The sequence below is a fragment of the Schistocerca americana genome, chromosome X (genome assembly GCF_021461395.2).
Source record: "Schistocerca americana isolate TAMUIC-IGC-003095 chromosome X, iqSchAmer2.1, whole genome shotgun sequence".
Classification (NCBI taxonomy): Eukaryota; Metazoa; Arthropoda; class Insecta; order Orthoptera; family Acrididae; genus Schistocerca; species Schistocerca americana.
Genome location: NC_060130.1, coordinates 211,477,324 through 211,621,502, shown reverse-complemented (window position 1 = coordinate 211,621,502; position 144,179 = coordinate 211,477,324). Strand labels below are relative to the sequence as shown.

Sequence of the window (144,179 nt, the reverse complement as noted above, 5' to 3'; positions counted from 1 at the left end):
TTCATTACGAGCTATGAATTGTTCACAAACACTAAGATTCCGAATATTCCGACTACAGAAATGTAAATTTTTCAGCAGATATCTACCGTACATTTTTTAATTTTTTAAGAATGATTTTTTACAATTTCACTTCAATTTTTACATTTTTATGTTTGATGTCCGTTTATGACAAAACAGTTCATTCTTTTAACGATGGCAAGAACGAACAATGCATGTTCAGCTAGGAAAAATGCAACAATGTTCCTCAAGAATGTATCCGCAAATGTTGAAAGCAAATTGACGGTTCATCTGCTTATCACTGGTGTTAGGTTGTACCAGGTAAAGTATAGAAACAAATGTATCGATATTCATGAGCCAGTTTTTTAGAATCTTTTTTAAAATTAAAGGAAACTATCAAAGTTCAGACTCCAGTTGTTGCAGCAAATGCTCTAAGATTTTATAAGTACAAGCATGTGCTGTCCATCAACAGATGTTTCTTCACTTACGAGACCCTCTGCATGCTGATCTCACACACTGAAATAGTTCTAAGAAGATCATAAAAAATTTTGGTACATCTTCAAACAACGAGATTTCTTGAAGAAAAACATAGCGATTTTAAATTAATTAACTTTTTTGTAATTTTAGCTCCACCTCCTATAAAGCTTTTTTTTATTAATCTAGTTCATTTCATACCTCAATTTTTGTATTTTCATTAATTATAGGTCACGTAACAAATATTTTCAGGCCATTTTATTGAAAAATTTCCAGGTATTTTACGTCATAAAAATTCTGGTTCAGCGATTGCAGGTCGTATTTCATATGCGTAAGCTCCCTCTGTGCTGGCCAGTCCATTACAGGGATATTGTGGTCGTGTAACCACTCCGCCACAGGCCGTGCATTACGATCAGGTGCTCGATCGTGTTAAAAGATGCAATCGCCATCCCCGAATTGCTCTTCAACAGTGGGAAGCAAGAAGGTGCTTAAAACATCAATGTAGGCCTGTGCTGCGATAGCGCCACGCAAAACAACAATGGGTGCAAGCCCTCTCAATTAAAAACACGACCACACCATAACACCACCGCCTCCGAATTATACTGTTAGCACTACACACGCTGGCAGATGACGTTCACCGGGCACACGCCATACCCACACCCTGCCACCGGATCGTCTCATTGTGTACAGTGATTCGTCACTCCACACAACGTTTTTACACTGTTCAATCGTCCAACATTTACCCTCCTGACACCAAGCGAGGCGTCGTTTGGCATTTACCTGCGTGATGTGTGGCTTCTGAGCACCTGCTCGACCATGAAATCCAAGTTTTCTCACCTGTCATAGTACTTGCAGTGGATGCTGATGCAGTTTGGAATTCCTGTGTAATGGTCTGGATAGACGTCTGCCTATTACACATTACGACCCTCTTCAACTGTCGCCGGTCTCTGTCAGTCAACAGACGAGGTCGGCCTGTACACTGTACGTGTCCCTTCACGTTTCCACTTCACTATCACATCGGAAACAGTGGACCTAGGGATGTTTAGGAGTGTGGAAATCTCGGGTACAGACGTGTGACAGGAGAGACACCTGATCACGTCACCACGTTCGAAGTCTGTGAGTTCCGCGGAGCTCCCCATTCTGCTCTCTCACGATGTCTAATGACTACTGAGGTTGCTGCTATGGAATACCTGGCAGTAGGTGGCAGCACAATGCACCTAATATGAAAAACGTATGTTTTGGGGGGATGTCCGGATACTTTTGATCACATAGTGTAAAAGCCTACTGATACAAATAACCCTACCAAAAAAAACAATAAATTTCGGAATAATCTTGGACGAGTATATAAATTGGGCGGAACAAACTGTTACTGCATTCAGAAAATCTCTCTGTTGCCAACATGTAATTCAAACTTGAAAAAAGCTTTCACCTCATATGAAATAGTTGATGTAACTCTCAAATACAACAAAAATTAGCCAAGTAATTGGTCCTGCCAAATCTGTACTACTATGATACTGTTCGTCACAATACAAACAGTGAAAACTCCAAACGAATCGAGCAAGCCATACTGTACGAGGAAGCGACAGAGAACAGACCAGACTTTGTTGCGACACTTGCGTAAGAGATTCGGACCCGCGTCAACTCCAGAACAGCCCCGAAATTGCCGCCGCGCTTTGCAAGTGACAATTTCCCGTGAACGGCATGACAATCAATGAAAATCTGTATAGCAATTGCTAAAGCCACAGTATTTTCCGTCCTCATGAGCAATGCTAAATCTCTGGTTTTGTGCACTGATGAGCCACAACATTATGACCACCTGTTTAGTCTGCTAGCTTGTAGCCGGCCGAAGTGGCCGTGCGGTTAAAGGCGCTGCAGTCTGGAACCGCAAGACCGCTACGGTCGCAGGTTCGAATCCTGCCTCGGGCATGGATGTTTGTGATGTCCTTAGGTTAGTTAGGTTTAACTAGTTCTAAGTTCTAGGGGACTAATGACCTCAGCAGTTGAGTCCCATAGTGCTCAGAGCCATTTGAACCATTTTTTGCTAGCTTGTTTGTCCGTCTTTGCAACGAAATACATCATTGATTCTGCATATCAGGGATCCGACAGTTTGTTGGTAGATTTGTGGTGGTATGTGGCATTAGATGTCTAAGCACACGTCATTTAATTCCCGTAAGTAACGGGCCGATGATTTCCTTACGTGGTGATGGCGGCCGATAGCGACCCAGAAGGTTCCATAGGATTTACATCGGGCGAATTTGTTTCCCGAGACATCAAAGTGAGTTCACTATAGCACTCCTCAAACCACTGTAGCATGGTTCTGGCTCCGGGACAAGGACAATTGTACTGCTGAAAGATGCCATCGCCGCCGCAGAAGACATGAAGCACGAAGCGATGCAGGTGGTTCGCAGCTGTCAGCGTGTCTTCGATTACTACTACAGGTCCCATGCAAGCGCAGGAGAATGTCTTCCGTAGCATAATACTGCTCCCACCAGGCTACGTTCGTTGTGCATTAAACGCTCCGAGCCGCTGTTCACCTCGATGACGGCGTTTGTGGAGAGGACCATCGACATGAGTAGCAAATGTGTGTGAATTCCTAAGGGACCAAATTGCTGAGGTCATAGGTCCCTAGACTTACACACTACTTAAACTAACTTATGCTAAGAACAACACACACACCCATGCCCGAGGGAGGACTCGAACCTCCGGTGGGTGGGGCCGCACAGTCCGTGACATGGCGCCTCAAAAAATCAAATGGCTCCAAGCACTATGGGACTTAACATCTGACGTCATCAGTCTCCTTGACTTAGAACCACTTAAACCTAACTAACCTAAGGACATCACACACACCCATGCCCGAGGCAGGGTTCGAACCTGCGACCGTAGCAGCAACACGGTTCCGCACTGAAGCGCCTAGAACCGCTCGGCCACAGCAGCCGGCTTGGCGCCTCAAACCGCACGGCCACTCCGCGCGGCAGAGCAGCAAAAATGTGATTCACCCAAAGCAGACACATTTCCACTGATCAACGGTCGAAACCCGATGGTCCCACGCCCATTGCAGTCGTAATTGACAATGTCGTTGGGTCAACACGTGAACGCGTTGGGGGCCGGCCGCTGCGGCCGAGCGGTTCTAGGCGCTTCAGTCTGGAACCGCGCGACCGCTACGGTCGCAGGTTCGAATCCTGCCTCGGGCATGGATGTGTGTGATGGCCTTAGGTTAGATAGGTTTAATTAGTTCTAAGTTCTAGGGGACTGATGACCTTAGATGTTAAGTCCCATAGTGCTCAGAGTCTTTTGAACGCCTAGGGGCGGTCTGCTGCGGAGCTCCATGTTCAACAATGTACGATGACCTGTGTGCTCCGAAACACTTTTGAGTGCACCAGCATTGTGCTCTTTCGGCATAGATGCCACAGATAACCATCTATCCTACTTCTGCGAGCAGACAAGGCTCCGAAGCCTACGTTCTGTGAAGAGTCGAGAACATCCAACCATTTAGCGCCTATTAGTAGTTTCACTGTCCTACCTCTTTCCGTAAATTCTCACGACAGTAGCACGTGAACAGTGAAGCAGCTTCCCGTTTTCGAGATACTCGTTCACATGCTCTGCGTAATAATAATCTAGCCGGCCGCGGTGGCCGTGCGGTTCTAGGCGCGTCAGTCCAGAACCGCGGGACTGCTACGGCCGCAGGTTCGAATCCTGCCTCGGGCATGGATGTGTGTGATGTCCTTAGGTTAGTTAGGTTTAAGTAGTTCTAAGTTCTGGGGGACTGATGGCCTAAGATGTTAAGTCCCACAGTGCTCAGCGCCATTTGAACCATTTTTTTAATAATAATCTGCCCTTTGCCAAAGTCGCTTGTCTTAATGGATTTCCCTATTTGTAGCCCACATCTTCGCTAGGGTGATCCCCCATCCGTGTCTGCTCCGCTTTTTTTAGATGCTTTTGCTACCGCGTCACCTGTCCCCAACGCCACCAGGCGGCATCCAGTGTCGCGGTGGGCAGTGGTCATAATGTTCTGGTTTATCAGTGTAGAATCATTATTCTTTCCAGAAGTACATGAAAATTCTGCATTGAATTAATAATCTGTGCCTAGATTCGAGGAGGGTGCAATATCCCCTCTTGCAGACACCTAGACTCTCCATCTTGCGTAACTTCTACAGTGTGTTTCACGCACGACGCAGGTGCTGTCTCCGATGCGAAACAAAATGGGCTAAGAGCGGCCTTGGAAAGAAGTCTGAGAAAATCTTTGTGCCATTTAACAGTTCAGACTGTGCACAAACGCAAACTGAAATCTTACAAAGTAACAGTTGTACATCGACTGATTATTAATATTGTTGCTCGACAGCAGCAGTGGAATTAGCTATTGCAGTCTGTGCGTGATGGAGAGGTTGAACCTGAAATGTCTCTTTTCTGACGAATCACGGCTGCATATAACTGAGTACCGTAAGTGACCTCCCAGAAAAATCTATTTTGAAGTTGCAACTAGAGTAACACAAAATATTTGACCGTTCTTTTTCAGACAGACTGTAATTTCTAATACTTACGTCAACAATATACTGCAACCTTTCTTTCAGAGAACCGACAACCAATAAAAACACCCACAAATCATGCAGGACAATGAAAGAGCACATACTACCAATGCGTCTATGACGTAGTTACGCTGTGTTTTCGATTATTACAGAATAGATGACTGGCGTCCACATTCCCTATATCTAAATCCAAGTAATTTTTATCTCTGGAGACTGTCAGAAGATAAGGTATACACAAACAGTCTCCAGACATTCGAAGAGTTATAAAACAGTGTTTGGCTTGTTATTTCGGGATTTTCGGTGGCCAAATTTTGGCAAGTATTTGAAAATGTGATCTGAAGGTGTTAGGCTACTCTTGTAGCAGAAGGGGTCCTTTTGATCACCTGCTTTAAACAGAGTAAGTTCAATTTAGTCACATTGCGGTTTAAAATAAGCTTATGCTCAACTCAGGGAAGACAGGTCGAAACGCCATGTAGCAGATGTCGAGACACATCTCATGCGAACAATGGCGTCTCGTGAACTAATCTGGTGGATGTTCTGTTGTTGAAGAGCGGGTGGAGGGTATTTCAAGAAACAGTCTGTAAAAGTGATTCTCAGCTCCCATCGGTGTGGTTCGCGGAGAGAGGGGAAGAAGCACATAGCCTACCGTGGGGGGAGAAAGCAGTTGCGAAGGTACTCCTATAGCTAAAAATGTCACACGAGAGTATGAGGGCTCTCCAGAAAGTAACGGACGTTTTTGGTCCATCGTCGCAGTGGGAGGGGCTACAGCTCCCATCTACACTTCGTACGTATCCAGCAGAGGTAGCGTGTGGTCTGTATCTCTGCTACTTTGCTTTCTGTCACATGTTAAAATGTGCGTTTGAGTTGCGTTCTATGATCAGGTTCTTGTTGGAAAAAACTGCAAACTAACTGAAATCTGTCGCAACGTTTGTGATGTGTATGGGAAAGGAATAGGGAGTGAAAGCCGAGTGAGGCTATGGAGCATTGATTTTAAAAATGGCAGTACCGTGTTCACGATGAAGACCGCAGCGGTAGGGCTAGCCTTGTGACTGAATAACCGATGATCAAAATCAAAAATAAAATTCTTGAAAGTCGTCTTTCACGGTTACGTAACAATCGCAACATTTTCCCCAAATCTCACGGAGTGTGGTGCATGAAACTGAAGCGGAGAAGCTTGGTTACCAAAAATTCTGTGATAGGTGGATTCCCAAAATCCAACTGGAAGACCACAAAAAAAAGAAAACTGTAAAAAAGTTACTGATCGTATCGAAACAGGGAACGAGCCTTGGGTGAAGCATGTCAGTTGTGAAACAAAGAAGCAATCAATGAAATGGGGACACATAAATTCTCCCAAGAAACCAAGGAAGTGTTTGGAAACGCCGTCAGCAAAAAAGATCATGGATACTGTGTTTTGGGACTCTAACGGAGAGATTATCGTCGTTTTCCCTGAACTTGGCTTAACGGTTAACTCAGAGAAAAGTTAGCGCAAAACTTTTGCTTTTTCACGACAACGCACGTCCAAACACCTATAATCATACCTGAGAGCTCCCAAGCGGTTTTGGATGGGAGATGTTTAGTCATCAACCATTCAGCCTGGATTTGGCGCCCAACGACTACCATCTCTTGCCAGCAGTGAAGTAATGCCTCACTACACGACACTTTGATACTGACGCCGAATTAGATGCCAGTGTAAACCAGTGCCTGCAACCGCAGGTGGAAGATTTCCACAGAGACGGTATTGAAAACCTCGTGCCATGGTATTTTAAGGGCTTCAATTTGAATGGGGACTATGTAGAAAAATACACACAACAAAAAAGTTTTGCATCACCCCAGTTCCCAGAACTCCTGAAGATAGACTTTGACTGTGGATATTGTATCACAGACACAGTCCCTTTGACTGTTCACAGATATCACTAAGGCGCCCAAAGATGTAAACAACCACGCATGAGCAGCGCCTATTAGTCGGCGGGGATCCGACAGCCGATCAGTTCCTGTCATTCCACCAGAAAGGAGGTACACAACTCGTGTTGTCCGTAGTTCAACCATGCTTAGTCGGTCAATACCGCGGTTCAATCGCGTCCACATTGTTACTTTGAGCCAGGAAGGGTTCTCAACGAGGGAAGTGTCCAAGCGTCTCGGATTGAAGCAAAGCGATGTTGTTCGGACATGGAGGAGATACAGGGAGACAGGAACTGTCGATGACATGCCTCGCTCAGGCCGCACAAGGGCTACTACTGCAGTGGATGAGCGCTAGCTACGGATTATGACTCGGGGGAACCGTGACAGCAACGCCACCGTGTTGAATAATGCTTTTTGTGCAGCCACAGGACGTCGGGTTACGCCTCAAATTGTGCGCAATAGGCTGCATGATGCGCAACTTTACTCCCGACGTCCATGGCGAGGTCCATCTTTGCAACCACGACACCATGCAGTGTGGTACATATGGGCTCAACAACATGCCGAATGGACTGCTCAGGATTGGCATCTGGTTCTCTTCACCGATGAGTGTCGCATATGCCTTCAACAAGACAACCGTCGGAGACGAATTTGGAGGCAACGTGGTCAGGTTCAAAAATGGTTCGAATGGCTCTGAGCACTATGGGACTTAACATCTGAGGTCATCAGTCCCCTAGAACTTAGAAGTACTTAAACCTAAGTAACCTAAGGACAACACACACATCCATGCCCGAGGCAGGATTCGAAGCTGCGACCGTAGCAGCCGCGAGGCTCCGGACTGAAGCGCCTAGAACCGCTCTGCCTCCGCAGCCGGCACCTGGTCAGGCTGAAGGCCTTAGACACACTGTCCAGCGAGTGCAGCAAGGTGGAGTTTCCCTGCTGTTTTGAAGTGGCATTATGTGGGGACGACGTACGCCGCTTGTGGTCATGGAAGGCGCCGTAACGGCTGTACGATGCGTGAATGCCATCCTCCGACCGATAGTGCAACCATATCGACAGCATATTGGCGAGGCATTCGTCTTCATGGACGGCAATTCGCGCCCCCATCGTGCACATCTTGTGAATGACTTCCTTTAGGATAACGACATCGCTCGACTATAGTAGCCAACATGTTCTCTAGACATGAACCCTGTCGAACATGCCTGGGATAGATTGAAAAGGGCTGTTTATGGACGACGTAACCCACCAACCACTCTGAGGGATCTACGCCGAATAACCGTTGAGCAGTGGGACAATCTGAATCAACAGTGCCTTCATGAACTTGTGGATAGTATGGCACGGCGAATACAGCCATACATCAGTGCAAGAGGACGTGCTATTGGGTATTAGATGTACCCGCGTGTACACCAATCTGGACCACGACCTCTAGAGGTCTCGCTGTTTGGTGGTACAACATACAATGTGTGGTTTTCATGAGCAGTAAAAATGGTGGAAATGATGTTTATGTTGATCTCATTCCAATTTTCTGTACAGGTTCAGGAACTCTTGGAACCGAGGTGGCGCAAAGCTTTTTTTGATGTGTGTAGTCTAAGAGTATACCCTTAAAATTTATATAATAAAATTTGGTTATTGCATATTATTAATTTTTTATCTCAAAGCGTCTGTTACTTTCTGGAAAGTCCTCATATAATCAAATATCGCTGAATGATAACGTTCCATCACGGGTAAAACTAACTATAAAATTAAATCGCTTCAGGCAAATGCCAAGATGGTTCCTACGAAAGGGGAGGGCCCATCCTTCCCCAATCCGATGGGACTGATGACCTCGCTGTTTGGTCTCCTCCCCCAAATCAAGCAACCAACCTAAGTATAAAAAAAAAATTTACTCCCTGAACGATCAGTGTTCCGGACAATGAGTGTGTTTAGTGATGGCAATACTCAGTACTTTAGGTAATAGTATGCCATGGAGTATTGTGGTAACAGTGCTGACCATCAGCTGCAGTATGTCAAAATGTAGGGCATAATAACAGATGTGCAAGAGAGTTTTGAAGCGAGGGTAGCTGAGCGCAAGGTAAAACTGCCCTGCGCAGCAGACAACGATGTAGTAAGCGGGTAGTTGCCACCTTACTCGAGCAAGTCTCTTTGTTATGGGAGACGTGACTAGACCCCAGGTTTTAGAGAAACAAATTGGCAGTAACGTAGTATAAACGAGGGTGAATTTGAGGATAGAACGTCATTCTATTCTATATTGCTGCGCGGTGTGGGATCCCTACCAGGTGGGATTGACGGAGGACATCGAAAGGGTGCAAAAATGGGCAGCTCGTTTAGTAATATCACGTAATAGGGGAAAGAGTGTGGCAGATATGATACGCGAGTTGGGATGGAAGTCATTAAAGCGAAGACGTTTTTCGTCGCGGCGAGATCTAGTTACGAAATTTCAGACACCAACATTCTCTTCCGAATGCGTAAATATTTTGTTGAGCCCAACCTACATAGGTAGGAATGATCATCAAAATAAAATAAGAGAAATCAGAGCTCGAACAGAAAGCTTTAGGTGTTCGTTTTTCCCGCGCGCTGTTCGGGAGTGGAATGGTAGGGAATGATTGTGGTTCGATGAACCCTCTGCCAAGGACTTAAATGTGAATAGCAGAGTAATCATGTAGATGTAGATGTAGATGTAGATGTAGATGTAGATGTAGATGTAGGGACTCGGTCATCGCTGAGTAGTCGCACCACGATGCCGGAGCACTGGTGGACCGCGAGACGACTGGGCAGCGGCCAGAGGCAGCCTCCGGTTCGAGACCAGGCTGCGTCTATCGACGCACTGGGTCCTTCAGGAGACCCGGTGGCACAGCCCCGCCTGCCTGCTGTTTGTGCCTGCTGCCGCCGACGCTGAGGCCCAGGGAGGGACTCGGAGTCACAACACCAGCCGCCGGCCACCACCTGTCCGAGGGCCGCGGGTCGAGACCCGCCACAGTCGCCTCCACCACCGCGGGGCAAGGGTAGTGGGGCCGTCGCCCGGCGTGTCGCTCCGCCGGGAGCACCGCTGTCGCAACTGGCCGTGACCTTGCCTTCGCCGCCGGGCGGCAGTCCTGACGCAACATAGCCGGGCACCGTCCCAGCAGCACCGCCCGCAGCTCACGAAGGCACGCGTGCCTGCCTCATGTAGAATTAAAGATACACTAAAGCGCCAAAGAAACTCGTATAGACATGCATATTGAAATACAAAGATATACACTACTGGCCATTAAAACTGATACACCAAGAAGAAATGCAGATGATAAAAGGGTATTCATTGGACAAATATATTATACTAGAACTGACATGTGATTACATTTTCACGCAATTTGGGTGCACAGATCCTGAGAAATCAGTACCCAGAACAACCACCTCTGGCCGTAATAACGGCCTTGATACGCCTGGGCATTGAGTCAAACAGAGCTTGGACGGCGTGTACAGGTACAGCTGCCCATGCAGCTTCAACACGATACCACAGTTCATCAAGAGTAGTGATTCGCGTATTGTGACGAGCCAGTTGCTCGGCCACCATTGACCAGACGTTTTCAATTCGAGAGAGATCTGGAGAATGTGCTGGCCAGGGCAGCAGTCGAACATTTTCTGTATCCAGAAAGGCCCGTACAGGACCTGCAACATGTAGTCGTGCATTATCCTGCTGAAATGTAGGGTTTCGCAGGGATCGAATAAACGGTAGAGCCACGGGTCGCAACACATCTGAAATGTAACGTCCACTGTTCAAAGTGCCGTCAATGCGAACAAGAGGTGACCGAGACGTGTAACCAATGGCACCCCATACCATCACGCAGGGTGATACGCCAGTATGGCGATGACGAATACACGCTACCAATGTGCGTTCACCGCGATGTCGCCAAACACGGATGCGACCATCATGATGCTGAAAACAGAACCTGGATTCATCTGAAAAAATGACGTTCTGCCATTCGTGCACCCAGGTTCGTCGTTGAGTACACCATCGCAGGCGCTCCTGTCTGTGATGCATCGTCAAGGGTAACCGCAGCCATGGTCTCCGAGCTGATGGTCCATGCAGCTGCAAACGTCGTCGAACTGTTCGTGCAGATGGTTGTTGTCTTGCAAACGTCCCCATCTGTTGACTCAGGGATCGAGACGTGACTGCACGATCCGTTACAGCCATGCAGATAAGATGAATCTCATCTCGACTGCCAGTGATACGAAGTCGTTGGGATCCAGCACGGCGTTCCGTATTACCCTCCTGAACCCACCTATTCCATATTCTGCTAAAAGTCATTGGATCTCGACCAACGCGAGAAGCAATGTCGCGATACGATAAACCGCAATCGCGATAGGTTACAATCCGACCTTCGGAAACGTAGTGGTACGCATTTCTCCTCCTTACACGAGGCATCACAAAAACGTTTCACCAGGCAACGCCGGTCAACTGCTGTTTGTGTATGAGAAATCTGTTGGTAACTTTCCTCATGTCAGCACGCTGTAGGTGTCGCCACCAGCGCCAACCTTGTGTGAATCCTCACAGGATGTTCTTCCTGTCGGTTAAAAATCGCGTCTGTAGCACGTCATCTTCGTGTTGTAGCAATTTTAATGCCCAGTAGTGTATGTTTTTGTTGTGGTCTTCAGTCCAGAGACTGGTTTGATGCAGCTCTCCATGCTACTCTATCCTGTACAAGCTTCATCATCTCCCAGTACCTAGCGCAACCTACATCCTTCTGAATCTGCTTAGTGTATTCATCTCTTGGTATCCCTCTACGATTTTTACCCTCCACGCTGCCCTACAATACTAAATTGGTGATCCCTTGATGCCTCAGAATATGCCCTACCAACCGATCTCTTCTTCTAGTCAAGTTGTGCCACAAATTTCTCTTCTCTCCAATTCTGTTCCATACCTCCTCATTAGTTATGTGATCTACCCATCTAATCTTCAGCATTCTTCTGTAGCACCACATTTCGTAAGCTTGTATTCTCTTCTTGTCTAAACATTTTATCGTCCACGTTTCTCTTCCATACATGGCTACACTCCATATAAATACTTTCAGAAACGACTTACTGACACTTAAATCTATACTCGATATTACCAAATTTCTCTTCTTCAGAAACGCTTTCCTTGCCATTGCCGGTCTACATTTTATATCGTCTCTACTTCGACCATCATCAGTTATTTTGCTCCCCAAATAGCAAAACTCGTTTACTACTTTAAGCGTCTCATTTCCTAATCTAATTCCCGCAGCATCACCCGACTTAATTCGACTACATTCCATTATCCTCGTTTTGCTTTTATTGATGTTCATCTTATATCTTCCTTTCAAGCCATAGATATATAAGCAGGCAAAACAGAGTGCTGCGGTCGGCAACGCCGATACTAGAAAACAAATGTCTGGCGCACCTGTTAGATCGGCTATTGCTGCCACAATGGCAGGTTATCAAAATTTAAGTGATTTTGAACGTGGTGTTGTAGTCAGCGTGCGAACTATGGATCACAACATCTTCGAGGTAGCGATGAAGTGAGGATTTTCGCGTACCACCATTTCACGAGTGTACCGTGAATACCAGGTATCAGGTAAAACATCAAATCTCCAACATCGCTGCGACCAGAAAAAGATCCTGCAAGAACGGGACCAACGACGACTGAAGAGAATCGTTCAACGAGACAGAAGTGCAACCCTTCCGCACATTGCTGCAAATTTCAGTGTCACCATCAACAAGTGTCACGCCGCGAACCATTCAATGAAACATCGTTAATATGGGCGTACTGAGCCGACGTTGAACTGTTGATGATTGGAAACATGTTGCCTGTTCCGACGATCTCTTTTCAAATTGTATCGAGTGGATGGACGTGTATGGATATGGAGACAACCTCATGAATCCATGGACCCTGCATGTCAGCAGGGCACTGTTCAAGATGGTGGAGGCTCTGTAATGGTATGGAGCTTGTGCAGCTGGAGTGTTATGGGACCCCTGATACGTCTAGATATGACTCTGACAGGTGACACTTACGTAAGCATCCTGTCTGGCCACCTTCAGCCATTCATGTCCATTGTGCATTCCGGCGGACTTGGGAAATTCCAGCAGGACAATGCGACATCCCACACGTCCAGAATTGCTACAGAGTGGCTCCAGGAACACTCTTCTGAGTTTCAACACTTCCGCTGGCCACCGAACTCCCCTGTCATGAACTTTATTGAGCATACCTGGGGAGCCTTACAACGTGCTGTTCAGAAGAGATCACCACCCCCTCTTAAGCCCTGCAGGATTCATGGTGTCAATTCCCTCCAGCACTACTTCAGACATTAATCAACTCTATGCCATGTCGTGTTGCAGCACTTGAGCATCCTTAAATTCAAATGGTTCAAATGACTCTGAGCACTATGGGACTTAACATCTGAGATCATCAGTCCCATAGACTTAGAATTACTTTAACCTAACTAACCTAAGGACAACACACACATCCATGTCCGAGGCATGATTCGAACCTGCGACCGTAGCAGCAGCACGGTTCCGGACAGAAGTGCCTAGAACCGCTCGTCCACAGCGGCCGGCCTTGTGCATGCTCGCGGAGGTCCTATACGATATTAGGCAAGTGTAGCAGCTTCTTTGGCTCTTCTGTGTATAATAGTTATGTTGTTAAATTATCCACAACGTTTCCAGTGATTCCCCGCTACCGACGACATCACCACACTTGCACGACCCCTACAGAGGTGCCACTACAGATTAGTCCGTCCTGTTTTGTGCTTTTTTCAGTTCCCAATAATCACTTCAGTAACCACCTTCTCACGTAGATCGACATGTTTGGCTTCTATTAACGGGCACTTGGTCACACACTCTCCTATGACCTACTGCTTTGTAAGTTGGGTCGAGTTGTTTGGGTAACGAGACCAAACAGCGAGGTCATCGGTCTCTTCGGATTAGGGAAGGACGGGGAAGGCAGTCGGCCGTGCCCTTTCAAAGGAACAATCCCAGCACTTGCCTGGAGCGATTTAGGGAAATCACGGAAATCCCAAATCAGGATGGCCGGACGCGGGATTGAACCATACTGCTTTGTAAGGTAGAAACTCCGACAGCGCCGCATTCAGCTGTACTGGTCACGACGCACCTTTCGTCTCAATCGTTGTCACCGGCACCACAGCTGTGGCCTCCGCGGGACAGTTACATTTCTTTGCGACGAACTTTTACACGCTACAGCGGTGCCTGTCAAACCATTGCCTTGCGGTAACTGTTTATGAATTCCAATTTTGATCTGTCGTCGTAACGACGGGTGGTACTGCAACGCTGAAAATGGTTTACCGTGGTTTGCCGTTTTAACAACAGGCAAATGCTGAGGCTTTATCTTAATTAAGGCCGCAGGCGCTACCATCCTAATCCTAATGTTTTCCCCATCCTTGCGACGCCGATGCCTTCAAGTGTGAGAGCGACACTAAGCCTTTAGCAAAATATGTAAATAAAGGATGGAAACTGTAAAAGACATAAAAGAACAACAACAAATTTTGCGCATTACTTACAGTTATTTTAATTCTAATTCTATTCTTCGTTATTTCTGCAAGAATTTCTTGGTCACGTCTTCGCAGTTTTTGGTTTATCATAATCTCACAGCTTCGAAAGCTACTGTTTCCCAGTGGTGATGACACTTAGGTTATCCATGCGATGTTGGGTTTGTGTATCATGACAGAATGTATGAATCCAGTTCAAGAAAGAAAATAATCTCTCGACAGATGATCTCCTGCAATTGTTGCAATGAGCACAGCCAGTTTGTGAATTTCTGTAAAGCCACTCTGCAGATTCATTTCTAGTAAATAATTAACAATTTTAAATGGTATTTTGTCCGATCCCTCGTCAGAAACACAGCATACGAAAAGTTTATTCTGGAGCTTGCTCAAATGGAAAAGATCTCCATTATTTTCCTATCTATTTTAGAGATGGACAGTCCTCTCCTGAACTGATTCAAAGAGCCAGATCTTTCTAAAAAGTGGATGATGGATGATTCAGAAAAAATAAATGGTAGATCATCTGATTTCAAAATGCAACTTTGGTGGCAGCAATGAGTGGGATGAAAACTCTGCGCTAGGCTGCTGCAGCTGCGCCCCACATCCATAAGAACACGTTTCCCAAGCTGCAAAAAAATGCGTTATAGACCATGTGCAAATGCGGATATGCATTCCTTATTAGTACATGGAGCTTTTCTCATTGATGTGAACAAAATAAATAAAGCTTCGCTTTTTTCAATTTATTGGCTGTCGGGAGTACCCATTCAGCTGTCTCAATAGTAGTACTAACTACAACGATATTAAAGTAAGCACAACACAACATTCGTCTCCAATGAAAAAGAAAAAGGTCTGCAACCCAACTGCGAATCGAACCTGGGTCCTTTCGTATTACATTCCGCGACGTTGACTGCGCAGCTACACAGGCAAACGACAGTAGTGCGCTCCAATGCAATACAATAAGGTGGAAAACACTCCCAGTATTATGTTCCCACTTTTGATTTCAAAAGAATATCTCAAGTCTCAGAAGCTCAATAAATGCTTACATACTTTTGAGAGGGTTGTTACTTCATATCCTTTGACTTAGTATCGCACTCAGAATGTGTTGCCAGCGGTTATAAAAGCTGTTGTCTTCAGCCTGCAAAGTGCGGTCGGAGCGTATTGCAAAGCAATGCAGGTATCACTCCCGTCACAATTGCTCAGGCACCCCACCACTCTCACTGATCAGACGGCCTCACAAGCTTACTGCTTCCCACCACTCTCAGGAATCAGACTGCAAAGCTCACTGCTCCTCACCAATTTTACGGATTGGATTGCAAGCTAGCTCACCGCTCCCCGGCAAGGCAACTAGCTCTCGCGGACGAGATCGTGCAGAGCAGATCACATGGCGACCTGAAGCGTCACAATACTCACTAAGCTCTTGACACAGTGATACAGCTTGCAACTCGCTTTCTTAGTTGAACACCTCTCCATCCGAGTTCAACTCTTTATTCCTTGTCTCCTTATTTGATATCTTCTAGTCGTCTTCATCTTTTGTCGTTGCTGTTCTGTTCTCTTGTTGTGTGAGTGTCCTGTCAGGTATGCTAGTATATCTTCTTCTAAATCTGTTGTATTTATAGTTGCTGTTGTTGGTGCGATGGCAGCCTTTACGCAAGTTTTAATTACTTTGGATGGATGGGATACAAAATATAATCGTATGCATAACACATAATTATTTTGACATACATGATAGTCCATGAACAAACGTTGCCTCAGGAGAAATGGTCGATACTCAGGATACTCAGAGATACAACAGGAACGATCATTTGAAGCAAAAAAAACTAATTATGTACATAAGCCTTCTTTCAAATGGTTTCTGAGATGGAACATATTTAAAGTTACTATTGTACGTTTTTCTTGAGTAACACGGAATCTCCGGATTATAGAGAAACTTGTCGCAGTACAAAATTAAACTATACTGAGTTTCCTTTAAAAAGGATCAATTCATTTTTTTCTCAAGGACTAATAGATTGCGTGAAGAGAACGAGAGAATACGGAAAATCTTGTGCAACAAGCATACGTTGAGGTGTAAGTAAGCCAGTTTACAGTAGTTTCCCGACTTGATAGACCACGTGTCCTATGTCAAATTATTCGTCTCGACTTCGTCTACACTACTATGGTAAGTCGTAAAAAATGACAATGTACTGAACAATAAAGAAAATAAGTAACCATGTATATTAAATATCTTCTATCTTGGAAACCATTCAGAACAGCCTTCAATTAACAACCAAGAGCAGTAACCCTAGAGTTCTCATTTTTAACAGGAAAGCAACACAGTGTGAAATAATGGCAGAAATCAATGTGGGACGTACATTGATCATATCCATTAGCATAAGCCACGAAATTAGGTGTTAATAGACTATGGTAGCAGACGAATGACACTAGTGTCTTTGCTAACAGCACGAGATAGCCAGCAGTGCCTCTTCTGAGCTCATGATGATATCAGTTGGACTCCAGATAACTGTAAAACCATGGCCTTGTCAGATGAGACCCAATTTCGGTTGGTAAGAGCTGAAGTTAGGGTCCGAGTGTGATGCAGAGCTCATGAAGCCATGGACCAAGTCGTCAACAAGACACTGCGCCAGTTGGTAGCAGCTTCATAATGGTGTGGGCTGTGTTTACATGGAGTGGACTAGATCCTCTCGCTACGGTCGCAGGTTCGAATCCTGCCTCGGGCATGGGTGTGTGTGATGTCCTTAGGTTAGTTAGGTTTAAGTAGTTCTAAGTTCTAGGGGACTGATGACCTCAGAAGTTAAGTCCCATAGTGCTCAGAGCCATTTGAACCAAACCTAGATCCTCTGGCATAACTGAACTAGTCATTGACTGGAAATGGTTAAATGGTTATGTTCAGTTACTTGGAGGCCGTTTTTAGCCATTCGTGGACTTCATGTTCCAAAATAATGATGGAATTTTTAGGGATTACAATGCACCATGTCACCGGATCACAACTGTTCGCAAGTGGTTTGAAGAATGTTCTAGACAATTCAAGTGAATGGTTTAGCCAGCTAAATATCACTCAACATGAATCCTGTCAATATGGGACATAATACAGAAACCAGTTCTGCACAAAATCCTGCACCAGCAACACTTTCACAATTGCGGATGGCTATAGGAGCAGCATGGTTCAGTATTTCTGCAGGGGACTTCCAACGACTTGTTGAGCCCCTGCCATCTCAAGTTGTTGCATTACACCAGGCAAAAGGAGGTCAGATGTGGTATTTAGAAGTAACCCATGACTTTTGTCACCTTGGTGAGTCATGACTTTTCTGAGGTTAATTTCATGTAATGACTCATTCCATGACCATGCATATTTGGTACTCAATTTGGTTCTATGGAACTAGACTTAAACAGGAAATGTCTTTGACTTGAAAGGCATGTGTCAAACCTGCAGTAGAGCAGCTCCTCTCAAATGGCACACTGAAATGCAGTGTACAAGGTGTGCCAGTTTGGAAAGATGTGGATATAGTCTTTAAAATCTGCACCACCAGGCAACTTGGAGTTTATCATTGAAATATGTCAAAATTTCTTCTGCAGAAATTCTGATGATGTTTGCAGATTCATCTTCCAACAAACCTTCAAATTCATTGAAAAATCTATCAGGTTCCTGTTTCTCTATGGGAAACTCAAATATGACCTCATTATTTTTTAACTGTGGATGCTTTCTTGCAACATAATTTCAAGGTTTCTTTATAGCTTTGTCCTTCTCTGCTCTACCAAGAAATTTTAATGCTTTTTTGTTTAGGATTTAAAAATGTTGCGAGTTTCTGACTTTTCAAATGAAGGTGACTATGTTTTATTCTTTGTCTATTACAAATTAGGTTTTGCCATCATTTTTTCCTAGTTCAACTTCCACAGTACACACAGCTACAGTATTGGTGATTTGGAAGTTTCAAGATCACAGAAGGCATTTTTAAATGGTGCCAATAAACTTATTACATCTTCCAACTTTTTTTGTCAATTAAATTGTCTTGATTTTTTTGTTGGACAAAATTGCTAGAACTTCAAACCATTGCGAGTTAATTGACATGAATGTGTCTAGTTTGTTGTTGCACCCACATCTCCTTTCAACAATTTCTGCAGGCAGTTTTGAAAGCCAGATATTTTTAAAAAAGTTGTGGCACCTCAACAAGAATTTATTTACCGTTGTACATCATTCTTATCATAATTGGTACCTCCTGGGGCTGTATGCTTCAGCGCAGTATTGAGGATGTGTGGCGAGCACAAAGGTCTCTTCTATTGATGAAATGCTGCTACAATGTTTGGAACTCTGTTGGTAATAAGTATGATATTTTGCACAGTTTTTATCAGTTTATGTTAACATTTTCTCCAGTTTTCTTATCTCACTCTTGATATCTCTGGTGCACAACACTCTATTCTCAATTTTTCCTTGTTCCCTGTTAATACAATGTGCAGTCATTCTCATGTAGACATAACTGAAAATAATCCTCGCATCTCTAGAAACACCTCCATGAGAGGCAATTGGTGGTTAAATTTCTCAGAATGGTGGTTGGATGTGGTAGCAGTTCCATGGCAACTGCTGCACTGTACTTGGCTCCCATATCAATAAGGAACTGTGCCATCTCAAGAAATCTATTTCCAAATACAACTTTGAAAGGTAAAATATCTTTGCTGACAAGTTTGATGAGTTTTATGTCATGGCTACCTTCAAATTCAGTGGTGCTTCAAGATGTTTTAGTCTCTTTTAGTATTTAAAAAAGTAATTATACTATTCTGTCCAGCTTCACAACTGTTCTAACAAATTTGAAGTGCCAAATGTGTGTTTGGTGTAAGAACACACTTTTATACAGACAAAGCAAGCTACTTATCATAAAATAAATGGCCAAAAGGATAGACTGCTGTTCACCGGCAAGAAGACCCACTGAGTTGCACACAGGCATAACAAAATGAGCGTTACACTTTATAGCTTTTGGCCAAAGCCATCTTCAGAAAAAAACAAGTACTTTACTGAAGAAGACTTTGACCAAAAGCTATAATGTGTAACAGTCTTTTCAATGTGCCTATTTGTAGCTCAAAGTGTCATCTTTAAGGTAAGCAGCAATCTATCCTTTTCCTAACATTGTTGATATTCCAACCTGGAGTTTCCATTGTTTGAATGCATGACCAAATTGCTTCCAAATCTACAATTTAAATTTGGTTTTTCATAAGAATGTGAAATCATATGTCTCATCTACCATGAAATTATGTCCATGTTGTTCTTTTTATTAAAGCACTTTCACTATTGTTTGCTCAGATACACCTGTTATGTGGTCACTCTGTCACTATAACACCCTAACTGAGGGCAGCAGAATCTTGGAACTCACATCCCCCAGGTAGCCAGTGGCCAAAGTTGTCATCCAGAACATGCTTCACAGCCTCTACGAAAGATGAGGTCACAGCAATGCATAGTCACTACGTGCAGGTCCCTTGCATGCAATTACAACAGAAGGTATGAGGGAAACAGACTTTCTCCTAACCTGGGGCTTGCAAACATTACAGGAATGCCCACAGTTTTTAGCTAATTTTAAAACAGATGTGCGGTGCCAGTTCATGCAAGCGCATTAACTGACCACAGGTAACACAGTTTGATGAAAAGTGTACAATAATATTGAATTTGCCCTTCATTTTTAACTACAAAGCAATTATTTTGTGGGCTAACCCTCCGATATCGACAACTGTGCATACTTTTATCCATGTGGTAACAATTATTATCCGCATCTGTGCAAACCTCTATCTGCCACCACTTAACTCAGGACATACACAATTACTTACAGAACAACAAGATGACCACACCAATCACTGTACTGCAGTGAGTATCTTCTTAAAGTGACTGGTGCAAACATACACAAGTGGTCTGTCTCAGTTGTACACAGAACACCATTATTGAAACTCATTTATCAGGGAGAAGCTACTGCAGTTACTGTGCAGATAATGACCTTAGACAACTGTAGGGAGAGAAAGCAATCAGTTTTTGTGATATGTGTCTCCTGAATGATGGGGTAGTGTAAGGGCAGTTGCTCAACTTCAGGTGATAGGATATCTCCACTAGTATGAGTGAGATGAAAGTAGTAAAATGTGTGATCTCTCAACTAAAAATAGATGCTATTCCTAGGGGCACCTCTGCAAATTCACTATGGAGGTCTTGAGGTCTTGGAAGGTGTAAAACAAGTAGAGAAGATCAGAAAATAGGAAAAAGCAATATATCTGCTACTCTTCAACTAACTGCTTCTGCCATGTTTCAGCCAGAATTATTTCTCCTTCACAGTGTCTACCCGTCTCCTTTGAAACTTGTGTGGTGTGTTCCATAGACTCATAACTACTGTGATGTCAACTACAGTGTTTTATTGAACATTGTCCTCAGAATCAACAGTAATGAGTCAAGATGGGGATCCCAGATTAAGCTTGGTTCACTATGAAAGGAAACCTGTAGAGCAGGTGAGGTGAAAAAACGAGGAATGTGCACCAAATACTGAACCAAGACAATTAAAATGCTGATGGTGCTCTGGTCTGGGCAGATAACATAATTAATCAAAATACAACTGTGTATGTTCACAGTGGGGTCAGTCACAGGGATGTGGAAGACATGACTGTGAGGAGCAGGTGCAAATGGATTACCCTGTATGTTCATTGAAGCTGAATAACACAATGTATGTGAGAGGGAAATCTCACAGTTTGTCAAAATCATACTGAACAAGGAATTATATAAGACACCTACAGATTTTTGAGCAGCTCATAGAGAGAGGTTCAAACAGATGGATATTATGCACTGTTGTCCATGGTGGACATAGTCTGTGATGTGTTGTTGGCAATTGTAAGGTGCTGGAAATTCATGTAGTGTAATATTACAGCCAGCCGGTGTGGCCGTGCTGTTCTAGGCACTTCAGTCTGGAACCGTGTGACCGCTATGGTCGCAGGTTCAAATCCTGCCTTGGGCATGGATGTGTGTGATGTCCTTAGGTTAGTTAGGTTTAAGTAGTTCTAAGTTCTGGGGGACTGATGACCACAGATGTTAAGTCCCACAGTGCTCAGAGCCATTTTTGTAATATTACTCTCACTTAAGTTTCCTGTTTTTTGTTGATGTGTGTCTGGTCATGGTTGGAAAACTATTACCATTTTACATAAATGAGGAATCTGAAATAATATCTGGATGTTCATTTGGGCTTTTGATACCCTCCTGACCAAATACACTAAAACTTCAACACAACATACAATTACTAGCTATAGTCATTTTTTTACACTAACAAGCAAGGTTCTCATATGCATTCTGTATTTCATAGTAAAGAATTTGTATAATGTTCTAACATTTTCAAGTGGCAGATGTAAAAGATGTTGTTTTGGTGGGTTTAGAGCAGCAGGTGTCATCTGTCAAATAATTTGGCCATCACATTTAAACTGTTTTTCCTCCTTGTCTCAGTGAATTCACGGTAGATCAGAAAGTTTTATGTTGTCTGTTGTACACTGTACAACACCACTAGCATATAACATCAGTTTTATCTGTCTATAGTAACACTGATGTTGCTGTTAAAGAAATCTTCCTCCTTATAAAATTAACAATGGTGACATTACACCTGTTTCTTGCTACTTGGTATCCTGTACCTCTAATGTTAGTAACACGTTGTACAAATAGGCCAAAGGAAAAAATATATGTAAGAAACAATGATAATTAGTGAGTACAAAAAAGTTATTAGTTCACTGACTCAGCAGTTTAAAAATTGAAGTGATCTGTCACAGTTAAGAAATTTAAGCATTACCAATGAACCTAAGATGCAGCCTGCAGCATTTTTATATACTACAGATCTTTGTTTTAGTGGCCACTAAAATTACTCCAGCTCCACTTTTATAGCATAAACTCCCTGGGATGAAAACTTCAGCAACATCAAAATAATTACTGGTGAAAGGTGTATTCTGCCTGTGGCTTAAAATATGTTTTGTCTGGGAGAGGTATTTCTGAGATTTGTGCAATTATTACACACCTGGTGATTAAAACTGCAGCAATATGAAGGAAAGCAAAAAATAAAATTTTACTTATTGCGCATATAAAGTATAGCAGGAAGAATACATAATTAAATTTATAGGTGCTCTGGAGGTATACAGGATGTGAAACTTGGTACACAGAGAACTGTCACCTCTGGCAGCAACATCACTAAGCCAGCTGGACATCTAGTTGAACTGAGCTCGGATGGCAGATACGAGAATGTCATTCCACGCAGCTTTAACTCCATGCCAGAGTTTATTAATAATAGTGTATGCTGAATGATGACATGTCAGTCTCTCGATCATCCATGTCCAGATGTTTTCAGTGAGTGACAGACATGGAGAATGTGCTCACGAGGGCAACAGTCAAATACCCTCAGTATTGAGGTAGGTCAGGAGAGCATGGTCAATGTGTGGTCTAGTGTTGTCCTGTAAAAAGACAGTATCGAAAGAGAACACGTTGCCACTCTCCTATCTAGTGCTGTCAGCACACCTCCCTCTGGTGCTATATTGAGGGAAACTGCAACAATGGTTGCTGTGCTGATTTTTGGTGGTGCTCCAAATGTCATCACTCTGTCTATGTATATACTTGTCTCGCTGCAAACAAGCACATTTCCTGACTGAACGTACGTGACACGTCTGTACGATCCTAGTGTTACTCCGACTTACTTCATGTGGTAGCACTGAAATGCTAATCATTTGCTTATCTAATAGAATAACTCACAAGAAACTGAAGTTCACACTGAGAAAGCCATAGCCACATTTTGTAAAATGAGTAATGTGTTCAAGAGCCATCATCTCACCATCAAAACAAAATTAAGATTTCTACGTTGCTACATACCATATTTCCCACACTTTCCTTCAGAGCTGAGACATGGACTTTAACTGAGATTACGGGAAAACAAGTTGAAGCTGTGGCTGAATAGGTGAATGCTAAGAGTGCTACAGGCAGATGAAATTAGTAACAATGACATTCTTGCAAAATGAAGGAAAAAATAGTCCTTAACACAGCAAAATGCAGACTGAAATGAGGAATGAAAATTGGTATAAACTGTTGTACAACATTCTTCATGGAAAGATACTCAGTAAATGACAACAAGGAAGAAAAAGATCATCTTTCCTCAGAAACTTAAGAAAATGGACTTCACACACGAGTAAGGAACTTTTTCTAACAAGCAAAAGTGATAGTCACCAACATTCGGAAGAGATAAGTACTGAAAGATGCACACTTCAAACCAATTTCAGTTTTGTTGCATACCAACTTCATGGTGCTCCCATTTTAATGGCCTGCAGTGTAGTTTAAAGTTTACATTTCCTTTATTAAGATACTTTCTGACATTGATATTCAAGAAATGGACATAATGTGTGACCTTAATCTTTCCCAATGAATCAACTGTTTGTACTGTTCTAGAGTGTCCAGCTGGGTGTGGTTGTTCTTATAACACGATATTTCAACAGTGTACCTTGCCATCATCTTCGGATGATACTTGTAGAATGAGCAGCCTCACTACATCCTGCATGACTCCCCACCCTTTCCTCCACTGTCTGGTCATACACCATATGCCATATTGGTTGGACTGGTAAGGGAAAGGGACCACCAAAGGCTGGACACAAACCACAGCCTTTCAGTACTTCTGTAGCCCCACCGGGTGAGGAAATGGTTCTCAGCCAACAGTGCGATTTTAGTTGGCTGAGTGCTGGGTCCTGTGCTTTGCTTAGGGTGTAGCCACAGTCTCTGCTGATCAGCCCATAGGCCAATCATATTTCAGTGGTCTCCTTCAGAACACAGTTTCAAAATGACAAGGTCTGTCTTAACACTTCTGTTTCTTCATACTTTGTTGAGTCCCCTGTAGCTGTGCAGTGTTCTGCAACTGCACATTTTGTTGGTTGCTTAAGTTCAATGTGTCATCTATGTTCATTACAACTTTCTTTGAGGGTCTGCCCAATGCATGCTTTACTGTATTTGGGTGCAATTTGGTATACACCTGGTTTACAGAGCTCCAAATCATCTTTCACCATACCTAATAGTGGACACGTGTTCGACGGTGGGCGGAAAACGCATCTTATGGTACTGATTTTGTTCAATACTTTGCCGGTGTATGGCTGATACATCATTGTCTTATCATCCTTGTTGTATTCTATTTGGTAGAAATAGCACATCTGATTCGTCTCCCCCCCGTATCCATTCTTCTTGAGTATGTCCTTAAGTGGTCAAGCTCCCATGGTAGTCTTTCTTCGTCCAGTGTCACATGGGCCCTGTGTATGTAGCACACCCTCAAGCTGCGGAGGAAGATGCCAGCTAGCAGTGTGGTGTCCCACAATACCGTCCATTTTGTTCTTGACTAAGACGTCCAAAAAGAGGAATTCACCATCCTTTTCCACTTCCATAGTGAATTTGATACTGGTGTTCACCAAAAAATTGTCATCAATATATCTGAAAAAGCGTAGACTTCAATGCAGATGTTTCAAGAGCTTTCTCTTTGAAAGCCACCATAAAAAAAGTCCACCACAACTTGTGACAGGGGGCATTCCATGGCGATGCTATCTGTTTGTTCATAATAGTTCCCAGTGAAGAGAAAGAATGTTGATGTGAGGTCAAATTTGAAGAGATTAGTCACTGTTGGGTTGAATTTTTCCTTGATCAACCTGAGGGAATCAGCAAAGGGGAAAGAGCTTCCATTCAAGAACTACAGAATGATCCTGAAATTGCCATTCTATCTGTGTACAAAGAAGTATGACGAACACTCAGCTAAGGGACGGCACCAATTCGCCACATGGTGTATGCATCAAAGAGTGTTGCACCCCATACCTATTCATTTTCCTCTAACTGAGTCTGCTCAGTCACCTATCTGCCAAAGTTCAGGTTTCCTAGTTTCCTGAAATATTCTCTATAGTCTGGCACTGACCTAATGTACCATATGGGAGTAACATATGGTTTTAAATCTATTATATTCTTTAAACCCAACAATCTATCAGACCTTGGGTACACAAGCTCATAGGCGTTGTCATGCACCATTCTCAATACTTTAAATGGACCATGATAAACATGCAAGAATTTCCTTATTTGTTCATTTACTTTACTAGATTTTGTTGTGAATTGGCAGGAGCCAATTCACGGCGTTTGGAGGAAGCCGAAAGGCACGCGTTTAACTCACGCAGGCTGGCGTGAGGTCTGGAACAGGTAAAGTAATTATACTATCAAGAAAAGTACGTAGCTTCAGGAATACTTAACTTTAATCCATAATTGGTGAACATCGATCTGACGGTACATGCAGCACAAGATAAATAGCAATTGATACTGGTGCCTTGCTAGGTCGTAGCAAATGACGTAGCTGAAGACTATGCTAACTATCGTCTCGGCAAATGAGAGCTTATTTTGTCAGTGAACCATCGCTAGCAAAGTCGGCTGTACAACTGGGGCGAGTGCTAGGAAGTCTCTCTAGACCTGCCATGTGGCGGCACTCTGTCTGCAATCACTGACAGTGGTGACACGCGGGTCCGACGTATACTAACAGACCGCGGCCGATTTAAAGACTACCACCTAGCAAATGTGGTGTCTGGCGGTGACACCACAGATTTCACTTTCACTTTTACTAAAACCAAGTCATTAATTTTAAAACTGGTTGGTTTAATTCCTTTGTCATGTCTTTTCTTTCTTTCCTCTGCCTTTTTCTTCATCATGTCTTGAGCCTCTTTAATCTTTTCCTCCTGAGCCATTACAGTTATAATTGGAAAATCAACTTCTTCCCTTATAATATTACTCGGTTGTTCACCGACCATTAGTTCTCATGAAGTATACTCTGTTAATTCATTCCACAAATTGTTAATTATCATTTCAAAATTTGGTAAATGATTCGCTATGCTGTATGCTTTTTGCTACAGTATGTTCTACATAGTCTGTTTATTTCCTTCATTACCCTCTCACTCATATTTCCTTGTGGAAAGTAAGTCGATATCTTTATTTGATTAATCTTATGCGTCCCCATAAATTGCATGAATCTCTCAGAAACAAACTGAGGACCATTGTCTGATAGCAATGACTTTGGCATCCCTACTTTATGAAAATAATCACTTTCTAACTTAGCCACTATCATTTTTGTAGTAGCCCTTTTAATTAGATACAATTTGACATATTTTGTAAATGCATCTAGTACAACAAATGCATGCTTACAACCACTTGTTGAAGCGAGTAGGGGACCTAGGAGGTTGACGCAGGCTTGGTCATGAGGATCTACTGCTAACACTGAGTGCATAAGACCTTTTGCTGGTGCAGTGGTCGATTTCACCCTCTGGCATTTATCACAACAGATCAACCTTTCTCGAACCCTTCTCCACATATTGAAATTTATTGTTTCCTGTAATTTAGTTACTATTTTTCTCATCCCATAACACCGATAGCTTTCATGCAGAAAATCAGTTAAAGTGTCAACATGCTGTTTCTGAATAATGCTCCCTTATGAATAGTATAATATTCCTTCATCTTCGGTTCATTGCCAGAATTGTACAATTGCTTTACTAATCTCAAATTTGGGTCTTTATTTTGTTCTCTCCTCATTTCTTGACAAACTTTTCTAACTACTTTTTCATCTTTCAACCCTTGAATATAATACAATTTGACTCGGCCTTCTGAATTCTCATCATTGTTATTGTCTCTGTTACCTATTGGAATTCTTGATAGGGCATCTGCCACTACATTATCCTTTCCTCTTATACATTTTATTTCCAATTCAAACTGCTGAAGATACAAAGCCCACCTGGTTAACCTTGGGTGTCTTAATCTACTCTGCTGAAAAAAATTCAAAGCTTTGTGGTTGGTGTACACCACTGTTTTGTGGCCTAACAAGTAGCATTCGAATTTCCAAAACCCAAATACAACGGCCAAGGCCTCCATTTCAGAAATATAGTAGTTCTTCTCATGTGATTGTAATGTCCTACTTGCAAATGCTACTGTCCTGTGCTCAACCACTTGCTCTGTATTTACTAGTTGAAAAATTTCTACACCCAAACCGCTATAACTTGAATCAGTACTCATGCCGAATGGCAAAGAAAAATCAGGGTGAAACAACACTCTACTATTCACTAGTTCCCCATTTAGTTTCCTAAATGCTTACTCACATTCTTGTGTCCATTTCCAAGGAACATTTTTCTTTAACAAATTGCTTAAACATGGGTGATTAAATGATTGGTCTGACACATACCTCCTATAAAGTCCAAATAATCCAAACATTGATTTTAAATCTTTTTTATTCTTTGGCACTGCAAAATCTTCTATAGTCCTTAACTTTGATTGTTCTGGTCTAATCCCATTTTTATCAATCACATGTCCTTAAAGTACTATCTCTTTCTTCACACATTCAGACTTATTTACGAGGGCAGTTCAGTAAGTAATGCAACACATTTTTTTTCTGAAACAGGGGTTGTTTTATTCAGCATTGAAATACACCAAGTTATTCCCCAATCTTTTAGCTACACAACACTATTTTTCAACGTAATCTCCATTCAATGCTACGGCCTTACGCCACCTTGAAATGAGGGCCTGTGTGCCTGCACGGTACCATTCCACTGGTCGATGTCGGAGCCAACGTCGTACTGCATCAATAACTACTTCATCATCCGCGTAGTGCCTCCCACGGATTGCGTCCTTCATTGGGCCAAACATATGGAAATCCGACGGTGCGAGATCGGGGCTGTAGGGTGCATGAGGAAGAACAGTCCACTGAAATTTTGTGAGCTCCTCTCCGGTGCGAAGACTTGTGTGAGGTCTTGCGTTGTCATGAAGAAGGAGAAGTTCGTTCAGATTTTTGTGCCTACGAACACGCTGAAGTCGTTTCTTCAATTTCTGAAGAGTAGCACAAAACACTTCAGAGTTGATCGTTTGACCATGGGGAAGGACATCGAACAGAATAACCCCTTCAGCGTCCCAGAAGACTGTAACCATGACTTTACAGGCTGAGGGTATGGCTTTAAACTTTTTCTTGGTAGGGGAGTGGGTGTGGCGCCACTCCATTGATTGCCGTTTTGTTTCAGGTTCGAAGTGATGAACCCATGTTTCATCGCCTATAACAATCTTTGACAAGAAATTGTCACCCTCAGCCACATGACAAGCAAGCAATTCCGCACAGATGGTTCTCCTTGGCTCTTTATGGTGTTCGGTTAGACAACGAGGGACCCAGCGGGAACAAACCTTTGAATATCCCAACTGGTGAACAATTGTGACAGCACTACCAACAGAGATGTCAAGTTGAGCACTGAGTTGTTTGATGGTGATCCGTCGATCATCTCGAACGAGTGTGTTCGCACGCTCCGCCATTGCAGGAGTCACAGCTGTGCAGGGCTGGCCCGCACGCGGGAGATCAGACAGTCTTGCTTGACCTTGCGGCGATGATGACACACGCTTTGCCCAACGACTCATCGTGCTTTTGTCCACTGCCAGATCACCGTAGACATTCTGCAAGCGCCTATGAATATCTGAGATGCCCTGGTTTTCCGCCAAAAGAAACTCGATCACTGCCCATTGTTTGCAACGCACATCCGTTACAGACGCCATTTTAACAGCTCCGTACAGCGCTGCCACCTGTCGGAAGTCAATGAAACTATACGAGACGAAGCAGGATTGTTTGAAAATATTCCACAAGAAATTTCCGGTTCTTCAACCAAAATTGGCCGAGAAAAAAAATGTGTTGCATTACTTATTGAACTGCCCTCGTAATTTCAACTTCATCCCCCCTTTATACACTGCTTTCATCACTTCGTCCAAGACTCTACAATACTCAAACCAATCTGCATTAGCAATTAATATATCATCCACATACACAGTGATTTTATTACTTAATTCCTCTCCTAAGATATTTTCTAAGAGCCCCGATAAAAATACAAACAGACAAATTCAACCCAAATGGCACAACACAATACTGGTAACTTTTAGCTTCATGTAAAAATGCTGTACAAGGTCTAGACTCTTTTTCCAATTTAATATTCCAATACCCACATGTTACATCAAATAATGACAGATATCTAGTACCATGAAACTTTTGTAGAATTTCCTCTATGTTTGCAGGTCTTCTCTTAGTACTATCTCATTTAATTTCCTTTCATCTAAAACCACTCACACATCCCCATTCTTCTTTTTCACCAGGACTAAGACATTGTTGTATCTACTGTTAGATCTTTCAATTATTCCCCACTGTAACATTCTCTGAATTTCTCTCCTAACTGCTTCCTTTTTTGCAAATGGGATAGCATAGGGTTTGACAAAGAAAGATTCATGTTCTTTAAAAGACAATTTGCATTCAAAGTCCTTTACTAACCCCAGCCTATCTGAAAATACCTCTTTATTTTCCATTAACACCTGTCTCACCTCCCACCGTTGTTCTTCAGTTATAGCTTCAATACTGTTTACTTTCTCCTCTATCTCCCTTTGTGTTTTCTCTCCTTCGTCTAATCCGTTTACATTATTATTGGCCAAATATCTCAACAAACAACGTAAATCATTATTCTCTTCATCAATAATTTTCTCTATGAAACTCATCTCAAATCAATTCCCATCACATACAAAATTAAATTTACCGGCAGCAAAATCTATATTCACATTCCATTTACACAAGAATTCTGTCCCTAAAACCAAATCCAGGATGAGTCCTGATACCACCAGAAATCTGCACTCAAGTAAGTGATTACAAATTTCAACAGACAGCAACACTTCCTCCTTAATCGGCTTAGTCATTTTTCCAGTAGCACCAACTACCTTTATACCAGATACATGCATGACCACCACTTTTTTATTGTCTTTAATTGACTCAAAAAATACCTGAGATATTGCATTCAATTCACTTCCACTGTTCAACAAGCATTTTATGGGTGTACCTTGTAACTTAGCCAAAACTATACGATGCCAATTACTATCATTTTTATCTTTAGGGTGCTCTTTGTACAACAAATCCTCATTGATTTTTCTCCTCGAAAAACTATCATCTGATTCACCAAAAACATCATCTGTTACAGTCAAATGACATACCGCATGATCCCCTTCCTCAATTACATCACCTACAAAACAAGCACCTTCCTCATCACTCACTTCTTCAACCATTATCCTCTCTTTGCTAATTAAGTTATCGTTCTCATCAAACACAGATTCAAACATTTCATCTAATTCACTAGCGTCACTATTACTTGATGAATCACTATATGAACCATCCTTGTTGTTACTATCCTCTCCTTCTAATGCCTGGCTAATCAACTGTTCCCTGTCTTCCTTTTCAGACTATTAGGGCCAAACACTTTAATGGTTTTTCACACTGTAACCTTTTACAACTTATATCATCATACTCATCAACCCCTGAATTATCCATGCTTTCTAAGTTAGTTTCCATTACATCTGTGGGTTCCTGTTCTTCGCAAACCATTTCTACATTATCTACCTGTATATTTGGTACCCTAGCCCTATAGTCATGTTCATAGCTTACACTTGTCTAATTTTGGCCCTGCTGAATCTCTTGCCTTAGTTCGGACCCCGATCAGAGCAGAAGTCAGTTTAAATTGTGGTGTCTCCCACTGTTATTCCTACCCCCTCTGTTGTCTGAACTGTCATTCCTCTCTCTCCCTTGATCACTTGGTACTGCCCCATACTGATAATTTCCTCCATTCCTATAACCATTATCGTTATTATACCCATTTTGCTCTCTAAAACTCCAATCATATCTACCTCTTCTTTGCTCATTTTGCCCTCTATCATTTTGTAAATTCCTACTACTCCTGTACCTGTTATCATTATTATAACCTCTATCTTCTCTGGAATTCCTGTCTCTTCTTTGTTCATTCTGGAAATTCCTATTACTTCTATGACCATTGTCATAAATATGATTTCTTCCTTCTCCAGCATTTCTATCATTATTGTATCCTCTCTTCTCTCTGAAGTTTCTGTCCCTGTTAGCATGGGATTCTCTGTTGCGGTTATCCCTATTTCCATAATTCCTAGTTTCTTCCACTGCAGCCTTTGCTCTCTCTTTTGTTCCTACATAACCCAAAAATATTATCTCTAGGAGCTGGAACAAGCCATTCTTTTATTTTACTTGGCAACTTGTTTTCCAGTCCCATAATAACTGACTCACTACTAAGACCCAAATACTTCAATTTTCCAATCCACTTTTCACAAAACACTGTAATCGTTCCATTCCTATCATCATATCTGCCTCCACCCCAGAAGTCATCCAATATCTTTTGTTGCTCATCTTTGGGCCAATGGTTGCATTTAAAGCCTTCACAAGGTCCTGCTGACTTTTTTGTAACTTTAGGTCGAAACTTGATTCCAACTTGTTAATTTTGCTGTGAACAGTAACACACATTTCACACTTTAAACGACTTATGTCATTCTTAGTACACATATCACTTCTCAAACTACTCATGCTACTGTTCATTTTACTAGCTAGACCACTGATTTTGTTGTCAAAGCTAGCCATCACCATTAACATTTCATTATTCCCAAAACTTAACCGTACATCACTTTGTTCCTGTGAGACAACTTTTTTCTCTCTCACAACATCACTATTTGGATTTACATTAGTTTCTTCAACTTTAATATTACGGATATAAAAATTATGAGTTGTTACAACTGCAGTCTCGCCCATTGTGGAACTGCTACTCTCTCCACTGTGAAACTTTGAATCCTCTAATTTTACACCACTATCATCTCCACTCCCTTCTCCAGACATTAATTTTGGTAAATCATTAAAAACAGGCATATTTTCATTTCTTTGAATGATACATATTCCATCTGCCCTATCTCTATCCATGATCCTATATTAACACAACTCAACAATGTTTACACACAAAATTTATGTTTAGCACTATATATATACCTGTTCTAGGCTGTCAATCTGCCTTCTTTATCTTTCAAATGACATCCGCCATTTCCATGTACTTGGCTGCATCCACATCGTAAAAGTACTGCATCTTGTTGCTTCTGAAGTTCTAAAGCACATGGTTGTGGAACTTCCAAAAGGCTGAGTCCTCTGAACTGACGTCGTCCTCTTCTTTCCCACTGGCAAACTTTGTACTTGTTGTTATTTTGAAGTAAACAGTTCCAAAAACTACACACACTTCTATGCATTCCCAAACGTTAATTTCAATAACAGTTCTTCACTTGACAGAGCACTATAATGTTTTTTACGCCCAATACAACAATAAATGTCATTGTTTTCCTCAAACCGAGGCACCATATGTAATGTCCCACCAGTTAGTGAGTAGTTAAAAATGGTTTAAATACCTGTGAATATCTTGCCTTTGGTGTCCCTTGACGACTGCATACATGAGCTAAAATATGCTTGTTCAATAAATACAGGATACCATTATGGATTTCACTACAATGATGTAGACCACAACTGAAGTAAAGTAAGTACGTAGATTTATTCACTTCAAAACCTGTATCTTATGAGCTCATGATCAATCTTCGCTGTAATAAGCCTCATTGTTACTACTACAGCTAACTGATGGTAGCACATACTACACTGGTGATATTAAATAGTCCAGATGCAGTAATTTGATAGAAATGTGTGTGTGAGGTCCATTGCATTGTTCAGCACTAATACTCAACAAAGTATGAATATAAAGTCACATATCATTCTGCCTTTTGCGATATTAAATCAAACTGTTTAACACTCCGAAATAATCTATCACTGCACTGTTCTAATATGCTGTTTTAGACAATGCCCAACACACGAGTTGCTCTATTGTAAATCCAAACCTGAATCATGCACCAAGAACTTATCTCAACTGGCTCTAAGAACTATGGGACTTAACTTCTGAGGTCATCAGCCCCCTAGACTTAGAACTACTTAAACCTAACTAACCTAAGGACATCACACGCATCCATGCCCGAGGCAGGATTCGAACCTGCAACTGTAGCAGCAGCACGGTTCCGGACTGAAGTGCCTAGAACCGCTCGGCCACAGCGACTGGCTATCTCAACTGTAGACACAGATCTGTTGTCTAGTGGGACCAACACTTATCTTCCTTAACAATACTCGATGCCAAGTATTTACACTCTTCCTACAATGTACTACTGGTTATAATAATGCAAAACATAATTTATAATATGAAATAGTTTAACAACATTATCAAACACTCTATAATATTCCCTACTTTGAGAAAACAGGTTTAAGACATTTTCTAAACACATAAAAATCACATTAATATTGAAATTGCAGAAATAAGCATTCTAACAATGCTAAACGATCAATTATCTATATATTGTTAATTAGGCTCAAAATTTAATTCCTACCATTTACAGATGATGAGAACGAAATATATTATTCTTTTATCTAAACATTTTCCATATATTAATTACCTGAATCTGATTTTGATTGTTTATGGTGCAGAGGGTATTGTAACTACTATTGTTTGGTATTGCTATTATTCTTCTGAAAGACTTTTCCTATTATCGAAAAGTAATTGAATTTAATTATAGCTGGAGATAAAAAGAGTATTGATCTAGTAAAACATAATGCAGGGGTGGTAACCATAAGCCCAGAAGGTTACAAGCTGTATCGAAGAATGAGGGACACCAGTGTAGCCATGCCCAGAAACGTTTCGCTACGTGACCAGATTGCCTCTTCTACTTATAGCCAAGAACAGAGCACTCTCTCTGTCAGTCAGAGGGTCATTCATCAAGATGAGCACTGTCTTCTAGAAGGCCAGCTGTGTGACCAATGTATTACGTAGAACTCAACATGGAAGTAATTGTTAAATGTATTGAGTGAGAGACTGCTATTTTGTTCTGCGTCAAGTGATACGGTAATGTTAAGAGACAGCTGTAATTAGTTATGGATTTCCTATAGAAGTGAATTGTACAATGTTAATTGAGTCTTCTTATTGATGTTGTAATAAAATGAACTAATATTTTAGGTGTTGTAGTATCCACTCAATCTCGTCCTGCAGCAAACAAAAGAACCCACCATTGTACTGAAAGTGTATTTTTGTCTGTACAGCACATGACACTGATGCTGGTCATTATATAGACTTGCCTCATCTGCTTCCAAAGGCTGATGTGTGCATGTTTGCATGCTTTAGCTATCTGGAGTTTGCCTTGTCTCACATTCAATTCTTCTTTCTGTGCATTAAGTAACTGGTTTAATCATGTCTAAGCTGCCACAGGAGATGTCTCTACACTAAGTTGTTCAGTTTTAGGTGCAACAGATTGAATACCTGCTGTTCAGTGTCCAACAAAGGGCCACTTTCCTGTCAGAGCAAGCAGCACTGCCACCAGTTGCTGCACCCAAATTTCACCCATTCAGTGCTATGGAAAAGGACTGATCTGAATGTAGGGCACAGTTGAAGGCCCACTTCAATGCATACAACATTATAGGTATGGCACACAAAGCATTTTTTTCTTTTGATGTTTGGATCTAACATGTACCATTGATGTTTAACACTGTGCCACAACTCTTGTCCTGAGACTAATAGTTATGGCACACTGGTTTGGCTACTGAATGATCATTACAACAGTTAGGTGCACATCACAGGAGCAAGGTTCACATTTTTTAGACTCAAGAAGCAGTTGGCACAAATTTTCAGACAGTGGATTGCTGAACTCACAGAGCTTATAAGACATTGTATGTTTACGTGTTATTGTAGAAACAGTTACAGACATGTCATGTTGCGTGATGCAATTATGCAGAATATGTTAGCTGCACATACTCACACTGCTATTCTTAAACTGCTTGATCCTGATCTAAAAACAGTTCTGTCTATTGTGGAATCTAGCCTTGTCAGCACAACTGAAGTTGATTTTGAGGTTCCACATATTTCTGTTTTTGAAAGTGCACGACACTAAGTAAACATGTTGTTGTTGTTGTTGTTGTTGTGGTCTTGACTCCTGAGACTGGTTTGATGCAGCTCTCCATGCTACTCTATCCTGTGCAAGCTGCTTCATCTCCCAGTACCTACTGCAACCTACATCCTTCTGAGTCTGCTTAGTGTATCCATCTCTTGGTCTCCCTCTATGATTTTTACCCTCCACGCTGCCCTCCAATACTAAATTGGTGATCCCTTGATGCCTCAGAACATGTCCTACCAACCGATCCCTTCTTCTAGTCAAGTTGTGCCACAAACTCCTCTTTTCCCCAATTCCATTCAGTACCTCCTCATTAGTTATGTGATCTACCCATCTAATCTTCAGCATTACTCTGTAGCACCACATTTCGAAAGCTTCTATTCTCTTCTTGTCCAAACTATTTATCGTCCATGTTTCACTTTCATACATGGCTACACTCCATACAAATACTCTCAGAAACGACTTCCTGACACTTAAATCTATGCTCGATGTTAACAAATTTCTCTTCTTCAGGAACACTTTCCTTGCCATTGCCCGTCTACATTTTATATCGTCTCTACTTCGACCATCATCAGTTATTTTGCTCCCCAAATAGCAAAACTCCTTTACTACTTTCAGTGTCTGATTTCCTAATCTAATTCCCTCAGCATCACCCGAGTTAACTCGACTACATTCCATTATCCTCATTTTGCTTTTGTTGATGTTCATCTTATATCTCCTTTCAAGACACTGTCCATTCCGTTCAACTGCTCTTCCAAGTCCTTTGCTGTCTCTGACTGAATTACAATGTCATCGGCGAACCTTAAAGTTGTTTCTTTTATTGCTTGCTCAATATACAGATTGAATAACATCGAGGAGAGGCTACAACCCTCTCTCACTCCTTTCCCAACCACTGTTTCCCTTTCATGTCCCTCTACTCTTACAACTGCCATCTGGTTTCTGTACAAATTGTAAATAGCCTTTTGCTCCTTGTATTTTACCCCTGCCACCTTCAGAATTTCAAAGAGAGTATTCCACTCAACATTGTCAAAAGCTTTCTCTAAATCTACAAATGGTAGAAACGTAGGTTTGCCTTTTCTTAATCTAGATTCTAAGATAAGTTGTAGGGTCAGTATTGCCTCACTTGTTCCAATATTTCTACAGAATCCAAACTGATCTTCCCTGAGGTCGGCTTCTACCAGTTTTTCCATCCGTCTGTAAAGAATTCACGTTAGTATTCTGCAGCCATGACTTATTAAACTGATAGTTCGGTAATTTTCACATCTGTCAACACCTGCTTTCTTTGGGATTGGAATTAGTATAATCTTCTTGAAGTCTGAGGGTATTTCACCTGTCTTGTACCTTTTGCTCACCAGATGGTAGAGTTTTGTTAGGACTGGCTCTCCCAAGGCTGTCAGTAGTTCTAATGGAATGTTGTCTACTCCCGGGGCCTTGTTTCGACTTAGGTCTTTCAGTGCTCTGTCTAACTCTTAATGCAGTATCGTACCCCCCCATTTCATCTTCATCTACATCCTCTTCCATTTCCACAATATTGCCCTTAAGTACCTTACCCTTGTATAGACCCTCTATATACTCCTTCCTCCTTTCTGCTTTCCCTTCTTTGCTTAGAACTGGATTTTCATCTGAGCTCTTGATATTCATACAAGTGGTTCTCTTTTCTCCAAAGGTCTCTTAAATTTTCCTGTAGGCAGAATCTATCTTACCCCTAGTGAGATAAGCGTCTACATCCTTATATTTGTCCTCTAGACACGCCTGCTTAGCCATTTTGCACTTCCTGTCAATCTCATTTTTGAGACGTTTGTATTCCTTTTTGCCTGCCTATTTACTGTATTTTTATATTTTCTCCGTTCATCAATTAAATTCAATATTTCTTCTGTCACCCAAGGATTTCTAGTAGCCCTCGTCTCTTTACCTACTTTATCCTCTGCTGCCTTCATTACTTCATCCCTCAAAGCTACCCATTCTTCTTCTACTGTACTTCTTTCCCCCATTCCTTTCAATTGTTCACTTATGCTCTCCCTGAAACTCTGTACAACCTCTGGTTCTTTCAGTTTATCCAGGTCCCATCTCCTTAAATTGCCACCTTTTCGCAGTTTCTTGTTTTAATCTACAGTTCATAACCAATAGATTGTGGTCAGAGTCCACATCCACCCCTGGAAATGTCTTACAATTTAAAACCTGGTTCCTAAATCTCTGTCTTACCATTATATAATCTATCTGAAACCTGTCAGTATCTCCAGGCTCCTTCCATGTATACAACATTCTTTTATGATTCTTGAACCAAGTGTTAGCTATGATTAAGTTATGCTCTGTGCAAAATTCTACCAGGTGGCTTCCTATTTCATTCCTTAACCCCATTCCGTATTCACCTACTATGTTTCTTTCTCTTCCTTTCCTACTATTGAGTTCCAGTCACCCATGACTATTAAATTTTCGTCTCCCTTCACTATCTGAATAATTTCTTTTATCTCATCATAAATTTCACCAATTTCTTTGTCATCTGCAGAACTAGTTGGCATATAAACTTGTACTACTGTAGTAGGCGTGGGCTTCATGTCTATCTTGGCCACAATAATGCGTTCACTATGCTGTTTGTAGTAGCTTACCTGCACTCCTATTTTTTTATTCATTATTAAACCTACTCCAGCATTACCCCTATTTGATTTTGTATTTATAACCCTGTATACACCTGACCAAAAGTATTGTTCCTCCTGCCACCGAACTTCGCTAATTCCCACTATATCTAACTTTAACCTATCCATTTCCCTTTTTAAATTTTCTAACCTACCTGCCCGATTAAGGGATCTGACATTCCACACTCTGAACCGTAGAATGCCAGTTTTCTTTCTCCTGATAACGACGTCCTCTTGAATAGTCCCCGCCTAGAGATCCGAATGGGTGACTATTTTACCTCTGGAATATTTTACCCAAGAGGACGCTATCATCATCTAACCATACAGTAAAGCTGCATGCCCTCGGGAAAAATTACGGCTGTACTTTCTCCTTGCTTTCAGCCGTTCGCAGTACCAGCACAGCAAGGCCGTTTTTGTTAGTGTTACAAGGCCAGATCAGTCAATCATCCAGACTGTTGCCCCTGCAACTACTGTAAAGGCTGCTGCTCCTCTTCAGGAACCACACGTTTGTCTGGCCTCTCCATTGTGGTTGCACCTATGGTACATCTATCTGTATCGCTGAGGCACGCAAGCCTCCCCACCAACGGCAAGGTCTATGGTTCATGGGAAGAGATAAAAACTTTCAATCTCATGGTAAATGACATGTCATACAGAAAACTGTAAAGAGATCTTGTCCTCAGTGCTTTTTGAATCATGACCAAAAATCTTGTCCTTGTTGTAATGAAAAATGTTTCCAGTGTGGATGGCAATGTCATAATCAAGCAGAGCTTTTACACAGTAACCCACTCTCAGGCAGCGGCCAATGTCATGTGGGTGCACAGCTGGAGCTTAACTATTCTATATTGGCGAGGCCATTAGAACAAGTGCCAGCAACAACCTGCACTTCCGTACAGCAGGCCTCTTCTGCTACTGTACACAGATGGGAAAACAAGCTTTTGTTCAATTAAGAGTGGCTCAAAAGACAATTAAATTGCAGTTAGATACTGGTACACCTATTTCCCTTATTAATAAAGACACACACAATAGGATCAGTAGCCCAAAACTACAGCTGCTACTTCTGTCTTGTCTGCTTACAATGGACACGAATTTCCAGTATTTGGCAAGTGCAGTCCGTCAGCAACTTCCCGTGGAGTTACGAAATGTGCATAATTTCATGCACTCTGTTCTAGAAACATTGCAAACATGTTTGGTTTGGACTTGTTTGATTCGTTCAACCTATGCATACAAGACAATACATTACAAATCAGTGTTTGAGTGTCTCACACTAATGTTTCTGACTGGTATAATAAGTACAAGGAGTGTTTTGAACCAGGTTTAGAAAGGGATAAACATTTTGTAGCACACATTACTGTTGCAGGCAATGTGCAGCGGCGATTTTTTCATGCATGTCCTATCCCTCATGCAATGTGTGAGCAGGGTGCTCAGAAACTGAAACGAGGGAAAGACACTGGGGGGGCTTATTCAACCCATTTCTGCAAGTCAGTGGGCATTGTCCTTGGTAATACTCAAAAAGCCATCATGTTTGTGTCTGTGTGCTGATTTTAAAGCAGCAGTAAACCCACAAACCATCATGGATTATTTTCCTTTCCCACAACTGAAGGACAAGTAGATAGACTAGGACAGGGAAGATTCCTTTCCAAGATTGATTTACACGAGGCATACTTAGCTACCCCTTCATGAGAAGTCCTAACAATACTGTGAGATAAACACCTAAGTTTATTCCAGTTTTAAAGACTACCATTCACAAGTGCTTGAGCTCCTTAATTTTCAATAGTTCCTGGAACAATTAATAGCAAAATTCCCTTCTTGTACAAACTATTTGGAAGATATTGTCATCATGGGTTATACATCTGCTGTCAATTTAGAAAATTTAGATCACTTGTTTCTTCTGCAGCTGGCTTAAAGTGAGACAAGGAACTTGACTATTTACAAGGTGTATACGCGGAAAATCAAAAAAAATTCCCGGATTTCCCAGTTAAAAATAAACTTTCTCCCAGGTGAGTTGAGTGACACACTTTCCCTCGGAACTGTAAAAGTATCAATCCTTTGAATGGTTACCGTTTTCAACACGAGTGTAGAATTTCCCGGCACTTTAGAAAACGAAACTCAGGGGAAAAAATACATGTTTTGGGAAGATCTTTTATGTGCAGCAACATGTACGCTCCATGTTTTCGTATTACGAAAGTGTAAATTCGAATTCCACCAGGCAGCGCATGTTATTTTCCGAAGCATTGAAATCGAGATTGCGATGCGCTTTTGTAAGCCAGTCATAGCTCATGACACATGATCTCGCCAGCCGATGACAGTGGGTATTCAGAACATTTGACACATGATGTAGTCAGCCAATAACATCACTGTCAAGTAAGGCGGTTGCTACAAGAAAAGAAAAGCTTTCACATATAATATTGGTCTCTAAGATTAATAAGCTGCAAGAGAAGCTAAGTTTCACATATCAAGTTGATATTTTTTGCTCGTGTTACCCTTTAAGACATATCAAACGAATGTGTCAGTAAAATTTTTAATAACGACATAAATTTATGATCTTCTGCGCTCGAAATTCTTCTAAACGGCTTGTCATCAAAGAGTTCATTTTTAAATGAGAGTCAACGCTCTGTGATTAAGAAATTCATCATACATTCTCGCACATCGTTCACCTTGCATAAAAGGAAATTTACTTTGAAAGTAAACGCTTTTCAAATCGCCATTCCAAATATTTTCCCGCGACCTGTTAGCAACAGGTTCGTTTAAGCGGTTTCCAGAGAGCGCCAGATAACTGGCGTCACCACACTTGCGAAGCTAAGATGACGTAGGAATTACGTATGTTCGCGCGTGTAAAACATTAAAAGATCTTATAGTATGTCGTAATAGAAACAAGACGTAAGAGGATACTCCAAGAGCATTGGAATTTCGTTAACCATACAAAAATGCATAATTCGGCTTAAAGTGCTCATTCGTATGTCCAGATTCCCAATGAAGTAGGCCTCGACTTGATGTTAAGTTTTTCAATGTGGTTTTCAGGATGTAAATTCTCTTCGAGAACCAGTACTGTATTATCTCAAGTTTGGTTCTTTATTATGGCATAAAGCTATATGTGCTAGAAGATGAAAACGTGCATTTGAAATGCAGCGAACGGCTGAAACTAGCCAATAGTGTGGAATTAAACACTTCGTTTCAAATAAATTGACTACATCAGCGGAAAAGATTAATAAAAGCCAAATTTCTTTAACAAACCGACAAAAAAAGCTTCATTGTTTTGCACAGCGATTAATGCTTGACTGTCAGAAAGGTGGAAATAAAATCTGAAACTAGTAACATATTTTAGCCTTCCGTAATTATGTGAATGTATTTTAATTCACTTGATAGCTCCCGGACACAGAAACCGTTGCGTTTTCATTTGAGATGAGAGCAGTAAACGACGAGGAAACAGCAAAATTACGAATTGTAAACACAGGTCACGTGGAGACTCTCCACTATAACTCAGAGTGCTATGCGTATCAGCCCCAGATCTACGATATTTCCGAAACGACGAAGCGGGGCAATACTAGATAGTGCCCTCGAGCGTTTTGAGATAGGAAGTCAAAAATTAACAAAACTCGACTTTTCAAATATATGTTCATTTCGTAGCTCACATCTTTCTGAACAGTCTGATACATAAAAACATACACGTTCAATGAAATGTAGGACATGTTATTTGGTGCCAAAGCGCGGTGCCACGCCTCTTCGCGCAACATTCTTCTTCTGCACGTCACTGTATTTCGCTCTGCAGAACTCAAATGTGTATATTTTGTAGTGCATGCCATCAGACTATATTCAGGACAATGGAAATTAAAATGTTCTGTGGTGCCTCTCCTGCTCCCAGTCAGCCAGTTTGATATCCTGCCCCACTTAAAAAAAAAGTTAATACTGGATACCATTATTTGTAACCGGGAGAACAAGAACTCTCAGAAAATTTGCACTCTTTATTGCCTATTAGCTAATAACTTGCTGTTTTTGTGACATAAAATTAAATATAGGATACATAAAACTAGTAAAGACAAGAGACAAACAAGACAGTACACATTTCTTCAATCCTTAGGTCCAATATTTTTGTCCCTCTAATCTTGCCACAGCTTTACATGGTGTGCTTTCCATTTTGCGAATGAATCTATTGCCTCAAAGTTCTTCACACGTTTTGCAACATGAAAAATCTAGATGTTGTTGTCTAATTCTGAAAAAGTTGCTAAAAATACCCAAGCCTAGTTTGGTTTCTCGATATGGTTACGTCTCTTTTGTCACTGTTTGTTAGATAAAACAAAATACGCCATTCTAATATTGCAGCAATTGCAACACACACCAATTAAACGAGACTGTTTTGGCACAAAAGGTCATGCACAAAGCTTTACGTTAGAAAAACAATTTCATATTTTATTCATACGCACCAGTTTCTCAAGTGTGAGATCGAAAAGTAGTAGTATGAATTTTTTATATAAATTTGGAATCGTCATATTCTTCCATAATTTGTGTGATGTCCCCGTTTCTTCTCCTTCCTCGTTCTGACAAACAATCTTGCTGCCATTAATTCTGTAACTGTTGCTGTCATTGTCGAAAGTTATTCTCCGCTTAACTTCACTAGCCCTACCAGAATCACCGGTTTAGTTATCCCGCGATTACTCTCCGGTTAGGCATTATTACATGTCCGTACCACAGCGCCCTATTCCGAGAACAGAACTTAGTGGGTGCTAGCCGGGGACTGTACAACTGACCCAAATAGTATAGCGATCTGGCCAAAACTTTTCTGCCCAAAATTTCATTTTCTTGGATATACCGAGGAGATAATACGTAATCTTTCTTACCTGTTATTCCTGTTAGTGGTGTATTTCCACTCCGGTAGTCTGAATCTATGGATTTTTTTTTAGAATAATTATAATAAAGCTGATCATTCGCAAACTCAGTCAGCCATACAGACAAACAGCAATTGGCATTCGTCCGTTCGGCTTTATTACGCTGAGCTCGTAAAGCCCCATCCCCTTTTGTCTGCAGGAAAGTTTATTTCTAGATGCGACAAGGATTCCCCTGGCAGGGATATCAAGTACACTTTGCACGCATTCAAAAATCAGCTTAGATTTATTCAGAAATCAATTTAGAATGTGTTAAAAATGCTCAAAAAACCAACAGGGATGCGTTTAAAATCATATGAATAATTGATAGACCAATATGCGCTGGATATCGGGCACTTTATGAAACAAGGTTTTTTTCTTCAAGAATTTGAATTTGTTACCCCCCAGCATGGTAGGAGCTGAAGTTGACACCCATCGGCCACAGCACACACTCAGGAGGTGTCCTGACTTGTGGCAAGCAAATCAGATGATGTCACGGTACGGAGACTGATGCCGGTGATGATGAGGGTTGCACTCTGGACATGATTTGATGGCATGACTTGTGCTGGGGAACTCATGCAGTGATGATGAGGAAAATCACTCAGGAGCCATCACTCACTTTCAGACATGTTGATGGCAAACTAATCACTTTCGTCTTTGCACACCCACCAATGTGGAGGGCAAGGACACACTAATTACTGAATCTTGTGTCGCCAGACTACTAAACCCTTGAGAATTCAGTAAATCAGATGATGACCTTCACTAGGAGTCATCAGTTGATCAAAGAGTATGATGATGGTTAATACTACTAACAATGCTGTCACCAGAAGAACCATCAAACAGAACTTGTTTTGAGGCAGTTCACTTCATATGCCAAAGCAATTTTTAAAACATCACTCGAAGTAGGATTAGATGTTTCTAAAGTCTTTCCACTAACCTCATAATCCGGGGCCAGGTGGATGATAACGTCTTAAATTAAATAATCTGCACACCATAATTTTGACAGGAACTAAGTCTTGTAAATCAGTAGCCCATACAGATAGAATTGTTTACTTTCCTTTACATGCTGATTGAACTTCAGTCTGGCTGCAAAGACATGCATTTGGCAACCGTAGTATTTAATCAGGTAACTGAAAACTTCAGAAAACTTCAAATTACGGGGGCCAAGAGTGGGCGTAATTTTTCCCCCACTTTGTGCAATTTACTACTACACAACAGTAACAGTACACAATAGCATTCAGGATCATCAATTTGACTTGCTTGCAGTGCAGTTTGAAACACTGTAAACATACCTCCCAACCTTCACTTGCCTACTTGAAGGAAGCAAATGGTAGAGAGGGAGGTGCGTAAACAGCAGCTGCCACCTGTTGTTGATTTTGGAGAAACTGTAAAAGCAACGTATGCTGTCCCTGCTGCTGGTGCTGCAACTGCTGCTTCTACAACTTGATAAACTCAGGATCCATGGTTTGCTACACAAAACAGCACGATGAACAAGTTCCTCATCGGCAGTTTTCTATTCTTCATCGCAAAGACAGACTGTTTATTGTCACTAGCTCTGGTGGGTACACCAAACCGCAGGGAACAAACACATGTTTCTATAAGCTTGCAATAGATTGAGTTCACAAACTGAAAGAAACACTAACGTGTCTGGGATGAAATGAAGTTAGCATAGAAATACAACAGTTCCAATCAGTAACCACTTGAGAGCGGAAAACAAACTAGGTCAACTTGGCTGTACAATGGCATGACACAAACAGTAACGAAGTACAGCAAGCAATGCACCAAGCTGTGAGCATGGGCCACAGGCTCAGTGACAAACAGTCGCCACCGGGTAGCGCCATGTGATGTGCATATCTCGGTGGTGGCTCCCCTTACATTGGTGGCGTGCAGCCACTGCTCGCAGCCTTGGTACATCTGACACGCCCATGTCCATGCTAAGCACGAAATCTGAATCACTGTCAGAGGGAGTGAGTTGCTAGTATTTCAGCCACAGTTCTACAGATCAAACATCTAAATACAATGTATGGTGGGTAAACACAAATAAGGTATTTTGTACAGTTTACAATAAAATAAAATTTATTTAATCTTAATGCATCACAAATTTATCACACTCGAGAGTCATCACTTTGTGAATGAAGAAGCTTTGGTATTTATTGAACATTTCCACACACGAAATTATGAATTATTACAAATGAGTAGATGACGATGAACATTTGAAACTGTAACTTACACTCCAACATGAAGATTTTAATATTAATAGCCTTTATCAAAGTCTACAACATTTAGTAGTGGCTTGTTGTTTTTATACTTCTCATAATTTTCCATAAATCGTCTGACAATGTCTTTGGCACGGGAAATACCAGATATATGAGGCGTAACAGTTACCTGCAAAAAATCATCACTCTCAGTATAATTTTCACAGTTTTGGTTATTCAGCAAATTGATTAAATGTAAAAAATTTGCTTGACAGTGTATCTTTGTTACACAAACATTTAAAACAGGAAATACTGTTCCTAAACCTGTTAATAAAATACAAAAATCTGTTAAAATGAGGCTATGGCGGAGCTTTACCATGGTCTGTACATTGTCATTGGCAAATATCACTCCTAATGCAAAACACAAACTGAAGGGATAAAAGCCACAGGAGCACACACAAATAAATTATAAAAAATTCAGCATTTCCATATGTTCAAATGGAATACATAAAATGACTCCTCGCAAAGAGTTATATGCATAAAAAAAAAAAATTGTAATACAAGCATGGTATTAGTTGAAGCTATAGTTCTCAAAATAACCATCACACTGTTTTCTTCATTGTGTACATAAGGGATTTTCCTATGTCTATGTGCTTCACCAGTTTTCGGTAGATATCAAAGGATGTATTATGAGACATAAGAAATTATTCAGATAATTAAGGGAATTCAGTCATGGGAAAAGTGAGATAAAAGTAGGAGAACATGAAGTGGGGCTAAAGTAGTAAAAGGGAAAGCCACCCAGTAGAATCCAGCACAGTTTCATCATTGCTAACATTGGTTTATGAAACATGAAAGAGGGTTATATACATGAAAGAGACTTGGCGACACCAGAAGGTTTCAGATATATAATGTGAGGTAGATATTTTGAAACCATATCTTAACTAAGTCATTTCCTGGGATGGATGTGGAATCTGATCATTATTTATTGATTATGAACTTCAGGTCAAAACTGAAAAAAACTGAAGAAAGGTAGGAAATTAAGAAGATGGAAGTGGAATAAACTGAAAGTATGAATGGATGTGAAGAATTTCAAAGGGAGCATCAGGCAATGATTGACCGAAACAGGGGAAAGGAAAACAATAAAAAACAAATGAGAGATGAAATAGTGAAGGTAGCAGATGATCGAACAGGCAAAACGACAACATCCAGTAGAAATCCTTGGATAATGAACAGACTACTGAATATAACTGATGAAAGGTAAATATATAAAATTGGGAAAACAGACATCCGATAAAGAAAATTGACAGAAAGGTCACAATGACAAAGCAGGAATGTCTAGAGGAGAAACGCAAAGCTTTAGAAGGATACATGACTATGGGAAATGTATCTGTTAACTATAGGAAAATTAAAGAAGCCTTTGGAGAAAAGGGAAGTAGCTATTTGAATGTCAGGAGCTCAGATGGTAATCCAGTACTAAGCAAAGAAGGGAAAGCTGACAGGTGGAAGGGATATGTGGAAGTGTAATACAAAAGGAAATAAACCTGAAGAAAATAGTATGGAGAAGGAAGAGGAAATACATGGAGGTGAGATACTGTGAGAAGAATTTGACAGAGCACTGAAAGACCTAAGTTGGATCAAGACATCTAGAGTAGGTGACAATTCTTAAAATTACTAAGAACTTGGGAGAACATACCATGACAAAGCTATTGTATCTGGTATACAAGGTATGAGAAAGGTGTAACACCCTCAGACTTCCAGAAGATTGTAATAACCCCAATTATAAGAAATGCAGGTTCTAATAGGTGTGAATCTGATTGAAGCATCTGTCTAATATACCACAGCTGCAAAACACAGACATGAATTATAGTGAGTACTGACCCTACAACTTCTCTTAGAACATAGGTTGAAGAAAAGCAAACCCATATTTATGGTACTTCTAGATTCTGAGAAAGCTTTTGACCATGTGGACTGGACTACACCCTTTGAAATTTTGAAGGTAACACAAATAATATAATGGAAGGTTATTTACAATTTGTACAGAAACCAGGCTGCAGTTATAAAGTTCAAAGGACATGGAAGGGAAGCAGTAGTGGAGAAAGGAATGAGACATGGTTAGAGCCAATTCCCATGCTATCAAGCTATGCACTGAACAAGTTGTGTAGGAAATTGAGAAGAATTTTGAAATGGAAACTGAAGTTCAGTCAGAAGAAATTAAAACTTTGAGGTTTGCTGAAAAACTGTAAATCTGTCACATATGGCAAATCACTTAGATCAGTTGAACAGAATGGATAGTGTATTTAAAAAAAAAGATGAATATCAATAAAAGTAAAACAATGGTAATGGAATGTAGTCAAATTACATCAAGCACTGCTGAGGGACGTAGGTAAATATGAAGCACGAATAGTAGTAAATGAGTTTCATTTGGACAGAATAATAACATGATAGCGAATGCATAGGTGACATATAATGCAGACTGGCAACAGTATGAAAAACATTTAGGAAAAAGAGTAATGTATTAACACTGAATATAAATTTAAGTGTTGTGAACCCTTTTCTGAAGGTATTTGTCTGGAGTGTAGTCTTGTACAGAAGGGAAACATGGATGTGAACATAGGTGGATAGATCTGATAACTAACGAAATGGCACTGAATCAAATTGGGGGGAAAATATATTAATAGCACAACATCTCTAAAATACATTTATGGCACAACATGACTAAAAGATAGATTTAGTTGAAACGACATATCCAGAAGCATCAAAGTATTGTCAGTTTGGTAATAGCAGAGATGAAGTAGTTTGCACATGACAGACTATTGTGTAGAGTTGCATCAGACAAGTCTTAGGATTGTAGACCACATCAGGAGCGTGAAAGGAACAAATACCGTGGAACCTCACATAGCGAGCATAATTCGTTTGAGAAACTTACACATAGTATGAAATACTTGTCAAGCAAAACAATTTATCCCACAAAATTAAGGTAAAACTGGATAATGCATTCCAGGCAGAAAAAGTACTGTAAGTTTTATCTTACTCATGCCATTTACTCAAAGAAAATTATACATACAATATTACATACTTTATTATTCATGATACATAACTAATTCTTTTTCACTAGAAAGCTATCTGTAGTCATTTGTTTCTGCCGAAGCTTCAACACTTGGCGAAAATGAGAGACATCATTATCGTCAAATAAATTTGCAGTGAACGTAGACACTGCTTTATTGGGGTGATGATTTTCAATGTACGAAGCAACCAATTCCCATGCTTTCAGCATTTCTCTTATTGCACCAGAAGATTGCTGCTTTGCTGTTACCACCTCCTCCGCCTCCTCCGCCACCGCCACCTCCTCCTCCTCCTCCTCCTCTGAACTCATTTCCACAACTTCCTGCAACACACTGCAACTCCATAAGCTCTTCAATGGTCATTCCTTGGCAATGATCTTCCCCAAACTCATCAATATCATTGTTATCCACTTCTAGTCCCATGCTCTTGGCCAAAGACACAATCTCGTTGAGTACAGGCTCCACAGCTACTGACTCAAATGCCTTAGAGTCACATTCAAGAACGCACTCCAGCAAAAGCTTCTTCCAAGCAGAAGTGAGAGTTCTCTTGGTAACCCTTTCTCACGCCTTTTCAAACATCTTGATGCAGGCAACGATGCTGAAGTGATATTTCCAGCACTCCCTGGCAGTGAGATCGGAAGTTTCAATCAACTCGAAACAATGCTAGAAGAGTGCTTTAGTGTAGAGCTTCTGAACATTAGAAGTAATCTGCTGGTCCATAGGCTGGATTAATAGAGTGGTGCTGGGAGACAGAAACTGGATCTTGATGAACTGAAATTTTTCAAGGAGGTGGTCTTGTAGTCATGGAGAATGGGCAGGTGTGTTGTCCATAGCAAGCAAGACATGGAGGGGTAGATTCATCCCAAGCAAATATTTTTTCACCGAAGGACCAAACACTTCATTGATCCAAGCACAAAAAGGATCAGGTGTCACCCAAGCCTTGTTGGACCTCCACATCACATTTAACCTGCTCTTCTGGACTTTACACTTCTTGAAGACTTATGGAGTTTCTAAATTGTATACCAGCAGCAGTTTAATTTTCAAATCATTATTTGCACTGGCACAGAATAGTAGCATGAGACAGTCTTTCATTGGCTTGTGACTGGGCAATGCATTCTGCTCTGCTGTTATAAAGGTACACTTTGGCATCTCTTTCCAGACTAGACCCCACTCACCACAATTAAAAACCTGTTGTGGCAGATAACCTTATAATCTATGAGCTCCTTGAAGTTGCTTATGAAGTTCTCTACTGCATTTGTGTCAGAGATGGCTGCTTCGCTGTGCCTCACAATGCTGTGGATGCCGGTTCTTCTCTTAAGGTTCTTGAATCACACACAGCTTCCCTTAAACACTTCTTCAGCAGTTGATCATCCTGGCATCTTCGAGGTCGGCAAAAATCATTCTCGCCTTCTCACAAACGATGTTCTCATTAATAGTAGTCCCTTGAAATTGCTTTTCATTTATCCATATGAGGAGCAACCTTTCGACATCATCCAGAATACAAAACCATTGTTTAGATACTCTTGTCACTCCCTTTGAAGCATCTATTTCCTTAAACTTGTTATCGTTCTTGCTCTTGAGGATAGTGCTAACAGTTGATGTGGACCAATCGTACGTGCATGCTAAATCAGCAACGCTCACACCACATTCACATTTTTAATTGATTTTGCATTTCATTTGTAAGGTAATTTTCTTTCTCTTATGGTCATCTTCTTGCAGATTTATCCCCGGGGATATTGCGACAAAGGTTATTAAAATCTGCACACAAAAAACACTGTGTGATCACAAGTTTAGAAAAATGTGTTATCAAGCTGCACTAAGATGGTAGCAGAAAGCGCACTAAACCCAGAATACAGTATATACTAAAGACATTGCTCATATGCCACTGCTGATGATGAAAGATGTTCATATTGTTGAACGTTTCCGCTGCAGCACGTGAATGGTTGGTGATGTCACACAAAATTGTCATCATGTGAAACATTGCTCATTAAGTGAGTAATTTTTTTACAATTTGTTTTGGTCATTGTGTGAATTGCACGTTATGGGAGGTGCTCGTTAAGTGAGGTTCAACTGTAGTGTGAAGGGAACAAATAAAAATATCTCAGTGGAGAATCTGAAGCTTCTGTCATTGCCAATACTTGTAGCCTCCCTACTCTTAAAGTCCTGTATAATTCTTTAAAGCATAGTTGAAATGGGGGAAAACAAAAACCGTTGCTTAATAAGATTCACTAACTAGAGTGCTTATCATGGGTTTTGTGCATGTATTATAAACAAAGAAGGCAATGACCTGATGTTAGTTCTCATGTTATTACCTTAATGATCATTCCATTTAATCATAGTAAAGTCAATTTTGTGCAGGTATCAAAATCATGACCTGTTATATGCGGTTCTGTGAACATTTTATGGCAGATGATTTTCAATTTACCCAATGGGAAATTGAATTCACTTCCTGTGAACATGGTTGGTGCAATGAAACTGGTAGAAAACAAATAATAAATTTGTAGAGCTGATGGCAAACATCAATTCCTCAAACTACAGATAATTAAAAAGTAGAGTATTTTTCCTAAACAGGTTGCAGCTCAAGGTAAAGCTAAATCTCTACTAGTTTGGCATACAACAGCATCCAGAATATGAACTTAGAAAAGTTCAAAATAAGTGAGAAATTTCAAAAAATATTTAATTGCAGATTTTAATAGATACCTTTGAAAATGACATGGCATTCTCTGCAAGAGATGGCTAAAGTAATTGAACTCATTACTGAGAAAGATCTGTGAAGGAGTCAAAGAACTATACAAGGCTGTTGACTGGACGAAGTGTGTGTCCACAACACATCCCACGCATGCTCTACAGGATTTGGATCCAGAAACCACACTTGCTAGTCCACACATTGGAAATATTTACTTTTGAGATATCCACATGAGAAGCTCAATTCAGATGGCCATTATTGTCCATGAAGAGCAAGTTTAAATCAACAGCACATCTTCGCCAATGCATTCCCATGTACACCTTGTGTAAGTGATACTACTGCCATCTGTATATGTGCATTTTGCTATCCGATGACTTCTATCACCTCAGTGTAATAGGGCTCCTCTCTGCACTACTGTGAGTGTAACACACACAGCCAGGATGTCTGGCAGACAACTTCTTTGAATCTCCTTTACAAAGTTTGTTTAGTAACTGTATCAATGAGGCAGCTGTAACGTCTGCAGACTATTGTCTAAGACATTACTGGATTTTACTGTGTAACTGCGACCAAATTTTATTTGTGTTGCAGAATGGTTACTCTTGATGGATGTTTCATTAACCTATGTAGTACATTTCCCATCTCCTTAAACTATTAGTGAAACCTTGACTTTGTAGTAATTTAACACTACTGAGAATGATGCTTGTGTATTTCTAGGTATCTGAACACCCTAGCTTGAAAAAATGGGCCAAGATGTGGTGCAAAAAACACACGCACTCACACACACACACACACACACACACACACACACACACACACACACACACTATATTGCAGTTTTAAAGAATATAACACCACATCTAATTTATTTTGACTATTCATAGTCAGTATCTTTGGTTATAGGGTGAAATCAGTAATTGTTTTGTAACTTAAATCCTATTATTGACTTATAAACAAATATACATTCTGTACTAATTATACACATTTGGAGGAACAACTAATAGTATTCTTAAAGGATTTATTTGGCTCTATTCAGAAACATGTTAACAAATCCAGCCCTTCATTAATACCGAAGTAATTAACAGTTTTTTCAAAAGTACTGTTGAAATTTAAACAAATAATTTGGCCTAACTCTTGTAGTGGAAGAAACTGTTAAAAAGAGCCAATTTTTTTATGTGTAAAGTTAATTGAATGAGTTAAGTTTTAATCGTATTTTCTGTATAGTAAACATCAAACAATATGTCGTTTCAGTACCTATTATTGTGAGGATATATAAGGTCCCAATTTTTGGTCCTGAGACAGTCAGTCCAGGGCCAATTTTCAGACAAGAAACCTGTGTTGATTGGATCAACAACAATGCATCAACTTAACTGTGAAATAAGTGTAACACAATTAGGCTGTGTGTTAAAACAATGACATTGTCTGTTTCCATACGTACCACTTTTATTCTTCAAGAAATGTGAACACTGTGGTAAGGCTTTTACTGCACACAGATGTTCAGCAGGAAACTATTATAGAAGTATGTGGATATTTTCCTGCAGACTATTAACGAGGCTTATCGAAAGTTAAACAATAGTGCACTGGCCATATTAAATGTGTATATGGTGGGGGGATCGTGAACAGTGAAAGTAAAAAACTGTGACATGCAAGTGTGCACCTGTTGGCTACATCATTTAAAGAAGTCCGTGCTTTACTTTCACCCCTCATTTTTCAGCCAGTATAGCAATGCAGTACATTGACACTGAGGACAACAAACGAAGGAAAAAAGCAGGCAAACCATCACAAACTGCCTCTGCGAAGGTAGATGAAAAACTCTGATAGCCTAATATCAGCTCCAATTCTGACAATATTACTTGGGTAAAAACAGTTTCCAACGATTACACAAAAATCAATTTATAATAATAACTTGTTTGAAGTATCTTTAAAACTGTTATCATGCAGCGCGCGGATGCGCGCGCACGGACACACACACACACACACACACACACACACACACACACACACACACACACACACACACACACACACACTGATAAAAATGTTAGTAACTAAATTATACCTGTGGCATTTTCCAAAGTGGATTATCTGGTGGCAATGGCTCTTTCTCAAAGACATCAAGGATCGCTGCTGACAGCCACTTATTTTCTAACGCTGTTATCAGATCCTCTTCTTTCACCACTGATGCTCTTCCAATATTGATAAAAACAGTTTCCTTTGAAGCACAGTTCTTCAATAAATCTGCATTAAGAAGTCCCGTAGTCTGAGGTGTGGAAGGTAATACATTTATGACATAGTCACACTTCTGCAAAAACTCCGGTAAATCTTCCACTTTTCTGAAAATTGTAATTTTTTGTGATCAAACTGTAACACTGAAATGCTAAAAATTAATTCAAAACAAATCAGTGCATAATGATCTACATACAATTGTACAAGGACACACAGCTAAGGTAGGTCATCTTAAATACAACCACAACAAGCAAATATATCAAGGTGTACATTTCACTAAGTTATAGCACACAATATGGCAAATTTTTTGACATATACAGGTCACTTTTAATGTTTATAACTGTTGCATTATAATACCATTTTTTAAACTGGCATTGGAAAGAACCCTTGAAGAGAATCTCAGTACCATACCGTGTGTACGCGACTATAAGACAATCTCTTTTCGATGAAACTCGAGGAATTTTAACTGTCTGACCAATCAAAATCAAAAACTGTTTTATTGAACTAAATCATTTGTCTCTAAAGTTATCATTATATCTATTCTAAACTTAAGCCATTTTAGATTGTCTACATTTTGGTATTCCAAGGAGAAGTAAAATAAACAAAAATGAGTGGTTTACATTAATTAGTTCATCACTTCCTTTCTTTCTTACTAGCTAAGTGAATAGTTTGTGGTACTACTGTTTTTAATCACCATCACCAACATGTTTATCATCATCTTTATTTGCAAGCCTCTTGCCATTTCTTTTTTCCTGGCACCCCTCCTATGTATGTCATCTTTTGAGACATCCATAGCATTGAATATGCAACACTTTTTAATATTTCTGTAGAAGAAGAATAATAACGAAATTTTGTGTCGAGATTATATCTTATCTATTCAGATATTTTTTTCAGGGTTACTGTGCATTATGTGGATGTGATGAATCTGCAAGACATTTCTCTGAGCTTAAACATGATAAGATTTCTAAAAAAAACTGAATACGATCTGTAATAGTTCTTTTTTTCTTATCTTAACAGTAAAACCAAATCAAACAACAAGTCATTTAGCCAAAATAGACCAGCTAAAAAACACATTGTTATAAGGGGCAATCAAGAAGTTTCCGTTTGAAGGTCGTACAGTCCAGAATTTCGGAATCTGTATGCCAAACAGGCAAAATCACCTTGAGCACTGAGGCAATCATCCCACTGACACACCAAGTTGAAGATCTAATTTGGTAAAACACAGTCTCTTACTGCTTCAAGAAGTCTGTAACTATCTGCTGCACATCCATGTCAGACATGAATTGTCAACCCTCTATGACTTTAAAGGACTGAGAGCATAGAGAATGTGGGAGGAGATCAGGACCATAGGGTGTGTGCTCGAGTGTCTCCCTCTTGAGTCGGCGTAGCTTCTGCGTTACAACATTTGCGATATGGGGATGTGCATTATGCACGGAACTTTGTGCACAACTCCCACAAAATTGGTTTTCGACAAACATGCTGCCCCACACACCTTCTTCATTCTCCAATGGATATCTACCATTCTTTGTCCTTCGGCAGCCAAGAAAAGAATAACAGCACACTGGTCCTCTTTGGATGCGTCTGTAATCCCTTGCCTACATGCTGATACTAATATACCCACACTGGAGTCATGCTATATTGCATATAAGCTACAGCAATGCACTCAAAAGGAAATTTGCTGATTGGCCCTTATATTATCACACATTTATCTGAAACTAGAGTTACTAATTGCTCAGATGTGCAAACGCAGGACCCAGCTGTAAAACTGGTCTAGCACAAAACTTGAACTCTTTTCTGCTTTGTCTACCAGCATGTTACATTATTATTGTATAGTGTAACAATAAAACATTGAAAATTGAAAGGAAATATGATATGGTGTGATTTATTACAACTGTGAGGCCAAATAGTGGTATCACTTGGTATTTACATACTATGTATGCGACTGTCAGGTGCAGAAATCTACCTAATATTTGCTATTCATGAATTTCTGACCCTCATAGGAAAAAAATACATGAAAGCAAATTCTCCTACAGAATATGTAATGACTGGCAAGTAACTCTTTCCTTTTTGGGAGTGTTGCTCATTTCAACACTATTTGTCTTAAAACCCAAAGAAATTTGTAATAAGGTAGGTGCAACAGTAGAATAGAGAAATTTTTATTTACACACATTTGAGATGTATGTAGGAATACGATCTGATGATTCAGGCAATCTAATCATCTTTCAGGTGCTCTCAAATGTCTAGTCACTCATATATAGACTCAAGGAGAAACACAACCATTGGTAACGGACATACCCATATCCCACTAGCCAGAACCTTGATCAACTTGAAACTGACTTTAGTGGGAATATTATGCAAAATAAATGTGAAATGCCTGCAGAGCTCCTGCCCAATAAGATGCTGAGTTCAAGTTTGCATATTTCAATGAGAAAAATGGTGTTTTACATTCCAAGGTAATCTCGCTGTTTAATTCTAACATGTGTAATGCAAAGTGTTGACAACATACAGGACGATACAAGTGGCTGTAAAAAACTGACTTTCGACAACTGGACTAAGGAAGAGTTGGATATGTGGGAACATCTATGCAACAAATATAGTGTTGGGTACAAAACAAGCAGAAGGCCACTTGCTGCATTCCAATTTTCAAATGTCTGTACATTAAATTCTTACGTCACTTACAAAACGAACACCACTAAAATGACACAAAGAAGAGTATTTCTCAAGGAGCTTAAAACTAACATATCCTGGAAAATGTTGTCAGGAAATAGGTAATAGCTGTATAACCCATGTTATTAGTGTGTATGAAGTTGTTTCTGATGGGTATAAGTATAGAAGTAATGTATCAGCAGCAACAGGAGGAGCAACAAAAACATGAGAAGAGCTCTGCCAACACTGCAGAAATGAAGAGATGTCACATCTGTCCTAGCACAAACATTAACTAGTGTTCACGATACTGTGCTGCTGGCAATGGAAGTGCGTGTAAAATGCTTTCCAACATTGCATGCAAAAAAATATTTAGTGAACTGAAGTATTTTGATGCTTCAAAATGTTTTGTGCTATAATGCTGATACACAGCTACCTTTATTTAGCACAAAATAATGCCATTAAATGCTGATAAGTAAATAATGTCTGTACTTAAGGAATTAACCATTTTTATAATTTGTTTTCGATATTGCAGTGCCTGTGTTATTCTGATGACGATGTACTGTGGCGACCACAGCAATTGTGAATTCATCTGATAATTTGTTTTTATCGATGAGCAATTGTTATTACCTAAAATCAATAATTTCTTTAGATAAAATTAATTTTTTGCAGGAATATAATTTAAAATATAAACACAAACATGAGATGACCTCATCCAAGTATAGCAAAGCAAAGAAAGAACAGAGGGCCAAGGTTTTGGAAGACCAGTCACTGGTAAGCTCAATGCTGAAATTTGTTGCCCTTCAATGCCAGCATGAAGCATTCAGGAAGTACCAGACAAAAATGACATGGAAGACGATGTGAAATTATCCAAGTCCGGAAGTCAATTTGTCTTAATGGCCTTTCCCTGTTCCAGAACCCTAACAGTAGACTTAAAATAGGGAGTGAAGCACTGTGAAACAGAGATGGATCACTTTCTTCTTTTAACAGATAATATAATAAGGATATGACAAAAGGTACTAATCCACAGTTGACACCTGACTGATTCTATATCAAGCAACCAAATGGTGAGAAAATTCTGACAACCTGGGTGGAATACTCAACTAAAAACCAAAGTTTCTGTTGTTTTTGCTGTAACCACTTCAGCTCAGACTCAAGTTTGAACAGTGCATTTCAATTTTTTACTGGTTTTTAAGATTGAAGGAAACTTAGTCCAACAGTTTACAACCATGAAACCTTGGAGCAACTTAAAAAAAAGAAATAGAAGAAGAAAGAAAGAAAGAAAGAAAGAAAGAAAGAAGCCTTAAGAACAAGTCAAACTGCCAATGGAACAACTGATAATATCACCCAGACCGTACCTAAAACAGAAAAAGGAAAAGGTGAAATATTTTAAAAAGACTGCTAGATGTCACTATGTTTTGGGCTGAATAAAATCTGTCATTGTGTGGACACAGAGAGCATATTCTGCAGAAAACAGGAAATTTTCTGCACCTTATTAGACAGTTATTTAAATATGAAGCTGTACTATGGGAAGACTTGATAAAACTAGAACAGATCAGACCACACCATAGAGTCACAGATGGATAAAATATTTACAAGCTATTTATCCCCCACTACACAAAATGAAATAATCTCACTTCACACAGGCATAAAATCAGTGAAATCATTTGTTATGTTCACATAGAAAACAAAGAAGTTAAAGTAGAGGAGTCATTTCTAGGTTATTCTAATGGGAAGAAAGCTGTTAACAGAAGATATTTTACAAGTTACTGAACAGGATGGCCTGGATATGACAATGTGCCTGGGATAAAGATATGACAATGCTTATACAATGTTGGAGTGCATTCTGGAGTTCAAGAATGAATCTGTAAACTTAATCAAATGGCTCTGAGCACTATGGGACTTAACATCTGTGGTCATCAGTCCCCTAGAACTTAGAACTACTTAAACCTAACTAACCTACGGACATCACACACATCCATGCCCGAGGCAGGATTCGAACCTGCGACCGTAGCAGCCGCGCGGTTCCGGACTGCGCGCCTAGAACCGCTAGATCACCGCGGCCGGCTGTAAACTTAATCCTAAGGCATTGTTTTACCTTATCCAAACCACTCTTTCAATCTGTGCAGATTACACACTTCGGCAACAGTTCCATTATGCGTGTTTTTTTGTTTTTCACAGACAGGAGCGTGTGCGATGGTGTACTCAACAACGAACCTTGGTGCACGAATGGCAAAACATCATTTTTTCGGATGAATCCAGGTTCTGTTTATAGCATCACGATGGTCGCATCCGTGTTTGGCGACATCGCGGTGAATGCACATTGGAAGCGTGTATTCGTCATCGCCATACTGGCGTATCACCTGGCGTGATGGTATGGGTTGGCATTGGTTACACGTCTCTGTCACCTCTTGTTCGCATTAACGGCACTTTGAACAGTGGACGTTACATTTCAGATGTGTTACGACCCGTGGCTCTACCCTTCATTCAATCCCTACAAAACCCTACATTTCAGCAGGATAATGCACGACCGCATGTTGCAGGTCCTGCACGGGCCTTTCTGGATACAGAACAGCACATTTTCCAGACCTCTCACCAATTGAAAACGTCTGGTCAATGGTGGTCGAGCAACTTGCTCGTCACAATACGCCAGTCACTACTCTTGATGAACTGTGGTATCGTGTTGAAGCTGCATGGGCAGCTGTACCTGTACACGCCATCCAAGCTCTGTTTGACTTCATGCCCAGGCGTATCAAGGCCATTATTACGGCCAGAGGTGGTTGTTCTGGGTACTGATTTCTCACGATCTATGCACCCAAAAAGCGTGAAAATGTAATCACTTGTCAGTTCTAGTATAATATATTTGTCCAATGAATACCCGTTTATCATCTGCATTTCTTCTTGGTGTAGCAATTTTAATGGCCAGTAGTGTATTTACAGATTCCTGGAGTCAGCTTCAGAATTTGTATTACTAAGATGAGAAGTGTAATGCTCTTTTTGTAGGACAAGAGGTATTATCTCGTTGACAAAGCACTTCGATTCCTGCTGGACACATGTGACAACACAGGCATTCCTGTGGAAAAAAGTAGAACTGTCAGGAAGAATAAAATGATGCCTGGAAAGAATGCTGCACACAAGATTCTGACTTCGCACCAGGATCTGAGAAGGTTAATGGTAGAGTTGATCGATGGGTTTCTACAAGAAATTGATATACTTTGCAAACCATGGAATGTATATCAGATCATTTTGCTGTTTGAGAATCCAGAAATCTGATTAAAACCTCATAAATTGAACTTCTCAAGACCATAAAAAGTGTAACTGGTAATTATGATAAGATTTCTGAAGATCATATCATTGCAGAAATTCCATGCCCGAGATGATTTCTGCAAATTCACCAAAGTTCCGATAGAAGACTCTCTTGGTTGGACAGCTTTAAGATTCTTACAATTTGTCAGTGAATATGAATTTTCAGAACATGCTCCCAACATAATTTTGGAATTAAGGTGTTTCTCAACTTCGTGTGTTTGGGTAGTGTCATGTTGGAGGAGCTATGTCCACAACAGGCCAAGCGCCAATCTCTGGTTTCTCAACTGAAAATAGTGTATCACTTTAGATGAAGCAATTTCATAATTTGTTAGAAGGTTAGAAAGAAGAGATTCTAAGATATATGTTAGTCACCTATCACTAAGATCTTTCATTATTTGCACCACTTATGATAATGAATTAAACTATAAAACTGCACCAGATGGCAAATCACCTAGCTATTGTGTGTGTGGAGGAGAGGGGGGAGGGGAGGGAGGGGAGGGAGGTGAGGAGGAGCAAGTTAAAACACTGCAACAGATGGCACATCACCTAGAAATACCACTGTTTATGAATGTCTCTCCGTCTAGATGCGAGTATAATATTACATAAAATCTAACGGTAATATTACAAAAACATAGAATAAAATGATACATAAATTGTAATATAAACAGGAATACTTAATAACGGCACATGTGCTAAAAGAAGCTTGCCGTGAACTATATTTTGCAATTCCTTAAAACAGTAACACTAATTGAAAGCATCAGTTACATCACAGGAGTAAAATCATTCCATCACAAGTGTGCTTAAATATGAAAGCAAAATTTAACCTCGTTACCTGCAAAGACGAACTGAAGCTAAGAGCTGGACAAAACAAGAAATTACTGAAAAACTAAATCGAAAAAACAAACTTAATCAAGATCTATTTACAACTCATCTAAAGTCAAAATTTAACTTTTTTAATGTGTAACTATGCTACTATATTCATAGATATATATTTGGCATACCAGTAAATACGTATGTAGAATTCACAAAAACAAAGTTGAAAACTTAATGAAAGCACCAACACTGCACCAAAAACAAAAACCAGAGATTGTTTCACCATTTCAATTCTACAGGAGCAAAAACTCTTATTACCAATATATTGTTCACAACTGAAGAAGCAGATTTACTAAATAAGTGCCTAAAATATACCATGAACCATTATTTCACAACACATTTATAAAACACCTGGTAGCTACAACAAAAGTGGCTACTGATATGGCGAAACTACCCAAACATGAACAAAGTGAGATAACCGCAGAAACAACAAAAATCACAGACGTAAAAACAGGAAAAAGCTAAATAAAATGACACTGAATTACACGGCACAAATACCAAATTAATGACACAAAATGACTACACTGTTCAACTGCAAAACTTTTTACAGAATAACATCATCGCACAAACACAACATAACCCATCCAACAAATATAATGCTCAAACTAGTAAAACAATAAAAAATTGTAATGCAATTTTCACTGAGTATAAAAGAAATCATGCACTGTCATGAATCTATGCACACCACAATCGAAAAAACACAAAGACCACATCCTAAACTGTCCAGTAATAAATTGTACAGACAGCCCAACAGATAAACTAAGTAAAAAGCTGAACATATTATTAAGAAATTATACACATGTAAAAGAAAAGACTTTATAGAAAGCTCATGAACACTAGCCCATAAAAAAAACTCATATAAATCCTCCAAGCAGGCAAGTTCATCTCTTTTGATATAAGAAATTTATATACAATCATACCAGTAGTTGAGACAACTGAAATAATAAGACAACCTTCTCAGATAAAGAAAGACAGATAAAGAAAGGCAACCCCTGTTGAAACTTAAGAAATCATAAAATTACTACAGCTTACACTACCACAAATTATTTTGAATTTGATAAGAAAATACACACACAAAGATGGGATAACAATGAGAAATTGCATTAGCAGGTACCGTCGCAGATACATTTTGCAAGGCACTAGAAGAAAAATTTGTTGCCTTCAATTCTCCAGTTTTTCAACAAAATTATCTACTTCTATTGGTATATAGGCAATACATTACTACTAATAAATGGAGATGACAAGGATATCTGGACAATTCACCAGCAATCAATCAGAACTAAAACTCACAATAGAAACAGAAAACAACAAATCCATCAATTTCTTAGATCAAAAAAAAGCAATGATAGTAACCAACACAAATTTGAAATTTACAGAAAACCTACAACTACAGCCATCATCATCATCATCATCATCATCAATAAAAATTCATGCCACCCAAAGTCACATAAATACGCGTACTTTGAATTGATGTTCAATAGAATCATAAATTTACCACTGGAAGAACAAGCAATAAACACTAAAATACATAGCACACAGAAATCATTTCAATGCAGATATAGTTATCAAAATCAACAAAGACCAGACCTAAAGCAGACAACATACATAAAGACATAACACTGAAAAGAGATGACAAAACTAAATCCAAACTGACATATGTACCAGCAACATAGACAGGTAACATATCACACAAAATAAACACCTTGTTAAAATAAACATAAATGCAACTAGCATTTCACACTACCAATAATTTACAAACAAAGTTGTGATCAGGAAAAAGTGACATCCCTATCTGTTCTAATCCAGGGGTATACAAAATTTCCTGCAGTGACTGCAATAGTCTTATGTACATTAGACAAACAGGACAAAGTTTTAGTATCAGATTTACATAGCATACTAGAGAGTGTGAAACAACCTATCAAGTTTTTAGCCACACCCAAAAAAATAAAAATCATAGAGCAAACATAATCCAAAACACTATAAAATTTTTACGTAGGGTACCAAAAGATCAAACCATGAACACTTTGGAAAAACTGGAAATATATGCACACACAAATAGATCTCCAAATGACATCCTACACAAACACAAGAACCTCAAACATGAAAATTATGAGGAAAACTTTACTGACATAATAGAAAGAGAAATGGGATGAATACAAAATCATAAAAAAAATGACACACAATGTTAAGATCACACATCTACATAATGCACAGTACCTCTGACAAAAAACACCTCTGACTACCTAAGATATAGTTTACTTTTGCAGAGCATCACTGGAATGATCTCTTATTTTACAACTGTAAAAAAATAACACTTTTAGCTCTTTCATTATAGATTTAGTTGAGATCCTGGCTAGGCAGCAAATATCCATTGGTCCTGCATAGATATTAAAGGTTTCTTCAACTTTCCCACAGAACGAGGGCAAGGTCTCTCTGATGAAGCCACTCACTGTAAAGTTGTCAGAGGTGAGCTTTGAAAGGTCTATTTATGACAACATCTATTATTTGATGTTGTGAAGTCATGCCACCTAGAATTATCATAAGATCTGTTCTCTTCTTTGATATCATAGCTTGAACTTCTTGGGTGAGGGGTGTCCTGAAAGGATCCACAGTCAGCATTTTCCTTCTGTTAAGCAAAGAGCCTGTTATTCTGTTCCAAATAACTTTCAACCAATCTATCATCATCTATCTCTTTTCTTGGTGGGGTGTAAATCTAGCTCGCATCTGCAGTAAAATACTGCACATTCATTCTGGGTAAGCTACATGAGCTTGAGTGACTCGGCAGCCAGACCTTCTATGGATTTTCTGACTACAAACATGCAGACTAACTTAGACAAACAAACACAAGCAAAGTGTCCTCCTCAGGACCAGATGGCTAAAAAACTGAGACCTTCAGTTCTTGCTTGCCAATTAAACATAGAATGAATTAGCTGAGCTAGAAGTGATTGTCAAAATTTCTTTTAAGTAATAATATTGACATGGTTTTAATCCAGGAAATCCATGCATCAAGCAAATATGATCTTCGTAAACAAGGAAGGAATATGGCTTGGAGCTTACTGGATTAACTTACCACTACATTGATGGTGCTGCTACTTACCTTACAGCTAACACTGATCATGCACACCCAATCTCAGCAAATGCAGCTGATGAAATTCATAATGTTTCAATAAAGCTTGAAGAGCTTACTATCTTTACTATCTACAAACCACGTAATGTATAGTGGCCACCAAATGTCCCAACAATTACTGTCCACCCACCAATATATGCTGGTGATTTTAACAGCCACCACGAGCAGTGGAAGTACGCACAGAACAACAAATGTGGTAACGCACTTGTTGACTGGGCTGAAAATAACAACATTTACCTAGTTTTTAATGCCAAGGATTTGGATACATTTTGATCAACTGCATAACCCAGACCTCTGTATTATCTTCCATGATCGTACAGACCAGTCTTGTCAGACTTCCCACATAGCCAACAAAGACCTGATATTCTCAATACTGGCTTATCTTCCCTACTAGTTAATCAATGCCACAACCTAAATGGCATTTTAGAAAGGCAAACTGGTAGGGTTTCTCAGACCACCTGGAAAAGTATATTTATTTCATTCCACCAGAACTACAGCCATTTTGTTGGAGCTGTTCTTGCATCTGCTTTTTCTAATGGATATAGAAGAGAATATATCCCATGGTGAGATGAGAGATGTGAACACTTATGTGAACAATTTAGCAGAAATGGAACAGTGACATTGGAGATGAACTACTTCATCTTGATAATGCAAGGAAGGTGTGCTGGTCTGGGACACTAGGAAACTTGAATTTCAACCATTCCAGTAGGAAGGCTTAATCCTTCCTTTGTAAGTTTGGTGGCTCCTATAATAAAACTGATCAGAAGACTGGTATTTCAGCAAGTTATTTTGCTAACCATATATTTAAAATGTCTAGATCATCCAGAGACAAACAGTGTGCCTCCAGGATTAAAAAAGAGCTAACAAATCTATAAATTCAATCTCCAAGAAATTCAAAATTCTCTTCCCCATTCAACCTAAATGAAATAAAGGTAGCTACAGCAGAGGTTAAAAGTGATAAGGTTCTGGGATCTGATAATATGCATCCCATCTTGGGGAAAATGCCGAACACTGGCTGGCTCGCTTTTTCTCCATTATTTTAAAGATGGGAATGCTTCCCAAGGAACTAAAAAATACAAAAATTGTGCAAATCTTAAAACATAAAAAAAAATTGCCGAAAACTCCTCCATAGCTTTTTGGCCTATTTCCCTGCTTAGTTGCACATATAAGTTCTTGGAGAGACTTATTTACAGTAGAATTAGTGGATGTATTTTAGAATACATTCCAATAGAACAAGTGGGATTTAGGCTTCATTGAAGTTGCACTGACAGGGTACTAGCTCTGTAAATTTTCACAGAGGCTGGTTTCCATGAGAAACTAAAATCATCTATGGCCTTTATTGACCTTACCTCAGTATATAACACCGTCTGGACAGAAGTTATGATTTACAAATTACTGAAAATAATTAAATGCCAAACAGCTGCATTTCTCATTAACATGATAAGCAAATGACACTTTCAGGTTTGCTTGGGTGAAAGAACACTAACAGAGGACTTAATAACCATTGATTTATATTTCAAAAAATGGAGACTGAAGCCCAGTATCAGTAAGAGTGCGGTTTGTGTTTTTGACCTTAGCAACAAACAAGACAACACTGAGCTGAAGTGTTACTTGATGGCAATATTTCACCACAACAAGTACTCCAAGTGTCTTGAATCACACTTAATTGCACTTTTATCTTATAAAAAAAAAATCTGGATAACACATAAGCCATGATAAAAATTCACAGCAGCATCATTCAGTCTGGGTGGCACAACCTGGGGAAGGGCCTACATTGGAGACTATGTGTACATCAGCTACTGCAAATGTGGTTGAAAAATTCCTCTAACTCCAGTGCCTTCATTTGGACAATTTCCTGACTAATCAGAAAGTCTTCACTACATTCTACTACATTCTCTCACAAGTACTCGGCAATTTGCTGCTCCTGTCTACTGGCTTCCCCTGCTAAGCAATAGCTACCCACCACAGTTTTGCAAGACTGAAACCATTCTTAGAGATTGCCACAATATACAGGAGAATACAGAACTACCCATTCATCATGACATACCTGTCTTATGAAGAAACAGGCTTCGTGGTTCAAATGGCTCTGAGCACTATGGGACTTAACTTCTAAGGTCACCAGTCCCCTAGAACTTAGAACTACTTAAACCTAACTAACCTAAGGACATCACACACATCCATGCCCGAGGCAGGATTTGAACCTGCGACCGTAGCAGTCGCGCGGTTCCAGACTGTAGCGCCTAGAACCGCTCGGCCACCCCGGCCGGCAAACAGGCTTCATTCGAGACACCCAACACTACTGTACATTGAACAGCTAGCTACAGGTAAAACCAAAGTAAAAGATCTCTGGACCAAGAACTGCGAGCACTTCAGAAATTACCAGGAACAGGAAAGTTTCATGAGATTTAACTTTGATACTGTCAGTGTCTAACTTGGCAGGAAACTGTGGGTCCAACTAAATAGAATCCACACTGGATGTGATTAATGCTCTGACTCACTCAATAAATGGGGTATTGTGGAGTCTCCTAGTTGTGACTGTGGTACACTGAAACAATCTATTAGACATATATGACACTGCATCTTATGATGCTATAAGGACAAGTGGAATGATTTTATGAATGCCAATGCCGCAGTGATGGAATGGATTAGGAATCTAGATGTTAATGTTTAGTTGATTTGTTCTTGTATTATGCAATGAAATTAATTAAATATTATAAATGTACTGCATTTGTGTGCCATATGAATGACCATGATTTTCTTGGCGTCTAAAGATCAATACTGAAGGCAGATTTTTCTTCAGGTATATCCTTCCTGCAAGGAATCCCATATGGGTGGATCTTTCTTCCATCTGCTAGCACACCCAGCATTACTGTTGTTCTGGTCTTTTCATTGCCAGAACTTCTTATAAGAACACTTTTGACACCCTTCACATTGACAGTAACATTTCATGGCATATCAGAATAAACAGGCATGTGATCAACGTTGCCCATATGGCATAGCAAACAGTATTATGTCTTCATCATCATCACGCACCATCCAGTACTTGCAATAAATTCTACGACAAATATGGTTGAAAAAATTCCTGTAACTCCATTGCCTTCATTTGGATAATTTCTTGACTAATCAGAAAGTCTTCACTACATTTTCTCGCAAGCACTCAGCAACTTGCTGCTCCAATTAATGAGGCCTTCCCTGGTTCAGTCACCTGAAAGTCTAGTGTGTATAAATGGCATTCTTTAATTCATTCTTCACCTGATGTCATCTATGAACATTCACTTCTGTGATACCAAAACTTCTTCCTCTGGTCAGTTATTTGAGGCCTCAGCAACACAATCACTGGTAACCTACGACTAGTGTCATATTGTCTGCATGAACCAATTGTGAACTGAAAACTTGTAGATCTACATTTCTCAACAGTCACAGCTGTGGTTTGCATCCATTATGGCTTGCTACAATTTACAGCCATTACAGCATTGACAATACAAGCAAACTGAATGACAACAATATGTTGTTCTCTCCAGCTCCCTACAGCTGACTCAGCAAAAGTCGTACCACTTTTAACATTTATGGCAAATTAGTATCACTATAACTGTAATACTGTGCAATATTTAGCAAGCCCTACTGTTGACAAGCCTACTGCGAGGTTGAGGGATCTTGGTGGTGAGTTAAGGCATTACATTCTACTGAAGACAACACGTTTACTACCTATTGGCTGGGTGAAGTTGATCCTTATAAAGTAGTGAGGATTTCCCTGGCCCCTGATTGGCCAAAATGTTAGAGGGCCAGTATGTAGGTAAATAGAGGAGGTGCAGAGAACAATTCATAGGATGGGCAGTATAGATATCAACTAAACAAGTATTCACTGTTAACAAAATACCAACTAATTGTGGTTAACATTATAACAAGTTTACAGACAAAGAATAGAGAAAAAAAGAACAAATACATCTATCAGACAGAATTGATGGGCATGATAAAATGGGTAAGAAAATAAGTTACAAGATCTCAGAACAAAGAAAAGGTACATTATGGAATTGAAAAGGTAACCAGCATCAGCAAACAGATCACACTATTAAGAGGTAGAGGAGATTAAAGAACGTAAGTGAAAATCAGTGCACATTACAATACAAATTTTATTCAGAGGTTATTCAGTAGCTGAGGAGTAATTCCACTAATCACTAATAGAAGTATTGAGGTAAAGAGAATACATTAAGTGAACAATGATTCTGCCAATAATTAATTATGAAGAAGAGTATGCTGGTAACTACGTCTGAAGAAAAAGTGTAAATGAATGACAAACACAAGTATCAAGTAGAAAAAGATTATTAACAGTTAAGGTCATATTCATCATATGAAGAAATAAAGTTGCAGGTGTAGTAATGGGTATTATGAGTCATGAAGGTGAGTACTTAATTTAATGAACCTATGCAATGAAGCACCAATAAAGAACTGTTACTTTTGGGAGAGAATACTTTTGACATGTACACACCCAACATGTGCTGATTTGAGTTACATAAGCAGGTCAAGAAGAGATGCAACTGGGCCTTTACAAGATATGACATATACTGAGTAATAAATGAACAATGCTTGCAGGACAGCAGAATCTCACAATTCAAATGCAGGACATCTGTATTTTAATAAACGAAAGAATAAAGAAATGTCTGCATTGTAGTGATTGAGCTAAAATGTGCAAAAATATGTATATTTTTGAGTGTAATAATTTTGTAATGTGTACAACTAAAATAGCTTTTATGCTATTGGAGGCTGAGCAGAGGTGCAATGTGGACACTAATGAGTTAAGCATAAAGACCAGCTCCGCAAAAAGAGAGGTGGCTCACAGCAGGGTGTCTGACACTTGACAGGATGGGTGGAGTCAAAGCTTTTTTAAAAAAAAAAGAAGAGAAAGAGAGAACATAGTTCAAGACAATAGATGTTTGCTTGGGTAGCAGAGTCAGACTCATTTTCAACAAAGGATAAAATCCTTATGAGACTGTAATATAGCTTGTAACTAATTAATGTCTAGTTGCATGAAGTAATCCTGTTTGATACATCTGCTGGGAAAAGGATATATATATATATATATATATATATATATATATATATTGTTGACATCCTTGTTTATTATATATATATATATATATATATATATATATATAATAAACAAGGATGTCAACAATGCTTTTATCAACTCACCCTTAACTGGAACCACACTCCAGATGACACCTGTCGAAACATTAATAGATTGTATTTGAAGAGACTTCCTTTCTTTAGAAAAGACATCAAGGTGCTTCAACGTGGAAGCTTAGTTGGGTTTCGTTTTTAATTATATGACATTATTAGTGTAAAAAGGACAGCAAGGCATTGAGAAATGAAAAGTGGTGACACTAGACAACAATGGACTGCACTTGGCTAAAATTAGTAGGATAGATATTTATGAGAGACGGTCTGAATAATCTTGTTTTGTCACAGTAGTATTTAGACAAGATCCGAAGAGCAGTGAAGTGGATCAACCTCGATTAATGTCATTACAAAATAAGGAAGCATACGGGGTGGCTATTAATAAACTTTCCCTGTTTTAACGTGTCATAACACGGGAACTAATTACCATACAAGTACCAAACTTGGTAGCATTAATGTCCAGAGTATGGGGTGCATGATTTCCACACTGTGGTCCACTGTACGGAAGGTGCTTCAAACCATTCTCAAATGGTATCTGTACAAGATTCATATTGTACAGCAGCTTCCATCACAGGATGCACAGCGATGTGTTGACTTCGCTCTCCACTTTCTCGCAAGGATTGAAGTTGACAAGGGCTGGCCCTTGGCCATCCTATGGACAGACGAAGCTCATTTTTCTCCGACACGTGAGGTGAACACACAGAAATGCCAAGTGTGGGGATCTGTATGATGAATGTGTAACTGTATGGTGTCGCTTCACAGATACATTCATCACTGGCCCGTTCTTTTTTTGAACAGGTTGGCACTCAAGGACCAAAGAAGTGCAGTGTGACTGGCCAGCCTTACTGTGATATGCTTCGCCAACATGTCACACCTGCCCTACGGGAGAGAGACACATTGAACTCAACAGTTTTCATGCAAAATGGGGCCCCACCACATTTTGCTCATGAAGTTCACCTGCTCCTCCAAAACACATTTGGAAACGAGTGAATTATCAGTCCATCATTTCCAAATGCTTGGTCAGCATGATCACCTGATATCACTCCCTGTGATTTCTGGTTGTGGGGCAACTTGAAGGACAGGGTTTACTAGGGGAACATTCACACATGTGCTGATCTGAAGCACAGCATATCAAGAGAGGTAGCCAGCATACCTACAGATATGCTTCATTCTGCTGTGCAGAATGCAATCCTGTGCTTTCAGACTCCTCTGGACACTGATGGGTGGAACACCGAGCCCCTTTTGTAGCAGTACTGGTAACGGTATGCAATGGTATGATGTAACGTAGCATCACATTGAAAGTGTTTCAGCTGGATTGACTCTGCATTATTTCTCTTCCCCATATCCTTCACACTAATGCTACAGAGTTTGGTACTCGAACAGTAATTAGTATCTGTGTTAAATATGAAAAGTTTAATTACAACCATTATGATCTTAAATTAAGTAGTTTGCAAAACTGTTGCTGGCTCATTATTATTCAAAATTTTCATTGTCTGAAAGATACCTGTGCAGATAAGTGCATTTGTTTTCAATATATCGTTCTTTATCTAAAATTAATAATTTTCAATGTAATTACACACAAAATTTACCTTCAACAGGAAATAATTTCCTCTTACATCTATGACTGTTTTGGGTCATTTCTCTAAAAATAAAATCTGTGTGTAATGACTCTAAAATTAATTATTTTATAGATAAAGAACAATAAATTGAAAACAAATGCACTTACCTGCACAAGTTTCAAGACAGAATGGTACAAAGATAAACCAACAGCTAAATTGCAATTGAAGTTCACTGCAGAGTGCCCAGGCACGAATTGAGGAAAATCTGACCCACACGGTAAACAAAACATAATGTAGACTAGACGGCCCCAATAGTCAGAACATGCTAGGCATGATGTCGGCCATCTGCTGTTCCCCAAGCTACCACACTTGGTGGGATGGGGGTACTGAAGATGTTAATGTTATTTTTTACTGTGTTTACTGCTCCACTGCCTTCTGAAATACTGCAACTCCAATGTTCTACCAGTCCCCAAATAACAATTGCAGTGCTAAAATTAAACTGCTATAGATAGGTAATTAGGCTATCGCAGCAGTGCATACATATTTTTAGCTTACCATAATGCTAGTGCAAGAATCAAAATCGGTTTACTATTCGTTCTTGTTACAAACTTACCCATAATTAGAAACTATGCCAACAGCACACCGCACAAAAGCAATAAACAGCAGCACTTACATTAAATTCAACTGCAAGTAATAACTGAACTGATTAACAAAACAACTGAGCTCAAGTAAGGCCAACAATGTACAGTAGTTTGTTTTGGCTAGAGAAGGGTTGGGCAATAGCTGATAATGCTATCAATATATCAAGAGTTTAAATCTATCGATAGCATTGTTCACTATCAACACATTATTATCTTTGAGTTTCATTACATGGCAACTAGATCATGTGTAATTTCATTTAGGTGATGGGGTGAGGGCGTCAGAACCTGCGCTTTGGCAATGTTCTTGACTGGATCGGGTGCACGGCGACCACCGCTCAGTTCAGTCCCACATATAAAGTCGCTGTTTATAAGTTCACAAAATGTGTTAATTATTTTTATTGAAATTGTTGACTGCATCATGAGGGCACATTATTAGTGATGCATTGCAATGGCCAAAATGAACAGTCGCATTTGTGATGGACATAGTCAACTGTCGTCATATATGTTAGGTTATTTTCACTAAAAGTGCTAATGGCAGGAGATGTAGTGTGCATAACTCAGTTTACTGCTCAGAATTTTTATGAGAAAGTATTGCTCAGCATTACTGGAGTTGTGTGGCAGTGATTTACATAAATGACTGGCTGTGAAATCTTTCTGTGTAATAACTGTGCTGTGGCAAGACTTATTCCAGCTCTGAACAAAACATGGCATCCCTTCTACATCTACATCTACATTTATACTTCGCATGCCACCCAACGGTGTGTGGCGGAGGGCACTTTACGTGCCACTGTCATTACCTCCCTTTCCTGTTCCAGTCACGTATGGTTCGCGGGAAGAACGACTGTCTGAAAGTCTCCGTGCGCGCTCTAATCTCTCTAATTTTACATTCGTGATCTCCTCGGGAGGTATAAGTAGGGGGAAGCAATATATTCGATACCTCATCCAGAAACGCACCCTCTCGAAACCTGGCGAGCAAGCTACACTGCGATGCAGAGCGCCTCTCTTGCAGAGTCTGCCACTTGAGTTTATTAAACATCTCCGTAACGCTATCACGGTTACCAAATAACCCTGTGACGAAACGCGCCACTCTTCTTTGGATCTTCTCTATCTCCTCCGTCAACCCGATCTGGTATGGATCCCACACTGATGAGCAATACTCAAGTATAGGTCGAACGAGTGTTTTGTAAGCCACCTCCTTTGTTGATGGACTACATTTTCTAAGGACTCTCCCAATGAATCTCAACCTGGTACCCGCCTTACCAACAATTAATTTTATATGATCATTCCACTTCAAATCGTTCCGCACGCATACTCCCAGATATTTTACAGAAGTAACTGCTACCAGTGTTTGTTCCGCTACCATATAATCATACAATAAAGGATCCTTCTTTCTATGTATTCGCAATACATTATATTTGTCTATGTTAAGGGTCAGTTGCCACTCCCTGCACCAAGTGCCTATCCGCTGCAGATCTTCCTGCATTTCGCTACAATTTTCTAATGCTGCAACTTCTCTGTATACTACAGCATCATCCGCGAAAAGCCGCATGGAACTTCCGACACTATCTACTAGGTCATTTATATATATTGTGAAAAGCAATGGTCCCATAACACTCCCCTGTGGCACGCCAGAGGTTACTTTAACGTCTGTAGACGTCTCTCCATTGATAACAACATGCTGTGTTCTGTTTGCTAAAAACTCTTCAATCCAGCCACACAGCTGGTCTGATATTCCGTTTGTTTATCAGGCGACAGTGCGGAACTGTATCGAACGCCTTCCGGAAGTCAAGAAAAATAGCATCTACCTGGGAGCCTGTATCTAATATTTTCTGGGTCTCATGAACAAATGAAGCGAGTTGGGTCTCACACGATCGCTGTTTCCGGAATCCATGTTGATTCCTACATAGTAGATTCTGGGTTTCCAAAAACGACATGATACTCTAGCAAAAAACATGTTCTAAAATTCTACAACAGATCGACGTCAGAGATATAGGTCTATAGTTTTGCGCATCTGCTCGACGACCCTTCTTGAAGACTGGGACTATCTGTGCTCTTTTCCAATCATTTGGAACCCTCCGTTCCTCTAGAGACTTGCGGTACACGGCTGTTAGAAGGGGGGCAAGTTCTTTCGCGTACTCTGTGTAGAATCGAATTGGTACCCCGTCAGGTCCAGTGGACTTTCCTCTATTGTATGATTCCAGTTGCTTTTCTATTCCTTGGACTTAACGCAAATCAAGGTGCTCTTTACTGAAAAGCAGACCTTCTTTTCCTATAAATAAAATCGTAGCAATACCACTTGATAAATGAAGCCTCGCTCAGGTGCTGCCTTCTGCAGCAAGAGGGCTATAATTTTTAAAAGATGCAAGGTGAGGTCTAGAAACCCTGCAAGGTGTACCTGATGCTGTACATCTCCGACTACAGCTCTCAGGTGCACGGCCAGGGTGTTACAACGAGCCACAGCTTTCAGAGTGAAGCTGCTGTATACTTCAGGTCAACATAGCTGTCAACATTGAAAATCAACAGTGCTGTAGACGAGTTGCAACTTGAGTGCTGGTACAGAAGCTCATGTTTCACCTGTTATTGCATGCTTCAAGTGTTTTGTGTAAATCTATTTTTGTTAGCAGTAATTTACCCTCTGAAGAAACGAATATTATTGTTGAATATTTGCCCAATGTTAAAGTTGGTTGGTTGGTTGGTTGGTTGTTTTGGGGAAGGAGACCAGACAGCGTGGTCATCGGTCTCATCGGATTAGGGAAGGATGGGAAAGGAAGTCGGCCATGCCCTTTCCGAGGAACCGTCCCGGCATTTGCCTGGAGTGATTTAGGAAAATCACGGAAAACCTAAATCAGGATGGCCGGACGCGGGATTGAACCGTCGTCCTCCCGAATGCGAGTCCAGTGTCGAACCACTGCGTCACCTCGCTCGGTTATGTTAAAGTCATTTCAATTCCATCTACAACTGGATTCACATAAATTGCAGTTTAAATATGGAGGGTGTTCATATGAAGTTAACGTATGTGGCACACATTCCCATAGTTGGCAGCATGACAAAATCTGCTGCCCACTCACCAGTCTCTTCCTCACATTTGTACTAGAGCTCAGCCAAGTTGTTGCAACTGTTCCCCCTCCCACCCTTCCAACTTCTTCAAATTAAATCCATGCCAGAATTCAATTGCCAAAGCTTCATCTGTAAACATAAGAAATTTCCTAGATTAACCTGTTACACAACATAAAAATGTTGATGTGTGGAACAACAATTTAATCTATGAATGTAAGATGATCCTGTATTTTTCAAATGACAAATTTGGGAACAACCTCATCTTATAGTCAAGTAAACACGGTCATGTGTGGTACAGGATCATATAGAACAAAATTACAGCATCATAGATACTATCATGCCATAACAGGAAGACGTCCCACATTTGTGGGACAACCTATGCTCTGCTGGTGTAGGGTTCCGGCAACTTGTTCACAAAACAGTTCAGCCTTGTACAACATATACAACAGTCTGAAAGTGGTTACAGTTGTTGTTTATGTCAAATGTTGCCAGTTAGAGCACCATTATGGTTATATGCTTAAAGGTATCTTTATCATGCCAAGCTCTCATAATCTGTCTTTCTAAATATTTTCGAAAGATTCAAAAAACTATGAGTGTGCAAATGAACAGCAACTGATGAGAGAAATGCTACTAAAATTTTAGCAGCGGTAACACACAGTCCACGTCACAATGAGACAGGCTTGAATGACTGAGTGGGATCAGCCAAAGGTTCTGCAAATACTAAATTCCAACACATTCCATTCTAGACACATTTGACTTCAACAATAGCTTAATGGCAATGTATTTGAAAATTAGTTACCGTTCTCCAAATGGTGCCTACAAAAACTGCAAAGTGATGTGGCATTTCCGTTCATGATTTTGTTAACAGATGAAGCATCTTTTAGAAACCATGGCCAAATTAATACAATATGCACTATTGGTCAGCTGAAAATCCACACTGACTGAAAGAAGTGTTTAAATAATGAGCTCATTCAGTCAATGTGTGGTGCAGGCTTTTTAAGAGTCGCATCTGCTACAACCCTGGGCATAATACCTGGATACGCATTGTGGCAGCCATGAATGAAGACAACAGTATACTTGGGAACAATGAATGCTTGTTGGTCTGTGGTTATTGTTTGTCAATTATGTTTTATTAGTGCCTTTGCATGCCAAACCAGCCATCTCAGAGTGAGGTACAACTCACCCATGCCCAAGGGATGGCTGTACGGGCTGATCCTGACATTGATGACCTACCACCATCTTCTAATGTAGCACACAATCCATGGGTAGTTACAAACCTAACAGATATGCCACTGCAGTTATTGGGAAACATCCCACTGAACATAAGGCAATTCATGTGGTACCAACATGAAGGACATACGGCCCATTCCATACATATAATTACATACCTTCGTAACAGAACATGTGGAGACTGTTGGATCAGTCATTCAGGAAACACAAAATGGTCAATACTCGCCAGACTATCTGTGGGGAAAATTAAAACAAGTGATCTGCAAGGAAATGCTGACAACTCCCAAATATACAAAATGCCATATACAAAGGTCTGTGTTGCAATATACCAAGGTGCAATTGAACATGTATTATTATCTGGCTGGAGGTACTTTACACCATGTACCGATGCTTGAGGTCAACTTCCTGAGCACTTGATATTACAGTCATAATAATTGACGTGTGAAGCACACCTGAGTTACATGTCTGCTTACATTTGGTACAACAGAGCAAACATTTGTGGGACTTCATCTCCTAACAGAAGGGCAGTGGTTTGTGGCACAGTTATCTTGATACTACCTGATAAACTTCTACTCATGTTATGTCACTGCATTCCTCTGCAAAGGCTCTTTCCAATGCACAGAAAAAATATATAAAACCATTAAAATAAAAAAAAGCTTATGTCATAGTGTGGGAGATATTTACATTAAACATTACTTGTGTATGTCAGAAAATTCACCACATCGTCCACTATACATTAGCAAAAGCTGCACCTCCATACATTTATTCATTCCGGATATATTTTGGGTGGACTGTCTTAGCTGCCTCACCTTCTGTATTACCATTCAGTCAATAGGTGCAGTAAATTTTCCTTCTAATGGTGAATGACTAATGAAGACACCTTCTGTATTACCATTCAGTCAATAGGTGCAGTAAATTTTCCTTCTAATGGTGAATGACTAATGAAGAATGTCTGATGATGCTATCACACTGCAATTTGCAGAGTGAACATTAATACAACCGACAAACTGCAGGGATGGATTCATGATTGGAAACGGAGGAAAAAGGGTCCTATGAACGTGTGCCCTGAAATGCATTGTTGGCGTGGTAGATAGCACTGACGAATGAAAGTTACTCTGACCATGTGCTGTGTGTTCCTTGTGTGTTGCAGGCAGTGCAATTGATGCAACATACTGTAAACAGCAGAATGATCTGGTGTTCATGTCAGGAAGAAGTCGAGATGATGTTTGTGTATGGCCAAGAAGATGAAAACGATTGAGAGGCAGCACGACTATACTAAAACAAGTACCATTGCAGACACCAACCACATCACACAACGTTTCAACGCCCTGGAAGTTTATCTGTCTGAAAGGACCAGTGATCACACAAACACCCAAAAAGGACTTGAAATCTTGTGTGATTTGGTTGGTGTATGATAGGGTACTTATTTTGGTATAACTGTGCTGGCTCGACTGTTTCCATCTGTCCCTGCAGTTTGTTGGTTTTTTAATGTTCGCCCTTCATATTCAGGGTATTTTAAAATCTTCACATAAAACTTTTGGTAGTTATAGATCACAACATGGGGAACAACTTTTGTTAGAGACAAAATGCTCACTGACGCTTCCTGGTGATGCTAGGCACCTTTTATTATTACCTATGTCCCTGAGAGGTGGCAGGGAGTAGAGCTTCTGTGGCCTTCATATGCAAGTGTGTTGCCCATAATCCAGTCATCTGGTATGCATGGAGAGGGGTTGGCCAGGCTTCTAAAATATCTTTCTCTGCCAAGAGACACTCATTCTTAAGGTTTTCTTGTTGACAATCACTATCAATTTACTGAAGTAGGTAGCACGCAGATGCAGCACATCTAGTTAGTAAAACCTGCTAGTCTGGCGCATAATCTTGTCTTTCCAAGGCTGCGAATTCAATAAAAGGATGCCTAGTGTCACCAGGAAGCAACAGCTAACATTTTGTCTCTAATAAAAGTTGTTCCTCATTTTGAGACCTATCAAACCTAGGCATTTGATGTAAAGACTTTGAAACACACAGTACTACAAGTAACGCTCTCAGCTTTTCTTCCTGGATGCCTAACCTAGTCTTAATTGCTGATACTTGTGAAATAAAATTTTGAATGATATTTTGCAATGTATTACTGCTACCTTTGCATTTCTAACATATCATATGATCTATGATATAATAAACATAAAACATGCCATAATTCAAAGTTCCTCTTTCAATTAGACTTAAAAAACTTCACGATAAACAGTACTCTCCTATTAAATTATGTACCATTTTTCAGTGAGAAGTACTTGCAGCAACATGAACAATGGAGGCAGTTGGAAATTGTCCAGGTAGCTTATAAAAGGAAAACAGGGAGCAAGAGGAATGGAAGAATACTCAAATAAATTATGACTAGTATAATAATGTCATCAGTGTGTTAAAAAAAGTGTCTAATATTTTGAGAGATGGTAATACCCAACAAAACAAGGGTGGAGGGTGGGGAATCCAATGAACATGATTTTGGAAATGCATACTTTCTGCAACCTGTACATTTCTTTACAGGAGAGGTTCAACCCAATGTCCATTCATGACATCCGTCCTGAGCAATGCATCCCTCTGCCCTTCGGCATAATGAATCGCACACTTTGAAGCATCTCATTATTGTTGCTGTTGCTATAAAGATATGATCATCTAATGTCTGGACATCATTGACTGGGGTGGCACAGACTAATGTCTTCTAGTGTCCTCATAACCAAAAATCTAGAGGATTTAAGTCTGGAGAACAGGGAGGCCAATGTGCGAGGGCTCCCTAACCAATCCTAGTCCTAAAACACCAATGCGAGATGTTCACACATAGTGCTGCAAAAATGTGCTGGTGCATCATCATGAATATATGACAACTGTGGTCTTCGTTGACATGGCACATCCTTCAACAAGGTAGGCAATACGTTAACAAGCAACTGATGATAATGAGCTCCATTTAATCTTTGAGGTAGGATGTATGGCTCTATTAATTTATCACTAAGAATGCCTGCCCATATGTTGATGGAGAAATCGTAGTGATGCCCTCTTTCTGCAACTGCATAGAGATTTTCATCAGCACACATATGCTGGTTCTGGAATTTCACAATGTCAGCTCTTGTGAATCCCACCGAGTTGGTAAATAATATTATCAATGAAAACAGTGGATCTGAATCATACTTCTGCAAGAGCCATTGACAGCACTGCAATCTGCTACAGTAGTTGTCTGGTCTTTGTGCCTGCACATGCTGAAGATGATATGGATACAGTCATTGTTCATGTAATACTGGCCAGACAAGAGGATGACTCATACCTTGTGCTACTGTCAATCGCTGCACAATGGTTCCAGGTCTTTTGTCCTGTAAATATAGCACATGATCCTTCATCTGATGTGTGCAAACTGACTGAGGCCATCCACTGTTCACCTTGTGGGGTGCTAGAGAACCTGCATCCTTAAGACGTTGAAGAAGTTGACTGAACAGCTTATTGGATGGTACTCTGCAGCATGGATATTTTTCCATGTAGAGGGCACAGGCTCACAGGCTACTTCCATTTCTTAACCCATAGCAGAAAATTATGTCTGCCATACCACTTGTGGAGTAGTATGCCTCCATTGCTAACATGCGAAAGAGAAAAGAAAATGTACTGAAACATTAGTGCACAGGAAAGTACAAAGATCACAATAATAGTAAAAATAACAATTAAGCTACTTTCATAAGTAGGTACAGCACTACAATATGTACCCAGCACAACATAATTGCCTGCAGACTACCCAATTCTTGGACTGACGTGAACACTAGAGTACATTGATACAGAGTACATGTAAAGTAGTGAACCCTGTTGACGGGTCATTGAGGCAATGACTGTGCCCATACGGCATTTGTTTCCTCAATGTTTGCCTTATCTGACAAGGAGACGGATAAATTCACAACCAAACTTCTTCAGTCACAATGGATAAGTGTAAAGATCTCAGAAAGTAAGCATTTCTGAATCCATGTTTATTGGACTTTTTTTCTGGTTTTGATGGTTACTACCATCTCTCAAAATATTTGATACTTTTTTTAAACACCCGGTATATCGTACTGTCTGCATTGATAGTCAGCAGAAGGCCAAGTTGTTACAGTACACATACAGTCAATGTCTCACAACCAATCGAGACAGCCAGGTACTAAAAAGCACATAAGTACAAACATGATGTCAAGAAGTAGCTACGTTCTGCGTCTTCATTAACTGAACAGTTAAATTTAGACATGGGTATTATACCTGTTATGATGGCAGACACTCTTTATTACATAGAAAGCAAGGGTACACTGTAATCCCTTTATGGTTCACAATTCCAGTCTGTAGCAGGTTGTTGTGAATTGTAAAACACACCAAGGGAATAGCCCAGATAGTCCACAGTCAAGCAATTCGGTCAATAATCTGTAGAAAACCAATAAAAATGTAGTCTAGTTGAATAGCTACATCATGAAAGTACTGTGTAAGCAAGGAAGAGGCTTCAGCACAGCACGATTCATAGTATCTTGTGGAGGTCCAGTGGCCAGATTTTATCTCCAGTTTTACGTCAACAGCCAGGCTATGTGGCAGCCTGCTATTATTCCATAAATTGCTTTCTGCTTCTTCTTGTCATTCCTGGTATTGCATTTGAAGTTGCAGATGTTGCTTTTTTTGTTGTTGTTCTTCTTCTTCTTCTCCTTCTTCTTCTTCTTCTTCTTCTTCTTGTTGTAACTGTTGTTGCATTTGACATTGCAGTTGTTGCTCTCATTGTTATTGTTGTGCCTGCTGTTGCATTTTAAGCCGCAGTTTTTGCTGTCACAGTTTCATGAATTTCAGATCCATGATCACTGAACTTAGTCTGCTGTCCTCACACATGTTAAATTCGAGTCCTTGTTGCCAATATTACACCTGCTAAGATGCAACACATTCCTTACTACACAGAAAATATGGATACACTGTAATCATTTGATAGTTCACAATTCCAGTTCACGTCAGGTCATCATGAACTGCAGAACATAATACGAAAATGACCCAGATGGTCCAGAGTCAAGTGAATCTGTCAACAACCCATAGAACGGCAACTGAAAATGTAGTCCAGGTGAAATCCGGTAAACAGTCATGTCGTGAAGGTATGGTGTAAGCAACATACAGAGCATAGCACAGCACAATTCAATGAGTTTTGCAGTGGCCTGGCAGCCATGTTATATCTCTGGCTTGACGTCAGCGGCCATGCCCATCTGAGAGCCTTTTGGTGCCTCTTACCACCCACTATAGGAGACACTGATAATAGAAATCACAGGTAACAATCTCACCATCAGATGCCAGAGATGTAGCAATGGGCATTAAAATGTCTTTCTTGAAAATAATGCATTAAAAACTTGCACAAGTTTAACAGCCTAATTGGAACAATGCTTTAGAATACACCTGTAAAACAAAAACAGCTGCCTATATGCTCTCCTGACTTTAAATAGTCCAGAGCAATCCCTGAAAACTATATACTCTCGAAGAGAAAACTATATGAAGATGTGTGCTTGCCGACTTGTGTGTGGGTACTGCTTGGTTTTATTTTCAATGTTACAGTCATCTGGCTGTCAGTGCTCATAACTGAGTACAAACAAATGCTACACAATGGAAACATACAGTAACCAGAAAACAATCCTCCCTATGTGGATTGTGGGTATGATGTATTTTGAAGTGGCCCCCTGCATACTTACTTCTTTCTTTCTTTCTGTTTAATATCAGACATCAAAATTTTGGCAGGAACAAAGACTACGTTATTGGGCGATTTCTGCCTGTGGCCGTTTGTTATTAGCTTACAATAGTTTGTTTTGTTGTGCAATTCCCTTTTCTTACCGTGTGATTTATGGTGCTTTACCTTTCCCTTGTATGCTTTCCTCTTTGTGCTATCTCTAAAACTTTTCTCCATTTCTGTTTCTTCTTTTGCATAACTTACATTTATCTTTTATGACTCATTTCCTTCATAGTAGTTCATGCCAGTTTCATCTCAGTGTTTACTCTGTCTCACAGCTAGTGTCCTGCTCACATTCAAAATTATCTCTCTACCCCCAGCCCACATACCCTTTTTGTTTCTTTCACTTTGTATAGTTTCCATCAAGATATCTTATGGTGATCTTCTCAACAGCCTTTCTGCACAACTGCTCCAGCCAGGGTTATCACTTTCCAAACCTATATCCTTTAAATATTGAAGAAAGAATCATTGCTTGTATAAGTCTGTTCTTCTCATACTTCTCACATTATCAGCATTATTACTTTGTCTTATTCCAATATACACAAGCATTTTACCCATTTTAAAACTTTTATAATGACATAGACTGCAGACGTGGTCATAAATTCCATAACAAACATTTAAAAAATTAGAAAACATATTTTTAATGTGTTACATGTTCTATATAATGACCTTCAACAGAAACCTAATAATACAGAGATCATATGAGAGCACGGGGTCCTGGGTTCGATTCCCGGCAGGATCAGGGATTTTCACCTGCCTCAAGATGACTGCGAGTTTGTGCTGTCCTCATCATCATTCATGAAAGTGACAAGACTGGACTGAGCACCGGTTGGGAATTTGTATGGGCACTGATAACAGAGCAGTTCAGTGCCCCATAAACCAAACATCATCATCATCATCATCATCATCGTCTGAGGGCAATGTTGAGAGTTCTTAGGTTGGCCGTGGAGGACTGTGAATTCTTGTTTCTCAGCATAGTTTCCTTTTATACAGAAAAAGAGTATAATGTTCCGTCAGTGCCTTCCTTCAGGCACTTTGTCCCGTATTACTACATTGAACAGTTTCCATTCCTGGAATGTAAGTCTGTAAGCTCTGGCTATTTATAGGTACCCTAATTCAGTATCCAACAGTGATTCAGATTCACTGCGTAGCCCAAGTATCAACAGGGAGAACACATCAGAGATACTCGGGCTCCAGACTACAGCTACAGCTTGTGCTTTTTAGAGGTGGAGCAGCTGCAGAAAGTATGTCAGGTGGCGCCCCACTCTGACAAGAGTTTATCACTACCATATTTACTCGAATCTAAGCCGCACCTGAAAAATGAGAATCGAAATCAAGGAAAAAAAATTCCCGAATCTAAGCCGCACCTGAAATTTGAGACTCGAAATTCAAGGGGAGAGAAATGTTTTAGGCTGCACCTCCAAATTGAAACAAAGTTGGTCCATTGTAATACGAGACACAATTTAGGCTGAATGAATGACGATACAGCTACAGTTGTTTGGTTCGAGTCGTAAGTTTAGCAGTTAAGCTTTACCAGGTAACCATTGCTATGCGTCAGGCGCTCCGTCCGTATTTTTTATGGGTACCCTTCCTTTTTCGCATGCTTCGTCTGGTTTGAATTGATTGCTTATTTTTCTTTGATCTGATAAGTGCCGTTCTCTTTGTTATACGTGTTTAGTCAACTCTAAGCTGAAAATGCATCACTGTACTGTGTCATGCATTGTTTGTCGCATTCTGATAATGAGTGTTTGCCGGCCGCGGTGGTCTCGCGGTTCTAGGCGCGCAGTCTGGAACCGCGCGACTGCTACGGTCGCAGGTTCGAATCCTGCCTCGGGCATGGATGTGTGTGATGTCCTTAGGTTAGTTAGGTTTAACTAGTTCTAAGTTCTAGGGGACTGATGACCAACGATGTTAAGTCCCGTAGTGCTCAGAGCCATTTGAACCATTTTTTTAATGAGTGTTTACGACCTGACGCCGCCGCTCGCGGCATGGCTTGCTTTTGTGTGCGCTACCGTCGCTTAAAAAGAGAGAGAGAGGAATCGTCTCATTGGCGAAACAATGGCAAGAGACTGCTATTTGCTGTTACTTACACTGCTGCTTTCTTTGATAATGATCAACAAGAACCAAATAATAGACTGCGTATGATAGATGTTTTGAACAAGAGTTTAGCGAAAATTTTTCTCCGTTTGAAAATCTTTGCAGACGCCTCTTTGGTATATTACATTCTGCACAGAACTTAGAGTCATCTTAGATTTAAAAATCTAGTCAATTGCCATGCTTCATTTCTGACTGTATCACTATTAGGCATAAGAATAAAACGAATATAAACATGGCATGATACGTATATTCTTCCGCGTTTGCTGTTGTCTCACTCTAGTTTCGTAGTTTATTAGGTAGACAGCATTTAAATGAGATAGCAGCAAACACGAAAGAATACATGGAAAAAAGTTTAAATTCGTATTATTCTTATGGTAAAGAGAATACTGTGTGTGATTCACAATTCATAATAGTTCCTATCAGCAACCATCTCTTCTCACAGGTAGGAAAAAATTCAGAATGTAGAGTTGGCCATATTGACAAACATCCCAAACAGTCTTGCCAGTCGGATTTTTGTAGTACATTGAAATGCTGCTAGATTCGAAGATGAACAATACGGAATTTGTATTTACTTCGTTGGATAATGTATGAAAATGCAGTGGTCGAAACTCGTGGCGGAGAAAAAAGCTTGTCTTCCACCCTTTTTTTAAATTTATTTACTGACGCAGAGGTTTTGGTGCCAGTATTTATCTTTGCCTGCAAAGCATGCCTGTGTAGCACTACATATATTTGACGGCAGAAGTTAGTTGTGGCGGCACCTACGAACATTTTTCAGAACTTCCGCTTACTTTGCACTCGATTCTAAGCCGCAGGCGGTTTTTTGGATTACAAAAACCGGAAAAAAAGTGCGGCTTAGATTCGAGTAAATACGGTAACTGCCATGGCCCAGCTCTTGTTAGCCAGTCTCACAATAGTCTCTGAAGCCTTTCATTATATGCCAATGAATAGTTTGTGATATAGATTACTCCCCTGATTGTTTACACTTAAAACAACTGTGCTATGCTCTGAATTTGTTTTGCTTATCTGTTTATTTTGTTAATACCACTGTCATTTGCCTCCAGAACCACCTGTTTCATTCAGATGGTCTCTATGTTACCACCAGTGCAAGTTAGCATAAACTGTGTTCTCCCTATACTTTGAACTCAGAATATTTTCTCATTACACATACTTTTAGATTTGGGAATAGATATGAGTAAAATGCTATCAAATCTGGTGGACAGGGTGCATGTACCAGTAACATCTACATCTACATCTACATCCATACTCCGCAAGCCACCTGACGGTGTGTGGCGGAGGGTACCTTGAGTACCTCTATCGGTTCTCCCTTCTATTCCATTCTCGTATTGTTCGTGGAAAGAAGGATTGTCGGTATGCCTCTGTGTGGGCTCTAATCTCTCTGATTTTATCCTCATGGTCTCTTCGCGAGATATACGTAGGAGGGAGCAATATACTGCTCGACTCTTCGGTGAAGGTATGTTCTCGAAACTTTGACAAAAGCCCGTACCGAGCTACTGAGCGTCTCTCCTGCAGAGTCTTCCACTGGAGTTTATCTATCATCTCCGTAACGCTTTCGCGATTACTAAATGATCCTGTAACGAAGCGCGCTGCTCTCCGTTGGATCTTCTCTATATCTTCTATCAACCCTATCTGGTACGGATCCCACACTGCTGAGCAGTATTCCAGCAGTGGGCGAACAAGCGTACTGTAACCTACTTCCTTTGTTTTCGGATTGTAGTTTAGTTTCCACAATTTTCCCACAGCCAAGCATGTTCCTCAAGAAAATATTTTTGAACTCTTCTGTAATTTTTTTTTTCATTCTATTGCTGCATTAGACTTGAGGTTGCGGGTTTCTGACAGTTCCTGACCCTCTTTAGACCTCACATCATGATGGTAGGCAGTGGCAGTGAATGGAGCAGGCGTTATGAACTCCACAAACATCAACTGCTCACTTTCCTGATAGACAAGACTGAATTCACATTTTTTGGTGCAAGGCCACCAGCCTCCACCATCTGCTTTGATCGCTATTTTATCTGGCCCTCATCCACAGCAAAAATAGGAGCACAAAATCTATTTCGTTAATGTTAAAATAGTCAAAATATGGTCGAGAAATTCATTTTTGCAATTGTTTTAGTCAGTATTCAATAAATGTGGCACCCATCTACCACAAACCTTTCGCATCGTTAGTTAATCACATACAATGTTTTGTACTATTTATTTTGATGTGCAAAAGGCACCATTTTAGACACCTTTACTTGTCGATTGTCCGGTACCTTATTCTGACTTTCCACTAGTTTCACCTAGCATTGCCATTCCATTGTTCTTTATGTGATCATCTTCAAGTGAAGGAAACCCATGTTTGAATTCAGCTGACCACTTCTCAATGAACACCTTCACCAATCTTGGACAAATTTCCATCGACAATAAAGTGATCAAAGCAAACAATAGTATGACTGCACAACATTACAATTTACCCATTTGAACAAAACATTAATACTATAAAAATATATATTCAATACTATTCTGGAAATCAAGTTAATGCCTGACTTACATTAATACCATCTCTGTGCTAGACCACAAATTTTTCCGCATTGCCATCTAAAAGATATTTCTAGATGTTTCTGAATAAATCATCTTCAACTAGCATGTCTGACTTTAATGTGATGCATATCTTTGTAAAATTTATCTTTCATGCAACTTGAAAAATTGAAATATCTAAAATGGAACATGACATTAAATCTAAATTTGGTCAGTGCTTAATACTGTAGTTTAATTCTGTATCACAAATTGTCCCAGAAACAAGAGAGACTGTAGCCATACAGCTGAGGGCAATCTTACTCAGCGCATTTTCCATTCAGATACAAACTATTTGATCAAAAGGGTCTACACACCAATTAGAGGACATAAATATGGAATGTATCCATATCCACCCTTCACCTTTATGATGCCTTGAACTCTGATGAGGTGACTGAATATCTGCGGAAGAATGGAAGTCCGGTTTTTCTCAAGAACCTAAACCACAGAAGACAGTGATGTTGGGTGTTCTAACCCATCGCACAGGAATTCCACAGGTCTCACGTTAGGACTATGGACAAGTCAGTGCATTATAGGAATGATATTGTCCACAAACCATTGTCTTACAGGTGTTGTGCATTGTCATGCTAACACAATACATCATCATCTTCAAACTGTTCTTCTACTGTGAGGTTGAACACAATGCTATAAGACATGTTCATATCCTTCAGCATTTAGCATTTCCTGGAGTGCAAAAAGGAAGCTATGCCCTAACCATGAAAAACATCTCCATCACTGTTGGCACTACACATCATGGCAAGAAACATTCTCCATGCATAAACCCTTCCATCAAATTGCCATAGAGTAATGTGATTCACCGTTTCAAATCACCCATTTCCAGCCATCTGCTGTCCAGTGGTCGCATCCTTTACATCACTTCAGGTGTTGCTTAGCACTGACTACAAAAATGTGTGGCTTACAAGAAGCTGCTTGACCATTGAACCCCATCCTTTTTAACTGCCCGCACAGAGTCAGTGTGCTAACAGGCTGCTGATAGCAATTGTTCCTTCCACTGATTTCATCCAATTTATTACAATCATCTCTCTAATGCTCGATGGTCCCTGTCTGTCAGTGCGTAGGTCTGCTAGGCCTTGGTTTAGCTGTGGTTGTTCCTTCCCATTTCCATTTCATAATATCACCAACAGTCACCTTCAGCAGCTTTAGAAGGGTTGAAAATTCCCTGATGGCTTTGTTACTCAAGTGACATCTAATGATTAATCCTCGTTTGAAGTCACTGAGCTCTCCTGACTCACCCATTCTGCTGTTACTGCTTCACTACTGACAACACAATACTCCCAGCCTCATTTCATACTGGTGGGTCGTCCTCTCATGATATCTAGTGGTCAATTCCACATTACATGGGGGTGTCAAGCTACTTTTGATCTGATAGTGTACTGGACCCTGACAAACAATAATTCTAGCACTAATGTGTGAGCACCGTATTTCCATGGGAAAGGGTTCCTTGTGAATTATGCCTAGTTTATCATAAAATATAATTACCATTCTTCTAAGCTTCCTAGAAGTATGTTGTCACTGGACAATAGATTGACACTGAGGCATTACAACTTGTCAGTTTTTATGTAAAACATAATATCTAAGTACCATAACCATCATTTGTAAGTGACAATCTGCCTCCTTTAGCTTCTACCCCATTCACATATATCGTAATAGTAAACACAGTTATCATCACCAGTAATGTTTATTAAGTTTCAGCAGGCATTTTAGTGAGTGCTCTGTCCTGTTCTCTTACATTCTAAATTCACACTATAGGTACCTTAATGTATCACATGCTTATATTTAACTATAGCAAAACTCACCGATAATTATCAACAAATGCTAGTTTCTCCTTATCCTCTGGAATTTTTCTAACAAGTGCCCAGATTTCTGCTCTTAGTGACTTCAGAGTTCTTGCAACTGCAACAGAAGAATGTATGGATATTTCCACTAATCAACAGCTCACAGTCAATATGAATACCGCAACATAAGAAAAACTGCACTTTTGATCTTGTCCAGTTTTATTACAGTACAGATTCCCTGTTACTCTTTGTAGGTCAATACTGAACATTAAAGGCTACATAGGATACTTTATTCTAATTGGGAAATGTCTTATTGTTTATGCAAATTAAGAATCCAATCTGTGAGCATAGTGGCCCCCATCCTCCTTTTATTGTTTTCTGTGCATTTTAAGACATAGCAGTTTTAAAATTTTCCCGTTGATAAGTAAGGATAGTTCTCAGGTACATCTGAACTGCATCTTACCAACACCGTCTTCTTCAGTGACAGCATTCGGCTTACTGACCCTGAAGTGTTCACCCTATGCACTCCTAGCGGCAAAACAGGGTACTAAAAAAGTGCTGCCCACCAAAAAATTAGTTTGATTTCTTTTGGGTACCACCTCATATAAATGGCAAGACTTGACATACAGGAAGTGTTCAGCAGCGTGAAAATAGAGTATCATTTGCTTACGGCCGTTCAGATGAGCAAAGAAGTTGTCAGACCTTTCTGCATGGATGTACTCCTTTATCAAATTCACCACCATTTTGAAGTACTGGATCCACAGCACTGCAACGGGTCCATTGTTACTGATCCTGTCCCCCCACTTTTCTAAATTTGATAGCCACTGATTCAAATAATTTGGATTGGTTTGAAGAATTTGATGAAGGAGACTTGAAGAGGAAATGTGACATATGGGTGCAGATGCATTTCTGAACTTCCTTCGAGACTTCAACTTTATCTGACAAGGTATTTTCAACAAGAAAATGACCCCACACTGTTCTGGCAAAGGTGTGACCCTTCAGCACTTTGTCCACTGATAATGAAGAATTTATACTGAATAAAACTTCTTTCAAAACAGCCTGCATCATGTGAGGTGGCCCCTATTGAATACTGTGTCATATTCTATTTGCGGGAAAGGGGGGGGGGGGGGGGGGAGGAGGAGGAGGAGGAGGAGGAGGAGGAGAACATTTTAAAAAGGAAGGACAATCACTCTAGTCTTTTCACTTGGTTTTCCTTTTGTTATACAATGAATGTACCCCTTTCATTCTGGGACTGCAATACCTTGCTTTTTGGCAACAAACTGCAGAATGTCATGTGGAGCCAGATGTGGTGGCTCTTCTGGTTTATTAATGAGAGCCACAGGCACATTTTGTAGACCTCCTTTCATGTTTATAGGGGAACTGTTCCAAGTTTTCCAGTTGCAGCAGACACAGGTATTGTGTTCAAACCGGATATTTCTGAATCTCTTTCGACATGTTTGGATGGAACAATACATTTGATCCCACACATAATGTGGAAGGTAGTAAGCCCATCTATGGTACAAACATTGAAATTCACATTATCAAAAACAAGTTAGTTGAATGCAGCTGGCTTGTAGTTTAGCTGAGCCTGGGTAACACAGAAAACTCCAATTTTTGTACTTCACAACATGGTGAGCTGAAACCCAGACTTGCTAGAAGATCAACCAAGTTTTTTGAGGCATATTTCCTGTGGAGCAGAATGGAGACGCCTGTCAATATTGATGACAAGCAGGTATGAGACCAAACTACTGATGTGATGGGATGTCCAACAGCAACACACTTTTTCCTTGATTCCTCCTTTTCGGATGATTCTGAGTTGCCCTTCTTTCCCATTATTTTCCTTGTTATCATACCAAGTGTAGGTTAGCAATTTGCACCCAGTGTCTCTAAAACCTCTGTAACCATTCTGTCTTGACAGTTCTCCACTCAGGTTTCCTCCCAGTAATAGTGTCCAGAATTCCATTTACAGTAAACTGACAGTTACTATTCCCCTCCAGTAAGTCACTAAACTGTTCCATTGTGTTTGAAACATAGTCTTCATATGTGGATGTTGAGGGTTTCATGCATAATGACCTAATAATTTTGAAATCAAATTTGAATTGTTTGGATCTCAAAGGTGCAGGCTCAGGTGGTTCAGAGGACATTGACAGTGCCTGTATCTTTAAATGAGCCTTGATGGATTGCAGTCTGGTGTTTTTTTTTTTTTTTTTTTACACACATTCAGTAGGAATGAGAATGGCATCAAAACCCTCTAAAGAGGAGCTGTTGCCATCTCTTTCTCTACTCACTTTGACGAGTGATAATATTCCTGTTTTTGTGACTGTGGAAATACCATCACCCGGTCCATTGATTGTTTCATCACACACGAAACACTGAGTAGCCAGTTCTATGCTGTTGATGTTGATGTAAATTAAAAGCAATTCCCAAAAAATCAATGCTGAACACTGACACAAAAACTGTCTCTAAAATGCTCAATGAACATATTAAGTGAACTGAAGATAAAGAAAAGAAGTGAGAGAGAAATAACCCCCCCCCCCCCTCCCCCCCCCCCCCCCCCCCCGCTCTACCCAGCTGTTTGGAGGAAGCCATGTGGCCAGTCTTTGTTGTTCCTTGAGGGGCCTCCCCATTGTCAACCCTTTCCCGGGAATAACTGTCTCTCCACTGCTGACAAAGGCAAATGAGCCTCGAACTTTCTGTCTCAAAAAAACTAAGATGTTGCCTTGAATGTACTTTTTCCCATCTTTGAATTATTATCAGTCCAAGTAAATAATTTAAATATATGATTTGTAACAATATAATAAAAGCTATACTTATAAAAAGTGTTGTTTTTTAATTACAGTTACCACATTTCCATTTTAAAATGTCGTTTGTCATCACAATAGCAAGTTAAATCAGCTAAAATGCAACAGGCTATCAACACACTCATTTCCAGAGGACCATCAAAACTGAGTGTACAACTTTTGAGTGGTTGAAGATGAAGTGGTGTAAGTGTACATAAAATTGAAAGTGCTCTACGACTTCGTTTCTGACAATTTTATTCACCAATGATTATGGGAGGCACTAGAAGCAAATGTTTGACAAAAAGAGAGGTAAAGATCATTTTTCGAAAATTATTGATTTTCAGTATACATGTATCTCGAAAACCGCTGGGAATTTGACAAATATGTATAGAGATAATTTTACAGGAAACTGAATTAGCTTTCATTTTTATCTGGAACATTTTTTATACAGTGCACCCTTCTGAGATATAAGTAAAAAACCAAAGAATGGGACTTTTCCACTCCCCCTCCTAAATATTCCTAAAAATAGTCATCAAATCAAATTTTTTGCATATTCCATACAGTCTACACCCCTCTTTTGGGCACTCATTGACTGGACTATTGTTATATGTTCCCTACAACATGCCAATTTACCAAGGTTAATCTAACACTCTTTCAAGAGGAAGAATTCAACTTATGTCATGTAGCAAAGCTCTTATTAAATTGTTAACCCATTTTGAGACAGTAAGGTCAGAAGGAAACATTCTGTTCCTTGTGCAACTTAGTCCAAGTGGATTACTAATACACGGGAGCAACTAGGCACTGTCACTTACAACGTCCCACACTAACAAACCAAGAATGGATGGTTCGACGCCAGCAAGCCCATTCTGAAAAATGTTGTTTGGACAACATGACCATTTGGATGCGGACCGATGAAATAAAGCTAGCGATCATGCAACATCATCTGCTGTAAATGCTCAAAGTAGTCTTGTCCAACAACAGGTATGATTAACTCTCACAGAGAACAACTTGCTTCCCAGTACTTGGCAGATTAGTACAGTCACCACGAGACTAGCACAACATTATGAGAAGTTTAAAAACATTATTTACCATAATATTTTGATGGTGCATGGAGGACTATCCAACATTACCACTGCATTAGAAATGACTAAAGCTTTGCAGATCCTCATTTATAACACTCACGCTACTCAGTTCTGCTTAAATACTCTGCATACTGTTACCCATTTGGGGTTACAGCATAAACTTTGTGCTAGTCTGAGTCCTACTGCAATGCTTTGCATATCTTAACCAACACCACCACTCAAAATGCAGTACATTTACAAATGATTTATCCTGTTCAAGAGTGTATCTTACCTCACTATTACACAGCTGTTAGTGTACATCTATCCCATCTTCATGATCACCTCAATGTAAGGATACACCTGCCTATCCCCTACACTAACAGCAAATTCGAATGTTATTGGTTACACGCCTTTCCAGCTGCATGGAGTGCCTTGCAGAAACACATTACTTGGCAAACACATGAATTCCTGATAATTAGTAAGAACCATCATATGCAGTTCAACTATGTCAACAGCCAATCTCCAGTGCTGCACTCAAGCTAAAAAGGCACTGCTCTAACATAGTACTACAAACCAGGAACCACATCTCTATTGTTAGCTGCAATTTCTGCATCAATATGCCCTCAGGTTGTAATCACAGTACAGGATCCAGTATCTGCCACTGTCAGAAACAGCTGGTTGTACACTGTACCAGGACCACTAACAACTATCATAATTTGGTCATTACTCAGTCCCATAATGTAACTTTAACTGGTTGCAGTCTTATGCGGCAGTTCCCATTATTATCTCATCAAACCAAGAACTAAACTGGCTGCTCAATTAGAACACACCTTTAACCTGAGTTTGGACCTCCGAACTACCCTTTGAAATGAGTCACCACAATAACTGCATGGCACCGCCTATGGTCACTGATATCTATTGCTACAATCCATGGATGGGTTCATAGACCATGAGAATGAACAAATTACCCTGGATTGTGCTGTTGCACATGTCAGTGACTCACCTCTCCTCAAATACATGATGACTGCAATGCTGCATAGCTTTTTTTTTTTTTTTTTTTTTTTGTTTAAGGGCGCTCAACTGCTGAGGTCATTAGCGCCCAGTGACTGTTGTTAGAGCACATGGAATCTGCTAAAACTCAAGGGGATGGGGGGACACCAGAAGGACCTGACAAAGATGCAGATAAAATAAGTAAAAAGGTTAAATGTCTTTGGACAAGCCAGTTAAAGTTATAAAACGCAGAATACGAGCAGCTGCTCGAGCGTCATCAGCTAAAACATCTGGTAAAGTAGATGGCAGGGACAGGACAACACGAAATTGACTAAAACGGGGACACGACAATAAAACATGGCGCACTGTTAATGCCTGACCACAAGGGCACTGCGGGGCTGGGTCACCGGAGAGCAGGTAGCGGTGGCTAAACCGGCAATGCCCAATCCGCAACCTGGTCAGAAGGACCTCCTCGCGCCGAGATGGTCGGGAGGATGTTGTCCAAGCAGTTGGGAGCGGTTTTACTGCCCGGAGCTTGTTTCCTTGGAGGGATGACCAAGCATCCCACCACGACGACACAAGCCTCTTACATACATCCCCACGAACGTCAGATGACGGGACACAATGGGAGGCTGGCCGAGGCAGGAGGACTGCAGCCTTGGCTGCAGCATCCGCAGCCTCATTCCCAGGCACTCCTACATGTCCGGGAACCCACAGAAAGCTGACAGAACCATCATTATCAGCGAAAGAATGGAGGGACTGCTGTATCCGTTGAATCAAGGGATGGACCGGATAGGGAGCTCCAAGGCTCTGAAGAGCACTGAGTGAGTCAGAGCAGAGCACATACGATGAATGGCGGTGGCGGCGGGCATACTGAACGGCCTGATGGAGAGCAAAAAGCTTGGCCGTAAAGCTGGAACATTGGTCGAGGAGCCGGTATTTAAAGGTGGCGGCCCCGACGACAAAGGCACAGCCGACACCATCGTCAGTTTTGGAGCCATCGGTGTAAATAAAGGTGTGACCGGCAAGTCGAGCACGAAGTTCGACAAACCGTGAGCAATACACTGCAGCCGGAGTACCCTCCTTCGAGAGTGAGCTGAGGTCGAGATAAATATGAACCGGAGCCTGGAGCCAAGGTGGTGTCGGGCTCTCACCCTCTCTGAAGGTGGTAGAGAGGGCAAAATCCAATTGTCGAAGCAGGCGACGGAAGCAGACTCCGGGGGGCAGCAGGGCAGACACATACAACCCGTACTGACGGTCGAGAGAATCGGCGAAGAAGGACTTGTAAGAGGGGTGGTCGGGCATAGACAACAGCCGGCAGGCATACCGACACAGCAGTACGTCGCGCCGGTAGGTCAATGGTAACTCGGCAGCTTCAGCATAAAGACTCTCAACAGGACTAGTGTAGAAGGCTCCGGTCGCAAGACGTATCCCCCGATGGTGGATGGAGTTGAGCCGGTGTAAGAGGGATGGCCGAGCGGATGAGTAGACGAAGCTCCCATAATCCAGCTTCGATCGGACTATGGACCGATACAAGCGAAGCAGGACAGTGCGATCCGCTCCCCAAGATGAGCCGCTAAGAACTCTGAGGACATTAAGGGAACGTGTACAACGGGCCGCCAAATAAGAGACATGTGGACACCAACACAGTTTCCTGTCCAACGTGAGCCCTAGAAACTTAGTTGTGTCCACGAATGGGAGAACAACGGGACCGAGATGTAAGGATGGCGGAAGGAACGCTTTATATCGCCAAAAGTTGATACAAACCGTCTTCTCTCCAGAGAACCGGAAGCCATTTGCCACGCTCCATGAGTAGAGGCTGTCTAGACAACGCTGAAGGCAGCGCTCCAGGAGGCATGTTCTCTGGGCACTGCAGTAGATCGCGAAGTCATCGACAAAGAGAGAGCCTGAGACATTAGGTGGAATGCAATCCATAATTGGATTGATCGCGATGGCAAAAAGGGCTACGCTCAAGACGGAGCCCTGAGGCACTCCGTTCTCCTGGAGGAAGACGTCGGACAATACGGAACCCACACGTACCCTAAACTTTCCATCCGTTAAAAAGGAATCAATAAAAAGGGGCAGGCGACCGCGTAGGCCCCACCTGTGCATAGTGCGGAGGATACCTCCTCTCCAACAGGTATCATAAGCCTTCTCCAAATCGAAGAACACGGCTACCGTTTGGCGCCTTCGCAAAAAGTTGTTCATGATGAATGTCGACAAGGTCACAAGGTGGTCAACAGCGGAGCGGCGGCAACGAAAGCCGCATTGGACATTAGTAAGTAGTCGTCGAGATTCAAGAATCCAGACTAACCGAGCATTAACCATGCGCTCCATCACCTTACAGACACAGCTTGTAAGAGAAATGGGGCGGTAACTAGAAGGAAGGTGTCTACCCTTCCCGGGTTTGGGTATAGGAACAACAACGGCGTCACGCCAACGCATGGGGACTTGACCTTCGGACCAGACGCGATAGTAGGTATGAAGAAGGAAGCTTTTGCCCGCCGGAGAAAGGTGTGCCAGCATCTGAACGTGAATGGCATCCGGCCCCGGGGCAGAGGACCGGGACAGTGCAAGCACACGTTCGAGTTCCCGCATAGTAAAGGGGGCATTATAAGTTTCCAGATTCAGCGAGTGGAAGGAAGGTCGCCGAGCCTCTTCTGCCTCTTTCCTGGGAAGGAAGGCAGGACGGTAATGGGCGGAGCTTGAAACCTCCGCGAAAAAGCGGCCAAAGGCGTTGGAGACAGCCACAGGATCAACAAGGACCTCATTACCTGAGGTCAGGCCAGGTACCGAGGAGTGGGCCTTAATGCCCGACAGCCGGCGCAGGCTACCCCAAACGACGGAAGAGGGAGTAAAACTGTTAAAGGAGCTGGTGAAAGAGGCCCAACAAGCTTTTTTGCTGTCTTTGATGACTCTACGGCATTGCGCTCGGAGTCGTTTGTATTCAATACAATTCGCCAACGTAGGATGGTGGCGAAAGGTGCGTAAAGCACGTCGTCGAGCACGGATAGCGCCCCTACAAGCCTCGTTCCACCAGGGGACGGAAACGCGACGTGAAGAAGAAGTAGTACGAGGAATGGAACATTCGGCAGCATTGATGATAACAACCGTGAGGTATTCGACCTGACTGACACAACTGGGAAAATCGTGGTCCGGAAAGGTCGCCAGGGAGGAGTAAAGTCCCCAGTCAGCTTTCAGTATGTTCCAGCTCGAAGGACGTGGGGATGGGGTGTGGTGCAGGAGACGAACGACACAGGGGAAGTGGTCGCTCGAATAGGTGTCAGAAAGGACATAGCACTCGAACCGACGGGCAAGAGTGGTAGAACAGATCGAGAGGTCCAAGTGGGAGTAGGTATGAGTAGAGTCCGAGAGGAAAGTCGGGGCGCCGGTATTGAGGCAGACAAGATTGAGATGGTTGAAGACATCCGCCAAGAGTGAGCCTCTTTGACAGGATGGAGGAGAGCCCCAAAGGGGATGATGGGCATTGAAGTCGCTAAACAATAAGAACGGCGGGGGAAGCTGAACGATCGGTTGCATCATGTCAGCCCGACTAACAGCAGATGACGGTGGAGTGTAGATGGTACAAACTGAAAAAGCAAAAGCAGAAAGAGTAATGCGGACAGTTATTGCTTGGAGTGGGGTGGTCAATGGGATGGGATGGTAATAGACATCGTCCCGAACGAGCAACATGACCCCACCATGAGCTGGGATACCGTCCACAGGGGTGAGGTCATACCGCTCCGAGGTATAGTGGGTAAAGGCAATACGGTCAGTCGGGCGCAACTTGGTTTCCTGGAGACCAAGGACGAGCGGACAGTGCAGGCGGAGGAGCAGTTGTAATTCCTCCCGATTAGATTGAATACCTCTTATGTTCCAATGAAACAATGCCATCGCTAGTCAAAAAGTTGGGGGAACGAGACGGGGGAAGAGCTGGTCACCTCGACAGCCGCGGAGGGCCAGGTTGCGAGGGAACAACGCTACAACCGACGGGAGGCGGATCCGGTTCCATCGACTCGTCGCCAGCTGCGGCCGCTGTCCCTGGTTGTGTAGGAGGGGCCGCATCATTTGCCGACGAAAGGCCGGCGGAGCGCCTGGCAGCAGAGCGTCCCGGCGAAACTGAGGACGGCCGGGAGCAGCGACTCACGGATGGAGCGTCAGACGAAACGCGCCGGGGTGGAGAGGGGGATAGAGACTACTTCTTGGAGGCCTTCTTGGAAGGCCGAGGAGGCACAGGGATGGTGGGCTGGACCCGAAGAAGGTCCTCACGCGCAGGGTCCGTTTTGGAACGCCGGACCTCGGAAGCTGGGGTCCGGAACGTTTCCCCAATGGACGCCTGAGAAGAGGATCGCTTCTCAGGTGGCGTGGGGGGAGGAGGAGGAGGAAGGGTGGCCCCTGGGGCAGAGGGGGTGGGGGCCACGGGGGAGGAGGATTTGGAAGGGAGGGATTTGGGAGGCGGAGGCAGAGCCCCCTGATAGGCGGAGGGGGCGGAGGGGGGACAGGATAGGGGTGAGGATACCGCGGAAGGAGTGGACACAACTGAGGCAAACGAAGTGGTCAATGGCACGGGATGGAGGCGGTCATACTTCTTCCTGGCCTCAGAATAAGAGAGCCGATCCAAAGTTTTGATTTCTTGTATCTTCTTCTCCTTCTGATATGCGGGGCAGTCTGAGGATCTAGGCGAGTGGACGCCAGGACAATTAATGCACCGAGGTGGTGGGGTGCATGTATGTTCCTCACGAAGAGGACGTCCACAATCGCCACAAAGGGGCTCAGCCTCACACCGTGACGACATGTGCCCAAAGCGCAAACACCTAAAACAGCGCATAGGAGGCGGGACGTAAGGTCGCACGTCACACCGGTAGCACATCACCTTTACCTTCTCCGGGAGAATGTCCCCCTCGAAGGCGAGGATAAAGGCCCCGGTGTCGATGCGACGGTCTTTGGGGCCGCGCTGGACTCGCCGGACGAAATGCACGCCTCGGCGCTCCAGGTTGGCCCTGAGCTCCTCATCAGATTGTAGCAGGAGGTCACGATGAAAAATAACCCCCTGCGTCCTATTTAGTGCCAGATGTGGGACAATGGATACTGGGATGTCCCCTAGGCGGTCGCACGCCTGGAATGCCGCCGACTGTGTGGCGGAGGTGGTCTTGATAAGAACGGACCCTGAACACATCTTGCTGAGAGCCTCGATTTCCCCGAAGATGTCCTCAATGTGCTGAACAAAGAACATGGGCTTGGAGGTGGCGAATGTCCCCCCCCATCGGTTCGAGAACAGACCAAATAGCGGGGAAAGTACTTCGCCCCAAGCCGGCGGGCCTGTTCCTCCTCCCATGGAGTGGCCAAGGGGGAAAGGGCAGGAGAACCAGGACTAGAAACGGTACCTTTTCTTTTGAAAGACTCGGCCGCAGAGCCACCCGATACGTGTTGACGTTTCATCTGCGAAACGTCCGCCCCAATACCACCCACTCCGACCGGGGGCTCTCCCCACGGGCGCCACCCAGCCGCAGCAAGGGCCACCTGGCAGGATGACCATTGCCGGGAGTCCTGATGCCCCAAGGAGACGGGCATCTACTCCTTGGCCGACGTGGGGAGGGTGCAGCTCGGGTATCGGCAGTACGATCCCTGTGTTGTCAGGGGGCTACAACCTAGAGGGTACATGACGACCCCACCACAACGGGCTGGCTACCGTGCTGGATTTCTGGTGCCATGGAAAGTCCATCATGATCGCTGGGGCAGATGGAGATGCACTATGGGCTTAACTTGGACAACCCATCAGGCGTTTAGGCCCAATTTGAGGAATAGTGGGTATGGTTACAACGCCGGTGCAATGCTGAGTGCCAAGGTCTTAGTGCACTTCGGACCAGTGGTACACCACGTAAGGTGTCCTTCCCCAAAAGGCTCGTACTTCAGTAGAATTTTGAAAAATTGAGGTCAAAACCCAAGGGGGACCATCACATGGAAGGCCGAAATGGTTGAAACTCCTTTTAGTCGCCTCGTACGACAGGCAGGAATACCTCGGGCCTATTCTTACCCCGGACCCGCAGGGGGGATGCTGCATAGCTGTCTTCCCTCCTCTAACTCTGCTTCTAATTGGACTAGTGGTCTGGATTTTATACACGAATGCTACAAGTCGCCTAAAGAGGTTGTCCCTCAGCCACAAACAACCAACAATTGCCAGTAACACATGTGACCCGAAGATGAAACATGTGACCTCAAATCTTGTGGCTAGCTGGAAGATATAACATGTACTTGTTCATTAGTGAACAACCTGTCAGCATTGCTTAATATCATGCCATGAATATTGCAGATGATGTCAATTTTGTGCACTCCAGTGCCATATATTCTTACTACTTTTTCAATGAAGTCTGTGAATAAAGACCTATGGGAAAGCCTGCCTATGTTTTATGATCCTTGATGCACCCTTACAGGTACAGTCTACATGTAAGAGACTGTGCTTGTGTAAAGCTGAGATACACATGTTAAAGCTTACTTGGTAGGAACTATACATGTTTGGTACACCTAAAGGAGTTTGTGCAATAGTATCAAGCTTATGCAACCCCTATCTTTTAATTGGTATTCTGTACTTATGTAAGTGTTATTTGAAGATTTTATCATGAATGTAGGAAGACTGCATGCCACAGCCACTTATTTAATTGTCAGAAAGGTTAACTCAATCTTTCTGTTATACTTGGTAATTCTATCCAGAGTGGGTAAACTGTTATAATGTCAAGTTGAACAAATATATTTCTCGGACGACACAATACATGTAAGTCACAGATCAAATAAACAAGTAAGACATGTGTACACTGGAACAGTCAACTCAATCAGCACTGAGTCCAAGTCTAGCGGCCGCTGCCCGGCTGGCCGCTTAGGTGGCACGGCTGCTGCATGGCTGGCACACAGCGCCGCATGTAGAGGACGCGCATAACTGCACGGCGGCACTTTGAAAGATCGGTGAGTCACAACACTTTTCCCCCCTTTGAATTTTTTGCACTGGTCTTGATGGAGGTGGCCTGTAGATTGCTAATGTCCATAGGTGTTGTTTGACTGGCTGTAAAGTGTCGAGGAGGAGGCTTCCCATAAGGACGGAAGTGTCCCCGATGATAACGGGTCGAGATGACAGGAGAAGTGGGTGTCGAATCTGCTTTGCCTACACATTCTCGAGACTCTAAAATTTTTCAGAAACCACATAGTGCCAACTAACTCCAGAGTCACAAAAAATAATGAAATAGATAAACACAACACCAGCAAAAACTCAAATCTGCATGTTTTATGTACAAACACTCAACTGTGTAAAAAGGGAGCTTTCCACATGGGCCTCCAACTGTTCAACTAACTTCCCACTAGTATTAAGTCCATTGAAGACAACATAAAATTTAGTAAAGCCGTGAAGTCAAATTTGTTGTGTCACTGTTTTTACTGTATAAATGAATACCTAGAACAACAATCTTGCTATTTATGTAAAATTGAAAACATTCTGCAATGGAGTGAAGGAAACTTAACCAATCTTTGTAATATAATACCTTAGGTTACTGTATGTTATGTTAACTGATTTTATCCGACATCTGTAACACACTGTGTACCATCAGATCACATGGAATAAATAACTAAATAAACCTCATGGATGTATCAATGGCTTAATCAGTGTAATTACACATACATCTGGTGATGTCACTAGGTGCAGCATGGAGTGGTATATTGACAGAGCCAGGTCACAATGATAAACAACAGCGGCAGATTTTAGACTACTGGCCATTAAAATTGCTACACCAAGAACAAACGCAGACGATAAATGGGTAATCATTGGACAAATATATTATACTAGAACTGACGTGTGATTACATTTTCACACAATTTGGGTGCATAGATCCTGAGAAATCACTATCCAGAACAACCACCACCTCTGGCCGTAATAACGGCCTTGATACGCATGGGCATTGAGTCAAATAGAGCTGGGATGGTGTGTACAGGTGCAGCTGCCCATGCGGCTTCAACACGATACCACAGTTCATCAAGAGTAGTGACTGGTGTATTGTGACGAGCCAGTTGCTCGGCCACCATTGACCAGATGGTTTCAATTGGTGAGAGATCTGTAGAATGTGCTGGCCAGGGCAGCAGTCGAACATTTTCTGTATCCAGAAAGGCCCGTACAGGACCTGCAACATGCGGTTGTGCATTATCCTGCTGAAATGTAGGGTTTCACAGGGATCGAATGCAGGGTAGAGCTGTGTGTTTTAACACATCTGAAAAGTAATGTCCACTGTTCAAAGTGCCGTCAATGCGAACAAGAGATGACCGAGATGTGTAACCAATGGGACTCCATACCATCACGCCAGCTGATACGCCAGTATGGTGATGACGAATACACGCTTCCAATGTGCATTCACCGCGATGTCGCCACACGGATGCGACCATCATGATGCTGTAAACGGAACCTAGATTCATCCGAAAAAATGACGTTTTGCCATTCGTGCAGCCAGGTCCGTCGTTGAGTACACCATCACAACGCTCCTCTCTGTGATGCAGTGCCAAGGGTAACCACAGCCATGGTCTCCGAGCTGATAGTACATGCTGCTGCAAACGTCGTCAACTGTTCATGCAGATGGTTGTTGTCTTGCAAACGTCCCCATCTGTTGACTCAGGGATCGAGACGTGGCTGCACGATCCATTACAGCCATGTGGATAAGATGCCTGTCATCTCGATTGCTAGTGATACGAGGCTGTTGGGATCCAGCACAGCCTTCCATATTACCCTCCTGAACCCACCAATTCCATATTCTGCTAACAGTCAATGGATCTCGACCAACAGGAGCAGCAATGTCACGATACAATAAACTGCAATCGCGATAGGCTACAATCTGACCTTTATCACAGTCGGAAACGTGATGGTACGCATTTCTCCTCCTTACACCAGGCAACGCCGGTCAACTGCTGTTTGTGTATGAGAAATGGGTTGGAAACTTTCCTCATGTCAGCACATTGTAGGTGTTGCTACCGGCGCCAACCTTGTGTGAATATTCTGAAAAGCTAATAATTTGCATATTACAGCATCTTCTTCCTGTCGGTTGAATTTCGCGTCTGTAGCACATCATCTTTGTGGTGTACCAATTTTAATGGCCAGTAGTGTAGAACAGCTGCAGACCCTCTCAGTCTCACTTGTCCCAGCTCAGTAATATGTACTACCTGCTCTCCAGTGGAGTTAGTCATGATGACCTTGCAATACTTTGGTACTTTCTGGACACTGATTTGGACTCTGTTATTTCCAACCATCAACACTTTGCTTTCACACACGCAGGTCTACTTTTCTAATGACAACACATTATGCCTACTGTGAGTGCACCAACGACATGTGTGTGTACTGAGAGAGTGGTTTTGTATCAGAGTACTTCCAAGCCTGGCAAAGATAGTGTTATCCACAACTAAACTTTTGAGTTATTCAGTATCCATCTCTAGACTTCATTTCTATTTAATGTAAGAAAAATCAGGAATTATTGTTTTCTTTAATTCATCTGTACATTACTGATTTAATGTAAGAAAAATCAGGAATTATTGTTTTCTTTAATTCATCTGTACATTACTGGTGTTCAATAAGACCTATGATGCTGAAGAAGTACACACAAAATGGGGGGACGAAGGTTGTTTGGAACCATAACCCACCCCATGATGGCATAGGAATTATCAGGCAGCTTTGCTGAGTGTTACAACCAAGATGAACAAGTAGCTTTTTGTGCTCCTGAAACAGGAGCTCTATCAGCAGCATGAGCTTGCACAAAAGCTGTGGAACATAATATGAGTCTCAACGGAACCTTTTCTTTGTGAATTTTTGGCCACCCATAAAGTCTTGAAGGTAGTGTGACTTATGTGAACAGACTGTTGTGAGCGTTCTGTTTGATCGAGTACTTTTTTTGTTAACCATGTTACAGTTGTAAGAACTTTGTCAGTATGGTCATTCCTGAACTTCCTATATGTTTGCAGATCTAATAACTTGATAATCTTACTGACATAGTTGGCCACTTCATAACTACTGTTGAGCTGCCCCTGTCACTAGTGAAAATGATAACACTATTGTCCTCATTCAGGTGTTTTATAACATTTCTCTCATCGGCAGTTACATTACTTTTTGGAGGCTTCATGCGGGCTATACTATTAATGATTCTATCCACATTTTCTCAGTTGTTACCGAATCCACACTAGGAATGCCTGTTTCCATACTACCTATAATTTCTTCTGTGGGCACAACACATGAACTAAGGGGAGGAACAGAGATCAATTGTTGTGCAACATGCTTCGAAGCCAGGAGACCACTGAATTTGTTTTGATAAGACTTGTGTACTGGCAGCCAAAAATAGATACTATAAAAGGCTATACAGTGGGGCCATCATTTCAAGCCGAGTGAGGTGGCACAGTTGTTAGCACCTTGGACTTGCATTTGGGAAGACGATGATTCAGCTCGTATTCGGTCATCTTGATTTAGGTTTTCCATGATTTCCTTAAATCACTTCAGGCAAATGCCGGTATGGTTCCTCTGAAAGGACACAGCTGACTTCCTTCCCTATCCTTTCCTAATCTGATGGGACTGATGGCCTCGCTGCTTGGTCCCTTCCCCCAAGTTGACCAAGCAACCATAATTTCAATGTAAAGGAGGAGGATGTGAAGCTAAATATTATCTAGAGTCCAGGGCTGAAGAAGATGTGTCACAGTCTTCCACCATGGGCTGATAACAATAGTAGACAACAGCAACTGACAATGGTCAGTTGTGGTCAAGTATTTAAAACATGTGAATCACGCCTCCGCATGGGAACAAGCAGAAACGGAATTTTACATATCAGTCAGTAGCGAGTCACATGTCCATTGGACCTTTGAAAAAACTAGAACACCCCCCTGCCTTCCCCTCCCCCCCCCTCCCCCCTTGGACATGTACTCTGGCTGAAGGGCCAAAACATTCTGCTTCAACAAGAAATTCACCTGACCACAGCAAAACAGTCCAGCTTATTTTAATAAGTGTGAGCTCCCAATAATTGGGAGTGCTAAACTCACAACTCAAAGAAACACATTCTTAGCATATCATTAATTAAAATTAATCCACAGTTGAGTTTAGCAAATCATATAAATATTCATTATTTATACAAAATTCTGAAGGTTTTTTCTGAAAGAGTGAAAAAAGACAATAAAAGTATATTCTGATAACTCACTGTCTTTTCCAATCTCACCAAAGCCCATAATTCCGATAGTGAGGTCCATCATAGTTCTCACTTCAGGAAAAAAACTCTCTTTCCCCCACTTTGCTATCTTCTGATAATCATAGTATGTAAACAGATTCCGTTCTCTGTTGACAATTTCAGAAACGACATATTCAGCCATTTGTACGCCAAAGAGGTCACCAGTGAGCCGGGTCATTACAAAAGGAAGTGGGAGCTGAAACACATCATGCATAATTCAAGTCAAGGTGACAATTACAGAAAAGGCAATAGTAAATGCGAAACAAAAGAGAATATTAAATACAGAATCAAACAAAATATATTAACATAAAAGTATCTATTTCATACAAAAGTGACACAATCAGCACAAATTATACTGTCTGTAATGGGTCTTTTATAGGAATTTCTGTAATAATTCAAAATATCTCCATCACACATTTACAAACTACTACTAAGAAGGCAGTTATGAAAGATATGCATTCAGTTCATTTAGCCAGCACATTGCAATTTTGTCAGCAACAATTCATCTAGAGTAAAAACACCTGTTTTGCACTTTTCAGGAGACCTTAAAAAAAGGGTGTAAATTGCGGGAAAATGTAAATGGTGGGAAACAACTTCTTAAGCAAATAAATTAGTTTTACAGTTATTGTACACAATGATAGTTCATATGTTTTGACCAAAAAAAAATCCAGAATTGCCAGGATTGTAGTTTCTTTGAATTTCTTCTGGTGAATTTTTTTCTATCTAGTTTTCCAGTTCAAAAATACATTCAAAAGTTTTGATGCGTATTTTTTATACTTCAAACATTCAGAGTAAGTCTGAAAGTGATTACAAGGCCTGGACACAAACTGTAAACAAGAAGTATATGTAACTTCAAATTATAAAATTTACTACATCATCTCATTTGATAAAACAACTATGGACAACACTACATACAGTACAGTTATTGTTAGGTTGGCAGTGTTAGGAGACAAAGCACTAGCCACACAAATTGGTTTTGGCTCAGAACTAGGGATACAAGGGCTAAAGAAAGTTTTTTGTGGAATATCTGTAAACATTACATGAATAAAACTTAGATAAAAGTAGAAGTCAGAGCATTTAGTTGCAAGCAAAAGGAATAAATGGAGCTTTTGCTGCAGGCTGTGTGAAAAACTTTTATCTTTTCCTACTACCTTTTACTTATAATACAAAAGCAAAAGCTTGTGCTGATCTGCTTCATCTGCATTGTCAGCAACATTAGTTGAATAGGCACTGGCATCTGATTTTGCTGTTTTATTGGCCTCATCTGATACAGGTGAAAGCTCAGTATGTGCATAAAGTATAATAGGTTTTTAACCATGGCTTTAGAATATTATTGTGAATTATAAGAGAAATCAGAACTTACAGAAGCAAACAGAAAGCAATGCCTCATCTGCAGCAAGTTCACATGACAGGCCACCATCCTTGAAGAAAGCAAAATGTTTGACACAAACAGATGAGATAAAGGTGCTCAGTACCATGGAATTATGCAGGCTGGTGCTACCTGAGCATATGAACTTGGCAAGGGTACAAACGGAAAAAGAAACTGTGGTAATGAACTTCCTTAATGCAAAAGTTAACAATAGAAACAATGCTCAAGAGGAGAAAAATGAAAATAGTTTTAACACAAATACTGTTCTTTAGACCATGTTAACGACAGCTTGTTAGAGATAAGCAGTTCTGTATGTTTTCATAAACAAAATACTTCAAAATCCTGCATTTTGTATTAGAGCTGCAATTCATTGTCTTTTTTTCATGTCCTCTCCTAATAAATTCCCTCTCAGTTACAGGCTCCTCTTCATTATCACCACTGTCATGGAAATCCTGTGCAGTATTTTCATTCTGCAGATGTCTCACAAAATTATAGAATAAAGCAGCAAGCTATAATTATTGGAACATTTGGTAAGGAAACTCTGCACACAGACTTCAAAATAGGAAGCTGCCGCCCCCCCCCCCCCCCTTCAGCTGATAAAACAACACTTTATCACAACACTAGTTTTTTAAAAGCCTGCTGAATGATTTATGAGTCTCCTCTGTTGGATTGCAATAGAGGATCATCATCCAGGCCTCTAGACCATAGCCTTCATCACCCAAAAGCACAGTGTTCTTGAATTCAATCAGCTCTGCCTTGACGCATGCATTTCTCTGTCTTTGATAGTCATGTACTGACCTGGGGCAGTTAGCCTCAACACTAGTGAACTGTTAAGTTATACTGCACAGGTTCTGAAATTCGCACATGCATACAGTCAGTTACATCTACAGAACTTGGAATCTTAGATTTTTCTATCCATTCTTTTTTTGTCACAGTCACATCATGTGGTGACAATGAAAATTTGATCTGCATGTTAGCTTTTTCCATCATCTTCTTAGAAACTCTACTCACTCTTTTACTCACTGTAGTTTGACAAATCCCCATTTCTTCTGCTGTGCGAGACTGGAATCATGAATCAGCTACACACCAAGGCAAAATCTCCATCCTCTGTTCTGATGACAGCACCACCTTGTTTTTCCCCGTGTCTGGCAGAAAATGATTCAAAACCCCTTTAACATTTTCTTTGGTGAAATGATTTAGAGTTTTATAATGCTCAAGTGAACAACGATGTGGTTTGTAGCATTTTTCATGGTGTACACATGCTGCTACTTAAGCCACATCTGCACTCTGCAAACATGTTTACTACTGACCAGCCTTCGCATTTTAAAAGCTATTGCTTAAAAATGAAATCAGAACTTCTCTTTATTCATACAGTTTATCTAATGACAAAGCCAGAGTTCAAGGTGAAGGAAAAGCTTTTCTCTCTGTTTTGTCCCCAAAAGCTAAAGCTCTTACTTCACATTTTATTCATAAATTCTGAAGCTTAGGCTTAAAAGTTTGAAGGAAAATCATTTTCTTCACTCTATCCATATGGCCCAATGCCTCACCAGCATCATTATATTTCAGTTACATGCACCTCATTATGTGTAAATTGTGGGATATTTGTAATTATAGTAATGCAAAATTGGGTGGGGATTAACACTTGGAACAGAGAGAATTTGAAGGGACCAATAAAAATGATATAAACAGCTGGAAAATGCCAATTTTGGAAATGTAAATGTGTAGTTACATGCTACCAATGTGAAACTTTAGTTTCATCTGGTGTACAAAGCTCTCCAACAGCTTACAGGAATGCATCTCGGTGACACCTCTGACAACCACCAATACTTCCATAGGTGAACATACTGTCATTTTTAAGGCACATTTAATGGGTTGATCAGATGTCATTACATCAGTAATCATGAAGATGACAACCAGCTGCATTCCCATAAGTTATTCATACACGAAGAACTGACAATTCCTAATACAATTGCTCTTCTCCATCTTTTACTTTTCACACAACTCAAACTACTTTCAGAAATGGTTCACATTCATGTGCAACAAACACCATAGTTAACAACTTTGTACTAATGGTTGTTAGGCAACACAACTGCCAATTCATTAGATCTGTTGTTTTTGCAGTCATTTAAAGAAACTGCCTTTATAGATTACAGATTTTATTTGAGGCCAACAGTGGCAACTGATATAAGCATGGAGATGTCAAATGAGCTATGGATCATTTGAAGTAAAACTTAGTCTTTGATTACACTACTAATAATTCAAGGCTGTGGCATGATTCACCATTCAAATACAAGTTTCTCACATTATGAAGTGATCAATAAGAGTCAGATGGTGTAGGAGGAGGAGAAGATTGGTGTTTAACATCCCGTCGAAAATGATGTCATTAGAGATGGAGCACAAGCTTGGATTAGAGAAGGATGGGGGAAAAAAAAATCAGCCGTGCCCTTTCAAAGGAACCATCCTGGCAATTGCCTCAAGCGATTTAGGGAAATCACCAAAAACCTAAATCAGGATGGTCGGACGTGGATTTGAACCGTCGTCCTCCCCAATGCAAGTCCTGTGTGCTAACCACTGCGCCACCTTGCTCAGTGAGACTGTGTAGGGGAAACACACACACACACACACACACACACACACACACACACACACACACACACACACGAAGGTGCTTGCGTGCACACCTGAAATAACCAGTTACAACAGCAGGATCCTCAGTAACAACTAACACTCCACACTGAAAGCACATTTTGATCACACACAGAGCTGTATTACCCACCTCAGCAGAGAATTATCCTATTTACACATATATAGAATGTTCCAGTAAGTTATTCACCACAGAGGACTCACAGCATGTGGCATTGGTTCCTCTCCTCATAAACAGGAATGTGGACTGTAGCTTCCTGGATCTGGATTTCATGAGTAACCCACCATATGATAGGCTGGCAGATATTCGCGTTCTGATGTGTTGTCACATCATCATGGTCACCACGATGTTCAGATCAAGGTACTAGCAATGACGGATTGTGATTGTCTGGCAGGTCTTCTTGTTCCTTGAATGGAAAGGTCCTATCATATGTCTATGCACATGACTATGACAGTCCTTAATGCCAAAGACATGGATGATGTGTATGCGCTTTTGCCTACTTAATGTAAGGTAATCATCCTTGACTTCATGTGTGTGTCTAAAAAGTGGAATAGGATTTGCAATAGGCCAAACAGAACATAGAAAATTCCAAGAGGGTCATTCTTCTTGTTTAGTTCCACCAGAATTCTGTTGAGAGATTACATATGGCTTTCTCAGTGCAGAATCCTTTACAGACGTTGAACTAACAAGGTGTTAAAAATTGCCATGAAAATATTTCACTGAGTTACAGCCCATCTTCTCAAATTAGAGGTGAGAGAAGTGTCTATGATTAGTGATAACTTAACTTAGCTTTTATAAATAAGGTGTTACTATTGCATATTTCTATCTTTCAGGAAGTACACCTTTATTCATAAACTGATTACAAAGGTAACATGAGGGGGAGGGAAATGGGAGCTACCACGCTAGCACAAAGTTTCAGCACTTTTCTTCATATTCTGAGAGGTAATGATTTCTGACAAAAAGGATGTCTGCTGACAGAGTACGCAATGCCTATCTTTGTGATTCTAATGAATCTGCTATGAATCTTACACTTTTTGTCTCTATGTTTTCTGTTATTGTTAGGAAGAATTTGTTGCATTTAGTGGCCAATGGTCTGAATTTAACATTATCTGTCTACTGCATTAACAAGATGATTTTCTTACAATTACAGGAAAATTAAATATTAGTTTTTAATGTGACAACAACCTTGAATTACTAGTGATCAGAGAGCAAGCAAAGTGTATTGGTGGGGAAAAATACATTGTTTGTTGGGAAGAAAGAAAGGAAAGGAAGGAAGATAAGAGTTTAACAGTCCATCAACAATGAGGCCATTGGAGACACTGATTTTCACCCACTGAAAGCCTAAACATGTGATCGCAAGTTCTTGGTGTTTTGGGACAGTTTTACTACAGTGGTTACTGAATGTTTGAGCATTGTCCTTCTGGTGGCTAAGCATATTTCAATTAACATCTGACTAACTGTGCATTTATGCTTTGTGGAACAACACAATACGGAACTGACTCAACAAGGTGACAGATGATTTCTGTATAAATACTGAGGCATTGTGTTTCAATAATTACTCATAGTTCTCTGATGTTTGTAGGTGGAATAATAACAACTTTTTTTCTGCCCTTATTCAAAAATATCACATAACTGTCTAACAGAGCTTATATACCAGGTGGTTATAATTAAACATTCCTGTTGTAACATGGAAATTAATTACTACACGAGTACAAAACTTGGTAGCATTAATGTCCTGAGTATGGGATGCACGATTTCCATGCGTCAAAGCGCCACTGTCCAGTTCCAACTGCAGCCACCAGGTGCTGTGATTAGTCATCATGATTCATAGACTCACACACCTGGCCAGTCACAGTGTGCTTGTTGATGTGTCAACATGAGCTTGGACAAAAGGAGCAGGGCATTATTGGTGAAGCTCTATTATCGAAACAACAGTAATGCTGCAGCTGCACTTTGAGAATTTCGCCAGCTGAAAGGATTACGGAAGGGTCCTCTTTCTCCACCTGCTGTGTGGAGCATGATGAAATAGTTCAAATCACTGGAGAACTGAGGGTAGCTCACCACAGGTGATTGATGAAATCACTGTTGGTATGGCACACAACAGTGCGTGCAATTCCTGACCATCAGGCAGTGCGCGTGCAGTGTCATGACAGTTAAACATCCCATGGTCCACTGTATGGAAGGTGCTCTGAATCATTCTCAAATGGTATCTGTACGAGATCCATATCATACAGCAGCTTGTACCACAGGACACACAATGATATGTTGACTTTGCTCTCCACTTTCTCACAAGGATTGAAGTTGATGACAGCTGGCCCTGGACCATCCTATGGACAGATGAAGTTCACGTTTCTCTGATGGGTGAGGTGCACACCAGAATTGCTGAATGTGGGGATCTTCACCTCCAGTCAATGTGCATGAAGTTCCTCTGTATCGTGAACATGTCACCATATGGTGTGGCTTCATGATTACAGTCACAATTGGTCCATTCTTTTTTGAACAGGTTGGCACTCAAGGACCAAAGACGTGCAGTGTGATGGACCAGCATTACTGCGGTATGCTTTGCTAGCATGTCGCATCCGCTGTGCAGGAGAGACACGCATTGAACTCTACAGTTTTAATGGAAGATGGGGACCCACTGCACATCGCTCGTGAAGTTCACCTGCTTCTCCAATATGATTATCAGCCAATCTTTTCTAAATGCTTGGCTGGCACAGTCACCTGCTCTCACTTCCTGTGATTTCTGGTTGTGGGGATACCTGAAGGACAGGATTTAACATAGAGATCTGGATTTGAAATTCTCCAGAAAGCTCATCAAAACAGGCTATGGTAAGATTTGCAATACATTTAATTGCATCTGCTAACCATGACACAGCTCTACTTTACCCACCAATAAATCAAGAACATAACTTACCTTTGTTTTATCAACAGCTGCAACAATGTTCTCCACTCCAGCATAGGTACACTGTATCCACTTTGCATTTGGCAGCTGATGAATGATGGGAGATAAAAGAAAACCATCTGCAATTATTATTTCAGCCTTCTGGAGAGCACCCAATGCATCAGCGGCACCTAAATCATGATGGTAAAATAAATTATGCAACATTTTTTTTGGAAAATACATGTTATGTAAGGATAAAATCAGTACCATCCCCAAATTAAAGTCTCCTCATCAACATAGAAAGACTAACAGCAACAATTTATTTATTTATTATACTAATTACATGATTTAAACTTGTAACAAGACACAGGGCAATTTATGTAGGTGCAAAGAAATTACAATTTGCTTCACACATCATCAAAGATCCTCTTTGTCCCTCATCGAGCAATGCATATTACGTTTAAGACACTGGAATATACACAACCAGAGTAAAACTCCAAACTTCTATTCAGTCAGTATGAAGGACCACCCCATTGCATGATTGTTAGTTTATTTGAACTGATCTCCTATATGACCAAATGTTTTAGCATATTTTGGAAATCAGCATAGCCTATTGAAATAAAATTCAAGAGCATAATTTTATCAACCAGGCTGCTATGTTATATGAAGAGTTAAGCCAATATTGCTAGGTGAAAAACTGGTGGTTAAAATTTATTTGTATAAACAAACAATAAATAATGATAAGCTCATAATTCTACATCCGAAATTTGGTAATTTCTACTACGCGAGGAAATTACATTTGTTGCATCAAGATATCAGTGACATGAAACTTTACACAGAGAGTCTATATCTGGTCATGTGAGTGCAATACAGCGTGGAAAAATAAATTACCACAACAACCACATGTGGGCAGATCCAAATGCTCAAGCAATCATGGAAACTAGACAACAGGTTTGCATTAATGTCAACATGTGAGTACGAATTGCCTGATAGAAATGTACTGCCACACAAATTGTTGGACAAAATAGCAGTTTCTGAATATTACCAATTTTGATGTAATACACTACCTCTGCTATCAGAGAACATTACCCTTGCAGGCTGTGGTTTATGGACAACGGGGCACCATGCCATTTTCTATGCCTCGCACAACGGTACATAACAAATATTTAATGAATGATGGACTTCTCAATGAAGTCCAGTAACATAGCATCCCCACTCACCTCACTTTAATCCATAGATTTCTGACTATGTGTATAGTTAAGGAGTAATGTGCTCATTTTAAAGGAACAAGTGTCACATACAAGTGACCAAATCTGAGGGCAGCCAGGTGTTTTGGCACACATTCATGATTCTTAGAGAAGAAAATCTAAGGGATGTGTAAGACTTAGTGCTAGTAACAACAATGAGCAAACCCCTGCAGTGTTAAGACAGATGGCTTTCAAAGAAGAAAATTGTCTATTTTTTAAAGAGTTGTTTGCTTCATGACATATTTATGACCTTTCCTCCCTACTTTTGATCAGTAATCTCTCCTGTAAGATATGGGATGCTTTTTAAAAGTGTCCTACTTCAATAACAGCAATAATGATTTCTTTCACTACACATGCTACAAAATTTCTAAATGTCTGTATATCGTTGAACCAAATGAGACTTCAATACAAATAATATCTAGTCTGATTTTAGAGTTAAACAACTTTGAGCCAAACACAACTTCAATTAAGACAAAGGTTTGTTTTTCCTTCCAATACTTCAATTACGGAAAGTATCATTTCTGTTTACCTACAGTGACTAATTTTCAGTATACTGTATTTTAGTTTAAAATTTAGTAGCCCTCCCAACATCAAGTACTGTACAGTTTTGCTTTTTATGTAGGCACTTCTGAGTTATGAAAATTACAGTGCACATGCCCTAACTACACTGGAGGATGTAACCCAGACATGTACTTGTAAATTTACTTTTTGTCAGTTGTGAACAGTGAATCTTCGATCTATCAAGTATTGCGAGACAAAGGGTACTTACACTGAAAAATAGTATGACTGTTTTCACAAACATTTCCCCAAATCAAACTAATTACAGCAGCTGGGTAAAAAGAGCAAAATCTTTTGAAACGTCAAAGTAAAATGAAAAACTGTATGTCATATTTCCACACAAGCAATAAAAACCAGAGATATTGGCACGAATCCTTCTCCAGTAAAGTTTTGAATTGTAATTAAGGTTTATTTTATGACTTCGTAGTCTTTTGGGTGCCATCCACACACAAAATTCTCTCGCTGTTCAAGCTGAGAAAACTTGTGCTTTTGAAAACCGAAGAAGACTAAATATCTTAGAAAGCTAAAGTTTTATTTGAGAGACCTCTCTTGAAGACCTACAGAATTTTACACAAGATCCATTTCAGCTCATACAGTGCTGCCAGACAAAACATCAGTTCAGGAACCAACTGACAGCATACACCTAGTCATTCTACACAGGTTTCAGTAAACAAAACAGATTAGCCCTCAGGCACAATGCACTTTATACTACAGACATTTCAGCTACCAGAGTCGAGCAATACTCCTTGCCACCCTCGCCACCTTACTCTTTCCTTACAATACCCTACAAAAAGTTACTTTATTTGCCAATGCCACAGAAGAATGTTTCCAATTACAGGCTTAAATACATAATAACTAAATGTTTGGAGTCTCTGAATTAATATGGTGTATTTTTGTAACAAAAATAAACGTTTTGAACATATGCCTATTTGTTTTCATTGAAACTATCAAATCCAAAGACACTGTTGCATATTCCACTGTCTGAAGACAAAGAAACCCAATGAACCTGGAGCATAATGAACACTTGTTAAAATAGGATCCTTTCTAATGCCTAATTTTTCTCAAAGTCACATGAAAGACAAGTCTTTCTGCGACAGATTATTTGCGTTCTCAGAAAAGCATATCAAAAGTATTCAGACATAATATTTTTGGCTAAATTCTAGTTTTTAAAAGTATATCTTCAAAAGTAACTGAATCCTTTCCCCAGTTTTCCAGGTATTCTTTAGGCGGTTATTCAGCATTCATTATTGCCAATGGATCTGCTTGTACTGATTCATACCAGTTTATCTTAGCTTGCATCAGCTTATTTGCATGTACTTTTAAAATAGCCTACAATGCTTTACGTCATACACTAAATAAGTAAATCTGAGTATTTATAAAATATCAATAAATACTATATAACAAATAGTCCAGAACAAAAATTATCATTTTCTACTCACATGTCTTATTCTGTAAATAAGAACAGTAGTACAGCACAAAAATTAATTACGTGAAATAGTAGCTTCTACCACTCTGAGGTTTACAAAAACAACAAAAAATGCACGAATTCTCTTGAGAGACAAGCCAGTATGACCTATTCACAGATACTGCTCTTTCTTGATTCTGCTTTGGTGAGAGCTACAGGCTTGAGAAGAAAAGGGATGGGCACTGGATAGTGGTAGAATATATACTAAAGATTTTAATTCAATCAGCAATATATGATGCAAAACAAACTTTTTTGTTGGTTATCACTCCAGCTATAGTGATTGTGTGGAAGATACAAAAATCACTGTGTTTAAAAATAATTTTTCATTTCAACTGTTGCTTAATGAAACCCATTCAGTTTCTGAAGCACGGTGGCTCAGCTGTGATTGACACTGACCTGACGGTTTGTTGTTAGTGAAGGGAGGATTGTCTGTGGCCATAAATAAAGCAATTTCACAGCAATCACTGGGAATAATTTGTATACATTGCAGATAACTAATTACTACCAATAGGATTGTATATTACACAGCCAAAAAATTATTCATTTTTCTAGCAATTGCTGATGATCATAATAGGATGCACTAATGCAGTAGGTACTAAACTGTGAACCTAACTACATTATAGGCTTTTATAGTGTTACAGGCTTTTATAGTGTTTTTTTTAATCATTACACTGAAGCTTACATGTACTGAGAACAAAAAACGTATGTAGGTATCTGGAACCTATGAAGAAGCTTGGGTGCAGTGTATCTGTTGATTTTTTTTAACACATTTCAGCCTCCTCTATCAGACATACATTGTAGTACTTTCTGTCAGATGTATCATGTTTAATTATGGGCATTCCATCATAACAAGAGGGGTGGTCAAAGTTTTCTTTTTGTTACAGTAAGTGATTATAAATTCTAATACTGGTTGCGCAATTTAAAATGCCAACAAAAACTTAGTAAGTTGTTTAAAATACATAGATATTCATTTCATTTCATAGTCAATGGCTTATACACGCTGCAATAATAAAGAAAGCAAATGCAGCACAGCAAGGCTCCTTACCGTGTTCCACCATATGAAACTGCAGTTGTGGAAGAGCAGTTTTTAAAAGTGAAGGTAATTTATGTAGCACGCTATAAACAGCAATTTGTTGTGTCATTATGACCGCTTGTACTCCACAGTTGTCACCTGAAACTTATATCACATTTATATTCCATAAACTTTATTAAAACCTTCAGTATTACATAAGATAAAGGGCGGTTCTATTCAACAAACAGTAATCACATCAAAACTTCATGACAACACGGGTATAATGCAATCATATATTACTGTTTCATTCTGCAACCGAAATCTAACATTTAATTAAGAGTCATCCCACTGGTTTATTAATATGCAACACAAGTAATTCACACAGCACTATTCACTGACAACTTCTTAAAATGCAATGGCAAGGTGGGATTTTCAGTGGTAGTGCCAGACAAAATTTTAGCTTAACATCTTCGTGCAAATCGAAGATCACTCTACACGCATAAAACACGTATTTGTATCTACTTATTTCCACCTGCGGCTTCTAGATCATGGATAAAAAACAGATTACAGATGATTAACTAGTACACACTACCCGATTTTTCGCCAATTTTTTTCCATACATTACTAACCTCATTCCAGACACTCGGCTTTCGTCAGCGCAGAGACTCGACTGGCAGTCTTTGCTTGATTACGTCGCGAAAGACTGAATGACTGTAATACGCAGATAAGATGTACCGAATCTCAAGCTTAAATAATAATTCTTACAGCCTTGCGTCAGTAGCTTGCCACCAAATCAGAGGCACTCACGTGTTTTACAATTTATTATGCCATTACGGCATACTTATTATCACCTTCCTCTTGCCATGAAGATATAATTTTGTTACAGTTCTTACGTTCAACCACACGAACAAAAAACTGAAGGAGAAAGATATCGCGGTTCCTTTTCTACATACAGATAGTCAACAGTGTACTAATTATCAACGTACACAAAATGATATTGCGATAATGTAATTTGAACACAGCGCTTTACATGTCACCAAAGAGTCTCAGCTGCATGTTTACAAACAGAAGGAACTCCCTCAAATGAATTGACGAGATACAAGCCAATGGTCAGGAAATATTGTAGTGAGAAATAATCCAGTGATACATCGAATATGTCAGCTGTGCATTCCCGTAACAAAATGTATGACAAATTTCGAAATGTAAGTGAACTACTAAGTTCACAGAACTTAAAACAGTGCGTCCACACGATGCTTATTTTCTTATCATGCGCATAAATTTCCATCTGCGCATGCGCATTTGTGCATACGTAAATGCCTGAAAATGGAGGCCGTGCGTTAAGCGCAGTACTTCGCACCTTCGGTGGAGGGGGTGGGGGTTGGGGTGTTTTGGGGGAAGAGACCAAACAGCGAGGTCATCGGACTAGGGAAGGAAGGCGGCCGTGCCCTTTCAAAGGAACCATCCCAGCATTTGCCTGGAGCGATTCAGGGCAATCACGGAAAACCTAAATCAGGATGGCCGGACGCGGGATTGAACCGTCGTCCTCCCGAATGCGAGTCCAGTGTGCCTTCGGTGGAATGTTTGCGCTTTCTAGTGGATGACATGCAGCTGGGGCCCCTTGCATGTTTCATTGTGTAGTATGTAGAGAGTATGGCGTGAAGCGATTTATGTGCAGTAATGTCTGTTGACTCCAAAGCTTGACTCCGAAGGCAGCATGCTTAAATTGATAGATGATTACAGACAAACAAAAGTCGTATGGAATGCCGTTTCTAAAGATCATTTGAATAAAAATTTGAGCTGTGATGCCCTGAGCGTCAAGTATTAGATAAAAAGTCTCCGATTATACTAATGTACAAAATAATATGAGAACTGGGGCGGATGTTGGTGCTATGGCCACTTAATAGCACCACAAATGAGCAGCCTGACATCTGAAAAAATGAAATAATGGGGTATGTGTAGCTCTGCGGAAAACTAATAAAAATAGAAATGAAGGACATTTATGATGCAGAAAATACAAAATTGGAAAAACGACCTCCATTGTAGTGGATTTTGTCGTCTATGGAATTCCCATACTTGTTGAGTCCTATGTTAATCTACGTATAATCTTTCATGATTAAAGTTACGTAAACAACATTTGTTTACAAAATAAAATACAAACGAGGCATTAAACGTTAATTAACCTTTACATAACGACTAAGAACCTCCCTCAAGTATTTCTTAGTTTCAGAAATGATCACTGAAATGCTTTGTTTTGGAATGATAAATGAATAGTTTAAACTGGTATATAAGTCGCCGGTTACTAGCTAAGTATTGTTGCCAACCTTATCGCTGTAGTTTCCGCAAGCAGAAAAATCTCACTGCGACCTCCTGAAATTTGCAAATAAAACATTGTTTTGACTTTGTATTTCTCGTAGCACTGTTATTTAGATACTTCTTTACCTACAGTCGCTTTTGTGTTTTCTTTTTTTGTAGCCTTTTAATCACAGTAAATTCAGCACAAGCATAGCAGGGGATCAACTGCAGTGTGCTTGCGCAATGAGAAAATGTATGGAAACGTGAACGCCCATGCATGCGTACATGTGCTCTTTCCACAACTTTTAATGCATGCCCTTCCAATCCCGTGCATCGTCGGTTGCGCACGAGTAAAATGGAATCGTGTGGACACACAGTCAGAACTCCACTCCGACCGTGCAAACCATAGAGTGTATTCTCTATGATGCAAATCAAGAAAACATTCACCATGAAAAAAATTGGCGCTTAGGATATTCTTCTTTTTTAAGTGCGCACAGATCCTCTTTACAAAATGTGTTAACTGACTTTCGCGGACAGATGAGTTATTGCAACAATGGGATTTACATACAACAGCTTAAAATGCATCAATCTAGATCCATTATTTACTTTCTCAGGCGAACAGATACATGAGACGAGATTTTCAGTTAACAGTTTAGTGGTACTTCGATGATTTTTACGTGATATCAGACAGGATAGTTTAACATAAGCGTGAAAAACAGTATTTGGAGTTACACTACTAGAGTTACAATATGTAACTACATACACAAATACTCATTTTACCTACACATATCAAAAAAAGTTTTGCATCACCTCGGTTCCGAGAGTTCCGGAACCTGTAGAGAAAATTGGAATGGAGATCAACATAAATACCATTTCCGCCCTTTTTATTGCTCATGAACACCTCACATCGCATGTTGTACCACCATACGCATTCAGAGGTGGTGGTTCAGATTGCTGAACACACCAGTACCTTTAATATCCAGTAGCACGTCCTCTTGCATTGATGCATGCATGTATTAATCGTGGCATACTGTGCACAAGTTCAAGGCACTGTTCGTCCAGATTGTCCCACTCCTCAAAGACGATTCTGCGTAGATCACTCAGAGTGGTTGATGGGTCACGTCGTCCATAAACAGCCCTTTTCAGTCTATCCCAGCCATGTTCAATAGGGTTCAAGTCTGGAGAACATGCTGACCACTCTAGTCGAGCAATGTCGTTATCCTGAAGGAATTCTTCACAAGATGTGCACGATGGGGGCGCGAATTGTCATCCATGAAGACGAATGCCTCGCTAATATGCTGCCGATATGGTTGCACTATTGGTCGGAAGATGGCATTCACGTATCGTACAGCCGTTACGGTGCCTTCCATGACCACCAGCAGCGTACGTCGGCCCCACACAATGCCACCCCAAAACATCAGGGAACCTCCACCTTGCTGCTCTTGCTGGACAGTGTGTCTAAGGCCTTCATCCTGACCGGGATGCCTCCAAACACGTTTCCGACGATTGTCTGGTTGAAGGAATATGCGACGCTCATCGGTGAAGACAACACGATGCCAATCCTGAGCGGTCCATTCGACATGTTGTTGGGTCCATCTGTACTGCGCTGCATGGTGTCGTGGTTGCAAAGATGGACCTCGCCATGCAACGTCGGGAGTGAAGTTGCGTATCATGCAGCCTGTTGTGAACAGTTTGAGTCGTAACACGTCCTGTGGCTGCACGAAAGCATTATTCAACATGGTGGCATTGCTGTCAGGGTTCCTCCGAGCCATAATCCGTAGGTAGCTGTCATCCACTGCAGTAGCATATATTATATTATGTGTATATATTATACACATAAGTAACATGGGTTCTTGAATGTACATTATAGAGACAATCATCTTCAAATATGGCACTTACATATAGTTCTTTATTCAACGCAATTAGCATGCACAATGTGCTGATGACGTAAAACTTGACACAATCCCAATGTCTGTGTATCACTTCTGCCTTTTGTAGAACCACAAATCTCATGCACATGTTGGTTGCCTTACACTATGTACGAACGGTGGAGCTTGTTTTCTCGAGGGCGCACCAATAGGCTATTTTCCTGTATTAAAAATATGATTGATTATAACATTAAAACAGCATTTATGGTCAAATAAGTGTTTTTTATGTAATTAAATCTTACAGATAATTAAATATCAAGATTTGGTCACGTGACCGAAAACGCGCTGGTGACGTCACAGACTAGGAGTAAAGACGAAGCTATACGTGTGTTATAGGGGTGTTAGCCAAAGTTACAGGGTTTTTTCGTACTTTTTCTGCAAGCAGTTTATCTATTTAGTGATGGTAAGCGTAATTACAACTTTTAAGTAACAATAGGAAGGAATTTTGTGTACCCTGATAGTCGAAACCTAACGAAAGTTGATGCGTCTATGCTCAACCCATTTAGACCGGCGATATGTGCAACGACGGACATTCTTTTCCCTGCACCCTGCACCATCATTAATCTCGCTCAAAACTAAGGAACTGTAGAACTTTTGTAAACGGGACCGTATATTATAACTAGATTGTCGGCTGTCAGTCATGAGCTGCGACCAAAAGCGTAATAAAATTATTCTTGGCAAACCTTAGTGCTGATTTCCTCTATAGAAGACACATGGTAGAGACATTTCGGCTAACAGATGCTTGGTGGCGCAGCGGATAGAGCAGAAGACTGTAAGTACTATGGTAAGGAGCTCGATTCGTGGCAGGGTTATATAGCCTTTTACACGAAATACGAGAACAGCGTTAGCAAGAACTGATTGGAGTAGACGTTTCGATGGTTGGATATTTTATGTATAGCTTCACATTAATCTTAGTCTGAGAAATGAACAATAGAGGAAAAATACATTTATATTGCGAACAAACAACTCATATTTTTGGAAAGCATTGCTATTAGTGAAGATGTGACCACACTGCCACAGTACAATGAGATATAGGACGACGAGGTTTTCTATAGGGAGAAACATAAAGCATGTACAACATGCAGGTATCATAAACGTAAGGGCTGCGATGTTTGTGAGTGGAAACTAACGTCAGTGCCCGAAGCAGACTTACTTCATCTTTATGTAAAATGATGAAACTCCAAAAGTTTATACAATAAGGATTCTAGCTGGACAGTACGAAGATAAAAAGAACATTGTTTCTAGTAAAGTAAAACTTGTGTGGTCGCATTAAATAAAAAATATCTTTTTGAATGCGACGCGTGTGAAGAGCGATTGCAAATGTAAGCGCATGTAAACAGAAAGGAAAACACAATAATATTCTTTTTCTGATCGGTTTGGTGAAGTTTTGTAACTGTGATTTGGTTTTCATATGAGAGGAGTGTCGAGTCGTTTTACTAATAAGTTAATATAATCTTTCGGGTTAGATTCGAACCAGCGATCTATGAATATCATCTTACACAACTGGAAATTCTACAGCTTTAACAAATAAGCTGCCAAACAATTTAGGTAGATTTGGCTAAAACCACAGTTTTCACCAAGAATTTAATTTCTTTGAATGACGCTATCCTTCCTTGTAACAGTGGGAAAGCGTATTTCGGAGGTAAATTATTGTACATTTCATAGTGCAATATATTTGTAATTAAGTTCGTGAACTTGTGCGGCGATGTGGTGGCAATTTGCCGGCACAGCGCAACCACATTTTATGCACCTTCTCACTCTCTGGAACACACAAAAACAATTTTCAGAAGTTTTTATGTATTTGTACAGTATGATACTACACACCATTTGTAAAACATTTTCGGAGATGTAAATTCCAAAACAAGAGATCACTGTGAATGAGCTTTATGACAGCGAGATAGCCAGTAACAACACATGCATCACATGACTCGAATGATGCGTTTTAGCGGTCTTTCAAACGATTTGAATTTCATCTCTGTTTTATAAAAGAATACTGAAATTCAAGAGCGTAAAATGACGTAATTAATCTTTGAAGACAAATTCCAGAAAACAGTAAAGTACCCTTTTCTCGCGATCAGTGAAACCTGTCATGGTCAGGGGGAGACGATGGTCTTAATGCAGTTTACTAAAAAAAAACGTTTTTGGAAATAAAAACTTGTAATGCCTAGACCGCAATTTTCCCATCACAAAGTTCGTTAGCTAGTTTCGGTTGCTATCTGCAAGCATCTTCAGATCTTCTGGTAAACCTTCCGGGATGTAAGGTCGTGGTCCATGAAACTCTTCAGCTCCTAACGTTTCGTCCAGAGCTGCGCTGGACATCTTCAGAGGGGTGTTTCTCCTCCGGTGAGTCTTGCCGACTGACCTTTTTTATATCTCTCAGAGCCTTTCTTTAGCCATTGGTTAAATTACTTTCCAGAGGTTTACTGCGGCATAATACTCTGGTGGTTTCGATCCGGATTGCATTTGCAGTTTCTTTGGGGAGAGTACGTATACCTGCTTTTACATTTGTAATAATATCCTCAACAGGAACTTTCGGAGGTGTTATAGCGTAGTTTCCTCCTTTTGCAAGAACTGAAATTTCGTCTTGAGATAAAACTCTGTCTGACTTGTTAATAACAGTTTCGGACATCACTATATTATTTGTAGATTCTGCATAAGACGGCAAGACTCACCGGAGGAGAAACACCCCTCTGAAGATGTCCAGCGCAGCTCTGGACGAAACGTTATGAGCTGAAGAGTTTCATGGACCACGACCTTACATCCCGGAAGGTTTACCAGAAGATATGTCATCCGGTCGTGAAAGCTTTCATACATTTTTAGATCGTTCAAAATATGAAAAAAGCGGCGAATAAGCATTGGAAAGCATCATTAGATTTAGTCATTCAACAACATGCATTTGTAAGCACCAAAATAATAGGAGTGCGTAGTTGAAACCGTCACTGCGAAAAAGTCGGGTTGTAGACGGTAATTTCGCAGGCTGATGGTCGTATAGGAAATTGTCCAGTTGCATGAGTAAAAGTTGGACCAAAAGCTCATTACTAGCAGTAGTATAACTGATATTATCGAGAAAACAGTATATACAACGGTTCCAAAAACAGCCCTGTCATTCATTTCATTCATAAGTTTGGCTACAAAATGAGAAGAAAATATGTGAGGATGTTTATCAGCAGCACATTTTTCAAAGAAAATGTGACGTAAATATAATAAATCACATGTCCATGTAAAGTTACATAAGAAAAATCCAAGGTCTATGATACAAATTCAAAAATTGTGTATCTTACAGGGCCACACATGAATTTTCTCACTTTAAAACATACACAGCATGACTACAACAACATCGTGCCTAATAATACAGGGCGACATAGCAGAAAGACTCAAGGGTATCTAAATGATTCAAACTGTTCATTGCCTACAAACAAAAAGCAGTTGCAATCATTTCTGGGGATCTGTGGGTTCTACAAAGTATTTGTCAGTGGGGAAGCTTCCAATGACTCATTTTTAAGTAATTTGTCAAGGTCAAAAGTCCTGTTTAAACTGAGAGAAAATTTTCAGAATGGCTTTGAGAGTTTAAACTAGGAATACACAAAAGACAGGTTCTTTAAGTGGCCCATATCGTAATGAAAACAGAAACTGATACAGAGAAAGCAATAAATCCTTTAGTACGAAAGGGAGGCTATTTCAATAGGTTAGTGCAGTATTACTTTTGGCGCCGTATCTTTTGTTTTGAGTTATTATGTTCAGAACAAGGTGTGAGTAAGGATTGCGAATGGCGAAATAGGTGTATTAGTGAGTAAGTGTTTTGGTGATTATTTATCGTTTAGAAAATATCAGTTAGATAGGATTGAAAATGTAGAAAAATAGTTTAGCATACATGTAAATTATATTTTAAAAATCGGACAGAGGAAAAAGAAAAAGACAAAGACGGGATCCGAGAGACAGACCTGAATGTGTTATCAGTGTCTGTTGCTTTAAATGGAATGGTTCAAATGTGACACATACAGCGCAGGTGACTGGAAATCTTTTAAGTGGCCAGTGACACGACAGGCAAGTTTCGCTGTGAGACAGGACTACGCAAAATGTGTTGAGTGCATACTCTAGTGACTACTGATGGAAAAGAATGAACATACAGAAATGGAGAGACACTGTGAAAGCAGTGAAGTATCATTTTAAGAAAGTAACAAAATGTCAATAAATATCGGATTGAAAATTAATTGGGGAAACCTTTTCTTCTACATATTTACAATATTCAATCATCAAACTTTGAATCTCTTTATGTTATATAGCAATAAGATAGAGCAATAGTTTTTCTTATTGACAGATACTTTGGGAAAATAAACCAAGTGTTTGGTTGTATTTAAGATGTTTTCGTTTATGTGTGGAGTGATTCCACATTTATTCGGAAGTTTAAGTGTTTAGAATGAGATATTTTAAACAAAATACGTTTTATTCCTGCACAAATTAATTATCAAATATTTTTCACTTATTTTCAAGTTATAAGAATGGAATTTTAAAAAAGAATCTTCTGTATCGATACAATTTCCTTCTGAATGTAAAGTCATTTGCCCCCTCATAATATATGTCATTTTTAAAAAAGGAAATAACTCACATTTTAACAGACACACTGTTTAAAAAATGAGTTTCTTTGTGACTCGAGTATGACATGCGGGTTGAGTGGATAACTTAACGTTTTTAGAGTGCTATTCAATCATGCAAAATTTTCATAATTCCTGATGTACAATTTGGCTTGAATCTAGATTATCCAGTTTCAGAAAATTTCTAGTATTACTTGTAGTAAACTGTACGTGTTAAGCACATAAAATGGAGAGCATATGTGACATTATTGCTCCTTTTTGACTTTCTGAGTCATATTAAATTATCGTGTACGATCTATTGACAGTTTCGGGAAGGCAAAGACAGGACAAAAGAAGAGACAGTGCCATGCAGATTGGCAGACACAGTGCTAAGCAGTCAAAGAACAGAAGGATCCCTGCTGTTATTGAGGAAAATGTTGACCATTGATGAATGATATAATTAGTGTTAGTGGATCGAAAAACGGCAACAATCAATAGAATGAAACAAGGCTCCTTGGCCTGATGAAATCACTGTCAGATTGTTTACAGTATTTGCTGCTGGTCAACCTTGTTCTGCAAGAAGGGTAACTGAAGTGATTCACAAAACTACCATTCTGTATCACTGGCATTGATCTTTCGTAGATGCCCTCAGTATATTCTGAACTCAAACCTAATGGAGTGCTTCGAACAGAATGACCTCTTCCTTGCCTGCCAGCATTACTTCCGAAAATAATGATCATGCAAATCCCAGCTTGGACTTTTCTCACATGACATTCTGAAAGCCATGGATCAAACCATTAAGGTGGATAGAATATTTCTTGACTTTCTAAAGGCATCTGCCTCAGTACCATACCAACGATTATTAAGAAAAGAAAATTATTTGGGTACGAAACAAAATTTCTGACCGGATTGAGTATTTCTTGGTAAGGGAGGGCGTAGAATGTTATCTTGGACGCAGAGTCACCACTAGCATTACGTAATTTCAGGCATGCCACAGGGATGTGTATTGGGACCCTTGTTGTTCATGTATGTTAATGACCTGGCAAATAATATTAAGAGTAACATCAGCCTGTTTGGAGACGATGAAGCTGTCTGTAATGAAGAAGTATTTGAAAAGACAGTGCAGAAATATCCAGTCAGATCTTGATAAAATTTCTAAGTGGTACAAAGACTGACAACTTGTTTCCGATGTTCAAAAATGGAAATTGTGCACTTCACAAAATGAAGATACGTAATATCTTATGACTACAACATCAGCGAGTAACAACGAGACTCAGAGACTCAGTTGAGTTGTACAAACAGTTTCTAGGAATATGACGGGGAATCACATAGGCTCAGTCATAAACTTCAGTTCATTGGCAGTATACTGGGAAAATACAGTCAGTCTACAAGGGAGATTGCTTACAAATCATTTGTGTGTCTCATCTTACAATACCGCTCAAGTGTGTGGGGCCTATGCTATATAGGACTAACAGGGAAAATTTGCACATATAAAAGAAGGGTGGTACTAATAGTCACAGATTTGCTTGACTCACAGGATAGCGTCGTGGAAATGCTGAAAAACCTGAGTTGACATACTCTTAATTACTGACGCTAATTGTCCCACGAAAACCTAGTATTATGAGAAGAATCTATAGACATTCTTCAGCCCTCTACGTATCGCTCCCGTACAGACCGCGAAGACAACATCAGACTAACCAAAATATGCACAAAGGCATTTAAGCAGTCATTCATCTCTCTCTCCGTACATAACTGGAAAGGAAAGATACACTACGTGGTACGATGATGAGCACCCTCTGCCATGCACTTCACAGCACTCTGCAGGGTATGTATGTAGATGTAGATGGAACCGTATGGCTGCTCACTGCCGTTACTCCATCGCGTCTGAAACGGTAACAGGCCTGCGATGCCAGCTGCAGCTTCCGTCAGGGACTAATTCACAAAAATGAGCTACTGAGTATAGTACAGTATATTACAGCAAAATACGTATTATGTTCATTTAAAACTATTTGTTCAGTACCATTATTTGGCCCTTAATTATACAGTGCAGATGAACTGATTTTTAAATGATTAAGTAGAAATTGTTGCAGTTACAAACTTTGAGCTTAGTAATGTGTGTAATTATTTTATGTGTACATGTTTAAAAGCAGTATGGATGTGCTGGTGAATTTTTAAGAGTGTCTCTCAACAGCTGCTGGATTTATGATGACTTCATGTAACTGCAGAGTGACTGCATTGAGATTCGGCGCTGTTTCATAGCGTATGTCGATTTAAATTTGTATGTGTTATGTGTAGCGCTGTACCAACAGCACCAACGTCGTAGTGAATAATTAGGCAGTTGATTTCAGTCATAATGTGTTCAGTTACAAATTTAATAAGGAATTATAAGCCTTCTTACTAGTGGAGTTAATTACAAAGAGTGTTTCTGCTCTGCAGAATCTATTTAGTGAAAACATCAGTAGCCTAGACGACCCTTGATAGACCGAAGGTGATATTGTTAATTTTAGAAAACGACTCAGAAGCCGTTCAGTTTGAAACTACACTACTGGCCTCTAAAATTGCTACACCAAGAAGAAATGCAGAAGATAAACGGGTATTCATTGGACAAATATATTATACTATAACTGACATGTGATTCCATTTTCACACAATTTGGGTGCATAGATCCTGAGAAATCAGTACCCAGAACAACCACCTCTGGCCGTAATAACGACCTTGACACGCCTGGGCATTGAGTCAAACAGAGCTTGGATGGCGTGTACAGGTACAGCCGCCCATACGGCTTCAACACGATACCACAGTTCATCATGGGTAGTGACTGGCGTATTGTGACGAGCCAGTTGTTCAGCCACCATTGACCACACGTTTTCAATTGGTGAAAGATCTGGAGATTGTGCTGGCCAGGGCAGCAGTCGAACATTTTCTGTATCCAGAAAGGCCCGTACAGGACCTGCAACATGCGGTCGTGCATTATCCTGCTGAAATGTAGGGTTTCGCAGGGATCGAATGAAGGGTAGAGCCACGGGTCGTCACACATCTGAAATTTAACGCCCACTTTCCAAAGTGCCGTCAATGAGAACAAGAGGTGACCGAGAATGTGTAACCAATGGCACTCCATACCATCACGCCAGGTGATACGCCAGAATAGCGATGACGAATGCACGCTTCCAATGTTCGTTCACCGCGATGTCGCCAAACACGGATGCATCCATCATGATGCTGTAAACAGAAACTGGATTCATCCGAAAAAATGACGTTTTGCCATTCGTGCACCCAGGTTCGTCGTTGAGTACAGCGTCGCAGGAGCATGGTCTCCGAGCTGATAGTCCATGCTGCTGCAAACGTCGTCGAACTGTTCGTGCAGTTGGTTGTTGTCTTGTAAACGTCCCCATCTGTTGACTCAGAGATCGAGACGTGGCTGCACGATCCGTTACAGCCATGCGGATAAGATGCCTGTCATCTCGACTGCTAGTGATACGAGGCCGTTGGGATCCAGCACGGCGTTCCGTATTACCCTCCTGAAGTCAACGATTCCATATTCTGCTAACAGTCATTGGATCTCGACGAACGCGAGCAGCAATGTCGCGATACGATAAACCGCAATCGCGATAGGCTACAATCCGACATTTATCGAAGTCGGAAACGTGATGTTACGCATTTCTCCTCCTTACACGAGGCTTCACAACAACGTTTCACCAGGCAACGCCGGTCAACTGCTGCTTGTGTATGAGAAATCGGTTGGAAACTTTCCTCAGGTCAGCACGTTGTAGGTGTCGCCACCGGCGCCAATCTTGTGTGAATGCTCTGAAAAGCTAGTCATTTGTATATCACAGCATCTTCTTCCTGTCGGTTAAATTTCGCGCCTGTAGCACGTCATCTTCGTGGTGTAGCAATTTTAATGGCCAGTAGTGTAGTTTACGTGGGGCGTTCAATAAGTAATGCAACACTTTTTTTGTCCTATTTCACCTGAAAAGATGCGGAGTTTGTTATTGAACATCGTGGAATACTCCCACTTCAGCCTCTATAATTTCATGAAGTTTCGATAGCTGGTGGCGCCATACGAAGCCTTCAAAATGTCGTTTATAACGGATGTGCGCTCCTACCAGACAGCTCTAGTTGAGTTTCTTTGGCAGAAAACCAGAGCATCGCAGATATTCATAGACGTTTGTAGAGTATGTACGGAGACGTGACAGTGAACAAAAGCGTGGTGAGTCGTTGGGCGAGGCGTCTGGCGTCATCGCAACAAGATCGCGCAAACCTCTCTGATCTCACGCGTGCCGGCCAGCTGCACACAGCTATGACTCATAGAATGTTAAAAAAGCGGACACCCTCATTCGAGTTGATCGAGGTATGACAATCAAACATCCTGGCAGATTAAAACTGTGTGCCGGACCGAGACTCGAACTGGAATGCTCGAGCCACAAAGAAACTCATTTTTTAAACTGTGTGTTTGTTAACATGTAGCTCAAATGGTAGAGCACTTGCCCGCGAAAGACAAAAGTCTCGAGTTCGAGTCTCGATTCGGCATACAGTTTTAATCTGCCAGGAAGTTTCATATCAGTGTACACTCCGCTGCAGAGTGAAAATCTCATTCTGGAAACATCCCCCAGGCTCTGGCTAAGCCATGTCTCCGTAATATCCTTTCTTTCAGAAGTGCTAGTTTTGCAGGTTTGCAGGAGAGCTTCTGTAAAGTTTGGAAAGTAGGATACGAGGTACTGGCAGAAGTGTGAGGACGGGGCGTGTGTTGTGCTTGGGCAGCTCAGATGGTAGAGCACTTGCCCGAGAAAGACAAAGGTCCCGAGTTCGAGTCTTGGACTGGCATACAGTTTTAATCTGCCAAGAAGTTTCATATCAGTGCACACTCCGCTGCAGAGTGAAAATCTCATTCTGGAAACATCCCCCAGGCTGTGGCTAAGCAATTTCTCCGCAATATCCTTTCTTCCAGGAGTGCAAGGTTCCCAGGAGAGCTTCTGTAAAGTTTGGAAGGTAGGAGGCGAGATACTGGCAGAAGTAAAACTGTGGGGGCGGGGAGTGAGTCGTGCTTGGGTAGCTCGTCGGCAGAGCACTTGCTCGCGAAAGGCAAAGGTCCCGAGTTCGAGTCTCGGTCCGACACACAGTTTTACTCTTCCAGGAAGTTTCATATCAGCGCGTACTCCGGTGCAGAGTGAAAATCTCATTCATTCCACAGTCAAACATCTTGCTGCACTACTGAACTTCTCTGTTGGTAGTGCTGACACATTTGTCCACACGCTGGAGTACGAAAAGGAGTGCGCCCACTGGGTTCCTCGGTGCTTAACAGAAGTCCATAGAGAGTAACGAAGGACCATCTGTGCGGAATTACTTGCCCATTACAATGCTGAACGTGAGATTTTTCATCGAACTTCAAAATGGTTCAAATGGTTGGTTGGCTGGTGGTTAGTGTTTAACGTCCCGTCGACAACGAGGTCATTAGAGACGGAGCGCAAGATCGGGTGAGGGAAGGATTGGGAAGGAAATCGGCCGTGCCCTTTCAAAGGAACCATCCCGGCATTTGCCTGAAAAGATTTAGGGAAATCACGGAAAATCTAAATCAGGATGGCTGGAGACGGGATTGAACCGTCGTCCTCCCGAATGCGAGTCCAGTGTGCTAACCACTGCGCCACCTCGCTCGGTGTGGTTCAAATGGCTCTGAGCACTATGAGACTTAACTTCTGAGGTCATCAGTCCCCTAGAACTTAGAACTACTTAACCCTAGCTAACCTAAGGACATCACACACATCCATGCCCGAGGCAGGATTCGAAGCTGCGACCGTAGCGGTCGCGAGGTTCCAGACTGTAGCGCCTAGAACCGCTCGGCCACTCCGGCCGGCCATCGAACTTCGTCGCAGGCGATGAAGCATAGGTTCATCTCTTCGAACCGGAAACAAAACGGTAATCCGTGGTGTTGAACCACACCACCTCTCCTCCGAAGAAAAAGTTCTGATCCGCACCCTTGGCCGGTAAAGTCATGGCGACAGTCTTTTGAAAATCTGCAGGGGTTATTGTTATTGATGCCCTCCCTCATGGTACAACGGTCTGTCCCGATAGCTGAAAGGTGTGCGTGACGGACTGCCATCCTAAGGGGCCCGGGTTCGATTCCCGGCTAGGTCGGGGATTTTCTCTGCTCAGGGTCTGGGTGTTGTGTTGTCTTCATCATCCCCATCCGGCGCGCAGGTCGCCCAATGTGGTGTCGAATGTAATAAGACTGTACCAAGGCTGCCGGACCTGCGCCATAAGGGGCCTCCCGGCCAAAGACGCCAAACGTTCATTTCCATGGTACAACGATAAACTCTGAAGTGTATTGTGTTACCCGCAGGAGAATGAAGAAACGACTTCAGCGTGTTCGTCGCCACAAAAAAATGCAAACGATGTTCTCCTTCTCCATGACAAGGCAAGGCCTCAGACAAGTCTGAGTACCCGACAGGAGCTCATAAAACTTCACTGGACTGTTCTTCCTCATCCACCCTACAGCCCGGATCTCGCACCTTCCGACTTCCATCTGTTTGGCCAATGAAGGATGTCCTCCGCGGGAAGCAGGACGTGAATAATGGGGAGGTTACTGATGCAGCAAGACGTTGGCTCAGACATCGACGAGTAGAGTGGTACCATGTGGGCATACAGACCCTCCCAGTAAGGTGGCGTAAGGCTGTTGCAAGGAACGGAGGTTATGTTTAAACACAGGGGGTTGTAGAGCCAGAGGAGTGAGGAATAATATTGTGTATTGGAATCCTGAATAAAATCAACGCCGCGCGGAGTTTCCGCGCGGTTTGAGGCGCCATCTCGCGGACTGCATGGCCCCTCCCGCCAGAGCTTCGAGTCCTCCCTCGGGTATGGGTGTGTGTGTTGTTCTCAGCATAAGTTAGTTTAAGTAGTGTGTAAGTCTCGGGACCGATGACCTCAGCGGTTTGGTCCCTTAGGAATTCACACAGAATAATATCAACCTACTTTCAGAAAATATGTGTTGCATTCCTTATCGAACGTCCCTCGTATTACGAGGTGCATTCAAGTTCTAAGGCCTCCGATTTTTTTTCTCCAGACTGGAAAGAGATAGAAACATGCGCATTGTTTTAAAATGAGGCCGCGTTCATTGTCAATACGTCCCAGAGATGGCAGCACCGTACAGCAGATGGAATTTTACCGCCAGCGGCGAGAATGAGAACTGTTTTAAATACTTAAAATGGCGACTTTTTCCTTACTTGAACAGCGTGCAATCATTCGTTTTCTGAATTTGCGTGGTGTGAAACAAATTGAAATTCATTGACAGTTGAAGGAGACATGTGGTGATGGAGTTATGGATGTGTCGAAAGTGCGTTCGTGGGTGCGACAGTTTAATGGAGGCAGAACATTGTGTGACAACAAACCGAAACAACCTCGGGCTCGCACAAGCCAGTCTGACGACATGATCGAGAAAGTGGAGAGAATTGTTTTGGGGGATCGCCGAATGACTGTTGAACAGATCGCCTCCAGAGTTGGCATTTCTGTGGGTTCTGTGCACACAATCCTGCATGACGACCTGAAAATGCGAAAAGTGTCATCCAGGTGGATGCCACGAATGCTGACGGACGACCACACGGCTGCCCGTGTGCCATGTTGCCAAGCAATGTTGACACGCAACGACAGCATGAATGGGACTTTCTTTTCGTCGGTTGTGACAATGGATGAGACGTGGCTGCCATTTTTCAATCCAGAAACAAAGCGCCAGTCAGCTCAATGGAAGCACACAGATGAACCGCCACCAAAAAAATTTCGGGTAACCGCCAGTGCTGAAAAAATGATGGTGTCCATGTTCTGGGACAGCGAGGGCGTAATCCTTACTCATTGCGTTCCAAAGGGCACTACGGTAACAGGTGCATCCTACGAAAATGTTTTGAAGAACAAATTTCTTCCTGCACTGCAACAAAAACGTCCGGGAAGGGCTGCACGTGTGCTGTTTCACCAAGACAACGCACCCGCACATCGAGCTAACGTTATGCAACAGTTTCTTCGTGATAACAACTTCGAAGTGATTCCTCATGCTCCCTACTCACCTGACCTGGCTCCTAGTGACTTTTGGCTTTTTCCAACAATGAAAGACACTCTTCGTGGCCGCACATTCACCAGCCGTGCTGCTATTGCCTCAGCGATTTTCCAGTGGTCAAAACAGACTCCTAAAGAAGCCTTCGCCGCTGCCATGGAATCATGGCGTCAGCGTTGTGACAAATGTGTACGTCTGCAGGGCGATTACGTCGAGAAGTAACGCCAGTTTCATCGATTTTGGGTGAGTAGTTAATTAGAAAAAAAAATCGGAGGCCTTAGAACTTGAATGCACCTCGTATTTTCACAGCGATGAACCTTTATTTTTGCTGGAGCTAGTGGCATACGATTTAATGACGAAACTAGAAAAGAGTAGTATCAAATGAATTAACAGACATATTTATTTGTCATTTACAAAATTCTATAAATTTTTTCTTGTGACAAACTAAGGCATTCTCTGATCCATTGGCATGATTGGACTTTTACTGGGGAAATATGATTCAGTAATTATGCTTGTACGCAGAAATTCACTGCATCAAGAACGGAGTGGCAGACTTTACGAAATCTTGTCAGCTTCTGGAAAGCACTTTCCTGCAGGGTTGAATTGTTGAATCTTTTTTCCCTCTGTCGCTTCTCATGTTCTGGCAAGGGGGTTTTCCTGGTCTTTTAACTGCCATTTAGGAAATCACTGTATCCATGTGATCTCAACTACCTGGCCGTAAAACTCTCAGCACAGGACACAAGACTTTGTTTCCTCAAGGCTATGCTATTTCTCTAATGTCTTGGTATCTCTGTCCAACACGCATTCGAGAAATATAACTGGAATCCCCGTATTTTATATTAGACATCCTATCAGCAGTGATACCATAGAATGTAGATAAGCCCTAGTCTATGAGTATAGTGACGCGAAAGACATGGGCTGCGGCACTCCCGAAAGTGGATATGATATATAGACTATGTGCTCAAAAGAATCCGGACACCAGGCTGAAAATGACTTACAAGCTCGTGGCGCCCTCCATCAGTAATGCTAGAATTCAGTATGGTGTTGGTCCACCCTTAGCCTTGATGACAGCTTCCACTATCGCAGGGATACGTCCAGTCAGGTGGTGGAAGGTTTCTTGGGGAATGGCAGCCCATTTTTAACGGAATGCTGCACTGAGGAGAGGTATCGATGTCGGTCGGTGAGGTCTGGCACCAAGTCGGCATTCCAAAACATCCCGTAGGTGTTAGGATTCAGGTCAGGCCTCTGTGCAGGCCAATCCATTACAGGGATGTTATAGTCGTGTAACCACTCCGCCACAGCCCTTGTATTATGAACAGGTGCTCGATCGTGTTGAAAGATGCAGTCGCTATCCCCGAATTGCTCTTCAACAGTGGGAAGCAAGCAGGTGGTTAAAACATCAATGTAGGCCTGTGGTGTGATAGTGCCACGCAAAACAGCAAGGGGTGCAAGCCCCCTCCATGAAAAACACGACCACAACATAACCGCCACCGCCTCCGAATCTGTTGGCACTACACTCGCTGGCAGATAACGTTCACTGGGCATTCACCATACCCATACCCTACATCTACATCTACATCTACATTTATACTCCGCAAGCCACCCAACGGTGTGTGGCGGAGGGCACTTTACGTGCCACTGTCATTGCCTCCTTTTCCTGTTCCAGTCGCGTATGGTTCGCAGGAAGAACGACTGTCTGAAAGCCTCCGTGCGCGCTCTAATCTCTCTAATTTTACATTCGTGATCCTCTCGGGAGGTATAAGTAGGGAGAAGCAATATATTCGATACCTCATCCAGAAACGCACCCTCTCGAAACCTGGCGAGCAAGCTACACCGCGATGCAGAGCGCCTCTCTTGCAGAGTCTGCCACTTGAGTTTATTAAACATCTCCGTAACGCTATCACGGTTACCAAATAACCCTGTGACGAAACGCGCCGCTCTTCTTTGGATCTTCTCTATCTCGTCCGTCAGACCGATCTGGTACGGATCCCACACTGATGAGCAACACTCAAGTATAGGTCGAACGAGTGTTTTGTAAGCCACCTCCTTTGTTGATGGACTACATTTTCTAAGCACTCTCCCAATGAATCTCAACCTGGTACCCGCCTTACCAACAATTAATTTTATATGATCATTCCACTTCAAATCGTTCCGCACGCATACTCCCAGATATTTTACAGAAGTAACTGCTACCAGTGTTTGTTCCGCTATCATATAATCATACAATAAAGGATTCTTCTTTCTATGTATTCGCAATACATTACATTTGTCTATGTTAAGGGTCAGTTGCCACTCCCTGCACCAAGTGCCTATCCGCTGCAGATCTTCCTGCATTTCGCTACAATTTTCTAATGCTGCAACTTCTCTGTATACTACAGCATCATCCGCGAAAAGCCGCATGGAACTTCCGACACTATCTACTAGGTCATTTATATATATTGTGAAAAGCAATGGTCCCATAACACTCCCCTGTGGCACGCCAGAGGTTACTTTAACGTCTGTAGACGTCTCTCCATTGATAACAACATGCTGTGTTCTGTTTGCTAAAAACTCTTCAATCCAGCCACACAGCTGGTCTGATATTCTGTAGGCTCTTACTTTGTTTATCAGGCGACAGTGCGGAACTGTATCGAACGCCTTCCGGAAGCCAAGAAAAATAGCATCTACCTGGGAGCCTGTATCTAATATTTTCTGGGTCTCATGAACAAATAAAGCGAGTTGGGTCTCACACGATCGCTGTTTCCGGAATCCATGTTGATTCCTACATAGTAGATTCTGGGTTTCCAAAAACGACATGATACTCGAGCAAAAAACATGTTCTAAAATTCTACAACAGATCGACGTCAGAGATATAGGTCTATAGTTTTGCGCATCTGTTCGACGACCCTTCTTGAAGACTGGGACTATCTGTGCTCTTTTCCAATCATTTGGAACATTCCGTTCCTCTAGAGACTTGCCATCGGTTTGCCACATTATGTACCGTAATTCGTCACTCCACACAACGTTTTTCCACTGTTCAATCGTCCAATGTTTACGCTCCTTACAACAGGCGAGGTGTCGGTTGACATTTACCAGTGTGATGTGTGGCTTATGAGCAGCTGCTCGACCATGAAATCCCACTTTTCTCACCTCTTGCGTAACTGTCATAGTACTTGCAGTGGATCCTGATGTATTTTGGATGTCCTGTGTGATGGTCTGGATAGATGTCTGCCTATTAGAAATTACGACCTTCTTCAACTGTCGGCGGTCTCTGTCAGTCAACAGCCGAGGTCGGCCTGTACGCTTTTGTGCTGTACGTGTTCCTTCACGATTCCACTTCACTATAACACCGGAAACAGTGGCCCACCCTTAGCCGTGATGACAGCTTTCGCTCTTGCAGGCATGCGTTCAATCAGGAGAGTGGAAATCTCGTGTACAAACGTATGACACAAGTAACACCCAATCACTTGACCACGTTCGAAGTCAGTGAGTTCCACGGAGCGCCCATTCTGCTCTCTCATGATGTCTAATGACTACTGACCTCGCTGATATGATGAAGCTGGCGGTAGGTGGCAGCACAATGCACCTAATATGGAAAACGTATGTTTTTGGAGGTATCCAGATGCTTTTGATCACATAGTGTAGTAACAAACCAGTTCAGAATTTTATTAAGAAACTAAGTGGAGAAAGGAAATCTGCTATTATCAAGAGTGAAATAATGAGAAATAAAATATTTCATCAGTTTCATGTTAACGGAAAGACCAAAGAAAAATTGCCAATGCCTAAGATGACACGAACAGATATATTCCATACCCCATTTTCTCTAAAGGAGCGTGACGACCGTTTAAGAAACATGAAAAATGAAAACCTGTGGGGATAGATTACATATGTACAGAACGGATGAATTACTTTGCTACTGAACAAAACAGTAGGTATTAGATCAATTTAGTAAATGTCTTCGTACATGTATTAGCCCAAAAAATGTGGAGGAACTCTAAAATGATTGCACTTTTGAAGCCAGGAAACTATGCTAATGTAATTAACAGCTACAGGCAATTTTTTTCTCTGTTATGTAGATACAAGAACAGAACAAACATTGCTCATGAGTTGGTATATATTAATGTAACACACAAACAATTTAACATAAAATTTCTAATGTATTAGTACAATTCAGCATTGTAGTGTTAAAAGTAAACAACTTGTATAAATGTGTGTATATACCGGGCAATTCCTTGATGATGTTACAAACTTTCAGGGACGTTGGAGACGGTTAAATGTATCAGTTTGAGGTGAGGGTCCCTGTAACGAAAACGAACGAGTCGAAAGCTACAAGCGAAAATCATTCTGATACGACACTGGAATAAATGTATCGGTACTGTTATTGCTAAGAATGTAGGCTACGCAACTTTCAGAGGTGGTAGTATGGACCAACACAAGAAAAATATGTTGCAAACATAGGCTCTTAAATGCATACCTGAGCAGCTAGAGCATTTGTTCATCTTCGCTAGTGTGAAACACATCTCCTCATTGAACAAGTGCTCATAGCTCTTAAGGTATGCATTTTAGAGCCCATGTTTACTGGACATTTTTCCTTGTTTTGGTCCATGCTACCACCTCAGAAAGTTACCTACGCTACAATCTTGGCAATTACAATACCTGTAAGAGGTATCAGAACGGTTTTCGATTATAACTTACGACTTGTTCGTTTTCGGTAAAGGAACCCTTAACTCAAATTGATACTTTTCTCCTTCTCCACCACCATTGAAGGTTTGCAACTTCATCACGGAATGATCCAGTATATACATACATTTACAGGCGCTAGCATCTGTAACTGGATCACGTTTCCGGACATGGATTCCTATGTAAAACCTGATCTACTAAGTGCCCTTTACAACCTCTAGAAGTGTGTAACATGAATTGTGTTACTTCCTGTATACTCATCCAGAATCCAGAAGACACATGCTAGTTACTGGTCTGTTGTACTGTACCTCTTCACTATATTGTACATTTTGTAATTTGTGACTTTAGGCTACACTATAGTATACGACATTATACTTCACAACACTACTAGAAAGGCTGGACATACCTCAACAAGCTGGTAACGAATTTGGAAACAGCGGCTGTACTGAGCTCGAGGTCGACAGTGCTATAGACATTAGCCTTTATCTTTCCAGCGTTGCAAACACGAAAACTGTAGTCTTACTACATTTGCATAATTCGACCTATTATCTTATCTTGCTTCAACGAGGACAGAGCGTGTTATACGTGGCTTTCAAGTATATAGATATGAAGACACAATTCGTAGTGAGAATTTTTCGTTTCAAAACACATTTACTCATCTTGGGGAGAAAAAGTTTTTATACCATTGTACTTTGGTAATCGCACTTCTTTTTTTGCAAACAGACATATCTTGAGCATAAAATAAGCTTTACTTAGTTTCAGCAGTAAATTTCAAAGCATCGTAATGAGCCAATCGTATTCCCAAAACTATATAATTAAATCCTATATTAAGCCAATCACCTTGCATTTGTGATAACTTCTGCATATGGTACGTACCAAAGAGCAATAAAATGATTGAATTTCATTTGGTAGGTTGATTACACTATCTACATGGATTGTACGCAATACACAAATGAACCAGATTTGTGCATCTTCTGCAAACAGCACTCCACTTTCCAATTGATGATCCCTCAATGTTCCTACTCCACCCTCGGTGAAAAGGTGTAGCTCCTCCAGGATTAGGATGCCCCGACCCCTATCTCTGGCCTGCAGCAACCTTGGAAGAGGAAGCCACCATTACTCTCCCTCTCCCTTTCGAATGACTGACATTCCCTCACACATCTCCTCGTATGAACAGATAACAAACAAAAACGCCTTTGAAGATGACTGCAACCGCAACATGAAACTACAATATGAACAGATTCTCCCTCATGGTCTTTCTAGCAATGAAATTACGATGTGCAGCAATTACATGCTGTCCTCCGTACATCTTCCGTAAGTTACAACCCTGAAGTAGTATTACACTCTACTTACACTGAACAAAATTTCATGATACTCTACATCCTTCTTTCTTACTTCTGATATCTCAACCCATACTGTATCTTACATGTAGACAGCACAAGATCCTTTTGATTCTCATTCTCCCTCCCTTTCCACTTGAAGCGATGAATCTGGAACACTTTGAAAAGGTCATAGGTGTCTGATGTGACCTACAGTCGTTAGAGTTGGCACCAAACTTCGTATACAGTTGTTCGTCGAGGTCTGTGCCATTGCAGTTGCTTGTTGGTTTGGAATGGTGATCATTGCTACATATTATGAGAAATGAATAATAGTCAGAACATAATAGTTTATCACTATCATCTGGCTAAACGATCCTAAAATATCTATTCCTATCATCTCAAACCCCTTGGTTGCCTCTGGTAACATCTGAAGCAGTGCTCGCTGATAGCTCAGATCTGCTCACTGTACACATGGTAAGTACTGGTGTACCGGGTGATCAAAAAGTCAGTATAAATCTGAAAACTTAATAAACCACGGAATAATGTAGATAGAGAGGTAAAAATTGACACACATGCTTGGAATGACATGGGGTTTTATTAGAACAAAAAAAAAAAAAAAACAAAGTTCACAAGATGTCCGACAAATGCGCGTCGCTTGGTGATGATCGTGTGCTCAGCCGCCACTTTCGTCGTGCTTGGCCTCCCAGGTCCCCAGACCTCAGTCCGTGCGATTATTGGCTATGGGGTTACCTGAAGTCGCAAGTGTGTCGTGATCGACCGACATCTCTAGGGATGCTGCACGACAACATCCGAAACCAATGCCTCACCATAACTCCGGACATGCTTTACAGTGCTGTTCACAACGTTTTTCCTCGACGACAGCTATTGATGAGGAATGATGGGGGACATATTGAGCATTTCCTGTAAAGAACATCATATTTGCTTTGTCTTACTTTGTTATGCTAATTATTGCTATTATGACAGCATGAGATCATGCACTTCCTTCAATGCTTCTTCCTTTAGCTTAGCAGATAGTACTATGTATGACCCCAGTTTCACTGACCTTCATAGAAGTTTTCATGCATAATTTACTGCAGCTGGGTCATAAACAGTTTGCACTCTGCATCAGCAACCTGCACTGTCTGTCATTCTGCTAAGGTGTGACACAGTGCCTGTACTACCATAACATCCTGCTCAATATGTCGACGTTTCCATGCCTCCTGCTTGGTTTATGGAGTACCTCAAAGCCAAACTCACTCAGTCTCAATGTCCACCTCGTAAGTATACTTGAAGGACCCATCAACCATAACAACCACTTTAATACTGCATGATCCATTACCACATTGAATGTTTTATCATACAGGTAATATCTAAAATATATAACCCATACATTAGGTTCAACATCTTCTCTATTGTGGAGTAATTCTTCTCAGCTTTGTTCAACTGCTGTGAGGTGTAAAGCACAGTGAGTTCTTAATAATGTATTATCTGACTCAAAACACACCCCAATGCCTGGTTGGGAGTGTCACATGATATTACCAACTCCTCATAATGCAGAAATAATAACACCATACTCAGTGTCAAAGCCTCTTTCAGCTTCTCAAACACGATTTGGCACTCTGTTGCCCACTGAAATTTTACACCCTTTTTTAATAATTGTGTTAGTGGTTGTGCAACATCTGCAAACTGCTTCACAAATTTTCTATAGTAATAGATCAACGCCAGAATGATTGTAACTACATATTTGTTGGAGAAGTTGGGAAGTCCCTCACCACCTTTATTAATTTTGGGTCTGTCCTTACCCCATCCTGACAACACATGTCCAAATAACTAACTCATCCAGGGCAAAGTGATCCTTTTCCATACTTAAAGTAAGACACATGGCACATAATCCACTAAACAGTTGCCTCAACTGTTGCACATGACCCTTCATATCCGTTGAAAACACAATTATATTGTTGAGATACACCATAAATTGCTAAGATTTCGAACCCCTCTGACACTGCTGAAATGTGGCCGGTGCATTTTTCAACCCGAATGGCATTCACCGATACTTGTATTGATCCCAGTGGACAGAAAACACAGTTTTTGGCCAGTCCTCTGGAATCATCTCCAATTGATGATACCCACTCCTCAGTTCTATTATATAGAAGTATTGGTTCTACCCAAAGTTTTGAAGAGTTTCCGTCAATGTTTTACTATTCAGATCCTGATAGTCCAACAAAATTCTGTACTTTTTTGTTCCATCCATCGACTTTTTGGATACAACGACGATGACTGCTCCCCAAGGGCTAGAGCTCTTCTCTATTACGCCATTGCTCATTTGGTGGTTAATGAAGCCCTCCATAAGTGACTATAAATACTGAGATATGCAACACAATTTCGATTGTACAGGTGCTTTATTCTCTGTTGAAATTCTGTTTTGCAGTATGGGTGTTGCTGGTAATAGGCCCTGAGGATTAAATAGATCCTCAAATTTCAGTAATAAATCTTCTTTTTCTAATCTCTCTGTTTACTTCAAATGCTCTCCCTTGGCACATAATGCATGTAAAGTGTATGGTTATGGCCCACATGTAAAGTGCCCAATTGTCATTGTCTTAAACATTTGAACTCGCTTCCAACAATCCTTTTGTTAGCTCACCTCATCAGCCTCAAAGTTATTTAAACTGATGGGTACCATTCGCTCTCCATTCATCTTCCGTGTGTGTACAGTATTTCTCTGTGAAAAACAACATGATGCATCAAATACATCATTCTCTTCTAGTGGCTTTATCACACACAACATGTCACCAGACAATTCTGGTCCCACACTCACCCAAAGTAGCTTCCCTGAACCTTCTGGTACTATACCATGTGAATTAAGTCTTAGTGATTTTGTCTGCGGTTTAACTGGTTTGTCCCAAAGAGACGATTCTTACCACAGTATTTCACCGGTGACAGCTTCCCCCAGTTTGAACATTGTCCCCTTGAGTTTCACTGTTCGTTGCTGAAGTTCAGTTTTGGCATGATGCTTGAATAGCAAGTCTAGCACTAGGATTGCACAGTAACCTTCACTTAAATGAGGGATCACTTCCACGCTCTGCTGACATGGTTCCACCCCATCCTGAAAATTTAATATTACTGAGGTGAGTGATTTCACAGCAATTTCTCGTACCCCACGCAGACTATAACATGGTGGGTTTAGCGGTTTAAAAAATGGTTCAAATGGCTCTGAGCACTATGGGACTTAACTTCTGAGGTCATCATTCACCTAGAACTTAGAACTACTTAACCCTAACTAACCTAAGGACATCACACACATCCAAGCCCGAGGCAGGATTCGAACCTGCGACCGTAGCGGTCGCGCGGTTCCAGACTGTAGCGCCTAGAGCCACTCAGCCACACCGGCCGGCCGTTTAGCGGTTTCCTACCTATGAGGCCCACGCTTGTCACTGACATATGCATACCTGTGCTCAACAGAAATATATGCTTCTTACCTCTTCCAACTCTCACTATGCCAGACTCCACCTCTGAGTACATTTTTGCAGCATTGAAATTTAATAGGAATCTTTGAGGCTCCTATTTGCATTTAATGCATGAATATTCTGCCCCTATCCATTTCGCCTCTTGCTTCTACAATCCCGTTGCTGGTGCCCAACTAAACAATAATTCTCACATTATGGCTGATGACACTTTCTATGGACATTACCTTGACACCTATGACACCTTATGTCAGTAGACAAAACACATTGCCTATTGCTCACAGCTTCCTGCTCCATAGCTATTCAAATGGCAGCATTCAGGTCTTTTAAGTTACCTGTGCAAATCCTCTTCGGTATATCTGGTGGTAGGACCCTCAGGAAAGCATTTAGTGTCCTAGTTCTGCTAGCTGGAGATAACCTTTCTCGCTTCATTAACTCCCATTTATTCGTACATATACCCATTGATTTTCTTATCCTATCACTGAAACTCTTATAGAATTGCCAGAACCTTTATCCTAATGGTTGAAATGTTAGTGCTTTCCTTAACTCTTCATTATATCTCACTAACGCTTTAGCCTCCCCCGTATACTCACAATTTAGCCATCTGTAACAGCTGATCACTGGACCAAAACCTAGTCCTTGCTGCTGCTTCCAGATCATCCAGGAAGAACAATAGATCTTCAGTTGGGTTGCCAGAAAAGGGAGTAATCAAACAGGCGGTGGCTGGATCCACCAATGAAATAGACAAACTAGAGAATGTGCTACCTTCCTCCATAGCAACCATTTGCCTAAGCATCTTCGCCTTATCCTCCAATAATTAACAACTGAATTACCTCATGCCTGGAAACATCCTGCATCGTGACTTTGTCTTGTGGACCCTTTATCCCCAATACACCACCATGTGCACTAACACAACAATACAAGAACAATAAACACCTTACGTCTAACCACAAGTTAGTTTGATTCGGTACACTGCATAGCAGTATGGCCATAACGGTGGTATGTGAAACATTCCACTGATACCGCCTCAGTACATGGTGCGCTGTGCCCTAACTGCTTGTGCTGCGAGCCCCTTATTGGTTGCAAATAGTGCGCTTTAGCATTGACATGTAATTGCGACAAATAATCCAGTTCCTACAACTTTGTAAATGTTACTCTCAAGTTATGATTGCAGTCTCGCCTTTAATTCATCTCCGCTGCACACGAAAATAAGCACTCTGTCTTCAGGCCACGAGTGGCCTACCGAGACCATCCGACCGCCGTGTCATCCTCAGAGGAGGATGCGGATAAGAGGGGTGTGGGGTCAGCACACCGCTCTCCCAGTCGTAAGATGGTATTCTTGACCGAAGACGCTACTATTCGGTCGAGTAGCTCCTCAATTGGCATCAAGAGGCTGAGTGCACCCCGAAAAATGGCAACAGCGCATGGCGGCTGGATGGTCACCCATCCAAGCGCCGGCCACGCCCAGAACACTTAACTCCGGTCATCTCACGGGAACCGGTGTATCCACTGCGGCAAGGCCGTTGCGGCACACAAAAATAGGAGAAGAGAGACAAAACAGTTCGTCCACTCACTTTGTTGCAACTCTCTTCTCGATGCCAACCGCTATGGCAGCGGCGTGATCCTAGGTCTGGCTACCAATGTCCATCTCAGATACTTATGACGCTAAAATGTAGAGACCAGGAGTGGGTGAGCTCTGCAATGACACGGCTGAGTTGAGGCAGTGCGTCGTTGTTCTCAGTTTACATTGCTGGTTTGCATAATTTTTATAAGTACAAAATTAACTTACATTCCCAGATGACATATTATCTGTATATCTACAACATATAAGCTACAATTACACCTACAACCATTAAGTTACTGTTAAATCAGCTGTTGCACACACAACAATGACACCATACAAGAATGCTCTGTTTATCATCCAGTATGAAATGATTATCACCTTAGCGTATGTGACAGATTAGATCGAATTATACATGGTGAATCAGTAACTATTGCGACCAAGAATAACTCTGAGAGTATGATAGGAGCTGAAAAGTTTGTGGGACAAAAGTTACACGGAACAACGGGGGCCATAATAAGGCGTTGGTTTTTTGTTGCTAGGTGGGGTCGCGTCAGAGATGTGAAGATCAACTTTTTTTTTTTTTTAAGTGGGATGCTGCAGTTTGGTATTTATTTTTTGATTGCGGCTATCGAGACGAATCCAGTGATGTGTAACAGTAAGGTCTTTGACGGTAAACGAAGGTCACAAAGGAGGCATGAATGTCCATTTACAGAAGGTGTTCGAAGTGATGACCATTGGTATCAACGCAGTGTTGCAATCTTCTTATCATGGATTGAGTGGTATTCCTCATCACTTCGGCACTTATCAAAGCACGTGCTCTGAAATTCCCTCTCGTATATCGAATATATATTCCTCGAATACTGCGTATCTATCTAGCTTGCCATTGATATGTAAACACCATTCGAGGGTTTCGCAATACAACACTAACAGGAACGGTAAGACTAGTATCGTCGAATCAAGTGAATGTGAATGATGTATTCATTCGAAGTACAAGTCGATATGCTTCTCATTTACGGAGAATGAGTATTGCCCCCCTGAGCCCATACACTCCATATTCGCATGACAGTAGTGTTTTTTTAAATTTTTTTACTTATTTGATGTGCAAAGTTTGTACTCTGTTTAGCCATCTGAAACATATCTTTACAGTGTATACGAGGTGTGTGAGAAACGTAATGAGATTAATTTTTGATCTACCAAAGTATTTATTGTTTTCAAACAACAATATTGTTCCCTTCAAAGCTGTTCCCTTCGGCAGCTATACACCAGCATGGTAGCAGCCCTGAAAGGCTTCAACTAGTAGAGTCTTTAACATGGTGGTAACAAATTTCTGAGTATTCTGCAGAGTCCGAAAATGACGTTCATTCAAGACATTTTTCAATTACGGGAACAGAGAAAAGTCACAAGGGCCTGTGCAGGTGAACAGGGGGGCTGTGGAACAAGGGGAATGGTTTTTGAGATAAAAAATTCCTTTGATGGAAGTGGTCGTCTGACGTGGGGTGTTCTCATGATGGGTCATCCACTTGCCTACAATGTCTAGTATCACTCGATCACTCTTTTCCTGAGCCCTTCAAGGACATCTTTGAAAATCAATTGGTTGACAGTTTGTCCTGACAGAACAAATTCCTTATGAACGATACCCCAACTCTAGAAAAAGCAAATAATCATTATTTTGGTTGGTCTTCGATTTGCTCCTTCGAGCATTTTCCGTGTGAGGAGATGTCTCAGTTTGGCACTCCTCATGTTGCGCTTTGTCTCTGCATCTTACTTAAAAACACAGGATGAACGCGAGCGGTTCTTTGTTTGTCCTTGTGCTCAGTTGTGAAGTTTTACGGCACGATTTTGGCATAAATCTTTCGCATGTGCAAAATTTCGGTCAAAATTTGAATGTATGGTGAAAGTGTTTAACAGGTCACCCACCATCTTTATACTTAAACGTCGATCTGATCTCACAAGAGCAAGCACATGTCCGACGTTTTCGATTTTTTTTTTTTTTTTTAAAAAAGGTTGAAGGCTACGCTGAACGAGGTCCATCTTCAACGTGTTCTCGGCCTTCCAAAATGGATTTGTGCCAGCGAAAAAATTCCCCAGGTTTAAAACAAAACTTGATGCCATAACGTTCCTCTAAATTTCACTGCTCCTTTTTCGAAAAACGTAACAAAAACATAAGTTCGCTCATGGTGCTGTCAAAAATCACGTGATGACTGTAAGGAGCCGAAACTCTTGACTGAGAATCTGGAAGGGATGAACACACTGGTCTACACAAGTGGAACAACACAACGTTGCCACCTTGGCGCAATGTATCGCAAACCTACACGTGGAACACTTCGAAGAAATGGCTCTCGGAATGGTGAGCCTGTACTCAATACGGCGGTACGTGGGCGACACGTTAGTCATTTGGCCGCATGGGGAAGAAAATCTACAATAATTTCTTAACCACA

General features: G+C 41.0%; 1 protein-coding gene across 2 annotated transcripts; it reads right to left on the bottom strand.

The window, feature by feature from the left end:
* Positions 1-44,760: 44,760 nt before the first annotated feature.
* On the bottom strand, positions 44,761-115,067 carry LOC124555634 (glyoxylate/hydroxypyruvate reductase A-like). Of its 2 annotated transcripts, none has more exons than XM_047129610.1 (7): positions 114,545-115,067; positions 113,949-114,080; positions 109,667-109,824; positions 102,713-102,935; positions 86,708-86,804; positions 52,702-52,975; positions 44,761-45,087 (listed from the first exon to the last, which is right to left on the bottom strand). In XM_047129610.1, exons 2-7 carry the CDS (start codon positions 114,043-114,045, stop codon positions 44,956-44,958), a joined length of 981 nt encoding a protein of 326 aa, XP_046985566.1. In that variant the 5' UTR covers positions 114,046-114,080; positions 114,545-115,067; the 3' UTR covers positions 44,761-44,955. The 2 variants fall into 2 exon arrangements, with proteins under 2 accessions (XP_046985566.1, XP_046985567.1); XM_047129611.1 differs by having other exon boundaries at positions 113,949-114,074.
* Between the last annotated feature and the right edge of the window lie 29,112 nt (positions 115,068-144,179).

Bases quoted from the DNA above. Each gene is read 5' to 3' on its own strand.
- LOC124555634 (XM_047129610.1), bottom strand. From the start codon at position 114,045: ATGACACAACAAATTGCTGTTTATAGCGTGCTACATAAATTACCTTCA. The intron at 109,825-113,948 runs GTAAGGAGCCTT...ATCATGATTTAG, and splicing joins GTTTCATATGGTGGAACACG to GTGCCGCTGATGCATTGGGT. The intron at 45,088-52,701 runs GTATAATTTAGT...GATTTTTTGCAG, and splicing joins CACTTTGGAAAATGCCACAG to GTAACTGTTACGCCTCATAT.